The sequence below is a fragment of the Pristis pectinata genome, chromosome 6 (assembly GCF_009764475.1).
Source record: "Pristis pectinata isolate sPriPec2 chromosome 6, sPriPec2.1.pri, whole genome shotgun sequence".
Taxonomy (NCBI): domain Eukaryota; kingdom Metazoa; phylum Chordata; class Chondrichthyes; order Rhinopristiformes; family Pristidae; genus Pristis; species Pristis pectinata.
Genome location: NC_067410.1, coordinates 16,234,250 through 16,378,124, shown reverse-complemented (window position 1 = coordinate 16,378,124; position 143,875 = coordinate 16,234,250). Strand labels below are relative to the sequence as shown.

Sequence of the window (143,875 nt, the reverse complement as noted above, 5' to 3'; positions counted from 1 at the left end):
GCTGGCTGTCCCTAATCAGTCCATGTTTCTCCAAATGCTGATAGATCCTATCTCTTAGAATCCTTTCCAACAGCTTACCCACCACAGACATAAGGCTCACCGGTCTGTAATTCCCTGGACTATCCCTACTACCTTTTTTGAATAAGGGGACAACATTCACCACCCTCCAATCCTCCGGTACCATCCTCGTTGACAATGAGGACTCAAAGATACTAACCAATAGTTCAGCAATCTCCTCCCTCGCCTCACAAAGCAGCCTGGGGAATATTCCGTCAGGCCCTGGGGACTTATCTGTCCTAATATTTTCTAACAACTCCAATACATCCTCTCTCTTCATATCTACATACTCTGGAACATTACCCTCACCTACACTGTTCTCAGCATCATCAAGACCCCTCTCCTTGGTGAATACTGAAGAGAAGTATTCATTGAGAACCTCACCCACTTCCACAGCTGCCAGGCACATCCTCCCACCTTTGTCTTTAGTTGGACCTACCTTTACCCTAGCCATCCTTCTGCTCTTCCCGTACGAGAAAAAAGCCTTGGGATTCTCCTTAACCCTACTCGCCAAAGCCTTTTCATGTCCCCTTCTTGCTCTCCTCAGCCCTTTCTTAAGATCCTTCCTTGCTACTCTATATTCCTCACGAGCCCTATCTGATCCTTGCTGCTTACACCTTATGTATGCTGCCCTCTTCTTCCAAACTAGTTGTTCCACCTCTCTCGTCACCCACGGTTCCTTCACCCTACCATTCCTTCTCTGCCTCACCGGGACAAATTTATCCCTAACATCCTGCAAAAGATCCCTGAACGTCAACCACATCTCCATAGTACATTTCCCTTCAAAAATGTCACCCCAATTTACACTCCCAAGTTCTCGAGTTATAGCCTCATAATTTGCCTTCCCCCAATTAAATATCCTCCCGTCTTCTTTGCTCCTATCCCTGTCCATGACAATTCTAAAGGTTATGGAGCAATGGTCACTGTCCCCCAAATGCTCACCCACCAATAGATCGGTCACCTGACCCGGTTCATTTCCTAAAACTAGATCTAATATGGCATTCCCTCTAGTCAGCCTGTCAACATACTGTGTCAGGAATCCGTCCTGGACACACTTAACAAACTGCGCCCCGTCTAAACTTTTGGCACTAAGTAGGTGCCAATCAATATTTGGAAAGTTGAAGTCTCCCATTATAATAATCCTGTTATTTTCACATCTCTCCAAACACTGCCTCCCAATCTGCTCCTCAGTATCCCTACTGCTACCAGGGGGGCCTATGGAATACTCCCAGGAGGGTAACTGCCCCTTTCTTATTCCTAACTTCCACCCATACTAACTCTAGAGAGGATCCTTCTACATTATCTACCCTTTGTGCAGCTGTAACTGTGCCCCTGACCAGTATCGCCACCCCTCCTCCTCTTCTCCCCCCTCCCTATCCCTTTTAAAACACTGAAAACCAAGAATATTCAATATCCATTCCTGCCCCAATGTCAGCCATGTCTCTGTAATAGCCACAATATCATAGTCCCATGTACTTATCCAAGCTCTCAGTTCATCTCCCTTATTCCTGATGCTTCTCGCATTCAAGTAAATGCACTTTAGCCCATCCACCTTACTACTTTTGTAGCCTGTACTCTTCTTCTCCTTCCTCAAAGCCTCTCTACCTGTCAGATCTGACTTTTCCCCATCCCCTTCTTCCTCTGACCTACTCCTCCGGTTCCCTTCCCCCTCGCGATCTAGTTTAACCTATACCTATACCTATACCTAGATACCTATACACCAGGAAAAAGACCCTGACTCTCTACCCTATCTATGCCCCTTTCAATTTTATAGAAGTTTACAAGTTTACCCCTCAGCCTCCTACGCCCCAGTGAGAACAAATCCAACCCATCCAATCTCTCCTTGTAACTAAAGCCCTCCATTCCAGGCAACATCCTAGTAAATCTGTCCTGCACTATCTCTATTGTTACCACATCCTGTCTGAAGTGTGATGACCAGAACTGTACACAATACTCCAAGTGCAGCCTAACCAATATGTTATACAGCTGCAACATGAAACTCCAATTTTTGTGCTCAATGCCTTGTCTCAACAAGGCAGGCATAACAAATGCCTTCATCAATTCCTTATCCACCTGTGTTGCCATTTTCAGGGAACTTTGAACTTGCACCCCAAGGTCCCTCTGCACATCAACACTCTGAAGGTCCCTACCATTTACAGTTCATGTCCTTCCAGTATTTAACATCCCAAACTGCATTACCTCATGGTTGTCTGGATTGAATTCCATCCGTCCAACTTTCGGGCTGATTTATGTCCCTCTGTATCCTGAAATGGCCTTTATTACCTATGACTCCACTAGTTTTCATGTCCTCAGCAAACTTGATAATCAAACCACCTAAGTTCTCACCCAAGTCATGTATGACAAACAACATAGGTCCCAGCACTGATCCCTGCAGTACACCACTCTTCACAGACTTCAGTCAGAAAAACAACCCTCCTCTATTACTCTCTGCCTCTCATCACCATGCCAATTTTGGATCCAGTTTGACAACATATCTTGGATCCAATGTGCTTTAACCTTCTGGGCATATTGCTATATATTGTAGAAAATATTTTCATTTATGAAAAAAAATATGCTGTGTCATTCATCTCATTATTTGGACCTATTAATTATAGAAAATTATATTGACTATAAGAAGACAACGCTAAAAGATTGTTAAAAACAGTATTATCAGAGACAGCCAAACCTGCTGGCTTTCAGAGCCACATGCGGTATATTCAGAAGTTTGAGACCCATCATACATCCAACCTTTATACATGAATTTTTATTGCTAGCAATCCACTTTATAAAACAAAAACTACCATTTTTTTTGTCACATCATAGCTAATTACCACAAGAGCACTGAAGAACTTACTTGCAGTAAATCTCTGATGGCTGCACTTGATCTATTAGAGCCACACATGACTTGTGTTTTGGCCAGCTCAGCACTACGCAGGTGCAAGTTTTTGTAATCTCGTAGTGCAATCTAAATTGAGAACTTCAGATGTTATGAACGAACAAGAAAATAATAGTTCATACCTGTAGTTTGAACTGTGTGGTTAAATAGTCAGTTGTGGGGTGAGCTATTTAGCATGCATATGTGGGGGGAAGAGGGTGGGTGGATGTTTTACAAGTCGATGATTTTGTGATTATTGTAAGAAGCCTTTGATTGTGTTGGCTGAGATGTTCACAAGTCACTATATTTGTGACATTCCATGATGTTTCCTGGCGAAGGATTTCTGTTACTTTGGTAAATTGATTTACTATTGTCACATGTACTGAAGTTCAGTGAAAAACTTTGCTTTGCATGCCATCCATACAGATCACTTCATCACATGCATTGTTTGTCAGAAAGAGGTTCTCTAAAATTTGATTCAGTTGTAAATTGTAGTATTGCTTTCCTCTTAGTATTACAAAGTGATTTTTCCTTGCAGCACTACTCTGGAAGGTACCTTATCAAAGATAACCTTTCCGTGCTTACAGATGGCATACTTTCCCATAAAAGGTAACAACAACATGTACAAAAATAGCTGCAGTGACACGGTGCAGACTAAACAATGTAACCTAATTCAGACTGCATTGTCATCGTGGGGAAAGAGATTAAACACTGTTCTACAATAAAATGATCATTACTAGTGGTGTAACTTCAATATAAATTTGAACCTTTAATTGATCTGGATGCAATATCATTTTAATTGTGCTATATCATAATTCTAAAGGATGTATGGATCATTTACTATTGATAATTTTCATATTAAATCTATTTTTTCCCTTAGGGTATCATTGGGTGGCAAGCTTAGATTTTGACAAAACATATTATTTCCGTGTATACTTGAAGTTTGCAACCTGATAGGTTTCTTTGCGAAGCTGTGAATTGGATCTAACCTGAAGAATCCTGTAAAGTGTGAGGTGATGTATCTTGGGGGTTTAATAAGGGTGGGACATACACCATGAATAGTTGGGCCCAAAGGGACCTAAATGAATAAGTCCAAAGTCAGTTGAAGGTGGCAGCATTGATAGATAGGGTGGTGAAGAAGACATATGGGGTGCTTGCCTTCATCAGTCAGGGTGTAGAGAATAAGAGCAGGGAGGTCCTGGTACAACTTTATAAAATATTAGTTAGGCCACAGGTAGAATATTGTGTGCATTTCTGGTCAGAACACTATAGGAAGGGTGTGATTGCACTGTAGAGGGTATAGAGCAGATTCACTGGATGTTGCCTGGAATGAAATGTTTCAGTTATGAGGAGACACTTTAAAGGCTGGGTTGGTTTACCTTAGAGAGGAGGAGGCTGTGGGGAGACCTGACTGAGATATACAACCTTATGAGGGGCATAGGGTAGCCATTGAGAAACTTTTCCCAATAGCAGATGTGGTTAACATAAGAGGGTATACAGTATGTTTAAGGTAAGGAATAGGAGATCTAGAAGGGATTTGAGGGATTGTTTTTACTTAGAACATGGTTGGAATCTGGAACGCACAGCCTGAAGGGATGGTGGAGACAGAGACCCGGACAACATTTAAAAAGTATCTGGGCAAGCACTTGAATTGCCAAGGCTTAGAAAGCTAAAGACCAAATATTGGAAAATGGGTTTAGTATGGATGGGTATTCAATGGCTATTATGTACATAGTGGCCAAAAGAACTGTTTCTGTGCTGTATGACTGACTGAATGACACTAAACTGAGAGCTAGCTATCCAAACTATTTTACTATCCATGAAAATGAAAAAACTGCAGATGCTAAAAAAACTGAAATAAGAACAGAAAATGCTGGAAACACTTTGTAGGTCAGGCAGAGAAAGCATTGTAGTTGGAAAGAGAAGCAATCTTAATTTTGAAGATCCTTTGTAGAGCTTTGTGAGTCTTTGACCTGAGATGTTACTCTGTTTCTCTTTCCACAGATGTTGCTTGACACGCTGAGTGTTTCCAGCATTTTCTGTTTTAATTTATTATTTCCCCTATCCACTAATGTGCAATATTATACCAGATATTGTAGATCAGGGGTGTTCACTGGTTTAAATACAGTGTCCCTTAATCAGTGGTGCGGTTTGATCTTGGTCTTCTGGTTTTGGATCTAGCAGTGAAACAGGAGAAAGAAGAATAGCTCTACAAACATTCCAGACCAACCCCACAATAGCAGAAACTATAATTTACATACAAAAGAACAAATTGAACTTAGTTGCTTCAACCCTATGGTCTGGATTGGCATCAGGTCATACTTTAGACATTAATCTGCCACATATACTTGCACCCTAGGCTACTGTTTAGCATTAATAATGAAAAAGCCTGAGAATATATAATGCATCATAAATGTAAGATAGCCATCCATAAGTACAACAGTGATATAAGAAAGAAACTTTACTCAGAAAGTGAACGTGCTTCATCGGTCATCATAATTTATCAGGATTTGGGAAATTTCTGTATTTACCAGCTGTTCAATGTGCTATCCTTATTTAGTGCAGATAGGTCCAGTGAGCTTGAACCTGGACTAAAGCCAACTGAATCAACATAGTGGATTCAGTTACAGGATCACTCATTGTAATACAAATAGATAATTCTTGAAATACTCAGCAAGCTAGACAAGGTTGGTGGAGAGAGAAACAATTAACACTGTAGTTTGATGACCTTTCATTGCAAAATCTCCCAAATAAAACAATCATCCAGCTTCCAAACCTCAACAGTTAGCTAAATTTTTAGTCCTATGGTTGCTCAGATAATTTGTAACAATTTATAGTACTCACTCCCCTAGCTCTTCTACTGTCTTTCCTAAATTTGCTAATTCTTGCCACGAAATGTTATGGTACCTCATCCATGTGACCATCCTTGCAAAAGCATTAAACGACTTATTAATTCATTGATTTATCATATCTATCCCTACTCCCTCACGTTAGTTTTGGGTTTCTCACCTCAAGCTTCTGAATTTGATGCTCATGACCTTTCTCCTCCAATATCTCCATAATCTTTTGGGATACAGCCCAGAATTAGTTGCTGCTGTTGCTATGATGATACTGCTCTGTTCTTAATCTACCTTTGCCTTCTCTGCTTTTGTCAATTTTCATATCGCTTTTGAAGTCTGCCTCCTATTCCATGCATTTTTATACTTTGGAATAGTTTGTGACATGATTAAAAGCACTGATTTGACATTCTATGATACAGAGTTTTGGAGGCTGTTGCAATGTGTAGAAGTTGGAAAAGCTTTGACAATTCTGACATTTAGTTGGAGAAGGATGATGTACATTTTGACAAAACAATTTAAGGGTTCTGTCTACTGCTTGAGTTTTTATGTAGCTGCAAATCTTTGAAAGTCCAAAGGATACAATTAGGCCTAATTTGGGAATCTAAGATGTGCTCAGCGAGATTTCTTTCATCAGGCTTGCTTGTGCATCAAGATGTCTTTTATTAGTCACATGTACTTGAAACACACAGTGAAATGCATCTTTTGCGCCGATTGTTCTGGGGGCAGCCTGCAAGTGTCCACACAACTTGTGGGCGTTGTGTCCACACAACGCCCACAACTTCCTAACCCGTACGTCTTTGGAATGTGGGAGGAAACCGGAGCACCCGGAGGAAACACAACAGAGCTTTATAGGTTAGAAGTTGTGGTGATTATCATACCAGCAGCAACGTCGTCATCATCATCATCTCTGGCAGCCTCAGCACCCACAGGTCAGTGAGTGGAACATTGTACAAGTTTCTGCTCCCAATTGCTCTCCAGTGACTTCTTTGGAGATTGGTGAAATTGGGCTCCCTTATAATTGATTGAATCTTGGTATGGAGTTGAAAGACAACTTAGTTCAATATAGTTCAAACAATTATATTTCAGTAAAGTGAAAGAGGTGGGGAAAATTTGTTCAGATAACATTGTAAAATTTTATTCTCTAAATCAAAAGATTTTCTCAATAGTCCCACTACTCAGCCAAGCCTTGCAAGTCTGCTTTATCTGATGCAAACTCTTGATTTGTAGCATGTGATTAACATTGTGACAATGAACTTTTATTCAGATTATGCAATTTCTAAATCTGCTGTATTTTCTGAATTTGCTACCTTATTGTGGGATAGATATATTAAATATTTTTAAAAGTTACATGTGAGTGCTAAGTGAAGCCAATTACTTAAAAATAACATCTGATCTATTTGGGAATTTGGGGTTTCAGGATGACAAGTCTAATTGTCTTTGATCTGAAAATTGGCCAACCTAAGATTACTCAATTGTCCTTATTACTATTACTTTCTGCATTGAGATTTGAATAGACATCTTTGTGCTACAATGAATCTATTTTCCATGGTGCAATAAATAGTATGTACAATAACTTACAGTTTAATCTACATTATAGGTGATGAGATAACAAGACATTGTCCCATTAATCCATAAAATTTGAACAATGAGATCACTGACTCAACTCATCAGTGGTGTTTTTGAGAAACCAGTTCACTCTGTTCATTCTTCATATGTTATATTGCTGCAATTGTTGATAGAGAGCCTGCCAGGACTCAATGCTCAAGAGATTTAAGAGGGTAGAGTAAATTTATCCAAGCTTACACCACACCACAGTGATTACAAACTTAAATTACCTTTAACAACTGTCATAAGTTTCTTATTTTAAAAGGTTACATGAAGTATCCAAATACGTACAGTAATGAAAAAAGTTCTATAATTATTGGAATGACAGGGGAATTCTTGGGCTTGAGGATAGTTTCAATCAGTTGTTTCAAAGATCGTTTGGTTCTTCGTGCTTGTGGGCGGTGGAGGAAAAAAGGGTTCACAGCAAAGCATGTAACTGGATTCCTGTCATCAGTTTTATAAAATTTACTCAACACCTTTCATGAACTCCAAGAATTCTGCAAAAGAACAGAAAAAAACATACTAAGGGTCAAGTTTTCAATTTTTCTTCAATGATTTTGAAAAAGTGTAAGATAGAGTCATAGAGCATGGTAACAAGTTCTTCAGCCAAGCATCTACACTGACTGTCAAGCACCCTCTACACTAATCCCAGTTTTCCTCTCACATACCCCTCACATGCAACCCCCTTCTGTCACCCATGTAAACTAGGGGCAACTGTAAAGTAACCAATTAATCTACTGGCAACACACAAAAAATGCTGGAGGTCAGTCAGCATCTATGGAGGGAAATAAACAGTTGATGTTTCGGGTCGAGACCTTTCATCAGGACTGGAAAGGAAGAGGGCAGAAGCCAGAACAAAAGGGTGGGGGCGAAACACAAGCTGGTGGGTGATAGGTGAATCGAGGTCAGAGGGGGAAGACGGGTAAGTGGGGAGCAGGGGTGAGTGGGAATGATGTGACAAGCTGGGAGGTGACAGGTGGAAGAGGCAAAGGGCTGAAGAAGATGGAACCTGATAGGAGAGGACAGTGGACCACGGAACAAAGGGGAGGTGGGGAACCAGAGGGAAGAAGGTGTGGGTGGTGGGCAGGTGGTGAGGGTGAGGAAGAAGAAAGAGAAGAGGTAATGGGATCAGCGAAAACAAAGAGGGGATGGACAGAGGGGAGTGGTTACCAGCAGTTAGGGAAATCGATGTTGATGCCGTCAGGTTGGAGACTACCAAGATGGAATATGAGGTGTTGTTCCTCTAATCTGCATCTAGCCGCAACTTGGCATTAGAGGAGGCTGTGGACAGACATGTCTGTGGGAATGGGAAGTGGATTTAAAATGGCTGGCCACTGGGAAATCCTGGCTGTTATGGCGGATGGAGCGAAGGTGCTCGATGAAGTGATCCCCCAATCTTTGTCGGGTCTCACTGATGTAGAGGAGGCTGCACTGAATGCAGTAAATGATACCAGTGGATTCACATATAAAGGAAGGACTGTTTAGGGCCCTGAATGGTAGTGAGGGAGGAGGTGTAGGGGCAGGTGTAACATTTGGGATGATTGCAGGAATACGTGCCTGGAGGGGGATCGGTGGGGAGGGGCGTGCGGACAAGGGAGTCGAGGAGACAGCGATCCCTGCGGAAAGGGGAGAGGGGACGGGAAGATGTGCCTGGTGGTGGGATCCCATTGGGGAAGGCAGAAGTTGCAGAGAATGATATGTTGGATGTGGAGGCTCGTGGGTGGTAGATGAGGACAAGGGGAACCCTATCCCTGTTGTGTTGGGGCGGGTGGGTGGGAGGAAATGGGGTGAGGGCAGACATGCGGGAAATGGAGGAGATGCGAGTGAGATGCATTGATAGCAGTGGAGGGGAAACCCTATTGTCTACCAACCAGCACATCTTAGGCATGTGGAAGGAAACTGGAGGAAACCTATGCAGTCACAAGGAGAAGGTGCAAATCCCACTCAGATAGCACCCAAAGTCAGGACTGAACTTTGGTCACTGGAGTTGTGAGGCAGCCACTGTGCCACCCAGTGTAAGTTGCTAATGCTAACTGGTAGATTCAGTTACAAGAATATTTTAGAACACTAAGTACTTGCCCTGTTATTTTTTAACTCCTCATGTGATAAAGTCTAATGATTAAAAAAAGTAAATTCTTGGAAATATTTCTGAAATATAAATGCAAGTTGAGGATAAAGGACATGTCATTTCATAGGTGGCTCAACCCACCTCAATTCTGGAATTCTTTTCCATAAAGAGCACCATTGTTTTGTGTTTACGATCCCTGGTCCTGGATTGCTTCAGTTTTCACAATGAGCTTCTATACACTCAAGCTTAAATTTTATGGTCAGCAGCAAAGCAACAGCACTCTCTGCTGACCTCTAGGAACACTTCCAACAGAGATCTAGTGACCTTAGTTGCATGGATTTCCCCTTTCTCAAGGCCAGTTGCCATCAGGACCCAGCTTCAAGGCGATTCTGACTTTCAGGAACAATGTTGTCATCAACCTGGCTGAACAGCTAAATCACATTAAGAATTCTAACATACTGCAAACTAGGGAGTTAAATGTATAATTTTTAAATTAACATTTTAAATGATTTTGTGTTTTAAAAGTATGTGTTAATAAGTTCTGAATTAATAATTGCTTAGTTTTGGTTGAATATCAAACCCCTTTATAGGATGCCCCAAGATTCTGGGAAGGAAGACAAAGTGTTGTTTTTGCTATCAGTTCAAAAACTTAGGAATATTCAATAATAAAACAATAAATTCTTTGGAAATTAGTTTAGTGGATAAACAAATAAAAGGTTGCAGCCTGCAAAAAAATAATTGGTTATGTAACTTACCATCATAATCTATTCTTCCATCACTATTTTTGTCACCATCCCGCATTAGCTCCTCTATGTCATCTTCAGTGATGCATTCACCTGTTTCTTCCAGCATCATCTTTAATTCATCAATGTCAATGTAACCATCAGCATTTCTGTTAACATATTGGTGGGTATTATATTATTTACTATTTTATTACATGTTATTTCCCTTGTTAGTTGGTTGTTCTTTAGGTACTGCCACATATTTGAAAATGAACTTCAAACTCATTGCCTTTGATTAAGTTCCTGAGATAAGGATTGTTTACAAACTACTTTGAATCAATAATAGAAGTAAATGAGTAGAAATCAATGACAATATTCAAGTTTTATATTCCTTATCTCCGTTTAGGGGGGAAGGAATAGATGTTGTGGCTTAACATTGATTTTATTTTATACATACGTTTAATGAAATGTTGTTCAAAATCTTTATAAATTTTAACAGAGTAACTGAGGCAAAACTTTCTATTGGCAAAGGTCAACAGGCAAAGAGAACAATATTTTAAAATCCTTTTGTTGTAATTAAAATCAAAGGAAATGAGACTTCAGAGAAATTCATTTTCATTGCTAGAGGAGTAATTAGTGGGCTTTGAAATAATTAAAACTCACCACTCTGTTTAGAATTTACTTACACTGGAATCAACACAGTCTCATGCAGTGAAATTGCAATTGAAAAACATGAACTGTACATGTAAGAAAGGTTTGCAACTTCATATTATTTTATGCATTTGTATTTCATATTTCCTATTGAATATCATTCAAGCACACCTTTTTGAGGAATGGGGGAATTATGGTCCATAATTTCTGCTTGCATTTTAAATTTTGTCTATGGTTGGATGTTCGCTGACCTGCACATTAATAATGGCAACCACTGGTAGTTTTACCATTATTTATAAAATACATCTTAAGTACCCCTTTTCACTGAATCAGAGGCTCCTAAATTTTCATAACAATGAAAATCTACAGATTTCTTCCTGTTGATATATAACAATGTTGTGAAAAGTACTGCATTGCAAATTTAATAACTGCACAAAGGAGTGGGTATATAAATATCCAGGAAAACAAAAAGGGGTTTACATGTAAATTTAAAACTATGAATATTTACTTATCAAACATTCGAAACAGGTCTGCCAGTTCTTCTTCTGATTTTCCTTTACTATCATCTTTCATGCATCTCACCATCATGACCAAGAACTCATCAAAGTCAACAGTACCACTGCCTAAATGAAAACAAGAATTAGAAATATTTTCGATGATCGTGTTGAAGAAAGAACAAACTCACGTCATTACTGTTTACCTCATCACTAAAAAGTGGTCTACCCCTAAAAATGAATGGTATCAGTTTGCCTGTTTCCTCAATGGAGTACCACTTTGAATGATTTTCATCACATCTAATAATAGTTACTTCACCTCACAGTTACTTCAAGGTGGAATTGAGGGTAAAGCTGAATGGCAGATTACTTATGCTGAAAATATTACCTCACTCTTTTTTTTAAATAGGCCACACAACTCATCTGGGACAGAGATCCCATTCTTCACTGTCATTGAATAAAACCCACTGAAAATCAATTTCTGCACATCTTGGGTTGCAGTGGGTGGGAATGTGATTCTAAGGCATCAAGGTCAAAGAGATTATCAGAACTTTGGCTCATGCATAGAAAGTTGACTTGATCATAAGACTAAGTGGTTGCAGCTACCTGCAAGTCTTCGTGAGCTTGTATTTATTTTTGAAGGAGCAAGGTAAAGATGAAAAGAAGTTAGCATCCTAGTGACCGAGTTTCATGGTTAAGCATTTTAATATTTTAGCTTGAAAATGTTTATGCTAAAATGGAGTAACCTCAAAATAATGCATATGTCAGGGTACAACTTTAACACCCATATTATAGGTTAGTTGTATTATAAAACAAACTAACAGTAACACAATTTTTGTTTTGGGAACATGGTAATTCAGTCTATCTGAAACCACATTATATCAAGCTTTCACAGTATAAGAGAGATCATTAAACAACACAAAATGTTTTAAATCATATTTGATATTTCTGTTTTAAAATTAATAGACTAACGATAGTCTCCATAAAATCTGTACCATTGCTGTAGTCTAACATATAATAAAAAGAATTTGATTTATATGAAGCTGAAGTGTTTGCAACCATCTTCAGACCTCTTCCTGTGTTCCTTACCATAATAAAAGGCCACATGATATCATGAAAATAAATGAGCATATTAGAAATCGCAAAGTCCATGGGCCCTGATTAAAATCTCATGTATGTTGGTGTAGACAAATGCTCCAGAACTAGCATCCATTCCAAACAAGCTTTTTCTGTACTGCTACAATTGTGGCAGCCAATTCAGTTCAGCCAATTCCTATCCCATCAGTCTACTCTTAATGTTAAGCGGAGCAAGTTGTCAGACAAGCGCCATACACTTAACAGTAAACTGTTCAATGATGTTCAGCTTAGTTTTGCCAGGATCACTTGGGACCAAGCCTTCTTGCAGTATTAGTCCAAACTTGGACAGAAAGGCTGGATTTCAGAGTTGAGATAAGAGTGAATGCCCTTAACATCATTACAACATTTGACTGAATGTGGCATCAAGGAGCTCTAATGTTATTGAAGCCAATGAGAATCAGGGGAAACACCACTATTTCATCAACAGGCATTATAGAAGATGTAGTAGTTGATGGAGACCAATCATCTCAGCTCCAGCAATTGTTACAGGAGTTCCCCAGGGCTACATTATAGGTATTATCAGCATCTGCTTCATGAATGCACCTTCCTTAAAAATAAGGTCAAACGTTAGATTTTTCACTCATGAGTGACCAGTAATCAATTCCATTCACAAGGTCTGGACAATATCATGCCTAGGTTGTTGATAGGTTACAACCATACTACATGCAATAATGACCAGCTCCAGAAAGAGAGACTCCAATTATCTCACGGGCCTTGAAATTCAATGACATTACTATCCTTGAATCTACAGTTTCAATATCCTAAGGTCACCATTGATCAAAAACTTAACCGGACCAACCACACAGATACTGTGATTAAAAGAGCATATCAGATTCTGATCTTTGATTACCAGAAATCTTTTAAGTTACTTATAATGCACAAGTTAAGCATGTGATAGAGTATTGCCTGGATAAATATGGCTTCAACAATATTCGAGAAGCTTGGTACCATCCAGACTAAAGCCCATCCTCTATTGTATACATTCACTCACGCCACCAGGTATGCTGCATCTGTAGAGTTTATCATCTCCAAGATGTACTGATGAAAATCACCTAAAGGGACAAAGACTGCAGGGCCAGGGAAATATCACCAACTCAAAGTCATTCCTAACTGGGAAGTACATCAACCTGGGTTTTACACAGAAATGACATCATTTAGTTGCCCAAATGTGCGCTTCTTCAATTTACTCTAAACGACTTCAGGGTTTCCATACTCAGGACAAGATCCTTAAGTTATATAATCAGTACTTCCCCACTTGTTGAAGGTAAGTCACACAACAGCCGATGCCAGGTTGGACAAGTCTCAGGGTGCACTTTTAGCACCTGCTAAATGGAGAGCAACTGGTGGGGGACGAGTAAGAATTATATAATTTAATTTTTTAATATGTTTTAAATGTTTTAAAATATTTTTGTGTTTTGAACAGTTTAAACTATTTTTGGGTTTTTTTGTTGAAAAAAAATTTCAAAGGTTTTTAATAATCTTAATAGATTTTCAAGTGTTTCCTTGATTAGAAATATCAGCTTTGACAGTCATGAAGCTCAGGGGTTCAGCTGAACCAGATGTCAAAGTTAGGTTTAGCTTTTTTTGTGAGAAGAGCCAGTTCCCAGCTGCAATTTCCTACTTGGGAAACTGCAGCAGTAAGTTCACTTTGCTTGGTGGATGGCATCAGCTGACTATTTAGCTTCTGACCGCAAATCCTAGGCCATTGTCAGTCGTTTATCTTTAATGAGGCAAAATTCTGGAACTCCAGGAATACCTAGCACTGTTGGAACAACTTCACCTTAGATTGCAAAGGTTCAAAAAGGGCATGTAGCTTCATATTTTGTGGGCACTTAAGATAGGGGATAAAACTGACTTATCCAACAAAGTGAATAAGATGGTCAGGCTAACCCCCATATGGAAATATAACAACCCAGCTTTTGTGCAAAAGTGTCACCATACATGTACAAACCAGCTGATGTTCTCACAAGTAGCTTTGAGTAATTCTGCAGGAAATCATTGCAGTACATTCTGGATTTCTGTTTTAAGCTATGCAGACATAAACTTTGCAAGCTACTTTTACTTTCATGATTGTTGACAGTGAACACTGATTACTCTAACTACAAAATGAATAATTTCAAATGGTTCCTCAGTGATTTATGCCTTCCTCTGACACGGGTTTTCAATTTGTATGTGCATCTTGACACCTATCTTGCAGTTCAAAGTACTGGGGAAGATGTATGTTTTGGTGAAGATTTTTTGGTGGGATAGGAGCAACATAAGATCCATATTTTCACACTTTTTTCCTAATCTCCTAATGTTACATGCTAATATTTTGTAGTTTTTATTAAGAGCATTCAAAAACTGACTCTCCATTGCATTTTCTTCTCCATGAGGGTTCCCTGGACATTCTCATAGTGATGAAGTTGAGATGAGAAATGTATTATACTGAAACCAGAACTATGGGGGTTCAAAAGGCAATGTGCCCCATATTCTTGAGGACCACAGTCTAAATGGCTGCAGTTAAAAAAAAGAAAATAATGTTACATTATAATTCACAAAAAGGATGCAATTTAATCCTAAGTGCTTAAAGGGATGCAAATATGCTCCTCAAAACATATTAGGACACAGGGTCTTACGAAGTTTTAAATTTATATCATACACATTAAAATCTCATTATGTTTACAGTGATAATTTTAAGAGATACCATAGAACCATACAGTACAAGACAGGCCCTTCGGCCCACCATACGATAAAACATAATTCATAACTGTACCATCTTCATCCACTTCATCAATCATCTCCTGCAGTTCCTCTGGTGTTGGGTTCTGACCCAACATGCGCATTACTTTACCCAGCTCCTTGGTACTGATGCACCCATCTGCAGCATCCTGCACAAAGATATCAAAAGCTGCCTTGAATTCTGAAATAAAAAAAACAAGAAATAGCTTAGTACCATCAAATTTAACTATTACTTTGAAATGCTTTTAACTCTCTCTGTTTTCTGACTCCTTACCATTCTTCTGCTCCTCAGTCAGCTGCTCAACCTGTAGTGCAAAAACACAATGAGTTCCATAGACGCAACTTAATGTGAAAACTGAAAGTTAAATGTGTCAGTCCATCTGCTGCTCAAACTGTCATCTGTATCTTTGTCAAGTCCATATTCAACCCTGTTCATTCTCCTTCATCACACTGCCCAGAGATTTCAGCTCATCTAAAATTCAGCTGCACATAATACACTCTGCACCTATTCACCAGGCACCCTTGTCCTTGATAATTTATATTGAACTCCAATCTCACAATCTCAAATTTAAAATTCTTATCCTCATGTTTAAAGTCATTTAATGGCCTCCCTTTGTATGTAATCTGCTTCAGTTCTGCTGCCCTCTAGGAATGTTATGATCTTTCATCTTTGGATTATGTGTATCCCACCTACTGCACCACCACTAACAGCCAAACTTCCAGCTATCTGGACCTAGGATCTGGAACTCTATCTGCAAATGATCACTAAGAAATAGCATCTTAAGGGGAGCCTATCTGGAAGGGTAAGGATGCCTTTAGACTCTCTTCAACAGACCAGATAATATTAACCAGCCTTTAATTAACACTGAAAAAGCCTCAGTTCTCTTTCTTAAGCCTACTTTAGTGTGCAAGGCCAGTGCCATTCCCAGGTCTCATGAGAGCAAAGCAATTTTGTGCAAGTTATGTCAGAATGGCATGTGGAGAATTTGGAATAAATATCTAGATTTTACCTCTGGCAAACTAAGTACCTGTTCTCATTTGGCAATTAGGACTTTGATAAAATATTTTACACAAAAACATGTTACTACGCAGAGAACCAAAATTCATTTATTAGATGTTAGCTTTGAGTTTTTGCAAGTTAGCCTAAGAGATGTTCAAATGGTGGAGTAAATTTTTGACAAATGATGCTACAGTTAGTTGGAATTGTCAGCTCTCCCCATAAAATATCTCTTTGAAAAGCACACAACCAGACCAGAAAAAAATTTTCAAACAAAGATGTCAAGATTGTTAAAAACAACCACCATTAATCCATTTTACAAATGGTAAAAGGACAATACATTCAGTATATGTTTCTCTGTTTAATTTAGGCAACATCTGCAAATATTAGAGCGTATCAGAACAAACCATTAAAGAGCTGAGGCTGTACAATGTGGAAATTGTTTTTGTATAATTCCGTTGTAGATAATAAAAAATTGCAATAAAAGCACATCGCCATCTGGTGCATGTGCAAACAAAGGAAAACTGGAGCCTCGAATGAGTAGCATTTGAGAAATGTTTTTCAAGTTTAACATGCGTGAAGAAAAATAATGTTTAATACCTAGCAGTTAATGTGCATATATTTGAAAAAATTGACCATTAGCAATTTTTCCACTACAGTTACTTGTCTTATCTTCTGACTTCTTCAATTTGCTTTAGGTATTGCATTGTTTGATTTTTTTTTTACAGGACGAGAGAGCAAGTTGTCACTGAATGGTGAGGTTGGAAATAGCATTGAGAGGATGACAACAAAGTCTTGAGACAATACTGCCATAACTTCGCACAAGAAAACTGCTAACAATGTCAGGGAGGGAAAGAAGCACCTTGCAAAGATTGCAGTGTTTCTGGGCTTTGGGAAACAAGTTCAGAAATGAAAGAAAAAGATTTGCACATGCATTGCAACATTCAAGTCCTCAGGACATCCCAAAAGATGTTGAAGCCAATGAAGTACCTTTAAGGTGTGTGATTGTGCTGTAGGTGGGTTCAAGATTTGGCCTGACAGTGTGGTGTCAATTGTTTTTTCCATGACATCTTTGCCCTACAATGTGACCCTAAAGTTTGGCTGTTTGTAACGGCAAAGCTGGGATCTGATGTTTGCAACCATTCCTGCAAGGTAAAATCAATTAATGCTAAAAGTATGGAACACAACCCTTAAAATGTGGCCAAGTTCATTAAAGTGTTCCAAGTTCCTCGCCAGTTACATTGATACTGATTTGGAAATAGATTTCTTCTTTGTCACTGGGTCTAAATTTTGGAACTCCCAAACTCCCAAGTAGATTTTTATTTACCACCAGATCATCGGAATTGGATGGATCCCTACCAAACACACAAGGAGGAATAATTCACAGTTGATATGTGGATTGCTCCTCCACATCCCAATTAACGCAAGAGACACACCCACATCACACACGACCATACCTTCAGAGACTTTTCCCTTCATTTTTTTTTTCATTTCCCAGCCTCTCATGCACTGCACCAAAAACATTTGGAGCCACATTCTCTGTCCAGCACTTGAACATAATTAATAAGGATTTTCAGGTTTTATTTTGTTCTATTTTATTTGCTGCTGTGGGCCCAGTCACATATAATGCTCACTCACTCGCTCAAAAATTGCTTCCTTGGTAGGAAATTAACACCAATTTCATCCACTGGTAAACTTGCATGAAAGGAATGTGACATGTTCACTTAAATAAAAAAGCAAACCTGAAAGATTTATTAAAGCAACAATGAATTTACTTCATATCATGAGGTCAAGTGCATTCCCAGTAGTGATAGTAATGGGTATTGCAGTCAATAAGAAATTCAAAGATTCTGTAATGGAAAGCATCAACTGTGTTTTAAAACTCATTTATGTCTATCTCACATTCTCATTCATCTCCCTTCTCCATTCCACCTTCACAGCGCACACACAGTCCACATGGATATATTTTTAACTTTGTACTCTTGATGGGGAACCTCAGCTGTCAGCAATATGCTGCAAATATAAGCCATGTGCCACGGTTGATTTCCCAAACAATATTTAAGATAGTTAGGAGATCAAGTGCTTAAATTTCTGATATGGTCAACATAGTATTGACTGATGGAAAGATGAAGTTATAAAGTTACATGCTATACAGTATTTCGTATTTTCACTTTCTCTTTTTCATATCCACCTTTTCTATCATTCCAGTTCACTGACTGTCTTGTGTTTCTCTTAAGTCAAGTTGTGAACTGTCTCTGTTTCCTTTTATTCATTTATGAGATGTGGGCATCACTGACATATCATGAATTTATTGTCCATCCATAATTGAGAAGTTGCTATTGATCTAACTGCAGTTGATCTGATAGATGCTCCTGCAGTATAAGTAGTGGGAAATTGCAGGATTTACACCCATTAACATTGAAGGAATGGCAATATGTTTCCAACTCAATAATGTATAACTTTTGAGAAACTTAAAGCTGATAGTTTTGGATTGAGGAAGTGCTGTTAAAGAAGTTCTAACAAATTGCTGCAGGGTATTTTGTAGACTGTAAACACTGGAGCCTTGTTTTGTAAATGTGGATGCGGTGAATGCTTAAATTGGTGGATGAGGAGCCAATCAAATGGGCTGCCCTGTTCTGGATGATGCAGAGCATATTGATAGTTTTTGGAACTGCACTCATCCAGATGAAAGGAGAACATTCCATCACACTCCTGATTACAGGCGACCCCCATATTATGGCTGTTCGACTCTTGGAAATTCACCCTTACAGAGTTCACACATCACTATGCAAAAATTTGAGATATTGAATAACATTCACTCTCAAGGAATTTTTGTGAAAAAAAGTAAATAAACACAAAGTTTTTTTTTCCAAATAACGTTTCTTGACACAGATGATGCAGCTTCGGAATACAGAAAATCAAGATACGGTCTGTTTTCTAGCAACACAAGCCCCTCCCCCAATCGCAATGTGAAGGCCACTCATTGTCCTTGTGGATGTTGGAAATGTGTTGGGGAGTATGGAAGAGAGTCAACTGCCAGAGGATATCCTGCTTCTGATCTGCATTTGCCTCTGGTCCAGCTAGGTTTCTTTCCAGAGTGACCTCACCACCAGCCCCCCACCCAGGCTATTGATAGTGGGGGACTCAGCAATGATAATGCTGTTGAACACCAAGGGTATGTGGTTAGATTCTCTCTTATTAGAGATGATCCTTGTCTGGCATTTTGGTGGCTCAAGTGTTATTTGTCACATATCAGCCCATATCTGATTGTTGTAGGATCTTGTTCCATGCGGTACTAGGCTGCTTCATTATATGAAGGTGTTGTAGTTAGAATTAAGCATTTGGAAAATATCAGCAAACATTGCCACTCCAATATCTGACCTTTAAAGGAATGGAAACAGAAAACATGTGGGTCAAGAACATTTCTCCAATGATATCCTGCGCTGAAATAATTGGCCTCCTTCAACCAAAGCCTTTGTGCTAGGTATGATCCACTCATATAAAGTTATCCTCTATTGACATTAATTTTTACCAAGGCTACATGAAGCCAGATTTGGTCAAACGCTAGTTAACTAACAAGGGCATCCTTTGGCCCTGGAATTCAATTTGTTTGTTCATGTTTTGAACAAGGTTGAAACTGAGAGCTTCTGGTGAAACCCAAATGAATCATTAAGTGACTGGATCATTAGTGTTGAAATACCATCTGTTAGCTCTGTTGAATGACATCTTCCATTACTTTGCTAATGATTGACAGCTGACTGATGGGAAAGTAATTAGATGCATAGGACTTGTCTTGCTTTTTGTGGAGAGGACATATTTAGGCAATTTTCCACATTGTCAGCGTGCATGGCTAGAGGCAAAGCAGATTCATTAGCCCAAGTATTTAGCACTATCGCCAGGATGTTGACTGATCCCATAGCCTTTGCTGTGTCAGATCTCTCAACCATTTCCTGATATCTCATGCAGTGAAATGAATTGGCTGAAGACTACATTACTTTGAGTGGGATCTTGGGAGGACACATTTTTAAAAAAATCACTCGGTATTTCTGGTTGAACATGCTCGTAAAAACGTCATCCTTGAATTCAGCACTTATGTGCTGGCCTCCAGCATCATTATGGATGGGGATATTTTTGGAGTTTCCTCCATCTTTAACTGTTTAATGTCCTCCACTATTCACAGCTGAATGTGGCAGAACTGCGGAGCTTTAATCCAGTCTGTTATTCTAGGATCATTTAGCTCTCACAATTATTTCTAATTTCTCAGTTCTGACACCTGTTCCTTTTCCTGATGATTTTCTATATCTATCCGTGATGACTCTTGTCCGTATTCACAGCTCCTGTAGGTCATCTCAGGAACAAATGCACATTCTGGCTGCTGTTGTATGATCTTAACAGTTACACCGCTTCTGGATTATTTTATATGGGCAGAAACTTTAACCTTTGACTGTAGTAGAACTATCAAATAATCCAAGATATGTTTGGGCATTGCCTAGATCTGCATATTCATCCATGACTGTTTAATTCGTATGCTACTAACTGCAGAATATTTATTGTTAGATGGCACTCGTCACATATATCACAAGAAAAAAAAGTTACAGCACGTGGCAGTATACTGTTAGCAGGAAACAAAATACATGTTGCAAGATACAAGAATGTCAGCTCTCATTTTCACCTTCATTTAACCTTCAGTGAGTTTCTCAGTGTTCACTATCTTTTTTATATAATTGGAAATGGAAGTTAATGGTGATAGATGTTAGCTGATGGAAGTCCCCGTGATGAAACTAATGCGACCCTGAGCAATCTGCCTCAACTTTTCAAACGTTGGAAACAACTGTGATGCGATAAAAAGGGGGCAGCTGTTGTCTTTGTTAGGCATCGCATCTAAGTCAGGATGCTTTCGGCATGAATGGGTTCCCAACACACACAAAAAAAAGTTCCTTTAAAGTCCTGTTCGCATGTGGCCTTGGTAACACTACTCCTTGTTATTTTTAACAGTGTAAAAGACAAGACAACTGTTGAGGAGAACTAAGGCAAATACTACGGATAGTTTGCTTTTGTTCCAAGCTTTTGATTGACACGCACATATATCCTTGAAATCTTTATCTGAGCATTTGGGTCCCTTGTGGCTGTTGGGAAAGTTGTCGACAAGATAACCGCCTCCGTGAGACCCAAAATTAGCTTTAACCCAGAACAGCAACATCTCCTCGCATTCCTTCACTGTAAGGACTACAACCAAAGAGCTGCTAAAATTAATGAAGAATAAACTTCCCTGAATTAAACTGTAAAGGGTTTGGGCTTACATTCAGCAGTACTTAAACGCAACACAGTCTCCCAATTCCGACTAAGGTTTTTGAATGAACCCCTCTAAGCCTTTGTTACTTTTTTCCACTTCAGACTGTTTTATAAGTAAGCTTTAAACGCTTTTGCAACAAAGGTTAACAGGATATCAAAAATCGTTTGTTATCATTATTATAACGTGTGTGGAGCCACCTGCTGATTGTTTAATATTCCCAACTGCCGGTAAAATGGGACAAGGCAAAGTCAAGACTGGAAATCATTAAGAAACTTCACATCTCACGTTTGACCTTCAGGAATTTGTTTTGAAGGCACGCTGTAGCTGTGTGTAAATTACATTTCATCAGTCAATGAACCAGAATGTTATTCTTTCTCACGTGTACATTGGGCAACTTTTTAAAGTATGAAGTGCAGAGACCGGGATTGGATTGAAATTGATGAAGACTGGGTTGGTAAATTCTTGCCACTGATGATCCCTTGCAATGTGGGCAAGAGGGAGCAAGTACTGAGATTTTTTTTGCCAGATTTAAACTAACATTTTAACGTCAAATTTCATAGGAACAGGGGAAATGTTATTCTACTCAGAATGCTCCTAACAGTTCTTTTGAGTTAGCTAGGACAATTTAAAAATAATGTTCAAATTCATGTACATTTAAACTTTTGTTTATTGTGGTATTTTGATTAATAGAGTAATTTCTTATAAATCATTGTTTTTATCATATAGATGTGTTCACTGCGGCACATCTGATCCACAAATAAATCTAAATGGTCTAAAAATAGATTGGTCGTAAATCACATTTGTGTAGCTTTTCCCATAAGGTCTCTGCATCCAATGATTAGTGTTTCAGAACTTGAAACAATTGAAAACCTAGACGCAAATTAAAGAAACTGTGCACTCACCGCCGCTTTGTAAATATCTTCCATGGTCGAAGATGGATGCAGCGCTGTTGAGGGACAGAGAGACAATGGTCCCGCACCATCTTTTATAGGAGATCTGAGTTCCACGTTTACCACACGCCAAGCTTTCCATTCAAACCCAACAGCGCTAAATCACTGACGATATGTCAGATAAGAATTGAATGTCACAAGAGGCAGAGCAGCAATGCTACAGTCGGGACATAATTAAACTGGCATCTTGGCCTTTCACCTTCTCCTGCCTATGCATATGTCACTGGGACAATGCAAGGTGTCCCAGCCTTAAAAGTCCTGCTAAAATTTTACTGATGACTCAGTGCAAGAGACAGCCATTTTCTAAATATTCAGGATCATAGTGGGATTTATTTGAGCTGAAGTGAAGAGATTATTTTTCTCTTGTGCTGTCTTATTTGGAAAGTGATTAAAATAAGATAATGATCTGTCTTAAAATTCAAAGTATGGAGGTTTTGTTTTACAATACTAAACTAGAGTGTAAACAATATGGTCTGTTAATTACAAATACATAGTTTATTTTCTTTGGTTCTTTGTGTAAATGTGGCTATTACCATTGAAATAAGTGATTTTAGGTATTGGTTTTGGTTTATTATTGTCACTTGTACGGAGGTACAGTGAAAACCTTGTCTTGCATACCGATGGAACAGGTAAATTCATTACACAGTGCAGTTACATTGAGTTAGTACAGAGTCCTTTGATGTAGTACAGGTAAAAACAATAACAGTACAAAGTGTCACAGCTACAGAGAAAGTGCAGTGCAATAAGGTGCAAGGTCACAACAAGGTGGATTGAGAGGTCAGAGTCCATCTCATCGTATAAGGGAACCATTCAATAGTCTTATCACAGTGGGGTAGAAGCTGTCCTCAAGTCTGGTGGTATGTGCCCTTGGGCACCTGTATCTTCTACTTGATGGAAGAGGGTTTATGCCAGTTAAATATTTTTGCAACAGTTAAGTTTGGTTTGGACTCTGATGGGCCAGTTTTGCTGGATTGTGCTTTGTGTTATTGCAATATATTGCTGTACATTTTAGATGTGAAATCACCCCCATAAAATTTCAAGCTCAGGGCAGCACTTGGGTTCAAACTTGACCTTGGGTATTGTCTGTAGAGAGTTCATATGTTCTCCCTGTGACCACATGGATTTCTCCAGTGCTCTGGTTTCCTCACCCATTCCAAAGATGTGCTGGTTAATTGGCCACTGTAAATTGCCTCTGGTGGGCAAGGGGTGGGATCTTGGGGGGGGGGGGGGGAATTGATGAGAACATGGGATTAATATAGGATTAGTGCAAATGGTGGTTGATGGTTAGTGTGATTTGGTTGGCTGAACACTTCCAAACTACTTACAATTATGTTTTCCTGACTCCCCATCCCAGATGTGGGGGATTGATCTTCCTTGTGATGGCTGGTTTCCAGAGTTGTTGCTCCTGATGTCTTCAATGATCATTCTTAATACAAGTTCTTCCCATCTTCTAAAAGCTTCTTTGTTCTTCCCATCCAGTCCTGTTGCTGCATGTTCCTCCACATGTCCATTTATGGACTTGTTTCTCACTTCCTTCATACACTACCAGCCCACTGGTCAAACTCCTATGCAGCTACCGGACAAACAGCCATGATCTGTTTCCTTTACATAGCATCTGATCGATCAACCACCTATACAATCCTGATGGTTTGACAATTATATAGCCACTCCATTGTCCATGTCCTTGATCCTGAGCCAGAACCTCTATTCAGTCAACTGCTTGGTGGAAAGAGCTCTTTTAGCTGAGCCTAGTGGGATACCTGGCATCTCATCTCTGTCTATAAACCTTTTCTCATTAATATCTTGTCCAAAGACACACTAAACTCTCCAGCAAAAAGAACTAAGAAAACAACTAAGAGTAAACAACAGCAAAAAGAAAGTGAGCTTAATTCAAAAGTGAAAAGCAAATCAGAAGTGTAGTTTTGACACAAATTGGACTAAATTTTATTACATTTATGGAGAATAAATTGTAAAGCACGCAAAGCAATAAATTGGCAAGAAAGCGTCAAAGTATTTGCTAAAAAGTTTCATTCATTTGTGCAATTCTCAAGACATTTATAGAACAGTACAACACAATACAGGCCCTTCGGCCCACAATGTTGTGCCCACCTTTAAACCTTGCCTAAGACTATGTAACCCCTTCCTCCCACATATCCCTCCATTTTAAATTCCTCCATATGCTTATCTAGTGATCTCTTGAATTTGACCAATGTACCTGCCTCCACCACTGCCCCAGGCAGCGCATATGAAAAAAATCAAAGGATGTAAAATTCTGTACATGTGGTATTATGAAATCTTTGAAATTTTTTTGTGACTTGGGGATTATTTATTTCCTATCCCTAAGTGCCCTTGAAAGGCGGTGATGCGTCACCTTGAATTGCTCCAGTTCTTCAGGTGAAAGTGCTGTTGGGTTGAGAGTTCCAGGATTTAGACCTAGCAATGATGAAGGACCAGCAAAATACTTCCAAGTCAGGATGGTGTATGATGGAGGGACACCTGCAGGTGATGGTTTTCCTAATTGCCTGCTGTTGTTCTCCTTATTGGTGGTGTTGGATTTAGGAGAGGTGTTGAAGTAGGCTGATGAGTAACTACAGTGCATTTTGTAGATGGTACACACTGCAGCCACTGTGTGCCCACAGTGCAGGGAATGAATATTTAGAGCAGTTGATAGGGCCTTTTCTCTGGACGTTGTTGAACGTCTTGAGAATCTTTGGCACTGTACTCAACCAGGCAAGTGGAAGGTATTCCATCACACTCTTGATTTGTGTCTTGTAAATAGTGGATAGGACTTGGGGTGTCAGGAGGTGAGTAACTCACCACATATTTATGTCACTGGTCTAGTTGAATTTGGTCAAAGGTGATTCCCAGGATATTGACAGCGGGGACTTGGTGATAGTAATGTCATTTAATGTAAGGGTAGGTGGTTAGATTCTTTTTTTAGAATGGCCATTGACTGGCACTTGAAGTACCAATGTTGCCTGCCACAAATCAGCTCATACCTGAATATGTCTAGGTCTTGTGGTATGATTGCATGGGCTAATTCATTTACCAAGGAATTACAAATAGTATTGAATATTGTGCAGTTATCAGTGAACTTTCAGTCGACTGCTTGGTGGAAAGAGCTCTTATAGCTGAGCCTAGTGGGATACCTGGCAGAAGAAAGGTCATTGGTGAAGCAGCTGATGTTTGGGCCTGTGACACTGCCTTGAAGAACTCCTTCACTGATGTAGCAGGACTGGGATGGTTGACCTCCAACAACCACAACCATCTCTCATCATGTCTCAGCAAGTCTGAAATCGTTAAGGGTGCAATGCATAGATATACAAGGATATGAGTGTGGATTCACAGGATTTGTATTCATTGATAACCATATACTTTTATGTCCATTGCACATTGTGTCACTCTCTCAATATTGGTCCCTTCTTTCCTATAGTAGAAAGTGCTTCTGCAAACAGGTTCCATTCCAACTATACAAGAACATAAGAAATAGGAGCAGGAGTAGGCCATCTGGCCCATCAAGCCTGCTCCACTATTCAATAAGATCATGGCTGATCTGGCCATGGACTCAGATCCACTTTACCTGCCTTTTCCCCCAAAATCCTTAATTCCCCCACTATACAAAAATTTAACTGTCTTAAATATATTTATGAGGTAGCTTCTACCACTTCCCTGGGCAGAGAATTTCACAGATTCACAACTCTGGAAAAAACAGCTTCTCCTTATCTCCATCCTAAATCTACTCCCCTGAATCTTGAGGCTATGTCCCCTAGTTCTAGTCTCACCTACCAGTGGAAACAACCTTCCTGCCTCTATCTTATCTATCCCTTTCATAATTTTATGTTTCCACAAGATTCCCTCTCATTCTTCTGAATTCCAGTGAGTATAGTCCCAGACAACTCTCTCCTCATAGGTTAACTCCCTTCATCTCCGGAAGGAATCTGATGAACCTCCTCTGCACCACCTCCAAAGCCCATATATCTTTCCTCAAGTAAGGAGACCAGAACTGCATTCAGTATTCCAAGTGTGGCCTCACCAGTACCCTGTAAGTTGCAGCATAACCTCCCTCAAATTCAATCCCTCCAGCAATGAAGGCAACATTTCATTTGCCTTCTTGATAACCTGTTGCACCTGCAAACCAACCTTTTGCAATTCATGCACAAGCACTCCCAAGTCCGTCTGCACAACAGCGTGCTGCAATCTTTCACCATTTAAATAATAATCTGATCTTCTATTTTTCCTTCCAAAGTGGATGACCTCATATTTATCAACATTGTACTCCATCTGCCAGATGCTTTCCCACTCACTTAACCTTTCTTTATCTCTCTGCAGACTCTCTGCATCCTCTGCGCAATTTGTTTATCCATTCAATTAAGTGTCATCAGCAAACTTAAATACGCTACACTCAGTCCCCTCTTCCAAATTGTTAATGTATATCATGAACGGTTACAGGCCCAACACTGACCCGAGGCACCCTGCTCACCACTGATTGCCAACCAGAGAAACACCCATTTATCCCAACTCTGCCTTCTATTGGTTAACTAATCCTCTATCCACACTAATACATTACCCCCAACTCCATGTATCCTTACCTAATGGATGTCTTTTATGTGGCACCTTATTGAAAGCCTTCTGGAAATCCAAGTATACAACATCCACCTGTTCCCTTCTACCCACTGTGCTTACTATATTCTCCAAGAGCTCCAGTAAGTTTGTCAAACAGGACCTGCCCTTCCTGAATTCATGCTGTGTCTGCCTGATGGAACCACTTCTATCCAGATGTCTTGCTATTTCTTCCTTAATGACAGTTTCAAGCATTTTTCCGACTAGAAACGTTAAGCTAACTGGGCTATAGTTACCTGCCTTTTGCCAACATCCTTTTTTAAACAGTGGCATGATATTCGCTCTATTCCAATCTGCCAGGACCTGTCCAGAGTCTAGAGAATTTTGGTAAATTATCACAAACACCTGTCCTATAACTTCCACCATTTCTTTCAGTACCCTGGGATGCATCCCATCAGGACCAGGGGGACTTGTCTACCTTTAGGCCCACTAGTTTGCTCATCACTACCTCTTTAGTGATAGCAATGGTATTGAAGTCCTCACCTCCCATTACATCCATAACACCTCTTTGGCATTTTAGATGTGTCCTCTGCCCTGAAGACTGACACAAAATAGTCATTCAAGGCCTCAGCCATTTCCACATTACCAATAGTAACTCTCTTCTCTTTCTTTATTACTTGCTTAGTGGTTCTTTGTTACTTTTTAAAGTTTTCCCAATCTTCCAGCTTCCCACTACTCTTGACTTTGTATGCGTGAGCTTTTAGCTTGATGCCTTCTTTTATTTCCTTAATTATCCAAGGCTGGCTCTCCCAACCCTTACTGTCCTTCTTTAACTGGAATATACTTTTGTTGAGCACGGTGAAAAATCTCTTTGGAAGTCTTCCACTGTTCCTCAACTGTCCCATCATATAGCCTGCGTTTCCAGTCTACACTAGCCAGCTCCTCCCTCATCCTGTTGTAGTCTCCCTTGTTTAGGCATAATACACTGGTTTTAGATTGAACTATTTCACCTTCCACTTGTACGAGAAATTCAATCATACTATGATCACTCTTTCCAAGATGATCCCCAACTACAAGATCGTTAATTTTACCTGTCTCATTGCACAGGACCAGATCTAAGATAGCATTTTCCCTTGCAGGTTCACTAATATGCTGTTGAAGAAAGCTATCACAGATGCATTCTATGAAGTCCTCCTCAAGACTGCCTCGACCAACTTGATTTGCCCAATCTAATGTGCAAGTTAAATTTCCCCATTTCAACTGCTGTTCTGTTCTTACATGCAGTAAATAGTTCTTGGTTTATTGCCTGTGCTACTGTAATGTTATTGTTCAGTGGCCTATAGACAACTCCCACCAGTGACCTTTTCCTTTACTATTCCCAATCTCTACCCAGATGGACTCAACATTCTGACTCCTTAGATCTTATATTGTCTCTCACTATCGTCCTATCTCATTCTTAATGAAGAGCACTTCCCCACCTCCCTTACCTTCCTGTCTATCCTTCTGTATTACCTGATACCCTTGGATATTTAATTCCCAATCTCTACCTGCAAGCACATTTCTGTAATGGCCACTAAATCATACCACTTTGTACTGATTTGTGCCACAAGGTCACTGACATTGTTTCAAATACTACAGGCATTCAGATAAAGTGCCCTTACAGTCATTGTCCTTTTAGGATCTAGTAACCTTTGTCCTTTGCATTTGACTTTTCTGTGCTCCACTCTTACTTTTCTCTTTTCTAACTTTTGCCCTGGTCTCTGCTTTGCTTCCTTCTGTGTTTCTGCATGGATTCCCATCCCCCTGCCATATTAGTTTAAACCCTCCCCAACAGCACTAGCAAACAATCTCCCTAGGACATTGATCCCAGTCCTGCCCAGGTGTAGACCATCCAGTTTCTACTGGTCCCACTTCCCCCAGAACCATTTCCAATGCTCCAGGAACCAAAAACCCTCCCTCCTGCACCACTGCTCAAGCCACATATTCATCCTAACTATGCTGCTATTCCTCCTCTGACTATCACATGGCTCAGGTAGTAATCTTGAGATTATTACCTTTGAGGACCTTTTTAAATCTATCTCCTAGCTCCCCAAATTCAGCTTGTAGGACCTCATCCTACTTTTTCCTACATCATTGGTACCTACATGCACCACGACAACTGGCTGTTCACCCTCCCCTTCCAGAATGTCCTGCAGCCACTCTGGGACAAACACACCGACTGGGAGTCCCTTTTGCAGCCACAGAAGCTCCTGTCTATTCCTCTTAACATGGAATCCCCTAGCACTATAGCTCTACCACTTTTTTCCTGCCCTCCTGTGCTGCAGAGCCACTCACAGTGCCATGATCCTGGCTACTGCTGCCTTCCCCTAATGAGCCATCTCCCCAACAGTATCCAAAGCAGTATATCTGTTTTGGAGGGAGATGCCCACAGGGGACTCCTGCACTACCTTACTGCTACTGGTCTGCCTGTTGGTCACTCATTCCCTATCTTTCCCAAGGCCTTTAAACTGCAGTGTGACCATTTCACTAAATGGGCTATCCAGAACATTCTCACCATCACAGATGCTCTAAAGTGAATCCATGCAGAGCTCCAGTGCCATCATGCAGTCTGTCAGGAGCTGCAGCTAGACACTTCCTGCACATGTAGCCATCAGGGACACTGTCAGCCTCCCTGAGTTCCCACATAGTGCAAGAGGAGCATGACACAGGTCTGAGCTCACCTGCCATGACTAAAACACCAAGAGAAAATAAAGAGACAGAAAAAAATAAGAACCTACCCTCACCTTACCTTAGTGTTGCTCACCCTCCTCACTGAAGCCCAGTATTCACCACCAGTATAAGCCCACACTTAGATAACCAGCAGCTCTTTGACTAGACAGCAGCACCTCTCAGGATGGCTGGTCCAAAATGGCTGCTTTGCTTGACCCTAAGTTCTTTTTATTGGCTGCTGTTAACTAGCCAGTGAGCCAATCAACTATTAACAATTTGCAAATGTACCTCTTTTAGACTCCTGCAAGGTGAAAATCCCAAGCACAAGCACAGAGATTCATTTGTTTTCAAATCTCCCGCTCCAAATCTCACTCCAAGTCCTGACTCCTGCAAGGTGAAACTTCTGAATGAGAAAAGTATGCAATTATACAAAGAAATATAAAAGGACAGAATGTATGATCCTGGTTTGGGCCAGGAAGAGAGCAGAGAACAGGATTTTTGATGGGTAACCTGAAATGTTTTCTGCAAACTTTGTCAAATCTAATTGCAGGTAACCTCTCACATTTTTCATCAAAAGTTTCTAGTCCCAAAGGCAGTCAACTAACAGGTTGGAAGCCTTTTGGGTGTGAAAGCAGAAGTGGAAATCAGGTAAGTTTGATGTCATGGGGAAGTTGTGGATTGGGTAGTGTTGGACATTGTGGAGGATGAATTGGGTATTATGGGGTGGGGATGGTGAGTGACAGGAGGATCAGCTGATTCCAGGTGTCCAATCAAATGGAAATAAACTTATTAAGTCTTGTACATGCAGGCTTCAAGCAGTGCTTTACTTCCTAGATCCAGACCATCCTTTCTTCTTTTACCTGGGCTTTCATGCAATAAAGATGGGTATTCAATTAAATTGGTGGCTTGAGAGTTTTTAAGAAACGTTACAGTGGAATTCACCTCCTGAGCGCAGGTTAGTATATAAGATACTAACCTGCCCTCAGGCAGGTCAAATGTTCATTTGTGCATACACTGCCATCTGCTATGTCCTCACTCATTCACTAAATTTGTCTGTATCTCCCTGAAGTCATTATGCATCCTCTTCACATTGCGTGCTGGCACCCAGTTTGGTAACATCAGCAAACTTGGATATATTATACTTGGTTCTCTCATCCAAATCAATGATATAGATTGTGAATAGTTGGGGCTCCAGCACTGATCTCTGCAGCCTCTCAAACTGAAATTGACCTAATTATACCTACTCTGTTTTCTGTACATTAAATAATCTTCAAATCATGCCAGTGTGTTACACAAAATCCCGTGTACTCCAATTTTGTTTAATAACCTCTCTTGTGGCACCAAATTGAAGACCTTCTGGAACTCCAAGCACACCACATCAGTTGGTTTGATCTTATCTACTCTGCTGTTTAAGACATTAAAAAATTCTGATAGGTTTGTTTATTATGATTTCCCTTTCACAAGTCCATGTTGACACTGTCCAATCTTATTATTTTCTACGTGTCTTGTTAACACTTATGTAATACCAAATTCCAGCATTTTTCCCTGCTACTTATGTCAAGCTGATAGTCAGTTGCTGCCTGTTTTCCCTCTCCCTCTATTAAATTGTGAGGTCACATTTGTTACCTTGCAATTTGTGCAAACTGTTCTAGAATGTATGGAATTTTGGAAAATGACAACCAGTGCATCCACTATTTACATGTCTACTTCCTTTAAAATCTTAGGATACAAGTCATCTGGTCCTGAGGGTTTATTGCCATTCAGTCCTATTAACTTCTCAACTTTTTGTAATATAATACTGATTTCTCTGAGGTCCCCATTCATTCTCGATCAGTAGTTCTCCATTATTTCTGTAAGGTTTTCTGTGTCTTTTTGCATGAAGATAGATACAGAATATTTAATTTATTTCTCTTCTACTTCCTTATTTTCCTGTATGATTTCACCGATCTCCTATCACTGACTACCAAGTCACAAACCAGCCAACTTGCTTGTATTTGAAACTGATGCAGGCAGATTGGAAAATATCAAAATTTTTACCTCCTCTCCTGTTCTCATTGTACCCTTCATTGGGGCAAAAGATTAAAAGCTTATGGAAATATTGGGCAGGTAAAGAGCAACTCGTCCACCAAGACTGTCTATAGGATGATGGATGAACAATCATGGTAAATGGTCCTTCCTCTTCCCAACCCTTCAAGACGACCTTATAATATTCTGCAAGCAGCAAACAAAAACCAGAAAAACCTTGAGTCAATATGAAGAATAAAGTAAAATTCTGTATAATTCCACTCAGCCAATTGAGGTCTGGCCAAGAGATTAGCTGGACCGAATCTTAACTGGAAAGACATGTAGTTTCTGTATGGTGTGATTGCCACATCTCAAAGGAACCAATCTAGTTCTCTCTTGAAGGTGTGTGAAGAACCAATACTAGCTCCCCAGTCAGCAATGTTCCAGAAATTATTGGAATTTCAGTTCTCTGTATCCATTCTGTTCTTAGATATCTTTAACTCACATTCCTGGTCTCAGACATAAAATTATATTGAAGGGCACTGTCATCAAGCAGAGTTGGCTACTTATAGAAAACACTCATGCAATTTTGTAGTTGGTTTTTGCAAAAATCTGGAATTTGTGATCATTGTTTCTCCAATGCAGAGTTATTTGCACATTGCTACAACTCTATGCACTTATGTACTGTATTTATCACTAATCAAGTAATGTAATAATTTCAAAAATGATTCTTAACAGTAGCAGAGTATTTGGACTAGTTATGGATGAGGTTATGATGCATAGATCAGCGTTGTTGCAGCAAAGATGAACAATTAATGGACTGGCATTTACAATGATGGAAATAGTGCTGCTGACTGCAAAGCTATACTGGCAAGACAAACAGGTTCCACTTGTTAAATGTTTAATAAAACTGGCAATCAAAGGAGTAGCCAAAAAACTAGGGTAATAATTTAAAGGAAGTATACAAGTAAGTGAAGTGGGACCTATTTCTGAAGAAAAGGAAGCATTTTAGATTAGAGATATAAAAATTAATTATAGTAGCATCTTATACATCTCAGAATTATCACCTGTGTAAGCTGATGACTGTCACCTGCTTAATATTTGCTTTATTTGTTTAAGCATATATCATTTCAAAAGAAGCTTCAAAATATTTAAACTCTTACTTCCGCAGGAAACACAAGATATTTCCTGAACACATGTGACTGGTTATAAATAATTCAACCTTGTTTTGCTTGGCGTCCATTATGTATGACAAAAAAACAGAAGTAACAACTTATGAAAAATCTCCTGATGCAGCCAAGCATTGTCAAAGAGCAACAACTTGTACAGGTGCATTTGCAAAAAGGTTTTGATCCATGAGGGTGTTGTAAAAATATACCTTTAAAATATTCTACTGAGATTCACTGAAGGTTGACTCCTCATGCCCAGTGTGATAGCAAGATGTGCAGGCCAGATTCAATTCCTGTTTATTGCTGACTTAGTTGATCCCAGCCAGAAAGCATCTGGGTCAGGGTAAGATCATATCTTGTTTCAATTCCTGATGACTTCTGGCAAAAAGCATCTCTGTGAAAATCACCATTGTCAAAGAGCTTGCTGACACTTACCTCCATCACTTTTGCAGGCAGTGCATCCCAAATTCCACCAACACAATGCATAATAAAGTTTTTCCTTATGTCATTAATAATTTTCTTCTCCTTTATATTTCTGACCACTAGTTCTTGACCCTTCCACTAACAGAAACAGCCTCTCTGTCCAGACCCTCATAATTTTATATTCTTCCATCAGACCTTATCTCAGCCTTCTGTTACGGCCATTGTAGTCCATAAAACCAGGAACCATTCTCATAAACCTTTTCTGACCCTCCATGTAGTTAGGTGACCAGAAATGAACACAATATCCCAGGTGAGGCCAGATCATAAAGTTCAGCATGGCTAGTTTTGGATCGATTGATTTCTTGAACGACTGCATTCCTTCAGAGAACGGTACTCCAACAGTGCTAATGGGAAGAGAATTCCTGGATTTTGAAGCTGTAAAGGTGAAGGAATGGTGATGTTTTATGAAATCAGAATAACGTACGACATGGAGGGGAAATTGTGGGTGGTGGCCTTCCTATGTGCTTTCTCCGATGCACAGTGGCCACTGTGTGCCATTGGTGGAGGGAGTGAATACTGAAGGTTGTGGATTGAATGACAATGAATTAGCTGCTTTGGCCTGGATTGTGTCGGGCTTTTGAGTATTGTTGTAGCAGTACTCACCTAGCCAAGTGGAAAATATCCCATCGTATTCCTGACTTTTGCCTTGTGTGTCTGAAAATCTGGAGATGCTATTTGCAACACATTACCAGCTTTTAATGTAGCCTTGTATCTACTGAGTTAACGTTGCTGGCCCTATTAAGTTTCTGATCGATGATAGCACTCAAGATGTTGATGATAGCAGTCTGGCAGTTGAGTGTCAAGACAAGGTGTTGCAGTATCTTTGGGTGGATATGGTCAATGCCCAGCAATATATATCCCCATGGAAGCTGACAAACTCATACCTATCTATTGTCCAGGTCTTGCTTTATGTGGGTACATTCTGTGCCATTACATATGGAATTTGATTGGAATTGAACATTGTTAACACTGAACATCTATTATCTCTCCAGAGATAAGCAAATTACTGGAAGAGATTCACCAGGATGTTGCCTGGAATGAAGGGATGTAGTTATAAGGAGAGGTTGGATATGCTGGGCTTCTTCTCACTTGAATGTAGGAAGCTGAGAGATGACTTTATAGAGATTTATAAAGTTATGAGGGGCATACGTAGGAATAGGTAGTCAGAATCTTTTCCTCAGGGCAGGGGAGTCGAGAGCTAGAGGGCACAGGTTTGAGCCAAGAAGTGAGAAATTTAATGGAGGTCTGAGGGTTAAGTTTTATCTGGAATGAGCTGCCAGAGAAGGTGGTAATGGCAGAAAAATTACAATGTTTAAAAGGTATTTGGACAGATACTTGGATAGGACAGGCATAGAGGGTTATAGGTCTCGTGCAGGTAAATGTGATTAGAGTAGACAGGCATCTAGGTTGTCATGAATGAGGTGGACTGAAAGGGCCCATTTCAGTGTTCTACTCACATCAGATTATAAGGTGATACACAAAAAAAACTGCACACACAAATCATCGGGTTATTTGTGGAACAGGGTAGGTTCCTTTCTTCAAGGAAATGGCATGACCTAATAGAGGTCTTAAGGTTATGATAACAAAATCCTATGATAGGGTAGAAATAGAGGAACTGATAAATCAAATCAAGAATTCTAAAGAATCATAAGAATAAGGAACTACTGTCAAAGGGCAAATGACATTGGTGTGTATATTTTCCCATTTCCCTTAACAACTATTTCAAAATATTCATTGTACAACACTAGGTTGGCAATTCACTTTCCTAACTCTCAATCAGGATGACAGGACTTAATTCCCATGATCATAAATGTTTTTCTGTTTACCAAATTGTTAATCTGGAGTCCTGCATTTTGAATCACTGTTTAACATTTGGCCAGCATTCCTTACTAAGGAAACACAAATGTATTTCACAATCTAAAATAAAAAATTTTCAAAAACTGCTGATGCTGGAAATCTGAAATACAAACAGAAAATGCTGGAAGCAGTCAACAGGTCAAGCAGCATCAAGTGGATCTCTGTGGACCTTGGATCTCTTCCCACAGATGCTGTATGACCTGCTGAGTGTCTTTAGCATTCTCTTTATTTATTTCACAACTGCTCTTTGCCCCAAAGCACTTTATCAGTACTTCTGAGTGCAGTTACTGTTGTGATGTTGAAAATGCAACTGCAAATTTGCACTCGCCAAACAGCATTTTGATTTGAACACATGGGGACTCAGCATGTGAGTGCCAGAGATAAGGCTGAAGCATTCACGACCACATTCAGGAAGATGTGCTGAGCAGATGAACTCTCTTGACTTCGCCTAAGATTCTGCCATCATAGAATCATAGATGCCAGTGTTCAGCAAATTTGATTCCCTCCACATGATATAGGTTTGTGTATAGGAAGTTGTGTCTCACGAATTTAGTTGAGTTTTTTGAAGAGGTGGCCAGAAGTATTGATGAGGGCAGGGTGGCAAACGTTGTCTACATGGACTTCAGCAAGGCTTTTGACAAGGCCCTCCATGGTAGGCTGGTCCTGAAGGTGAGATCACATGGGATCCAAGCTGAGCTAGCCAGTTGGATACAAAATTGGCTTGCTGGAAGGGGTCAGAGGGTGGTAGTGGAGGGTAGTTTTTCAGATTGGAGGCCAGTGATCGGTGGTGTGCCACAGGGACTGGTGCTGGATCCCCTGCTGTTTGTCATATATATTAATGATTTGGATGACAATGTAGGTGGCTTGATTGGTAAGTTTGTGGATGACACCAAAGTTGATGTGATGGACAGTGAAGAAAGTTGTATCTAGATCAACTGAGAAAGTGGGCAAAGTAATGGCAGAAGGAATTTAATTCAGACAAATGCAAAGTGATGCATTTTGGGAAGTTAAACCATGGCAGGACTTGCACTGTCCCCTGAAAGTGGCACACAGGCAGACAAAGTGGTGAGGAAGGTGCAGGCATGCTTGCTTTCATCAGACGGGGCATTGATTACAAGAATTGGCACGTTGTGTTATAGCTGTACAAAATGTTGGTTAGACCACATTTGGAATATCGTGTGCAGTTCTGGTTGCCACACTATAGAATGGATGTCATTAAGCTGGAAAGGGTGCAGTAAAGATTCACAAGGATGTTGCTGGGACTGGCAGACTGGATAGACTGGGACTGCAAAGGAGATTGAGGGGTGACCTCACAAAATCATGAGGGGCATATATAAGGTGGATGATCACAGCCATTTTCCCAGGGTAGGGGAGTCTAAAACTGGAGGGCACAGGTTTAAAGTGAGAAGGGAGAGATTTAAAGGGGACGTGGAGCAGCTTTTTCACACAAATGACAGGTACGTGGAATGAGTTGCCTGAGGGAGTGGTACAGTTACAACATTTAAAAGATTTTTGGAAAGGTTTTGAGGGATATGGGCCAAATGGAGGCAAATGAGACTAGTTCAGGAAAGCATCTTGGATGGCATGGAGGAATTGGGCCGAAGGGCCTGTTTCCATGCTATATAACTCTATGACTCTATACTCTCAAGAAATGGCTGACTGCACTAGATACAGCAAAGGCAATAGGGCCAGATAACATTGCACCTGTGCTCAAGGACTAGATGTGCCTCTTACCAAGCTGTTCCAGTAAAGCTGCAATACTGGCATCTATCCAATACAGTGACACTCTGATAACCTGCTATCCAACTATTTGGAAATCCAGATGGTTCGGCATCTGGCTCACAGGTGATGATTCATGTACTTTCCTGAAACTAACTGGGGTCCCTGTTCCTAGATTTCAGAATCAGAATCAGGTTTATTATCACTGCCTTATATGAGGTGAAATTTGTTGTTTTGTGGCAGCAGTGCAAAGACATAAAATTACTATAAATTACAACATAAACAAATAGTTCAAAAAAAAGGAACAATGAGGTAGTGTTCATGGACTGTTCAGAAATCTGATGATGGAGGGGAAGGAGCTGCTTCCGAATCGTTGAGTGTGGGTCTTCAGGCTCCTGTACCTCCTCCTTGACGGCAGTAATGAGAAGAGGGCATGTCCTGGATGGTGAGGGTCCTTAATGATTGTTGTCACCTTTTTGAGGCACTGCCTCTTGAAAATATCCTCAGTGGTGGGGAGGGTTGTGCCTGTGATGGAGCTGGCTGAGTCTACAACCCTCTGCAGCCTCTTGCGATCCTGTGCATTGGAGTGTCCATACTAGGCTGTGATGCAACCAGTCAGAATGCTCTCCACCGTGCATCTATAGAAATTTGCAAGTCTTTGGTGACATACTAAATCTCCTCAAACTCCTAATGAGGTAGAGCCGCTGGCTTGCCTTCTTCGTGATTACATCAATGAGTTGGGCCCAGGACAGACCCTAGGAGATGTTGACACCCAGGAACTTGAAGCTGCTCTCCCTTTCCACCGCTGACCCCTCAATGAGGACTGGTACGTGTTCTCCAGGCTTCCCCTTTCCTGAAGTCCACAATCAATTCCTTGTTCTTGCTGATGTTGAGTGAGTGGTTGTTGTCGCGACACCATTCAATCAGCTGACCTATCGCACTCCTGTATGCCTCCCTGAAACTCACCAGGGCTCTGGTTCCTGTGCTTCCCTGAAAGTCTTTAGGGGGCTGTGTTCCAGCACTCCCTTTAAACTCAAGGGGCTCTGATTTCTGCATACACGTTAAATTTACTCAGATCACGGGAAATTTATTATAATACTGTATAACATCTATTGGTATTGGTAGTGAATTAAAAATGTGTTAGGATATTAATAAGATTAACATCCAATACTCCATAAAATCAGCCAGTCCAGCACCACCAAATTCCCAAATGTGTCCAAGTTTGTTCAAATATATCCTATCTACAAAATGCAGGATGTCCAATCTGGTTGAAATGCCATCCAGTCTACTCTCAATCTCCAGTCAAATGATGGAAGGTGACATTGACACTGCTCCAGCAGCATCTGCTCACAATAACTTGCTTGCCACTGCCCCTTTTGGGTTTCACCAGGACCCCTCAACTCCATCACAGTTTTATTTGGATCACAGCATGATTCCCTTGATGAGGTGAGAGTGACTACTCTTGATACCTGGACAGTATTCAACCTAGTATGACATCAAGGAGCTCTGGTAACACTGAAATCAATGGGCGTCAAGGAGAAAGCACGCTAAAGATTGGAATCATACTGTAACGAAGGAAGATGGTTGTTATTTAAGATCAATCACCCCAACCCCAGGACAACACTGGTTCCTCAGGGCAGTTTCCTAGGCCCAAACATCTTTAGCTGCTACTTCAATGACCTTCCTTCCATCATAAGTGGGGATGTTTACTGATAACTGCACAATGTTTGATTACACTTGGCACTCTACAGTAAATGAAGCAGTCCATATTTACATGCAACAAGATCAAGGCATGGATTTGCGGCACAGGAGCGCCAGGTAATGGCCATCTCCATCGAGAGAGAACCTGACCATCTCCCCTTGGCATGCAATGGCATTAACTCTGCCAACGTCGCCACCTTTCACCAGAAGCTCGACTGAACCAGCCACACGTGACCCGTGACGCGCTGAAGCCGGCACCGCATTGTGCGCCGCTGTCAATAAAGTTGTGTGTTGTTGTGGCCTTGCCTCGGTGGACGCGGAGACAAGATGGAGGCGGTTTGGTGCAGTGGCTGAGGAGTAGGCAGGGACCGCAGCGGGGTTTCCTTTATTTTTCCTTCTCCCGTCACCTCTTTTGATGCTGTCAGGAGAAGAATGGAGGCGGGACGGCTTGCGGAGGGGCTGTTGGAGGGTAAAGAGATCCGCATCATCGGGTCGGAGCTGGTGGAGAACTACACGGTGAGTGAGACCTCATCCTGGGGTCGGCGGGTCCGGGAGAGGCGCAGGATCGGGGTGAGGGAGAGAAAGTGACTGACAGACAGACAGACAGAGAGACCAACAGAGGTAGAGAGCGGCTGGGAAAGAGGAAATGAATATGTTCCAAGATTAGAGGCTGAGAGGCATCTTCTGCTCTGTCATTCTCTGCGTCCAACTGAAACGCCTTTCGTTAACGGGACTGGAAATCTGTCGCCCTTTTGGAGGAGGCGGTAACCCACGATTAATCAAAAAGGAGCAGAATTAAACAAAATGAATTCACAGCCCTGCCGTGAAGTGTGCTTAACGTTTACAACCACAGCTCATTTTCTGCACAACCGTATTAACGAAATTATAATGTTTCGTAAATTGACAAGGGCTGTTGGTAGTAACATTTTGTAATATTGACCCAATAGTGTTTCAGTTAATGTATTTTCCACTGTATTTCCTTGCATCTAGCATGTAGGTCAAAATGAAAAAAAAAATTAGTCCACTTTGAAGAATATCCTCATTAAATGAGGCAACATGCATCTTTCAAGGCTGTGTTCCTCTCCTTTTCATTTTCCAGGAATTAAATGCACACAGTGGAGTAGGATGGGATTTGGCCACATCTGTGTATTCCATTGAGTTACTTGGTTTCATTATTCATTGATAGGATTAAATTATTTGATTGACATCTTTGAATAGTTATTGGGTTAACATATAGTTAAGGTCTCTGGTTTGATTTATAGCCTCTTTGACCAACTCCATCACCCTAGATGAGATTGCTGCAATTAATAAAAGTATAGTAATATTTAGGGGGAATGATTGATGAAGAGTTTTTTGTTCTGGTACTAGCTGGTTTATTTTCTGTCCCCACAACTGTGAGAGTCTGAGTGCAGCAAAACTCTCGTAATCTAGCACCCTTGGGACCTTGGTGATGTCAGATTATTAGGTGTCACTATTATTACTACCCAAATACTTTTTTCCCACTTCGTGTTACTCAGTGGTATAAAATTTCCAATGAACTGAGTTCAGAGTGAGCAGGAAATGCAACCCAGTCAGTTTCAGCTTGTGTTTCTGTTTGTCAAAACAAGGTGAAACATAAAAGCAATCTGGACCCTGGCTTTGGCTCTATATTTGGCCTACAGCCTGGAACTCAGCCCTGGTTTCTCTGTTTCTGGATTTTGGACTTACTGGAAGTTGTCAGTTTTAAGTTTCAAGCAAAACTAATGTAGTCAACTAAAACTTTATCTTGGAAATCAACATCATTATATTGTGTGACATTTTAAGTTCGCAGATGCGCAAGGAAGCTCTGTAGAATGTTACTTAAGAACACTGAAAACCATAATTTCCTCCTCTAGAAATTGGCTTTGCTGATTCCTTCTTGTTTCTTGGTATCCTAATTGAGTTGTGCTCATATTTGTTTGCTGGATATGGGAGATGAAGAATGAAAATTCAAACTTAACGTTCTGTATCTAGTCCTATTAAAGGGAACTTTAGTCAGGCTAATTTTTGGATTTGAAGCAGTCCAGACTTTATGGAGTGAAATTGTTGTGAGGCAGACCATGCATATCATGAAACCAAACCTCTGGTAAAACAAGAACAAACAAAAAAAAATTGAAGCCAGAGTAGGCCATTTCGTGCCTCCTCCCCTGCTTTGCAGTTTCACTAAGATCATGGCTAATCTTTTGCTTCAAAGCCACCTTCTTGCACAAAAGTCACATTCCAGGATTCCCCTTATATCCAGAAAAGCTATAGGTCTTTGTCTTGAATATACTTGACCTCCACAGCAGCCTTTGGTGAAGAATTTCAAAGTTTCACTACACCTTTAGGTAAAGGAATTTCTTATTTTTGACTTGAATTACAGATACCTTATTTTTGGCACTACTCCTGGTTCTAGATAATAAAATCAGAAAAGGCTGTAAGTAGTAGATCAGGCCACATCTGTGGGAAGAGGAACAGTTAAAGTTTCAGAGCAAAGACCCTTTGTCAGAATTTCAATTCCTGAAACATTAACTCTGTTTCTCCTCCCACAGCCCTCAATGGTATCGAAGTTAAATTTGGAGATTAGAATATGAGGCGCATGAATATCTAGGAGCATTATGAGGTTGGGGGATATTAGAAGCGAGAAAGATGTGAAAACTGGCCTTGTTTTAAATTCGTGGCATTAGTTACCTGGGTGCCAGCATGATGGTGATGCTGTGTGAATGAGACTTGGTGTACATTAGGAAAGGGAAGAGAGTTTTGGATGATCTCACTTCAGCAATAGGAAGGAAGCCAGCAAGTTAATGCATTGGAATAATGTTCATTAGTAGCCATAACATAGTCAGGAATTTTAGCAGGCTAAGATGTGTTATTATCACATGTGAAAACAAATGGGGGGGGGGGGAAACGACAAGGTGCTGCAGGAACTCAGCAGGTCAGGCAACATCAGTGGAGAAAAGCAGACAGTCAACATTTTGGGTCAGGATCCTCCTTCAGGATGGAAGATAGGAAAAGGGGAAGCCCGATATATTAACAAATGACATGTGTTTGTATGTATTGTCAAGAGGAGGCATGTAGATGAGAAATTGGAGTGTGTAAGTTCTTAATGCTAATTTTTAAAAACAAAACTAACGAATGTTTCTGTCAAAATTCGAATCTTTAGTTGTTAAGAGTACCACTTAGTTGATGTCTAATCCTTGAGGAAATATGATCAGGGAGGTTGGATGCATGATTCTACTGTTGTCCTTTTTAAGATTTTTCTTGAGTTTCTTTTATTGTTTTAAGTTCCAGTTCACTATGACTGGAAAGTGACAAGATTAGGCTGGAAAGTAACAAACAGTGTCAAAACAGCATTTACTAGATGTTGATCAGCTGTGGAACCCCTCACCTGATTCCCATTATCTTGGGCATGGAGGCAATTTCAACCCAACCCATATCCCATAGTAGATTATCCCATAATCTACCATAGTAGATGAAATCTACTTTTGTCCTTAACAGTATGGAACAGCTGTTGACTTGGTCGCAGCAGACCTTTTAGAGTCAAGTATGAGGTGTTTGCAGTGTGGCAGTTTCTATATCATGATAGAGTGGACAGCTAGTGCCTCATCCCAGGGCATCAATGCTCAATACAAAAGGGCATGGCTTTAAAGTAATGGGTGGGAGGTTCAGGGGAGATATCAGAGGAAGGTTTTTTTTCCACTCAGAGTGGTTGGCGCATGGAATATGCTGCCTGGGGCGGTGGTGGAGGCAGGTACATTGGCCAAGTTCAAGAGATTGTTAGATAAGCATATGGAGGAATTTAAAATAGAGGGATATGTGGGAGGAAGGGGTTAGATAGTCTTAGGTGAGGTTTAAAGGTTGGCACAACATTGTGGGCTGAAGGGCCTGTATTGTGCTGTACTGTTCTGAGATCAATATTTGAAAGGCTACTCACTGACTGCTGCTTTTTGCACTCCGCTTTTCAAAGTTTGCGTGCATATTTCCAAACAGAAACCTGCTTTGTTTCCCTCTGGAGCAGAGTGTTTGAGTTGCTCAATTGTATTATCACCACTCTACCTGTTTGACACTGGTTCTTGATTAACCAGAAATTTATTCCAACTGAAAATTGGTGAAGATGGAAGCTATTTTCTTTGGTTCCTGACACAAACACCATTCACTGATTCACCCCTCTCCCTGCCAACTCTGAAGCTGAACCAAATGTAATATCATTATCTACCGTCTGGATTTGTGTTCCCACTGTTGCTAAGACAGCCCATCCCCAGCTTCATGACATTGCCTGACTCCAACCTACCTCAGCTCATGAGGTGAGACCCAGATGTTTGTTACTTCTAGATTTGACTCTGTTACTTAATTCCCACCGTCTCTTGTTCTATTATCTTTAAATTTGAGGTCTTTTAAAACTGACTACACCAAGTCCCTTTCACTCATCATCTCTATGCTTTTGCTACCATTTAGGAAATTGAGCATTGTCAACACTCTGATTTAAAAAAATAATTATTGATTAGATTGCTGTTCATGGTGGAAGTAGGCAGTGGGTTGATTATTTACTGTGCATTGTGGTTTATTCAGTGATGCATTTCATTGATTTTTTTTCTTTTGGGTAGGGTGCAAAGTTTCATTTTAAACCAAGATCTTGTCATTTCCCTCAATACAATGTCTCACATAAAGAGCATGTAAAGTCACCCTAATCGGAATCTTGCAATAGTAAGTCTATGCTGTATTGGTCACGTGCTTCCAAATGACTGAAATGTTGAATTGAGTTGTGCTCAGTGGGAGTGATTTTTAAAAAAAAAAATTCTCAGATTGATTTTGCATCTGCTGCATCAAGTAAAATATTGGGTAAAATTGAAGTTGGCCTAATTTTTGTTTAAATTGAATAATTTAATGTGATTGTCACTGGGAGGGCCAGGAATCCTTGCTGAATCTTAATTCACTTCTGAGAAAGTGGTATTGAGTCTGAACACCTGTGGAAGTACTGCAGTTCGTGTAGTGAAGGAACAGTCACATTGCTACTGGATAATGAGCTCCAGATTTTTGACCCATTGACTCTGAGGATTAGTGATTGTATTTCCAAGACTTTGAGGATAACTTAGACAAAGAGAAGGGAACACCACCATCTTCTTTTAAGCGGTAGAATCATGAATTTGGGATGGATTTTTGAAGAAGACTTGGTAAGTTACTGCAGCATGTTTTGGAGATGCTGTAACCTATTTCCACTTTGCACTAATGATGGAAAGGGTCTATATTTCATGTGATGGATTGACTAGAGTGTTATTTCTTGTACTTTTATCATGATTAATTTGTTCTAGGCTGAATCCTTTTTATGACTTTATTATTCAAGTACTGTGCTGCTTTTGCTAATGACTTTTTAAATGTTTACCCATCCTCCTGTTGAACTATTGAGAATAAATGAGATAAAAAGTAATAATATCTTGTGCTGTGGTTATCAATTACAAAGTTAAAACTTCTTAAAAACTTTAAACTTTGTTTATACGGCATTACAGGCCCCTTCCGACCCAACGAGCCCGCACCGCCCAATTATGCCCATGTTAACCTACTAACCCGTATGTCTTTGGGATATGGGAGAAAACCCACGCAGTCGCAGGCAGAACGTACAAACTCCTTTGAGACAGTGATGGGAATTGAGCACTGATTGCTGGCACTGTAATAGCGTTATGCTAACTGTTTCGCTAATGTGCCACCCTGTGTCAAGTTAATGACATTTTTGGTATTTGGCGATATGAAATGTGTACGGCTTCATTACTTAATTAAATTGCTGCCATAATTGGTAGCTCTCACTGATGAAAGTGTATGGATTTCTTAGGTATATATCATAGAAGTGAAAGTTGGGAATCACCAATGGACCCTTAAACACCGCTACAGTGACTTTCATGAACTGCATGAAAAGGCAAGTTTTTGTATATTGTGAAACACTTGCATTGTTTCTGTCGGATTCCTTCTAATTATTAAATGCATGGGATTTTCTGTAAAGCAAGTCATACTGTGAAATCCATCTTGTGTAGGGCAAATGGATGTGTTGCTAGTATACAGATCTTTGTCTATGCTCTGCTTGCTGCTCCATGGTTTAGGAATTCAGCTGAATCCCTTTTAATCACTTTCTAATAGTGATCTTCTTCACTGGCTTTCAAATCTTTGGGTGATCCACCAGTAAATATTAGCTTGCCAGAAGCAGTACCAATTGCCTAAAGGAAATTGTGTATATTTTTGCCTAGCGCATACTCTATAAATAATTATCTATAATGTTCTTGTAAGTCAGATGCACATCTAATGGTGTGAATTCCTTTTGGATTACATTTTGAAATTAATTCACACAGAATTTGGAGCTGTGGTTTTAATTTCTTTTAAACAATTTTTTTTGTCTTCCCTGTTCTGCCATGTATTTAACAATTTTTATAGATAATAGAATCATTCCTTCTCTCATTATTTTGTATTTCTGTTCTTTGCATGTCACTCCTATCATCATTGCTGGTATTCTGCTTCATTTTGGTAGACTGAGTGCTCATGCAGTGTAATTTAGGTAAGCCTAGAACATTCATCCCAAATGGTGTGTCTTGCTCATCTTCATTTGGGCAGCACCTTAATGCAGCTGTAGAGCTGCTGTCTCACTTCTCCAGCAAACTGGTTTCAACACTGACTTCTGGTGCTGTCTGTAATATTTATTGACCATCCTTAGTTATAGAATGTAGCAGTGGCCATTAGTGTCATATTTTAACAATTCAAAGACTGAGAGGCTATTTTGGAGAGAATCACAAGTTAGTGTATTATTGGAGGGAAGTTGCTTGTAGGCCAGAGTGTATACAGGTGGCACATTCCCTTCCTCTTAGAGTTTCACCGGTCACTTTCATACTGCATATCTGAATGACTTATGGCCATTTAGGAGTGGGATTGTTTGTTCATACTGGAAAAGGTGTGCCAGTGAAACTGTCTGTGTTTGCCCTTGTAAAAAAACTTTGTTTGTGTGAATCTTTTGACATTGATCACGTCCCAATTCTTGGCTTAATCATAGCTTTATCCTTGGTTGAGTGAAAGTAAATGGAAATACAGCAATGTATTTTCCAAGGGATAGTCAGTGATTGGAGGTTTTACCACAGGAATATCACTGTGCCTTTCCCCACCTCTTCATTTGCTCACCATCTCTTAATAGCGGAATCCAGGAAAGAGATTGAACAACTAGTTATCTACAAACGTTTGCTTGTTAGTCTTTTTTATATCCATCATTTTAATGCTGCTCTTTAACTGCAGTTAGAAAGAATTATAATTGATGTGCTTTTTCCTCTTCCTTTGCTCTCCGAATGCATCAAAATAACCATGTTAAATATTTATCAAGTCAGCGTTTCTCCCTTCTCTAGTAAACACTTTGCACCTTGGATCTGATGACTGCTTCTATTTAACTGTGGTTGTATGTTTTATGTGTTGTTGTGTACTGAAATATAGTGTTTTTTTGTTGGATTTTGTAAGTTCTTTAATAGCTTTCCTTTTTTTTTACATATAGCTGACTGCAGGAAAAAAGATAGATAAGAATCTGCTTCCACCAAAGAAGATCATTGGCAAAAATTCCAAAACATTTGTAGAAAAAAGGCAGAAAGAATTAGAAGTTTATTTGCAAACCCTTCTAACAAAGTTCCCTTTTGCTGCCCCAAAAGTGTTGTCACACTTTCTGCATTTCGATCTATATGTAAGTTTTCAAAATTATTTCACAGTAATATATATATTTAGTGCTCTTGTTTGTTTTCTAATGATATTAAATGTTCTGTGTATTTTTAGATACAGTAATGCATGTATTAAAAGCTAGCTTGACAGATAAGATTGTGTATACATTCCTTTCCCTCCTCCCTCAACATAAACTCCTTGTACAGTTTTCAGAAAAGTCATTGTTTATTACCAGTTGAAGGTAGCACAGGGTTTATGACACAAATGGTCAATTTAATCAGTAAACAGTTTATTTGCAAAGTGGAGGAAATCAATTATAGGACCTGCTTCCAGTAAAATCAGAACAATTTCTCCAGAAAAATGGAGTGAGTGAAAGATAACTTAAATTGTGTGAATAAAATCAATCTGCCACTTGCATCTGTTCAGTCACAAAGTTTGACACGGGAATTATCTGATAATCTTCACCCTAGCTAGCTAAAGTGTGTCAGTATGCGCAACCTTGAGATAACTTGATGAATGTTGGCATCAGTTGAAACAAGCCGACTTGCTCATTACAAGTAGGCGGTGATTGTTATTTCCGGATGGAGCAATTTGTTCCAACTGAATTGCTTGCTTGATCACATCAGAGGGTGGGTAAGTGCACCACAAATAAGGTTTGGCTGGGATCCTACATAGCCCAAATGGAGTGATTTATCGTAATTTCCTTCTCTAAAATGAGCTAGTTTGTGCTAATCTGGTTGCCTTATCTGCTTTAGAGCAACTGATTATTTTTAAGTATATTCCTTTTTTGTTTGAAAAGAACAATTTTTTTCAAATTATTGAGGTGTTTTGGTGACATTTTTTGTTTTCTGGATTACTAGTTTTTGCCCATCTACAAGGACCAAATTGTGTCAATTGTCCAAATTTACTTGCAAACAAAGTTATCACTTGTTATTCCTTTATACATAAACTGAAATTCTGCACTATTTGGAGTAGTAATAACTTAGTATGTTGCATGATTTTCCATTCACTTTTTTTTTGGAATAAAGCTCTTTGCCTTCTATTTTCCTCTATTTAAAATAAAAATACAATAAAAGTTTCCCAAGTGTCAGAAATCCCCTTGGCATTTGGACCACACTTTTTTTGTTTTCCCAAAAAGTGTATTTTTGCAAGACAGTCAAGGTGTTGAATATTTCATTAACTTTTACATCCTTGAATATTTCACCAACTTTTACATCCTTGGATATTACAGGCAATAGTGCTAAGTTTTCTAGGTTGAAAACAATACTTGGGGTATAGAAGTAAATGGGAATTTTACTAAAACACAAATCAATTGTACCTGTTCTATTACCATCCACTTGGGCGCAGGAAGTGGCCAGTCAGTTCACCTGCTTTTGCAGGTCTTCCCAGGTTATGACAGGGAACTGCTGAACTGCTTGTAACGCGAACAGCTCACAAGTCAGAGTGTGGCCGTGAACTGAATGTCCCACACAGCAGAAACTGCCTGCAGCCACAGGCAACTTCATCCTGCTGGTCTCCCAAACACTCATTTGTATGTATTGGCTGCGCATAAGTCAGACATTTGTAAGCTAGTGACCTTTACTACATTATGGTAATCTTAAATTGAAATGGCAAAGATGTAGCCACTCAATGGTTAAGGTTCAAACTACAAGGAGAAGCCAGGAATGCATTTGACCACAGTCGATTTTACTCAAATATCTACTTGAAGATTGCAGAAAAAGAATGAACCTTTCAAAACAAAATGTTTGTTTTATTGTATGATAGTTATCTACAGTCTTGTTGATCGAGTTTGCATTAATGCAAATAACTCTATTTTGATCTCACAAGAAATACTTTTTTTTAAAAGGAGGTAAATGGCATTACCGCTGCCCTTGCTGAGCAACTGTTTCACAAAGGTATGTTTACAATTCTTTTATTTTAAAAATTCCTGAAATTTGTCATGGCAGCCTTAAAATCATATGGTATACCCTAAGGTTGCAATAATCCACTTCACTAATAGTGAAAGAGCATGTTTGGACACTTTAAAGTATAGCTAAAATGAAAAGGTCTCTTGTAGCTGCACATGTAGCTTTGAGATTTTATGGAGTAACCTTTTATGTGATGCCCAAAATGTTGTTAAGGTTATTTGGGGGGGGGGAGGAACAACTGTCTGGAATTTGCATCTATTTGATGTAATTCCCAAATATTTTCTGTACTTGCAGCACATAAAGTATTGTGTCTAACCTTCAAGTCACTAGATTTCAGTTGCACTTGTAACAAAAGTGGTAAACATTTTCTTTTTAAAGAGGGAGATACCTACACATTCTGTAGATTTACTGAGGTAGAACTAGAAATTTAGAGGCAATTGCCATTTTCCTGTGGTTTTATCTGTTATCTTTGTGCATGGCTAAGAAAGAAAAGAGAGCAGGTAACTTTTTAATTGTCAAAGGTGAGTTTCTTTGGCACTTTCATTTGGGATTCGGTTGTGGAGAAGCATGGCTATGTGAAAAGGAGGGAGAGATGTTTTGAAGAATTAGCTTTCTTAGTTAGCCAGAGACGCAAAAGTTAATGTCTTGACCAAGCACATGTAATCTAGCTTGCATCTTGCAAAGTGTCGTTTATCTGCAAATGCCTTAAACCTTTTCAGACTTTTTTTTAATGTCCTTTACCTAAAAATAGGTGAGCAGTTGCTCTTGGCAGGTGAAGCATTCTGTCTGAGACCACTGCAATTGTATGCAATCACTCAACAACTAAGACTGGCCAGTCCCACCTGTGCCAGTGGCGATGCCAAGACTGATCTTGGACACGTCCTGGACTTTGCTTGTAGACTTAAATATTTGAAGGTAAAATTTCTTTTCCACTGAAAATGTATAAATAATGCATTTTGATCTATTACTTTATGGAACAATTGCAATATTAATTTGCTGGTTCTAAATATTGCTTTGGTGTAACCAGTGTATTAGATTTCATGATTTTTAAGAAATGGTAAACTTTCTGGAAAATGTTTATTTTTACTTCAAAATGATCTCTGTGGAATACTAGAATAGATATTTTAAAAATAAAATTATTTTTATCATATGCTTATCTTTTGATCAGGCAGTTTAAAGACAGTATTAGTCTATTTTGTACTTCCTCCTCCATTGTAGTTCTGTTATCTGGGTAAAGTGCTTTGATGATATTTAATGTCTCTTCCCAATTGCCTCTCAGCCTGAACTTGAAACCTAACTGTGGTTAAAGGGCCTGTTTTCTTGCACTTTCATATAGCATACAAATACAAACTAATATTCATTTCAGAAGAATATTAAATAGTCTTTGGTATTAAAATGTTGAAAACTATACATCAAAAAGTTCTTATTTTTAACAGATATCAGGCACTAGAGGATCTGTGGGTGACAGCAATATTCAGGAACATCTCCTTAAATTTGACTTGTCAATTTTCAAGTCTGTTCATCAGATTGAGGTTAGTAAGAATGTTGAGCTTCGATGTGCATGTTTTGATGCCAGAAATTTTTTCCAGTTTAGCAAAATAAAAGCAAATGTTAACTATTGCACCCTGACCAGCAAATTCTGGGGCAATGTGCATCATCAGTGTTGTATGATGAACCCTTGATTTTCCTGTTTGTGGAAATGGCCAGACTCCACTGTCTCATATTTAACAATGGAAATTGTTTCTAAATTCCCTTTCACAACCCTATTTCATTATAACTAACTGTGGTGATTTGGTAGTGGAACCAATTTAATTTGCATTCCTCCACTTATTGTATAACCACAATTTTAATTGTATTTCCAAGTAAAGTTACTGTCAAATTGATTCCTAGCTTAATATTGACTAAATATTATATTTGACATTTTTTGGCTATAAATCTTGCTTCACATTTCAGTTTATTTGAAAACTAGTTGTGGAATAAATAGTGTGTTTAATATTTGATGTAATTTTCATTGTGTTACTATAGAATTTGATACTTCGTGGTAAGTCTTGTTTGGTCTTGTAGATAAGTAATTGTGAAGCTCAACAAATTATTGGACTTCCTTCTCTGAAAAACTCATTGGCTACCATGACTGTATCTTTTTCGACTGCTTCAATGAAGGTAACATTTCAATACATTTGTCATGGTTCCATTTTAGTTTGAAAAGTATGTAGTTGTATTGAGATATAATCCATGACCATTGGTGGTTTTCTGGCACCTTGGGTTTAGTAGCAGGGTGGTATTGAAAAATGTGGGGTGTTACTTTGTTGAAAGGATGAAAATAAGTATCAATTAATACGGGGATGAAAAGTTGTACCCTGTTTGTTGTACTTTTGAGGGTAATTGATAGTCATGATTTCCAAACATGCTTTCAGATACCAGCGTGAACACCGGTATATTTAAGTCCAGCACTGGTTAGAAACAGTGTTTTTTGTGGAATGATGAATGTTGCATTGACATATACACACCATTGTCTCCCATGATGTGGCCCTAATGACACCTGATTACAAGCTCTTTTTGGAGGAGAAGGAAAAGGATGTTCTAAAAGCATCTTTGGAAGGAAAAAGTGTAATATCACCATCAATTTGTAGAAGTCCCTGACTCATGACCACTCAGAATGGAGGAGGGTGGTATTAAGAATAGTATATTGACAGCAGACAGCCCAACAATACACAAGAAGGAGAGCACCAGCTCTCAAACTACTCACCTACCTGCCTGTCAAACAACTTCCACCCCCACCTCTGGCAGACTCTGCAGGCCCAATATTAGCCTTGTTGGTTACCAAGGAACCCACAGAAGTAGAGTGGAAGCAATTCACCTTTGATCCTGAGACACTCCCTAAGAAGAAAAGTAGCATTTCACTTTTTCTAAGTAGTTTACAGGTGAATTAATGGGAGAAATTAGCAAATGATTTGCAGAATCTCCAGATGTTCCTCAAAAGGTGCAGCACAGTCTTTAGTGAAAACTGATTTATGCATTTCGGTAGAGCTTGAAATGCAGGAACAACTTATTCCGGTGTCAGAAGAGATGTTTAATTGGATTGCCAGTCACCCTCTCCTTTTATTGAAAATGGGAAACTTGGTGAACTCCCTAGTGATGTTCTGACCATGCTTTTCCTTTCTTAAGATCGTACCTGGAGCTAAGTCAATGTTATTTCTCAATACCCAGTCTTGCACAGTTCGGAGATTTTAGTAGCTAAAGGTTTGCTGGGGCAGAGGAAGGAGAGGAAAGTCATTCTTCCTGGAGTATCTCCAATGTCACACCATCTCATCCCACTTTTGGACAGCAGTTCTGATTGGACATTAAGCATGGGTTAAGTTGCAGTTTTGAAGTCGTGAAGAGCCCATTTATGAATCTGTGTTCACAACTTTCTTTTGCATGATGAACAAACCCATTTCTGTTTCTAATAAATTTATTTTGTATTGAGAATGCTTTATTGCTTGTGATGGTGCCAGCCTCCTGTTCAAAAGTTGCTTTGAGCTCTTTTTTTTAATCAGGATATTCTTGTGCCGGAAGCTTCTGAATTTGAACAGTGGGAAGTAGAGGGGATGGCATCTGAGCGTCCAGTTGCTGCTATTATCCCAAGATGGAATATGCTGACCACACTTGATATGAGTCATAACCAGATATCTAATATTGATGAATCTGTGGTAAGAAAATATTTTTCTCATTTATTTCATTTTGTCATTTTTCATTTAGTCCAAGAAAAGGTTATTGTGCTCATATTTCAGTTGCCCTTGCTTTTCTACTGACTGCATTTTGTGTGCTCCTCCACTCACTTTCGTCTTCTCTTTTGTCAAATCCCTCTTTCATATGTGGCACATTAATAAGCAAGCAGTATTGCTCTGCTGATGGGCTAGTCATGTCACTTTTAACCACACATTATTACAAACACTCAATTTGAAACATAGATTTATAAAAAAGTGTTAATGAAATAAAAACTACTTTTGGTGTAAGATACACTTCTGTCTGAGTTGGAACAGAGATTCACAGCGTTCTACGCCAGTTGGCACAGTGGTCGGAAATTGACATGGCTCTACCAGTTGTCTAGAGGAGAGCTGGTCACAAACTGCTTTAAGAACTGATGTACTTTACAGGTGAGATGTGAGAAATAAATAGTCTTAAATAACAATGACAAGTGTTGAATATTGGTGCAAAATTTATTATCTAGCTCGCAAAAATGTCAGATGAGCTAATTTCAAGGGTTTTATAATTAATACATTTCTTTTTAAGAGTGGAAATGTTCAAATGTGATAGGTGCGTAATGCATCTTCCTGCAGAGAAAGTCTGGAAGTTCTTGGGTTTACATGATACATGTGGTTGACAGAGTAGTGTTACATTTGACTAACCCTAATAACAAGACAATAGAGTGCCGTTTCCAAATTGTGATTGTCAACTATTTGTTGGATAGAAGTCCATTTAGACAAACAAAATACTTCCAGGACAGTGCCTATCTGCATTTCCTTTTGAAAGTCATGTCAGTAAATGTAAAAGGAAAATATAGATGCTGGAAATCTGAAATAAAAAACGAACTGTTAGAAATCTGAGTCAGGCAGCATCTGTGGAGCAAGAAACACAAATGAAAGGTCATCAGCCTGAAGTGCTGACTGTACAAATGTTGCCTGACATGCTGAGATTTCTAGTATTTCTGGCATTTCACCTATTTCAGTAAATATATTGCTCTTTTGAATGCATTGTCATTGGGTTTATTAAACCATTTAGCCATGAATATGGACCTCCTAAATCAAATTTACTGTATGTCATGTGTGTTGCTGCTATAAACATTGGCTTACCTGCTCCATCAGTATTAGAGGGAAGTCAATCTTTTGTTAGTATACACTGCCTAATTAATTCCTTTGGATAGTTGAACAGAACTGTCGTCTTCCTTAAGTAAATTTATCTACAATTAGAAAATGTGATTTTAATTACATCGGCACAACATTATGGGCTGAAGGGCCTGTCCTGTGCTGTACTGTTTTATGTTCTATTACTTTTATTAATTAAGACCACTTTATCATAGTTATGACACTCTGTCACAGGTTTGTCACTTCCTTCAGGGTGTGTGTTTCAGGAAGGCTAGTGGTATAGTTAAGGATGCCTGCCATCCTGGCTATTCCCTTTATCCCTTCCTAGGAGAAAATCCAGGAGCTTGAAAGCACGGATTTCCAGATTTAATAACAGCTTCTCCCCCACTGCTATCAGACTCCTAAACCAATCACTTCTTTCGCACCCACTTCCCAGTGGTGCTGCCCCATTCTTGTACTCTTAACTCTACCTCTCTTGGTTATTCTGCTATTGTCACATAAATATGTTTTTTGTTGCACTACCATTTTGCAGCATTCTGCTGTTCTTGCACTTGTCATATTTATTATTTCCATGTACACTGTTTGCTCTGGTTTCATGTGAACAAGGAGTTTCATTGCATTCTGGATATGACGCTAAACTAATCAAATTTAATTTGAAAAGACTAAATGTGGAATTGGCTGAATTCAGTAAATCAGGCTTTTCAGAAGGCTAACCTACCAAAATCAAACCCATATTCTTGTTTATAACATTGATACACTAGAATATTTGTAATGTTATAATTGGAAAGGCTTCCATGTTGGAAAGCTTACTGCTGTGATATGACATCTTAATTATTCCACTTGTTCAACAGATCCTACTGTAGATGAGGAGGAATTGGAGGTCAATTTCTAAGTCTTGCCGGTTGTATTAAGCGGTTGCTTTGGGCTGCTGTTGGATCCATCTGCATAATCACCCAGGATAGCCAACTAGGAGAAGCTGGCTTATCTGTCAATAACTGGCCAGAATGTACTAGTTTACATTTAGCAGTAGCAGATCAAGATAGGCTTGTCTTGATAAGGTAAACTAGGGTGGAGATAAACTGTAAGGAAAGTAACTCAAAATGCAAAATTATAAGATGCAAATGGCAATGTTTTAGACTTGCACAATAGAGCATAATAGGAGATAACAATTGCAGTTTCAAAATTTGGCATGATTGTATTTGGCCTTTTAAAGGACATTTAGAAGTTCACTACTTGTACTTTGTGCGAGGAAATGCAAATATAGTATATGAATGGAAGTTGAACTATGCCATTAAATAATTGTCATGTTGTATAATGGAAAGAGCATCTGTTAACTACACTTTATATTCATGTTATCGAACAGTAAGTAAATGGTAATATTTTTCTCTGTTCTATTCTTCACCCCACCTATCCTAACACTCCAAAGGAAATCAAGATTGCTAGTCCCTTTTATGTGTTGCCAAGAATAATTCTAATTGGTGATCAGTGTTTTGCATACATTGAATGAATAACGTTGGTGAAATATTTTTGTAATAAAGAACAGGACTTTCTGCCAGGCAGCTGTTGCCGTTCTAATATCAGGTTGGAAATACCCTGATATGTTAATTCTAACTTTTCCCAGTGAAAGCTGGCCGAAGGTTTGCATTTCCTCATCTTTTTGAAGCATTCCTGAGTGGTTATGCTGGAGTTCACATGCAACATAATATACAGTGTAGTGGCTGCTACCGCGATGCGAAAGTAAGACACTAGTCAATGAGTTGCAGAACAAAACTGATATATTTTCCCGCCTTGCGTGGGCCTATTAAGAGGAACAGTTCCCACCCACCGAAAACGGAAATGACGTATGCGCTACGTCATCAAACTTTCCCGTGCGCAGGTTCTCCCCGTCGCTCGGGGAAGACTAAGGCCCAGTGCCATCTTGGGCCTCGCCGCTCCAGCGACATGCGACCCGACCGCTGAGCCAGTTCGCTTGCTCGGACGGTGAGTTGCTACAACAGCTTGTTTCAGTTTGAAATTAATGGATTTTTTTTTAATTTGGTGTTGTATATTAGTTTGATTTCATACTTTTTTTTTTTACAGAGATTAATACCGAAAGTGGAATTTCTGGATCTAAGTTACAATGAAATAACAGTTGTGGAGAATTTGCAGGTAGAAAGACCACTGATGTGTTGGGAATAATGTAGGCCTTGTTTCTGTAAAATGCCAAAACTGTTGATTGCTACTTACATCTGACTAAAGTTAACCAACAGGGTTGCTGGTGAATTTATTAGAAGCAATCTTTTTGTTTAGTGAATAACTATGGGCAATGTGATTAACTTTATTTAACAAAAAAAAAACAGCATCTTGAATTTATTCAGCTTCTTTGGTTTTAAGGGGAAACTTACAGGAAGACGAAGGTGGAAAGGTACTCGATTTAGGAGGGCAATCCAGCATTTAACCTTAGAAAATTCACTGATGGAATACCCAGAAAATTGAGCTAATGCCATTTAAATGTCAAGAATAGGGTGTTTAGACTCTCTTGTTGGAATTTGTCATTCCCTGGCATTTCTGTGACATGAATGTTACTTGCCACTTATTAGCCTAGTCATGAATGTTGTCTCCATGTTGCTGCATTAGGCCTTGGGTTGCTGCATTTGCTGAGGAGTTGCACATTGAGAATTGTTGCATAATCAGGGAAAGTTTACATTATGATGGAAGGTTGAGGACAATCATGGAAGCAGCTGTAGGTGGTTGGGTCTAGGACACTGTCTTGACAGACTCCAGCAGTCTGGTGCTAAGATGGTTGACATCCAACTGCCACCATTATGGGTGCAAGGTATAGACCACAGAACTGTTTTCTCCCTGGTGCCCATTGATTTTAGTTTAACCAGGACTCCTTGATGTCACATTCCATTAAATGCTGCCTTGATGTTGAGGGTAATCACTCTCGCCCCACATCAGGAATTTGGCTGATGGGAATTTCAAGATTTCCAGTCTTGTTTTTATTAATAGTGTTAAATTTTGAGATTGCATGGGTTTCTAATTTGTTTACCTCCTCGGCTGCACAATGCCCTAGTTACATTGTTCACAATTTTGATACTGCTTTATTTTGATTGTAATTGGTCAAAAGCATTGAGTTTATTTTGCTGCTGCTGTTGGCACTCTGCCTCATGACTACCCAATTTTGAGCTATGAGATCTGTTATGAACCCATCCCATTTAGCACAACAGTTATATAACTGGTTTGCTGGGCTATTGCACAGGGCTGTAAGAGTCAAGTGCTCTTGGTGGATCTTGAGTTGTATATAAGTCAGACCAGGTAAAATGATGTGTGATGTGTGATTTGTGAGTCCACAAAGCAGTTTGGAACAGGAGCTATGATCTTGTGATAATGTGCTGAATGATGGGGGGGGGAAAAATCGATTCTGAGAATTCAGGATATTTGGACTATGGGTATGTGAACTAAGTTTATTTGACAGTTTAAATTACTTCATTATCACACTTCCTTTCTTTCCCTGTGATAATAGGGATGAGATATTTAGCAATAGCCTGGTCACTAGTTTTTCTTTTTACAAATGAGAACTACTTATACTTGTGACCATTTGAAGTGAAGCAGTGTCACTAAACTTGTGCTTTATTTATTTAATTTGGATTTCTGCTTAATCTCAATCTTAATGTTCTTCTGTGGTTTTCTTTCTTTTCAGCATCTTTATAATCTCATTCATTTGGATTTATCATTCAACAAGCTCACGTTATTGCAAGGTGTTCATACAAAACTTGGAAACATCAAAACTTTGAATTTGTCAGGAAATCAATTGGAAAGTCTGTCTGGTCTGAACAAACTTTATTCATTAGTTAACTTGGATCTTGGTGACAATAAAATATCACAGGTAATTTTGCACGTTTAGTATATTTGTGTGAAATATTAGAAACGCTCCCGACATTTTTGGACTAAGCTAGAATATTGTGTTCAAAATTGGACTCCATGGTTTATGAAGAATGTCAAGGCTTTGGAGAGGAGCAGAAGAAAAATTGTTAATAATGTTGAAGTGAGAAACCTAAATGATATTGAATGGCTAGAAAAGCTGGGATTCCTCTCCTTGAAGGAAAGTGGGTTACATGAAAGCTTGAGGAATTTTGATTTGCTTTCATGATTTGGAGTTGCTGCCACAGCCAGCATTTATTGCTTATCCCTATTTGTCCTTGAAGATGGTGGTGAGCTGCCACTATAAACAGCTACGCTTGCTCTAGTGAAGTTACTATTGGGATGGGAGTTCCAGATTTGGATCCAGTGACGACGAAGGACTGTCGATGTACATTTGCATCGTGATGGTGTGTGATTTGGAGGGGAACCTGCAGGTGGTGGTGTTCCCATGAACCTGTTACCCATGGGGGTGGTGGGGGGGGGAGTAGGGGTTTGGGAGGAGCTGTCAAAATAGCCTGGGTGGGTAACAGTGCATTTTGGTGGATGGTAAACACTGCAGTGACTGGGCGCTGGTGGTGGTGAGAATGAATGTTTTAGAGTGGTTGGTGGGGTGCCAGTCAAATAGGCTGTTTTGTCCTAGATAGTCTGGAGCTGCTTGAGAGTTGTTGCTGCTGCACTCATCCACACGGTGGAGACTATTCCATCATGCTCATGATTTGTGTGTCATAGCTAGCAGTGGTGGAGTGAGAGAGGTGCCAGGCCATGAAGTAACAGATTGTGGTGGTGTGCATTTCTGCTGCTGTTATACATTCACAGCATTTCATGCCCTGTTTTGAGCTGCTGCTTCGGAGTCTTTTTAGAATGATGGGAGTGCCACACACCCTGGATGGTGTGAAGGCAGGCCTTTGTTTCCACAAGGGCTGTGTTGTGGTTACTTCTACCAGTTGCTATCATGGACAGAGGGGTCTGCCACAAGAGAGGATTGGTGAGGATGAGGTCGAGTAGGTTTTATCCCTTCTGTTGGTTACTCAGTACTTGCCCCCAGTCCAATCTGGTCATTGTCCTTCAGTGCCAATACAGCCAAGCTACTCTTGATGATGGACTTTGATGTCTCCATCCAGAGTATGTTTTGTGCCCTTGATATTTTCAGGGATTTTTCCAAATGTTGTCCAACGATGAGAAGCCCTGATTCATGGGTGGTGATTAGGTGGAGTTATCTTGCCCATGTTTGACCCGATTCCATGAGATTTTATTGGGTCTGGAGTCAATGTTGAGAACTCTTTACATGGGCTCTCTAGCCATAATTTTTCCAGTTCCTGGATAATGAAGCTAATTTGATACTGGTTGCCTGAATTCTCCATGTGACTTGCCCACTGAAAAGCATCTTTTGTTGTCTTGCTACTCTGCCCATCTGTGCTCTATCCAGTAATCAGAGATACCTTTTTAAAATGTTGAGGTTGCTTTATTGTCCATAGTTAATTACATTTGTATGTATTTTCCCCTATATTTGCGATTTGGAGTTACTTTTAGGTCTTACAGTAAGAGTAACGCATTTCCTTACCCAAAGAATGTTAGTGAATTGGATAAATGTTTATGATCTGATTTGTTTCGTGATTACCAATGTTGAACCCATTGGAATCAGCAACTTTAAATTTCCCAACTACCAAGTTAACATTCAAACTTGTATTTCTGCAGAACTGTCTGCTGCTCCAGTAACTTACTTTACCAAGCTCCAGTAACTTTACAGTGTCCTGTTGAGGGAAAAACCTAACAACTTTGATTTCTACTTTGCTCTATTACTTTGATAACTGGTTAAGCCATGCCCTTGCATAAACAATTAAGTCACTTTAATCACCTAAACAGAAACTTTTTCTAATAAAAAAAACTATAAACTAAACATAATTTAAAAGATAACTTGGGTTTACTTTTAATGTGTTTTCTTGCAGCCAGTATTATCCATCCAGCTGGTTCACACACCAACACCAGATCTAACATGTGCAGTTTAATAGGCAGTTTCTTCAGCATTTTATATTACATCTATGTAAGATGCTTCTGTGAGCCCCACTGTGTGTATATACGTCAATCCCTTTTTTCACAGTTACTGTCCAGAGTAATATAAAGATGTTTTCTAGTGTTTAATGCAATATGTCTTGACACAAGCTAATTATTTTCAGATAGAAGAAATTAAAAACATTGGGAGCTTGCCATGCCTTGAGAAGGTCTTTCTAAATAACAACCCCTTGAGCATCATTCCTGATTACAGAACAAAGATTCTTGCACAATTTGGCGATCGTGCCTCAGAGGTAACATAGAAATAATAAAAGTTTAGTTGAAAGTCGAAATATGTAGCATTTGTTCTGTTCATTTAATGGGAATAGAGCTTTCTAACTTAAGTTTTTTTTTGATTATTTGAAACCTATAGTGGATTTGTATCTAAATAATTATTGGATAAAATGCATTTTAAGGCAAACTTTTCATTAAGTTTATCGAACTATTTTTACTGTGCACTTGGGAGATATTCTAGTTATTTGAATGTGGAGGAGTCCTTTCCTGCAAAGCTGGTCACCTTTTTTGAGAATTCTAATAGAACCATAGAACAATGCAGGCCCTTTGGCCTGCCATGTTGTGCTGACCTTCAAACCACACCTAAAACTATCTAACTCCTTCCTCCCACATATTCCTCTATATGCTTATCTAACAATCTCTTGAACTTGACCAATGTACCTGCCTTCACCACCACCCCAGGCAGTGCATTCGATGCACCAACCTCCCTCTGACATCCCCCTTGAACTTCCCACCCATTACTTTAAAGCCATGCCCTCTTGTATTGAGTATTGGTGCCCTGGAGAAGAGGTGCTGGCTGTCCACTCTATCTCTTCCTCTTAATATTTTATATACCTCTATTATGTCTCCCCTCATCCTCCTTCTCTCCAATGAGTAAAGCCCAAGCTCCTTTAGTCTCTCCTCATAATCCATACTCTCTAATCCAGGCAGCATCCTGGTAAATCTCCTCGGCACCCTCTCCAACGCCTCCACATCCTTCCTATAATGAGGTGACCAGAACTGGACGCAGTACTCTAAGTGTGGCCTAACCAGAGTTTTGTAAAGCTGCAACATTACTTCACGGCTCTTAAACTCGATCCCATGATTTATGAAAGCTAACATCCCATAAGCTTTCTTAATTACCCTATCATCCACCTGTGAGGCAACTTTCAGGGATCTGTGGATATGAACCCCCAGATCCCTCTGCTCCTCTACACTGCCCAGAATCCTGCCATTAACCTTGTACTCCACCTTGGAGTTTGTACCACCTCGCGCTTCACCAGATTTGAATTCCATCTGCCACTTGTCAGCCCAGCTCTGCATCCTATCAATGTCCCTCTAAACTTTGACAGCCCTCCACACTATTCACTGCACCACCTATCTGTGCCATCTGCAAACTTGCTAACCCACCCTTCCACCCCCTCATCTAAGTCATTAATAAATATCACAAAAAGTAGAGGTCCCAGAATTGATCCCTGTGGGACACCAGTAGTCACAGCCCTCCAATCTGAATGCACTCCATCCACCACTTTCTACAGGCAAGCCAATTCTGAATCAACACGGCCAAGCCTCCCTGGATCCCTTGGCCTCTGACCTTCTGAAGAAGCCTACCATGTGGAACCTTGTCAAATGCCTTACTAAAATCCATGTAGACCACATCTACTGCACTACCCTCATCAATCTTCCTAGTCACCTCCTCAAAGAACCCTATCAGGCTTGTGAGGCAAGATCTTCCCTTCACAAATCCATGCTGGCTGTCCCTAATCAGTCCATGATTCTCTAAATGCTCATAGATCCTATCTCTTAGAATCCTTTCTAACAGTTTACCCACCACAGACCAATGTAATTCCTTGGAGGGGACAACATTCACCACCCTCCAATCCTCCGGTACCATTCCCATGGCCAATGAGGACTCAAAGATCCTAGCCAACGGTTCAGCAATCTCCTCCCTCGCCTCACAAAGCAGCCTGGGGAATATTCTGTCAGGCCCCGGGGACTTATCTGTTCTGATATTTTCTAACAGCTCCAACACATCCTCTCTCTGGATATCTACATACTCTAGAACATTACCCTCACCAACACTGTCCTCAGCGTCATCAAGACCCCTCTCCTTGGTGAATGCTGAAGAGAAGTATTCATTGAGAACCTCTCCCACTTCCACAGCTTCCAGGCACATCTTGCCACCTTTGTCTTTAATCGGACCTACCTTTACTCTAGCCATCCTTCTGCTCTTCACGTACGAGAAAAAAGCCGTGGGATTCTCCTTAATCCTACTTGCTAAAGCCCTTTCATGCCCCCTTCTTGCTCTCCTCAGCCCCTTCTTAAGTTCCTTCCTTGCTACTCTATATTCCTCACGAGTCCTATCTGATCCTTGCTGCTTACACCGTATGTATGCTGCCGCCTTCTTCCTAACTAGTTGTTCCACCTCCCTTGTTGCCCATGGTTCCTTCACCCTGCCATTCCTTCTCTGCCTCACTGGGACAAATTTAATGGGGTGAGATAACTTGACTCTTTTTTATTACCTATAGACCCTGTTGGCATTTGTACTAACCCTCTCCAAGATTTTTTTTTAAAGTTGAGGACTTTCTTTTTGGTTTCATTATTACAATATCTACAATTGAATTGCTATTTTTAGTCCCTAAGCATTACTACAAAATCTGGTGGCCTGCATTTGAAGATCTAAAAACTCAGGCCGCAGTGATGGTGGATGTGTTTGTGATGAACTTTGAAAATTCCCTGTTCGTGAAATGCTGAAGAACGCAGCAGATTGGAAGTTAGCATACATTATATCCTATTTAAGGGAGAATTTTAAAGACCCAGACCAGTTAACCTGATATTTCATCAGCAAAATGCTGGAATCCATTATTAAGGACATGGTAAACGTGTACTTGGATTGTTAAATGATTGGCTTCGGTCAATATGATTTCACAAAGAGCAAACCTAATTTGATAGTAATAATGGCCTTTGAAGAATGAAACCCTTTGAATGCACTATATTGGGATTATAAAGGACATTTACCAAGGTATTGCACAAGGTTGCTACACAAAGATCATGGGTTGTGTTAACAGAAGGACAGGATTGGCTAAAGAATAGGAGTGATTAGTTTATTTTCATGTTGGTAAATCATTACTAGTGAAATAGCTCGAGTCTAAATTGGGCCCTCAGTTGCTCAAGTTATACGTTGACTTGGATGTTTGCAATAATATGAAGCCACATGGGATAGTGAGTTGAGGGGTGGATATCAGGAGTTTGCATAGCATGTGTAGATGACTTGAGTGAGAAAGAGGGGAGCAGATGGAGTATAATGTGGGAAAACAAATTTTATTCACTTCAGGAAGAAAAACAAAATCTTTATGTACATGTTGGTGTTCAGGGGGGATCTTGCAGGTGGAATGAGCAATTCGGCCTTATTGCAAAGGGATTAGAATACAAAAATTAGCTAGTCTTAATTTGGAGTACTGTGTATAGTTTTTGGTTTCCATGCCAAAAGTAAGTTTGGTTATCTTGGAATCAGCACAATATAAAGTCACAGAATTGCTTTTTGTAATAACGGGTTCCCCTTTGAAGTTGGCATTTGGAATATACATGATTCCATAGAACCATACAGCACAAAACAGGACCTTTGGCCCACCATGTTGTGCCGTCCATGAAACCACCCTCACATTGTCTAACCCTTTCCTCCCGCATATCCTTCTATCTCGCATTCCTCCATATACCTATCCAACAAACTCTTAAACCTGTCCAATGTATCTGCCTCCACCACCACCCCAGGCAGTGCATTCCATGCACCAACCACTCTCTGGGTGGAAAAACCTCCCCCTGACATCTCCTCTGAACCTCCCACCCATAACCTTAAAGCCATGCCCTCATATATTGAGCATTGGTGCCCTGGGAAGGAGGCACTGACTGTCTACTCTATCTATTCCTCTCAATATTTTATATACCTCTGTCATGTCTCCTCTCATCCTCCTCCTTTCCAGTGAATAAAGCCCTAGCACCTTAAGTCTCTCGTCATATTTCATACGCTCTAATCCAGGCAGCATCCTGGTAAATCTCCTCTGCACCCTCTCCAATGCCTCCACATCCTTCCTATAATGCGGCGACCAGAATTGAACACAGTACTCTAAGTGTGGTCTAACTAGAGTTTTGTAAAGCTGCATCATCACTTTGTGGCTCTTAAACTCAATCCTGCGACTTATGAAAGCTAACATCCCATAGGCCTTCTTAACTGCTCTATCCACCTGTGAGGCAACTTTCAGTGAACTGTGAATATGAACCCTCAGATCCCTCTGCTCGTCTACACTGCCAAGTACCTTGCCGTTTACCCTGTACTCTGCCCTGGAGTTTGTCCTTCCAAAGTGTACCACCTCGCGCTTCTCTGGATTGAACTCCATCTGCCACTTGTCAGCCCAGCTCTGCATCCTATCAATATCCCTCTGTAAGCTCCGACAGCCCTCCACACTATCCACAACACTGCTGATCTTAGTGTCGTCTGCAAACTTACTAACCCAGCCTTCCACCCCCTCATTTAAGTCATCTATAAATATCACAAAAAGTAGAGGTCCCAGAACCGATCCCTGTGGGACACCATTAGTCACTGCCCTCCAATCCGAGGGCACTCCCCCCACCACAACCCTCTACTTTCTACAGGCAAGCTAATTCCTAATCTACACAGCCAAGCCTCCCTGGATCCCTTGGCCTCTGACCTTCTGAAGAAGCCTACCATGAGGAACCTTATCAAACGCCTTGCTAAAATCCATATAGACCACATCTACCGCACTACCCTCATCAATCTTCCTCATCACCTCCTCAAAGAACTCTATCAGGCTTGTGAGGCAAGATCTTCCCTTCACAAAGCCATGCTGGTTGTCCCTAATCAGTCCATGATTCTCTAGGTGTTCATAGATCCTATCCCTTAGAATCCTTTCTAACAGCTTACCCACCACAGACGTGAGACTCACTGGTCTGTAATTCCTTGGACTATCCCTACTACCTTTTTTGAACAAAGGGACAACATTCGCCACCCTCCAATCCTCCGGCACCATCCCCGTGGACAACGAGGACTCAAAGATCCTTACCAGCGGTTCAACAATCTCCTCCCTTGCCTCTCAAAGCAGCTTGGGGAATATCCCGTCAGGCCCTGGAGATTTATCTGTCTTGATATTATTTAACAACTTCGACACATCCTCTCTCCTGATATATACAACCTCGAGAACATTACCCTTACCAGCACTCCCTTCCGTGTCATCAAGACCCCTCTCCTTGGTGAATACCGAAGAGAAGTATTCATTGAGAACTTCTCCCACTTCTGCTGCCTCCAGGCACATTCTCCCACCTTTGTCTTTAATCGGACCTACCTTTACCCTAGCCATCCTCCTACTCTTCATGTATGTGAAAAAGGCCTTGGGATTTTCCTTAACCCTACTAGCCAATGCCTTTTCATGTCCCCTTCCAGCTCTCCTCAGCCCATTCTTAAGTTCCTTCCTCGCTACTCTATATTCCTCATGGGCCCTGTCTGAACCTTGCTGCTTATACCTTATGTATGCTACCTTCTTCTCCCTAACTAGTTGTTCCACCTCTCTCGTCACCCACGGTTCCTTCACCCTGCCATTCCTTCTCTGCCTCACCGGGACATATTTATCCCTAACATCCTGCGTAAGATCCCTGAACATCGACCACATCTCCATGGTACATTTCCCTTCAAAAAGGCCATCCCAATTTACACTCCCAAGTTCTCTCCTTGTCGCCTCATAGTTCGCCCTTCCCCAATTAAATATCTTCTTGTCCTGTCTGCACCTGTCCCTGTCCATGACAATTTTAAAGGTTATGGAGCAATGGTCACTGTCCCCCAAATGCTCACCCACCAATAGATCCTTCACCTGTCCTGGTTCATTTCCTAAAACTAGATCTAGCATGGCATTCCCTCTAGTCGGCCTGTTGACATTACTGCGTCAGGAATCCCTCCTGGACACATTTAACAAATTCCGTCCCATCTAAACCTTTGGCACTAAGCAGGTTCCAGTCTATATTTGGGAAGTTGAAGTCTCCCATTATAACAACCCTGTTATTGTTGCTTCTTTCCAAACACTGCCTGCCAATCTGCTTCTCTATATCTCTACTGCTACTGGGGGGCTTATAGAATACTCCTAGTAGAGTAACTGCTCCTTTCTTGTTCCTTACTTCCACCCATATGGACTCTAGAGATGATCCTTCTACAACATCCATCCTTTCCACAGCCGTAACAGTGTCCCTGACCAGTATCGCCACCCCTCCTCCTCTTCTCCCCCCTTCCCTATCCCTCTTAAAACACTGAAACATTGAGACAAGAACCATTTATAGCACACGTTAGGCCTCAGCTTGAATAGTGCAAAAAGTTTTGGTCACCACTTTACAAGAAAGTTGTTATTGCTCTAGAGAATGCGGATGAGATTTGAGTATGCTGCTAGGACTGGAAGATCGCAGCAATGAAGAAACATTGATTAAACAAGGGTTGTTTTCTTTTGAATAGAGGAAGCTGGGGTGGGAGGGGTATGAAATTGAGGGGGCTATTAGAATAAATAGGAGCAATGTTCCCTTAATGGGTGTCAGAAACCAAGAGTCATAGATTTGAAGTAATTGGCTGAAGGATTAGAGGGAAGATGAGGATGAATGTTCCTCCTAGAGGATGGAAGGGATCTGGAACTGGTGGTCTGAAAGCATAGGTAGAAGTTTAAACCCTCATCAGATTTAATTCATACATAGATATGTACTTGAAGAAATGACTGCAGGGCTACAGGCCTAATGCTGGAAGGTGGGGTTATGTTGGGTGGCTCTTCTGTGACTGGAACAGATAATGGGCCAATTGGCTTCCTGTGTTGCATATTCTTTGAATGAGATGAGCCTTCCTTCAGGAATTGCCAAGATAGATTCCTAGAGGATGTTTCTTCTGAATTAAACAGTGTGGAACTTGCCAATGTAGTTTCCAGATAAAAGGCTAGCAATTTATAACTTGGATGAAGAGAAATATTATTGTACTGATATCTTTGAGAATCCTTGCCTCCAGTAAGAATATCATGGGATATGGGAATTAGGTGACACAGTGAATGAGGCACAATCACAATCTTGTCAAGGCCTACTCCTGATTTTACTTATTTTCCTCTTCTCTTGTAGGTCTGTCTGGATAATACTGTTACAACAGGAAAGGAACTTGATACAGTTGAGGTGCTGAAGGCAATTCAGAAAGCCAAAGAAGCAAAAGATCGAATGAATAGTACAGATAAAAAAGTAAGATTCCTGTTATAAAACTAATTTCTCAATTCTGTTTTGAATTATTGTGGTGGTTAGTGTTGAATAATGAATACATAGTTGTAAGCAATGGAGGGGGGTGGTTTGGGGGTGGAAATTAGGGCAAAAGTTAGAAGCAACCTGCACAGTATGTTGCTGGCTTTTCTTCCCTGATGGTCTTCATAAGCATGAGTAACCAACATTAAGAGTATTATTGAATGGATTTGATAACCTTTGCTTTGTAGTTGCTATGCTTGAAATCTAATGATTTTTGGTGTTTGTGTAGTATTTGACTGAAGTGCCCATAAACTGTAATGCTCTTTAAATAATAGAATTTATCTTGAAAAGTGCTTTTGATTAGGGTAAAATGTGTTTCAGGATCCTTCAATGCTTTCTGCCCTTTTTTCCTGCTTGCTTGCTGATGTAGTACTCCAACTCTGCTATATTAAACTTGGCAATGTGTGTTGTCTTAAATAAGTGCATTTTTTTGTTAGATCAGTGAGGAAACAAGACTTGCTGCTCAAGGGTCCAAACCCAGCTACTCTTCCTATGTTGCTTGTCCTCCTTCTCCTCTGCTACACCATGCTGCCAGCTCCAGCCAAGGTAATCATGTATGTATCGGGCTGCTGGTGTGGACCATTTTTTTTTGGCTCTAGTGCTTGCTTATCTGCATTGATGTGTGTGTGCGCATTAAGGGATTGACCACTACCATTTCTAACTTGTCCACAAAGTATTCAAGTTGCAGGTATTGTATCAATGCTTTTAGGTTGTTTTCAAAATCATGGGATTGGTGGATGCCTGAAAATTTCAATTTGGATCGTGGTAGTTGTCACTTTATCGAGATTTTCTAGAAATATTTTATGGGCCACCTTTCCGCTGCTTGCTCATTACTTCATTCAGAAGTTGAGTAAATGGACAGGCCAGTACCTTTTTCTTGCCTAAAATGGATGACATAACCAAACTCTTAAAAGCTGTGCATGTAACTTTTTAAAAATCTTGCATATTAAGTAGTTAAATAGCAACATAATGTTTGTGTGAAACAAGTATGCTTCTTTCCCACTTTCTGTCACCTTATGTCTTTTTTTTTAAAGAACCACTTTCAAATGTGCTTCCACCACCCATTCAGGCAGAGCACATCAGATCATAGTACTCCATAGTTCTACCAGCTCATCACTTGCTCCGTAATTCTCCTTTTCTGGTTTTCCTTAAATTCTTGGTGCTCTGGTTACTGTGAGTGGAATAATTTGTTTATCTACTTTTTAAAACTCTTCATGATTTAGAACCTCTCTTGCATCTCCTTGTTACTTTCTCTGCTGCAATGTTACTTTATCTTTATGTGGAGCCATCTGATACTGAAAGCCACTGTATTCAGTGTTCTGTTTCCCTCGCACAAGAAATATGAAGAAAAGTTTGGGGAGAATAAATTGACTTTGCTTGTTTGCTGCTAAAAATCGGTGATTCGAATTCCTCGGTTGAAGGAAGTAGTAGTGTTAATTTATAAGCTTAATTTCTTTTTTTTAAATTAAAAATCACCACTGCTTTTCACTACCATTTTTAAAATGTTTATTTTTTTGGTGAAACATTGGGTTCCACTGGTGCTACTTTAAGTTAAATTTTTTAAAAAAAACTGCAGATGCTGGAATCGGAACTAAAAACAGAAAATGCTAGAAACACTCAGCAGGTTGGGCAACATTTTTAAAAGTGAAACTGGGAAAAGTTTTAGGTCTGGAACTCACTTGCCTTTTGCATAGGCACTGATTCTGATTTTAGTTGATATCTATACGTGGATCTTGGCAGTACTGACCAAGATGGATGTTTTCAACTGCAGGGCATATGTAGCTGCAAAAGGCTGAATTCATTAGGTAAAGGCACAGCAATGTGTGCTAGTCAGAACAGAAATCTTTCTTTGGGTCCATTCTTCCCACCATGTATCCATTTCCACAGCACACTCTTTATTATATTTTCAATGACCTCTGCCTCCCCAAAATACCTACTTGCTCTCATTGGCTTTAGCTGCCCTACTGGCTGCTAGATAGACAATACCAGCCCTTAATCGGGGACATTTAACAGAATGCTCTGGTTAAGTTCTGTATGGCATTTTAAAATCTCCAGGATTCAGAAGTATTTATTCTTCTGGCCCTGTGTTTCCCAATCTCAGCAACAGCACACACCTACTCCAAAGCTATACGTGCAGAGCTTTCATCCAGGTTAAAATGTAAGTTACTGTGACCAGACTCGGTAATTGCATTTTCTGCACTATTTCAAAATGCAATGGTGCAGCCATGATATATTTGCCCGGTTTAAAAAAAAAACTATTTAATATATATGAACAATATATCAAAGTTATGGTTTCAGTTTTGTTCTTAATGAATAGAAATATGGAATATTCCTATTTGCAGAAATAAATACTAAATCAGCCCTAATCATCAATCTACATCAAAGTGAGAGTTTGACTCCTATGGCTTCTACAATTACCCCAGGAGCCTCTGACACAGCTAATCTGAATGGAAGCAAGAGCAAGGTAATTATATGCATTTCAAAATTAATTGTTAGCCAATAGAAATTGGAAAAACACAAGTTGCCTTGTAGCCTACACCTTTTATAGTATTATGTTGCATTGTGCATTGCGAATGTCAGTGATTTATGTCTTCCATCTGTTAATTTCTCATGAAATCCCCTAATCTCTGAGAACATGTTGGTCAGGACATGGATTTGCCAAAATGAAAAGAGCTGGTATTCCCTTAAGTGTATAAGGTTAAGGTTGATATAATTTAAATGTTTAAATTAGTTGGTATAATTTAAGTGTTTGAATTTGTGTAGGTAGATTGAAACAATTTCCTCTTCTGGGAGAGTGCAGAGAAACGGGATGTAACTTTACAGTTAGAGTTGGGAATGATGGCAAGAAGAATTTGTGCACGTGAGTTAGAGAAATGTGGACTGTGGCCGATTGGAAAATTTTCAAACTGAGTTTGATGGAAGGCTATTAGGGAATATAGAACGAGTAGGTAAACTGAACAAATTACAGCAAATCTGTAACTTGAATGGTGGAATATTATCAAGGGCTGAATAACCACTTTGCATTCCTGTGTATGAAGATAGTCCTGTTTGGTGACTATTTTTTTCCTCTATCTTTGAAATTGCCAGGTTTTGTTTAGCAGATTTTTGAAGGCCCATTAAGTCAGAGGAAACCCTGGCAGTGAGGTAGTTGGTTGGCTTAACAACTACTTGTACCACTGGGTTACACTTTTTATAGTTTAAATGATTATCGTAATTGGAGTGAACTTCTGAAACTGGCAGTGGAGGGCAATTTTGTTTGAGTTGCTTCAAGTCTCACCTGGTGATGTGCATGCAGCAAAACTTAACCAAAACCCATGTTCAAATGTTAGAACTTGTGTAAAATTTATTAGCAGATGTTTGCAACCTAAAATATAAGGCATGTTTCATCACAAGTAACATAGAGTTATGGAGAGGCAGTATTATATATTTAAGATTAGGCTTCGTTACAAAAGGACTTGTAACCAACCTAGGAATTGCAAAGATTTAAAATCAAAGCATTCTTTGCAATTCAAAAGAAGATATTAATTGATATGAGAGCCACCATAGACATGATGGGCTGATTGGACTACTAAAGTTGATATTAAGATTTGCTTGTGAACATTCTCTGGAAGATCTAATTAGTTCTAATTCCCTTCCCTTTTATTCCCATGTAGCCATGTACACATTTATCCTTGCCCCTTTTTAAAAGCTGTTCTACCGCTGTTTCTCATTTGGCATTCTGCATGGAATTTCCTTTGAGTTTTAGAGGCTCTTGTCCTTGATCTTTCATCTTTTCCTGCTCTCTATAGTTAAGAGTTAATAGTGGCTGTTCTTATTTTCATATTGCCTTGCAACGTAGATGTGCGCCAAATGGCGTCCTCCTATGCAGGCTGTAGTCTCAATCCCATTCATCTATTTATCTCCTTGTAATCTGTTTTATTTTGAATCAGTTCAGAATTGAACCCGGGTCACTGAAGCACTGAGGCAGCAGCACTGTATTGCACTACTGCGCTGCTTTCCTTTAACATTATCATCCTAAAACAACATTTAACACTTTTTCTCTCTCTCCTCCATAAATTTAAATGAAAACTAGCCCACATCTTGACATAATCAAAACCCCTCATTCCATGTTATCGCATTGACCTTTTTGTATACCTCTTCCGTGATCATTGCATCGCTCCTAAAGAAGTTTTGATATTGGATATAGAATTCCAGCAGGGCCTAATTGATTTGTATCTTGTCAGCACTTACTGTGGTACTTTAGTCCCCTGCCTCTGTTCCTACCTAATGTATAACACCAATTTTCTATTACAATTTCAATTTTTATTACTGTTTGCTTTCTATTAGTTAATTGCCTTTGCATCACCTAATCAAAATTGATGATAATACAGTTTTTAATTGTGTGAGTAAGATTGATTGGCTTGACTAGAACATTATTGCAGATTATCATTTGGAATATACATCTATTTTCTAGATTTTCCCCCTTTAGGAAAGAATCTGAAATTGATTAAAGAGTTTCAAGCACTTGGCTCGATTGAGGGTTTGGTTGAGAAAAGTGGTAAATGTAATTAGTTCTTCAAGGAAAAGTGTAATTTTAAAATCAGATTTGATATTTCAGCAGCTACAATTATATTTAAGGTCGCAAATGCAGAGCTAAAATCTATGAAGAATTCACTTGAAGATTCTGACTGTCTACAAACGAGGTATGACATTCTTGTAATTTTGCTGATGGACAGGAATGATTTTAGTTTATACATCTTAAAACTAATCATTTTGATTAAAAATTTTAACATTAAAATTCTTAAGTGCTTGATATCCTTTAGTTGAATTTTCTTTATTATCTGCTTCATTCTGCACTTCAACAGCAGAAGTGTTTTTCTAGTGTTTTGTGTCTGTACTTGGTGTATGATGAAAGTTAAGTTTAAACAAAGAATTAAGCTGCAAAGAGGAAGCTAATGCCAACTAATATATCAGTTGTACTGCTACATGGCTTGCATTTTTAGTTTGGTTAAATCTCGAGTTCTATTGCAAATGAGTTTCTTAAATATTGTTAGCTTGCCTTGGAATAATAGTTTGTTTTCTTTGGACTGCACACAATTTTGGTCCTCGGATTTCTTTTCCTAAAAAATAAAAAGGATATAGTAACATTGGAGGCAGTCCAAAGGAGATTTGCTATGCTAATTCCTGACTTGAGAGGGTTGCTGGACAGCTTGGGTCTGTATTATTTGGAGTTCAGAAGAATGAGGGGTGACTTTATTCAAACATGCAAGATCCCATTGGGGCTTGACAGTGTAGATGTTGGATGTTTTTACTATTGGAGAGTTTTGAAAAAAGGGAAGTAGTTACAAGATGAGGATCCAATCATTTAAAACTGAGATGCATAGAAATTTCTTCTCTGAGGATAGTATCTCTCTCGAATTCTCTGCACCAGAGGGTAGTGAAGGCTAGATCAATAGAAATACTTAAGGTGGAGATGCATAAATATTTGAAAGGTAGAGGAATTGATCACTGTGGAGAACTGGTACAGAAACAAAGGCCAGCGCAGATCAGCCATTATCATATTGAATTGTGGGGCAGGCTTGAGGGATCTGGTGGCCTTGCTTTTACTCCTATTTTCTTGTATTCTTGTGAATGGTTAACTTCTAACTGCAACACAAAGTTGGTGTTTCTTTCCCCCTCTAAACACAACTAAATCCAATATTCACAATAAGCTAACAGTCCAGTATTCAATTGAGTTTTTGGAGAACTATGGTCTGTCACAAGCTATCTAGATGGAATCCATCTTTGCAATTAATTATCAGAGAATAATTTTAAAAAAGAGGGTGGTTATATTGAGACTGAAATTGCTGGTTCGGCCACACTAGAATATTGTGTTTATTGTCAACACAATCTAGGAAAGATCTGAAGATCCTGGAGAGTGCAGAAAAGATTTGTTGGAATGGTTCAAAGGCCCATGAGAGAGAATTAAGTTGAGGGTAAAGAGGGGGAGCTGGGGCTGATCAGATTGCTCTACATAAAGCCAGTGCAAACTTGCAGTCTTAAGTGGCTGCTTCTTGTACTGTAATAGAAAATGTTGGAAATATTTGGCAGGTCAGGCAGCGCCCATGGAGAGAGAAACTGAATGTTTCAGGCCAATGACTTTTCATCAGGATTTTTTTCTTTTTAAAAAAAAACACTAATTGCTGAGAAGTTGGGGTGGGAGGCATGGTATAAAGGACAAAACCAATGTCTGTGAATGTGCAACCAAGATGCTGAATTATGCAAATAAGGTGCTGAAGGCTTGTTAATTAGCTGATATATCTAGAGAAAGTGTAAATAGAGGAAGATGGGTAGAAGATAAATGTGAGGCAAAAAGATGCTGGAACTGAGATGCAGAACACCACAGCTATTGGGATTCTGAAATGAGGGTGCTGGAAATAGTCTGTGAAAAGAGAAAACTAAGTTGACATTATTTGTTTAATTACTTCTGAAATTTTAAATCTATCTTATCTCCCTTTCCCCATCTCTTTTTAAAAAAAACAGGTTTGGATCGGCAGATGCATCGACTCAAGCTGATGTGTTGAAGTCACTACATGATCCTGAAGTGACTCTTGTGCTGCCTTTTTCATGTGTGTCATACAATACCACCAATCTTGACTTTGCTGCCCATTTATCTGGAATAATTAATCAAGCTCTATTGAAACTACATACCACTGAGACTTTATTTGACTGCCAAGGAAACCCTGTTAATTATCCTGAGGTCTTCAGTAATGAAGCTGGATATTTTGAAATGGGTCCAGATGAAGGTGATTGTATTTTGGGATGTAGTTCAAACATTGATCTTTCCAGTATTTCTGCAAATCTAGAAGCTGAGATATTGAAGGTACTATGGACTCTTTGTATACAGGTGAACAAGGGATTAAGATTGTTTGTATCTTGCATTGTACTGACTGACAGTGCTGTAGCTGTATTTCAGATTCCTCACTCTGAACTCCTGGGGAATATGCAAAATGTTATTTCTCAAATGCAGCTTGTTCTCTGTCTTCCTTATTCAGAAATTTTGGAAGTGTTCTTTGAAGTGCCAGAAATGTGCCTTTCAATGAAAATTAAAACACATGGTTGTTTCTTCTTTGTATCTGATTCTCAGAATCTTAAAGACTTCAATACCTGTTTAAAGGCTATATTGCATAAATGGTCTACTTCAAATTTGCCTATACTGGATTATGAAGAGACCCTAATGGAAGACTTCATTGTTCAGCTTTTACAGCATCAGCAGCTTGCACTACATGACACTGGCATTAATGGTTGTTTTGCAGCATATATTTTGATCAGTGATAACGTCAAACCATGGGATTGGTCAGAAGAGTTGAATCCTTCTATTTCACATGAAGTGGTCAGTGGTACAGAATTAAAGAACAAGAATACTCTGCATTCTGAAATTTGTTCAGTAGTTCTTCCAGGGAAAGAAGAGAATTCCAAACCTGTATGTGTACCTTGTCTTCTGGTTTTGACAGCCCAGCATCTTTATTTCGTAAGAATAGATTTCTACATAGCAGCAAAAAAGTGTCTTCATCCTGAAGAGATTGCAAAATGTCCATTTAAGTTGAACAGAATTTCATTAGCCACATTGCTTTTAAATCCAAAGCAAGGATCCCATACGGTTGAAACAGTGGCATTTTGGGATGGTCATATACTTGAATTCTTGATCGGATACCAACTTGCAACAGCAGTTTTTGTGCTTCCGCATGAGAAGTTCCACTTTCTACGAATGTTTACTCAACTGAGAGCAAGTTTTCAGGGTGTCAAATCAATTATAGTGCACAGAACTTGTCCAGATCACTGCTACTTGACGAAGCATTCCACAGATACAACTGATCACTCTCCAGAGCCTGAAAGGTAATAACAAAGCAATACATAGTTGGTCGTCTAATCCTAAGGTGTATTTCATTTCTCCCCAGCTCTTGCCTGCCAGTGTAATTGCATTTATTTGCAGATGCAAGGTCTTGACCCAAAACATCAACCAACTCTTTGCCTCTGCAGATGTTGCTTTGATCTGCTGAGTTCTTACAGCAGTTTGTTTTTTTTTACTCCAGATTCTAGCATCTGCAGTCTCTTGCCTCCATTGACATTTTGGATCTCTTGTTAGCTATATAATAATTCATTTTGATTGCTTGTAGATGGGATTATTGTATAATAGGAAGGGAATGCCTGACTTTTTGCCTAGTGCTCTGTCTTTCAGACTTGAGAGAAAAGGCACAGTAAATTTAACTTTGATACCAGTGTATAATGTGAACTCTCAAGGTTCCAATTGTATATCATTATTTGAAGTACAAAATGTATAAAGTTCAGTATGTTGTATTTAATAGATGACTTTATACTTGAATTCAACATTTACAAATGTATGTGACTTTGCTGGTCAGTGGGCCTTAACACCTAAAATCTGCATTTGGTGGTTAATGCAACAATTTGCATATTTAAAAAGTTTCTATGTGTGGTTGATGCCACAATTAAACCAAGTTTATGGCTATCATTGTTTCCTTTTTATTTGTGATGCAGAACACCTAGGTAATGATTTCTTGAGTGATATTACAACATGTAAATCAAGAGCAGAAATAGGTCCCTTGGCCACCAAGACTACTTTGCCATTTCATGAGATTGTGGCTAATGTGACTGCAATAACTACACATTTCTGTCTAGCAGCAGTAACCTTTCACCCCTTGCTGATCAGGAATCATTCTTATTCTGCCTTAAAATAAAATTTTCAGAGACTTTGCATTGACTGTCCTTGGAGGAAGTATTCCTAAGATTCATGGCCCTCCTGTGTGAAAATGTTGCAAATGAGTGACACCTTATTTTTAATCTGGCCCTTTGTTCTGGAATACTTCAATCCTCATGCTGCTGACTTCTTTTTAAAGCAGAAAGCCATGTTACTTATTTTTATATCTGTAATAGAATTTCACAAGTTTAAGATCTTAATTGGACCTTCCAAGATGATTGTGACAACCATCTGTTAAAGCAGTTGTATTATTATGGTAAAGTGCTTTTATGTGTAGCTCCTGGAAAAAAAGTTTCAAGAAAAATTGACTCTTTCTATCCACGAAACAATGATTTTAATTAAGTTAATAATTTTATTTAGAATCTCATTGCTACAGCATTGTAAGCCACCAAGTCTGATTTTCATCATTCCCATTCTCTAAGAAATGTTTGTTTCAACAACTGCTTGTGGCAAAATTTTTAATAATCTTCATGGTAAAGAGATTTTCCCCCTTTTTTCATTATTAACATTTATATTTGTGCTGCCCTGTTTCAATCTTGCTGGCCAGTAGAAACAATTGAGGCCACACATTCTTATCATAATTTCTTTTATGTTAACCCCTTACAGCTCTCATTAGAGTTAAGAAATCCAATTTGTGTGTCTGAATATGATATTGACTATTATTATGGTGGTCTCTTAAATAATCAAACAGCAAAATGCTTGTAGAATATAAAGGTATTTGGGGGAGAAAACAGTATTCCTTTGTACATGGATTGTAAAAGTGGCTTTTTGTTAACTTTCCCAATATTTTCATTTATTTAATTCCATTCTTGAGTGTAAATTTAAGTTTCTCTTTTTTTTATATCCATGTAGCAACCAGCCAAAATTCAAGTCGGACTTGAGCCTTTCTCTACAGTATCCTTCTGAGACATTGCTGCAAAAACTGACTGAAGAGAACCAGTGTCCCTTTCATCTTTCTGCCTCCCTATCTCTCCATTACCTGGCAGGTTTGAAAGGAAGAGCTATTGTGGAATGTTTTCACAATAGTATAGCTGAGGTAATACTTGTACGTGGTGGGTGTATGTTTGTGCTAACTCTTTTTATTACTCTCACCCAGTTGCGCATGGTGAGAAGCTTTTTCCCTCAGCAGAGGTGCCTGTGACAGGAGGGCATAGGTTTTGGGTGAGGGGTAGTAGATTTGGGGAATTAATATTTCTTTTACTTGGATGGTAGTTGAAATCAGGAACATGCTGCCTGAGAGGTGGTGGCAGGTTCTCACATAACATTTAAGTATTTAGATGAGCACTTGAAGTGCTATAGCATTGAAAATTACCAGCCCAGTGCTCAAATGGAATGATTACAGCAGGTAATTGATGGCAGTGTGGATACAGTGGGTTGAAGGGCCTGTTTCTGTGCTGTATGACTGACTAAAACTTGTTGGATTTTTTTTTATGTAGGCTTAGCAGGCTGAGCCAGCATATCATTACCCATCCCTAGTTGTCCATGAGAAGGTGGTGGTGAGCTGCCTTGAATCATTGCATTAAATGTATAATTTACAAAAGGTAAACTGGCGCATCTGTGGGACAGTTGAGATGATTGTTAGTTGTGCTAATCTGGATAGCCTGGAGGTTTCTTTATTGTTTGTTAGGGCAATGGCCACATGTAGGATTAATTCTATACATTAGAATTTCCATTTGTTCAATTGAAATGATTTTCTTGAATGAATGGATATGTTGAGAACTCTGGATGTGCCTAAATTCACATTTGATATACTTGTTTAACTCTGTTTTCTTTTCACTCTTGTGCTACTCCTGCTGGTGACTGAGTGACTTCCTATTATTGGATTCAGGTTAACCAAAAAATGTATAAGTATGTGTGGTGTTGAATGTTCTCTTGGACTATAATTGAGCATTCTTGTTTTTTGCTGGTGGTTGATTAGTATCCAAAGATCAATGTATTCATTATTTAATTCATCAAATAATATTGCTAGATATTCACTAACCTTTTTAGAAAAATGTTTTTAACATTTTTGAGCAGTTTAATATTTTTACCTTGTAGTTTGTATAATTATAACTTTAATTTTGAAATGTCAATCTATTACCCAAAATGGAAATTTGGTTAGATTATAACTCAAGAATTCTGCATTTTGGTCTAAAGCAAAGTTGAATCTGGAATACTTGTGTAATAGGAATGACTTTAAAATGTAATATACAGGAAGGCTGCTCTCAGTGGGTTAATTCAAAATTGAATTGTTGCTTGCTGACTGAAGCCTAATTGGCATGTACTTCCATTTTAAGTTCTCCCCATGTTGCTTAATTATTCTTGTGCCATTACAGGTTGAGAATGAAGAGCTAAGACATCTAATTTGGTCCTCAGTCATATTTTACAAAAGCTCAGAGCTTGAAGTTACTGCCTGCATTATGCTCTCTACCAAAGCACTGTACTTCGTGTTGGATGATGCCATCATTAAGCTTGCTGATCAAACTGGTATGGCTAGTTTGTTTTTTGGATTAAGTATTATTTCCTTGCGTGTTTTGCAAGTGCTAATTGTAGTATTCTGGAATGAGAAATATTGTAATGGGGATTAATTTAGTCAGAATTTTGGGTCAATGGCTTTTGGTTAATCTGGGAAGTTGATGGGTACATTTTGTGCTTTAATAATTGAAATGTTTGGAATATGAAAGGTGTGTATGAATTGTTATGCCACATGAAAAAATCATGGAAATTGAAGAACATGCTTAAGAAATTCCATTTGCATGGTGAGGTATTGAAGCAGGAAATGTTGAAAGGGCCAGTAACTGCTACAAATGACCAAACTGTGAAGATTAGTGTCTTAGTAAAACCGTTCGGTTTTATTTCTCGTGTCAATAAAAGGTCCTGGTACAGGAAATCTGCCGAGAGCCTAAGGGTTTTGGTAAACTATGGGAAAGTAGAAAACTTGGCAGTAGATAGAGGAAGCATTTAGTTGGGAGAAATGGGAAGTAGTATACTAGATGGGAGAGTGGTGTGGGAAAAATTATTTATAAAGGCAAGATTGGGAATGAGAGTTTTAGGGCTATAGATAAATATTTTCAAGGTTGTTTAACAGATTTTCTAAGTCTTACGGCACTAAATGTGACAGTGATTTTCGAATTTATACAAAATATGAGTATTGCATGACATTCTGGGTATGCTATAATGGGGGGGAAAAAAAAGACATGAAAAGGGTTCTGGAAAGATTGATTACAGAGCTTGTTTGTTCTGCAAAATTGGGGCATTTTCAATGGAAACCAGAAAATTGCAGTGTTTTTCAGGGCTTTTAATAATTATGAAGGATTGTGGATTGGCAATTAGAAACATTTAATTCTAGTGATAAGGAAACAGATTCGGCAGTTATTTATTGGAAGAATTGTTAGTTTTTTCCAATTTACTAGAATTTTGAGGCAAAGATTCTAAAGAAACATGGGAGTATATCCAAGTTTTTTTTTAATGGGAGGTCAAGATTCCCACAGGTTTTGGAGGCTAAAACTGTAATTTCTGGAGCTGGAACCTCCCAGTTGCTAGATTTTTAAACCTATTGTAGAACTTTAATTTACAGAAGCAAGATCACCTTTTAAACTGACTTAGTTGCATTAACTTGATTATTTTTCATCTATTGAATAAGAATTTTATTTAAAATTATCCCTATCTGTAATTGGAGATGAGTCTTCGGGATAGGAAAGGGACTTGGTAGTTAGAATGAGTTGGAGAGTGTAGAGGCAGAGAAGAAAGTAGATATTTCCCTTTCTCAACCTGTACTGCCAAGGCCTATTGGATTTAGCACTGATGTTAACTCGACATTGGCCAAGGATTGAAGCTTGGACATTCATATCTGATAAATACTATCCTACAGAATTGTGTATTTAACTTCAATATTAATTTTGTAATTTGGGGGTAACTCGGGAGATGTTTACTGATGAAAGTAATGTGAGGGATTAATGCCTCCTTAATGTTAAGGTGCCTCTGCTATAAATGATTTCACTTGTTCTTGTATTTTTGAACTATCAGCTAATGTCCAAGCATCATGTAATCACTCGTAGATAAGAGATAACAGATATATATCAATTTAACTTTGTTTTATGCATTCATTCTTTTAATGCATAGTATTTAGCCTTTAAAATAATCCTGGAAATGCAAGTGTTCTGCCAGCTGTCAATAACATTTGATGGGCTGTTTCATAAATTTTTATCAGGATATTGGAATGAAAACCCATCTTCAAATTCTGAGCAGAGAGGTCTGCTCCTGTCCTTCTGCTTTGTCCTAAAGTTAAATGATCTGCAGTCCATACACTTGGGCCTTTTTGATCAGTACTTCCGCATCACTGGTGAGTTGCCCCATCTAATTTTAGCAAGCTGCTGGCTTCTAGAAAATGCTTACTATCTATGTGGCTGTTTTAAGTATAGAATAATGGGAAACTTGAATTCTGAATTTCATGGTTTTTTTAGGCATAATTTGCCAAACAATAAATTGATGGATATTTTAGTATAAATTGTTCTAATTGATTTGTTGTGCTAAGAACTAGGTTTTTACAAGAGTCCACTCCTTTTGGATGGTAATAATAGTTGGATTCCTATATTACTAATTAATTTCAACTAGAGTTTGGCCTTTATGCCTGGGCCAGCTCTTTGAAAGCTGTCAAATCAGTCCCACACCCGTGCTTTTTCCTTACAAGTCCAATGCCCTTTGGAAAGTTATTGACGATACTCCCACAAATTTTTCAGATATTGCTTCCAACTAACCCTGTTCTGTTCATCCTTGTGGTTCTTTTATGAAGGAAATTCTTCACAATTTTGAACCAGTGTTAAATCTCCCTTTTTCCTTCTTTGCTCCAAGGAGATTAAATTGGTTTCTCAGTCACTTGTACTCTGTACTCACTATTAGGCTGATGGCATGTAATTTTGCAGCCTGTCTGGGAGCTGGTAAGAGCAATGGCATAAAAGCTGGCTGCCAGTAATATTTTTGCTTTATTTTTATTGTAGGGCAGAATGTCTGCTTAATTATGTAGTTGTTACCATCAAGTTCTTCAGTTGTTCTACAAAATGTCCTACTGGAAACTTAGTTCAGCACTAGTAAAGATTGTGAACTTTCAGAGATTTGATACTAAAGCAATGTGCGCATGCTGATCATTCATAGGGCAACACAGGACCTTCAACCCAATGAGTCCATGCCGACCATGGTGCCCACCCATCTTGTCCCAATTTCCTGTCTCTGGCCCATATCCCTCTAAGCCCTGCCTCTCCATGTACCTATCCAAGTGCTTCTTAAATGTTGCTATTGTACCTGCCTCAACCACTTCCTCTGGCAGCTTGTTCCATACGCTCACCACCCTCTGCATGAAAAAGTTGCCCCTCAAATACCTTTTTAAATCTCTTCCCTCTCACCCTAAATCTATGCACCCCCCTCCCCCCCCCTTAGTTTTGGACTCCCTTACCCTGAGGAAAAGACTGCTCCCATCCCCCTTATCTATACCCCTCATGATTTTATAAACCTCTAAAATGACCCCTCATTCTCCTACGCTCTAAAGAGTAAAGACCTAGCCTGGCCAACCCCTCTCTATAACTCAGGCCATCTAGTCTTTGCAACATCCTCAAATCTCTTCTGCACTCTTTCCCATTTACAGGGTGACCAAAACTGTACACAGTACTCCAAGTGCAGCCTCGCCAATGATTTGTACAACTGCAGCATAATATCCCATCTGCTATACTCGATGCACTGCCTGATGAAGGCCAGTGTGGTAAACTCCTTTTTCAATGAACTATGCACTTGTACTCCTAGGTCCCTCTGTTCCATTACACTCCCTAGTGCCCTACCATATAGTATAAGTGCTGTGCTGGTTTGACTTTCCAAAATGCATCACCCCACACTTGCCTGTATTGAAATTCATTTACCACTCCTTGGCCCACTTCCCTAACTGATCAAGATCCCTCTGTAATCTATGATAACCTTCACTATCAACAACACTTCCTTCTAATTTTGTGTCATCCACAAACTTACTGATCAAGCCTTATGCATTTGCATTGAAATTATTTGTATAAATAATTGATTCATCCATGTTCTTTTTGTTATCATAAGAATCCTATTTGGATTTGATGAATGTTGAGAATGTCAACCCAATAACTCACTATTTCACTCTTGGTAAAATTGTTTGCTAATATGAAGAAAAATTTCTATACCCTTGTTACATAATTTGGCAAATAATTTTCTCCTAGATTTTGCCCAGACATTCTAAATTTATTTTTAATTAGAAATGCCTCATTCTAATTTTGTTGTAGGTCCATCTGCTGAACACACAATTGCTTGCCTGACCAGGGACAGTTATACAACACATACATTTGTACAGCAGTTAATGGCTGTATTATCTTTGTTGGAACGAACACCTTCACCAGAGCCAGTAGAGCTGGACTTTTATACAGAATTTGGAAAGAAAAGCACAGGTAACAGTGCTATGACTTTTGGCTAGTTTACTTTTTGCAGTATTTCAATTTGAGGATCTATAGCATTGTCATACCTGAAATCTACAATTAGCCTTTTTAGTTAACCTCCTCAGTGGTTCTCTCAATTTATCTGGTTTTATTTCTAATGTGTCTTACTGCACTGTATTTGGAAAGAAATAAGTGCATGCAGAATTTATTGCCAGAAGCATCTGATCAAGTGATATCTTGCTCTATAATATTTAATAGCCAGTTTCTGATCATTACCAAAATAATAGCTTGCATCAAGAATGTCAAAACTCTGAATTAAATGTTTGTCTGCTAAAGGCTGTCTATTTCCATGCATTTCAATTGTGCTGATAAAGACTTGGCTAAATGGGATTTAATGCTGAAACCTGAAGATGTATAGATCAGTTTGTTTGCCATTATTAAAACACTATTGTAATTTTGTAAAGCTCTTGCTATATAATTTTAAATTCATGGACTGACCATATTCTCCTCATGTTTTGTGTATGGAAAGGACACTTTATGTAGATAATTGTTTTTAGGTTCACATCCTTTGATGTCTCCAAGGCAATAGATGCCATTTGTCCGGCTTGGTTCTGCCAAAGCTGCTCTTGAACCAACAGTGAGGAGCTGGGGAAGAATGCTTAATTAATGCAGCATTTTTCTTGACTATGGGGAAAATGTCCTGGCGTCTGTTTTTTGGGGACATCACTAATAAGCAATTATGTTCTTTTGTGTATTATGCTTCAACTTGCTAAGGCACATCTTTTCATAAATATTCCTCCTTAATGGCTACATCACTATTATTCATTGCTAATCTCTTCCTATCCTGAATTTACTGTAGCCACAATAAAAAGATTACTAAAAATGCTGTGTAGATAATAAGACACTACTTAATTCAAGTGTGTAGTGACCTTGTGAGCAGTCTGCTTTTCAACAAAATTTAAAATGGTCAGTTGGAGCCTATGATCAGATCAGGTCAGGTATGATTTAGTTGAATGGTGGAGCAGACTCCAAGGGGCTGCCTTTGGGCTACTTTACCTCTTTGGTTTTGTTTGCAAAATGTGAATATTCCAAGGAATGTTTTTAACATGCATGTATCTATTCTGAACAGGTCAAATGGAAAATTATGAAATTGTCCACTCCAGTCGAGTGAAATTCATTTATCCTAGTGAAGAGGAGGTTGGTGATCTGACATTTATGATAGCAGAAAATGTTCAAGAACTAAATCTCCAGACATCCAACATCCTCTTGTATGTTTTGGCATTTCAAGTCGAGTCTTTGGAGAATCCTTTACATTCCTGCAAATGTTCTTTGCAGCCTAAAACATTAATTTTGACAAGCTATGATATGCTTCTATTTGAAGAAGATTATGTTAGCTATCCATTACCAGAATTTGCAAAAGAACCACCACAGCGGGACAAATACCAATTAACTGATGCTAGGAGAATTCGTGATCTGGATAGAGTGCTCATGGGTTACCAGACCTATCCACAGGCCATCACTTTTGTGTTTGATGATGTACATAATCGGGATCTATTGAGTAATATGATGCTCGACCATTTTGAACATCCACTTAATGCCTGTTCTACAGATAGAAGAAATCACTGCAACACCAGCAATGAAGTTCAGTGGTGTCTCTTTGTAGCCAGTCCTGAAAGTCGTGAAAGGCTGATTGCATTGCTTGCTAGGCAGTGGGAGCTTCTTTGTGGTAGAGAACTACCAGTTGAACTTACAGGCTAAAATTGTTGCCAAGCATGGTCAACAAAATATAAAGTTATACTGATGGGGAATTTGTAAATACCATGGGAGTCAGACGTTGTTCCTTTGATGTCTAGGGCTTTTAAAGTTTATTTTTTACATAAATATGTACTTGTACTGATGCATTCTGCTATATTGTGCAATGTAAACTGTAGATAAAAGGTCACTATTGCATGTTACACTTGAATGTTTTGAAATATCAAATAATGTTTGTATCTAATGAACAGCTTTCTCTAGTATGCTGCTATAATTTGAAATAAAGTTGTTGGTCTTGGGTACTTTTTAAAAACAGTAACTTTACTGAAGCTTACTGTATTTGAATATTGTTACATAATATTGCAGAATAGAGAAGATGCTGTTTGGCTTCATCTGTTCCACTCAGTATTCAGTCTGAGATGGTAAGTTGAATCAATGCCAGTCAGGTTGCTTTTGTCTGCAATGAACTATAGTGCTGTTGAGACCTAGAAGGGGACTGCGGACTTGTCTGTGGCAATGGACATGGAACCTACTTTGCAATGATTGTTTTAGCAAACCAATGCATTGCTTTGTATGTAAGTATCCTGCAGATGCACTGCTATGTTTTGTAAATTTTGAGGGGCTTAACTCAGTGCATTGCAGCTGTGACTTGATTTATAAAGCTACGAGTAGTTTCTGGTAGTAATTTGCCACACAAGGTGCTGAAATGTAGTTGGATGGCATCCTAAAGGGGATGATTCCAAGTCATGCCTGAATCTCCTGTCATGTAGATTATTCCAGAATGGCATTTTTCAGGCCAGAGACATGTACTTTCCTCTTTATCTCCCTTCCCTCCCACCCTTCTCCAATGCTTCTCTTTTCCCCAACCCCCTCCCCCATGACCTTCACTGCAACAGCATGTGAAGATTAGCCCAATAAAGCTGTTTCAAAAGGCTAGTTTCAAATATTGGAAACTTTAAGTTGAGTGTGCTTTATTGTGGTTGCTGAGTAATGTAAATGGATGAGATTTGTCTATGATTTAGATTCCTCAACTGACTATTTTAAAGCAATCTGTTTCAAAGATTAAAATTCTTACTAGCAATGTTTCCAGAAGTTGATTTAAGCCAGACATGACTGATTTTACAACAGTGCTGGAAATATTCAGCAGGTTAGGCAGAGAAACTGTTTTCAGATGAATGATCTTCTATCAGAACCAACTCAGCAAGAACTTGTCTGATTTGCAGCTGGTTAGCTTGCTTTCTAAAGGAAGAAGGTTTGCTTTCTACCAATATCATGTTGATAACCTTCCTGTTGGGTATTTTGTATTCTCCTAGGTAAATTCACCTGCACTGGCTATGTTGTCTAGCTGATTTCTTTCTTTTGATCTTATGAACTAGAGTTATTCATGTTAAATCTATCTACCTTAGATTGGTATGGCTGTGTAATTTTAATCACGTTAAAGAATAAGGACATTTGTAGAGAAACAGTTTCATTCTGATTTTTTTCCCTCTATCTGCTTTTGGAGCAGATTTTAAGGTTTTTTATTTCCTACTTGCTGCAAAATTATTCACAAGAACAAAAATGTTGCTTTTTGGAAACATCTATACACATGGAGCCAATTTCCTCATGCACAAAGATAACTCTGCCTGTATAGTCTCTTGTCAAATGTCCAGTTTTGGGTCACACTATTTTGCCAGGTAGTCATCTGCAGTTCTGCATCTGCAATAAACTTTTCTACCATTTTTTTCCATTTTCCTGCCTAAACTGAGAGAACATTGACTTAGCTAAGACATTTAGTGGGGATCTGAGGAATGTTTTTTTAACCTAGAGGTTGGTTGGAATCTGGAACACACTGAGTAGGTGATGGACTTGGGTACACTCACAACATATAAGTATCCATTTGAACATTTGAATTGCCATTTGCATAGTAGGCTATAGACCAAGTGTGAGGAAATGGGTTAGGTGTAGATAGTTAATTGGTCAGTGTGGACATGATGGGCTGTAAGGCCTATTTCTGTGCTCTGATTCTATGCCTGACCCCTATCTGAAGCTGAACCAAGTGGTTTGTATACTTGATATCTTGTCCTCTTAAAGGTGTCTCTTTCCACCACAGTCACCTGTCTTACTTGGTAACTGATTTTTGTCTTGCTTCTGTTTAATGAGGTTTCATCCACTCCAGAAACTTGAGCACTATAATCTAGGCTACTGCACTGGCCTTGAAGTTTATGCTGCATTGTTATGAAACTTTGGCTTTTGAACAAGATGTTGGTGCTTTTTTGTTTGGTCCCTCTTCACCCCAAATCCCACATTCAATATTAATGGAACTTTTGCAATGAATAGGCTGCCACCTTTTACATTGACACCTGTGACATCCAGTGCCTTTGTTACCTCCAATCATTGCTCTTCTAACCAGTTTTTGATCCTCTGCTGTCCAGCAACATCAAGCAGGTTTTTGGCAAAAAACTGCTCATTAATCTTGTATGTGTTGACGTAGTGGGTCTTGGTCCTGTAGTGATTCAATGTTTAAAATTCATGTTACTTAAATCCCTTTATACTTGCACTAATTTCAGTCCAAGCACTTTCTCCATTCCCAATTCTGATTCTTTGTTCTGTAACTCAATGACTCCACATTCACCCTTTCATTTTTGGTTATTCTCCATACTCTGGCATGAGTTACTGTCTCTCACCTTGAGACTGTCCTACCTAGCTAACACCTCTTGAAGTTACCCTTCCAATAGCAGTATCATTGAATGAAAGTAGGATGGCTCAGCCAATGGCCCTTGGACCACTTTTCACTTTAATATTACACTAAATGCAAATTATTGGATTGTAGGACAAAGATAATTAATTGATTATCTGATCTAATTTGGATCTTAAATCTGGCACTTGAACATGAATGTATAGTACATTCTTGACTAGCTTTCTGTTCTTATAACAGACTATCCCAGAATTAGATGTTGCTACTCGAGCAGCTGAACCCCTTTTCACAACCTCCCCACCACTTCTCCCTGTGTATATTACCAGGAGAGTTTTCATAAATTGCTCATAATCCATCTACCTATTACTTCCTTTCCTCACCCCACTCTGCTTGTCCTTTTCATTGCCACCATCCAGCAACATTTTAGGTGCAGTTGTCATGTATTTAAATGAAAATAACATGTAAGGCTTGTTAAAAATCACTCTAGATGTTTATTGTATAATCAAGGTATATGGCAGATGTCTGTCTTCATATGTTACTGATTTATCTCAGCTAGCATTTGGCTCTCTACTGTGCACAACACAGGGAAGTTTAAGAGAAATAACTGATAAGAGCCATGCTCATTAATCAGTGTTAAAATAAGTTGAATTAAGAGCTGTTCAAATATTCATAAATTAGTTGGCATGCCAATATACACTTGATTAAAATTTAAAAATTACTGCCCATTGAGTTTATTGGTTTATTTATATTATAAAATTTGACCTGGATACAATTTTAAGGGCTATGCAATGTAGGAATCATTCTAGTGCTTTAGATTTTGCAGGGGAAAGAGGTTTTGATACAGTAAAGTCTTCTAACGCACAGTGGATGAATTAGGCAAGTTGGAAGGCAGTAGCTAGTGCCAAATGATGTGTACAATATTTAGATTATTTAGCTGAATTCTGTTAGTACAAAGTATGGCTCAAGTATTGAAACTTGCTCTACAAATCTATTGGGGGGGAAATGTATATTTGAAAATTGAAAAGCAAAAAGCTGCAATTGTGGGAAATCCAAAGTAACAAAAAAAAAACTGCTGGAAGAGTCAGCAAGTTGTGCATTATTTGTGGAGAGAATAAACAAAATTAACAATTCACATTGAACTCATCCAGAGCAGTCATTGGCCTGAAACACCACTGGTGAAAGGTTGTTCTGATGTAAATGTGTTTGTCTTTAAATACTTAAGGATTGGGACAAAGTTATTTACATGGCATTTCATTCTGTACTAAAAATGTTGTTTTACCATTTGTAAATATTTCAAATCAAATGGATACCCATTTTGTTGTATTTAAGTGGTAATGTGAAATAGTAGCAGCTACCAAGTTTTTTTTGGATGGTTCATATTTGAAATCTCCAGTGCCATCTCAGAACATTTGACCTTGTGTTATAAATAGGGAGACAAAATACAGTACTTTAAATGTAGTGGGATTCAATATGACTACTATGGCTCATGACTACTAGTTCAGTATTTCAGCCACTGCAGTATCATCCATGTTGCTTTAGATTGCTTGACAGATGGGTAGCCCCACTCAACACAACCTCCTATCTTTTAGAACAGAACAGTACAGGGACAGGCCCTTTAGCCCACAATGTAGTGCTGAACCAATTACATTAATAAAATATCCAACTAATCCCTTCTGCCTACAATTATCCTACCATTTCCCTCATCCATGTGCCTATCTAAGAGCTGCTTGAATGCCCCTATTGTATTTGCCTTTACCACCACTCTTTCTAAAAAAAAACTTGACCTGCACATCTCCTTTGAACTTACCCCTATCACCTTAAATGCATGCCCTCTGGTATTAGACATTTCAACCCTGGGGAAAAGATTCTGTCTATCTATGCCCCTCAATCTTATAAACCTCTGTCAGATTTCCCCTCAGCCTCTGCTGCTCCAGAGAGAATAACCCAAGTTTGTCCTGTCATCATAGCATACGCCTTCTAATCCAGGCAGCATCTTGGTCAACTTCTTCTGTACCCTTGCCAAAGCCTCGACATCCTATAATGGGGTGACCAGAACTGAATGCAATACTCCAGATGCAGCCTAACTAAAGTTTTATAAAGCCGCAGCATAATTTCCTGACTCTTGAATTCAATGCCTTGACTAATGAAGGCGAGCATGCCAGATGATGTCTTTACTGCCCTACCAACCTGTGTAGCCACTTTCAGGGAGCTATGAACTTGGACCCCAAGATCGCTCTGCTCATCAACACTTACGGGTCTTGCCATTAACAATGTACTGTCTCTTTACATTTGATCTCCCAAGGTGCAACACATTTGGCCGGGTTGAACTCTATCTGCCATTTCTCTGCTCGTATCTGCAACTGATCTATATCCTGCTGTATCCTTTGCCAGTCTTCTACACTATCCACAACACCACCAATCTTTGTATCATCTGCAAACTTATTAACCCACCCATGTACACTTTCATCTGGGTCACTTATATACACCAAACAGCAGGGGTCCCAGTATGGATCCCTGAGGAACACCACTAGTCACAGACCTCCAGCTAGAATAAGTCCCATTGACCATTATCCTCTCTTCTACGGGCAAGCCAGTTCTGAATCCAAATGGCTAATTCACCATGCATCCTAATCTTCTGGGTGAGCCTCCCATGAGGGATCTTGTCAAACAACTTACTAAAATCCATGAGGACAACATCCACAGCTCTACCTTCATTAATCACCCTCATCTAAAAAAAACAAGTTCGTGAGGTATGAATTGCACTGCACAAAGTCATGCTGACTGTCCCTAATTAGGCTGTGCTTTTCCAAATGCTCAAATCCTATCCCTAGGAATCCTCTCCAGTAACTTCCCCACCACTGATGTGAGACTCACTGGGCTATAGTTACCAGGATTATCCCAGTTTCCCTTCTTGAATAATGGAACAACATTAGCTACTCACCAGTCCTCCAGGACCTCACCTGTGGCTAGAGGACACGAAAATATTGGTCAAGGCCCCAGTAATCTGATCTCTTGCCTCTCTTAATAACCTGGGATATATTCCATCAGGCCCTGGGAACTTAATCACCTTAATGCTATTGAGAGACCCGACACCACCACCACCTCTATCTTGAAATGCCCCAGCATATTAGCATGTTCCACACCAATCTCCCTATCCTCCATGTCCTTGGTGAATACTGATGCAAAGTACTCATTAAGGACCTCAGCCACATCCTCTGCTTCCAAGCACATGTTCCCTCCTTCATCCTTGAATGGTCCTACCCTCTCCCTAGTTATGCTTTGCATCCTCTACTTTTAAATCAGCTGTGTATTTTCTGTATTGATCTGCAGCAATTATGGCCTTTCAAATTTAGTGACAGTGACTGATGCCAAATTTATGGCTGCCTCTAAGCAAGTGCTTTTTAATTCTTTATGAATCTAAACTATTTAAATATGCATAATCATGCTGCTATACAATTAGTATAAGGTAAAGGGACCAATTGTAAAACCACTGTATAAAATGTTTTCTTGATACAGTATCTACTATTGTTTCCTCATTTTTACCACTTAACTTGGCTTTCAGCCATCTTTTTTGTTTCTTAATGCTGTTTAACTGAGTTGGACTTCCAGTGTTGAGGATCTCTTCCTGCCTTTTGACGTTTGGCAAGACCAACTGTTGCGTAAAGTCACCTTGTTTATATCCTGGTACGCCAATCACTCCAGTTTCTGCATCCCAAACAAAACCAGTCACTCGGATCAGGTACTTATAGCTGGTGTATGACCATCCTGGGCAATGAATGTCAGGTCTATTTGTTCTTACTATTGTGTAGTTACAGTCAACACGGACCCTTTCACATCCAATTGGCCAGGCAGAAGGTCTCATTGGTCTGTAGGAAACAATTGATCAAGTTTACAAAAAAAAGGATTTGTAAGTAACACATTTAATCCTCAGATGGACTGCAGTTTTGAATTATCTCCCTGGAACATAGGCGATTGAGGGGTGACCTGATAGGTGTAAGATCATGAGGGGCATAGATAGTAATGAAAGTACATAGTCTTCTTCCCAGGGAGGGGGGTGCTGAAAGCAAGAGGGCATAGGTTTAAGATAAGAGATGAGAGATTTTAAAATGGACAGCTGCTTCACGCAGAGGGTGGTGTGTATTTGGAATGAGCTGCTAGAAATAGTGGTTGAGGCAGTGTCACGAACCAGCAACAAAAGAAACACACTGAGCATGATTCAGTGTTAAAAACTATTTTATTAATCACTACTTATGATAATACGTAAAATAAAAGTAAAAAAAAATGTTAGTATGTTAGAATTCAAGAATGTTAAACCTCGAACGTTAACCCCAAAACTAAACTCGTCGTGTGTGTGTGTGTGACAAAGTCCAAAACTCCCAGTTCCTGAATGGTTCTTAAAGTTCAGTTCCGCAAGCCATAAGGTGAAACATGAGCAAGGGCTTCTTCAACAACCACCGTTGTCTGAAGATGAGATGTAGAAAAACATAGAGAGAGTACATACGAAATCCAAATGTTCCACGATGGAACCCAAACGACACTTCCTCACCCCGAAAAGCATCCGAACCGTGGTCGTCCACATACAAATACCTGTTTCCTTCTACAGGTCAGCAACAAAGTGAACTCCACCGGATTACTTCCAACTTCCATACATGGATTTCAGTGGCAAACACAGTTATTGTTTCTCATCCATCGATAGAGAAAACAAGCAGGCTGGTGTCTCTCTCCCTTCTCTCTCTCTCTTCTTCTTCTGACCTCTTCAACAACGTCATTACGTCCTTTATCTTCTATTGACGTAAGCACGCCCCACACATACATACACACACACTCTCTATCTTAAAGGGACTTTCACTGAGTCCGTAACACCTCCCACCTAAAAAAAAATTTTCCCAAGAAAATTTTAACCGCGCATACAGTTAGTAATGTTAATAATTATCATGCTACACAACTACAGACTATCAGATTAGTACAGATACATGTTTCCCATTTAACATCGGGAAAGACAATCAGCAATCACATTATCTTTGCCTTTAATGTGAGTTATCATGAGATCAAACTCTTGCAAAATTAAACTCCAGTTTAACAGCCTTCTGTTCTTGTTTTTGACTCGGCTCAGAAACACCAATGGGTTATGATCTGTATACACAGTCAATGGTTTCTGAGCGGTGCAAACATATACACTGAAATGTTGCAAGGCTAAAACAAGCGACAGTAATTCTTTCTCTATGGTGGAATAATTCTTTTGATGCTCATTAAATTTCTTTGAAAAGTAAGCTACAGGATGGTCAATATCATCAAGGTCACCCTTCTGCAACAACACAGCTCCTGCAGCTTCATCACTGGCATCTACTGCTAATGAAAATGGCTTTTCAAAGTCAGGTGTTCTGAGCACAGGATGGTAGCATAAAATGGCTTTCAGCTTCTTAAATGCTTCTTGACAAGAATCTGTCCAAACAAACTTTACTCCCTTCTTCTGAAGATTAGTTAGGGGAAGAGCAATATCAGCAAAATTTTTACAAAATTTTCGATAATATCCAACCATTCCCAAAAATCTTCTAACAGTCCTCGTACCTGTGGGAATAGGGAACTCAGATATTGCTTGAACTTTTGCCTGAACAGGAGCTTGCTTGCCTTGACCTACAACATAACCAAGATACGTCACAGTGGCATGGCCAAATTCACTTTTAGCCAAGTTAACTGTAAGGTTAGCCTTGGAAAGTCTTTCAAACAACCTTTCTAACGCAGAGATGTGATCTTCCCAAGTATCATTTCCAGTCACTAAGTCGTCAATGTAGGCATCTGTATGTTTTAACCCATGAATCACTGAATTAATCATTCTTTGAAATGTTGCTGGAGCATTTTTCATTCCAAATGGCAAAACATTGTATTCATACAATCCAGAAGGGGTTACAAAGGCTGAAATCTCCCTTCCTCTATCTGTTAATGGAACACACCAGTACCCTTTTAATAGGTCAATCTTTGTAAGAAATTTTGCCTTTCCCACTCTGTCTATGCAATCATCCACCCTAGGAATAGGGTAAGCATCTGACTTTGTTACAGCATTCACTTTCCTGTAATCTGTGCAAAATCTAACAGTTCCATCAGGTTTAGGTACAATAACACAGGGCGAACTCCAATTTGAAGTAGAATGTCTAATAATATCATTTTCCAACATGTATTTTATTTCCTGATCAACAAGTTTACTTTTTTCCACATTCATTCGATATGGGTGTTGTTTGATTGGTTTTGCATCCCCAACATCAACATCATGGGTAATTATCGATGTTCTGTTTGGAACATCTGGGAACAGATTTTTAAATTTTAAAATTAATTCTCTCATCTGTTGTTTTTGTGAAACTTGTAAATGGTCCAACTTCGTTTCAAGGTTCTCCATGATATTTTGGTTTTTTAGTTTCGATGGAACAATATTTGGTCTAAATTGGCCTTCCTCAACATCAACATCAGGCATTCTAGAAACAACCTTTTCACCATCCACCAAGGCCACAACTGAATCCTTCTCATAATAAGGTTTTAGCATGTTTACATGACAGAGTTGTGTTTTCTTGCGTCTATCTGGTGTTTTGATTATATATGTTAGATCAGTCACTTGAGATTCAATAACATAGGGTCCAGAAAAGCGAGCTTGCAAGGGATTATTTTGGCTAGGGAAAAATACCAACACCTTTTGCCCCACTGCGAATGTCCTAGGCCGAGCACGTCTATCAAAATATGTCTTCATTCTTATCTGGCTTGTTTTCAGATTCTCTCTCGCTAGCTGGCAGACTCTCTCCAACCGAGTTTTAAATTTTTGGACATAGTCCAACAGACTCAAGTGAACTTCCTCATTAACCCATTGCTCTCTTAACAACTCCAAAGGTCCTCTCACCCTATGTCCAAACACAAGCTCAAACGGACTAAATCCTATTGACTCCTGGATCGATTCTCTAACGGCAAACAAAAGTAAATGGATACCTTCGTCCCAATCCTTGGTGTTTTCAAAGCAATAAGTCTTCAGCATATTTTTGAGAGTAGAATGAAATCTCTCCAGAGCTCCTTGAGATTCTGGGTGATATGCAGATGATACAATCTGCTTTGCTCCCAGCTCATAGACTATTTGTTGAAAAATTTTTGACATAAAATTACTACCTTGATCAGATTGGATTTCTTTTGGCAAACCAAACAAGGTAAAAAATTTTACAAGAGCCTTTGACACCGTCTTGGCCTTAATATTTCTAAGGGGTATTGCCTCTGGAAATCTAGAAGTGGCACACATGATGGTTAACAAATACTGATTTCCAGTCTTAGACTTTGGTAATGGACCAACACAGTCCACAATCACCTTCGAAAAGGGTTCACCAAAAGCAGGAATTGGTTTCAAAGGAGCCACAGGGGGTTTTTGATTTGGTTTACCTACCATCTGACATGTGTGGCAGGTTCGACAAAACATCACCACATCTTTTCTCAAACCAGGCCAATAGAATTGTTTCAAGATCTTCCCTACAGTTTTATTCACACCAAAATGACCACCCAAAGGCATACTATGGGCCAGGTTTAAAATCTCATCCCTATAAACTTTTGGAACAACAACCTGATGAATAACTTCCCATTCCTCATTAACAGGGACATGAGGAGGTCTCCATTTCCTCATTAACACTCCATTTTTGACATAGTATCCAGTTGGCACCTTTTCAATCTCCTCACATGAGAGTGCTTTTTCTTTCAATTCTGTCAACTCAGGGTCCTTTGTCTGTTCCACCATAAAATCCTTCCTCGACAAAGACAAATCTTTAAATTCAGGCTCACTGTAAGGATGTTGATCCTCCAGTGAAGACAGAAAAGTCTCAGATAAGGCATCAAAATTTTCTTCCTGTTTAGGACTGTCACAAGGAACTACATCAGACTGCACCGGACTGTCTGTCTTGGCTAATTCTTTAGCTCTAGCTCGAGTCACCGCACATGATGGGTAAACATCTGAATCATCCTCAGACTCATCAATCCTTGGTTTGGTTGTTAACCGTACCACAGGATCACTTTCTCCATTTGCAAGGTCATTTCCCAATAACAAAGAAACTCCTTCCACTGGCAAACTAGGTCTTATCCCTATCTCGACTGGTCCTTCTACGAACTTTGACTTTAAAATCACCCTGTGAAAAGGGACAGACATGGTCTCACCTGTAACGCCTCGTATTAGATTTACCTCACCAGTGTCACTTTCTTCACCAAAATTTAAAACACTGTCCAGCAAGAGAGATTGACTAGCCCCAGTATCTCTAAGAATTTTCACTGGCACCTGGGGTGACTCATCATTCAGTGAAACAAAACCCTCTGATACATACGAACGGAATTCTTTTCTCACCTTCTCCAACTTTTCCGCTTTTCCCTCTTGCAAGGACTGATCTTTAACAGCATCTCCTGAACCTTTTTGATTTTTAATTGCCTGAAAACAAGCATTGGGCCCAGCTTCCTTCTTTTTCTTCAAAAGGGCACAATTAGATATCACGTGGCCAGGTTTCCTACAGTAATAACAAGTACGCTCAACAGATTTCTCCAGCCCTGGCTTTTTTTCATCTTTTCCTTTTTGATTACCTCCCAATTTAATCTCTGGTTTACCTGGATTGTCTTTGTAACTCTTTTGAAAGGTTTTAGGTTGTCCCCATTTGGATTTATGGGTTAAAGCATAATCATCTGCCAACCTAGCAGTTTCTTGTAAAGTTTCCACTGCCTTTTCATTTAAATATGTTGTTAATTCAGCTGGAACACATCTTTTAAAGTCTTCCACCAGTATCAATTCTGTCAATTTATCGTAATCCCCATCTACATTTTTAGCCAGGCACCATCGTTCAAAACATATTCTCTTTCCATTGGCAAATTCCATATAAGTCTGATCTGCAGATTTCCTCAAGTCTCTGAATTTTTGTCTATAAGCCTCAGGGACCAATTCATAGGCCTTCAATATAGCTTGTTTTACCTTGGTATAATCAGCTGCATCCTCAACAGACAAAGCAGAATAAGCTTTTTGAGCTTTACCTTTAATCACACTCTGTACCATAAGAGCCCATCCTTTCCTTGGCCAGTTTGAACTCACAGCAACCTTTTCAAAATGTTGGAAATACTGATCAACCTGATCTTCTTCAAACGGAGGGACTAATCGAACCTCCCTGCTGGCTGAAAAACCATCATCAGAATCAGATTCCGAACTCCTACGCTTCATTTGTAACTCATGCTGCCTCTTTTTCTCCTCGTTATCCAGCTCCATCTGCTTCATTGCTAGATCAGCCTCTATCTTCATCTGAGTTAGCTTTTGTTCGGCCTCTATCTTTAACTGGGTTTGCTCTCGTTCAGCCTCTAATCTCTTTTGTTCGGCATCTAATTTCTTTTGTTCTCGTTCAGCCTCTAATCTCTTTTGTTCGGCATCTAATTTCTTTTGTTCTCGTTCAGCCTCTAATCTCTTTTGTTCGGCATCTAATTTCTTTTGTTCTCGTTCAGCTTCTATCTTTGCCAGCTGCGCCTGTGCCTCAGAAATTGCTATTTCACTGCCAGGAAACTGTTTTAACACTTCCTTCTCAAACACCTTCTTTTCCACATAATGGCCAGCTATCAATCTCTGAATATCTGCCTTTCTCATAGACTGCTTTACTTCTGTAAGGTTTAGCCTTGTAGCAATCTTTATCAAATCATCCTTTTTCGCCACCTCCAATCCCTTTTGGGTTGGTGACTCCAAAAATGCCTTAATATCCATTGCTGCTGGTTTCCACACACACAAGCCAATTAAAAAGAATTTATCAGACCTCCCTCAAAAATCTTTGGATTGAATCTCGAACAAATCTCGTCAATCTGGGGTACAATCCCAGACGACACTCGTTAACCTTGGGAACTATCCCGGACGAATCTCCAATTTTGTCACAAACCAGCAACAAAAGAAACACACTGAGCATGATTCAGTGTTAAAAACTATTTTATTAATCACTACTTATGATAATACGTAAAATAAAAGTAAAAAAAAATGTTAGTATGTTAGAATTCAAGAATGTTAAACCTCGAACGTTAACCCCAAAACTAAACTCGTCGTGTGTGTGTGTGTGACAAAGTCCAAAACTCCCAGTTCCTGAATGGTTCTTAAAGTTCAGTTCCGCAAGCCATAAGGTGAAACATGAGCAAGGGCTTCTTCAACAACCACCGTTGTCTGAAGATGAGATGTAGATGTAGAAAAACATAGAGAGAGTACATACGAAATCCAAATGTTCCACGATGGAACCCAAACGACACTTCCTCACCCCGAAAAGCATCCGAACCGTGGTCGTCCACATACAAATACCTGTTTCCTTCTACAGGTCAGCAACAAAGTGAACTCCACCGGATTACTTCCAACTTCCATACATGGATTTCAGTGGCAAACACAGTTATTGTTTCTCATCCATCGATAGAGAAAACAAGCAGGCTGGTGTCTCTCTCCCTTCTCTCTCTCTCTTTCTTCTTCTTCTAACTTCTTCAACAACGTCATTACGTCCTTTATCTTCTATTGACGTAAGCACGCCCCACACACACATACACACACACTCTCTATCTTAAAGGGACTTTCACTGAGTCCGTAACAGCAGGCACATTAGCAATATTTAAAAGCCATCCAGACAAGTACATGGATAGGAGGGGTTTAGAGGGCTATGAGCCAAATGCAGGCAGATGGGATGAGCTCGCTGGGCAACAGTCAGCATAGACAAGTTAGGCCGAAGGGCCTGTTTCCATGCTGTATGACTGATTTAAACCTTGGACATATGCAGGCAAAAGGGATTAGGTGTCATTAGCTTAATTAGTTTGGTACAACATTGTAGGCCAAAAGGCCTATTCCTGTGCTGTACTGTTCTCCAAACCTCATCTTTAAAAAAAAAATCAAAGGACTGCCTTTAATCAATACATTGTTGTACTTCTCAATTTAAACAACATTTGTAAAATGTTGATTGTGGTGTATATTTTGCAGCTCAGTTGAGCTTGGAACCTTTATTGATAGAATTTGTGTGGCTGGAGCACAGCAATGAATGAAGGAAATTAAATTCTAAAACTCCATTCTATTCTGTGAGCAGATTCCAAAATCTGAATGCAAGAGCAAATAGGCATGCTGGTAATGAATGCATAAGTTGGAGTTAAATGTCGATAGTTAAGGCAATTATAGCACAGGAGGACAATGTTCAAACCTACCTTAGATGAAGCAGCACACAATACTGATGGTCTCTCAATCCTCCTAACTACATAAGACATAGGAGCAGAATTAGGCGAGTCAGCCCAAGGAGTCTGCTCCACTATTTGGTCATGGCCGATTTATTCTTCCCCCTCAACCCCTCCTCCTGCCTTCTACCTGTAACCTTTTGACACCCTTACTAGTCACACCTGTCAACCCCCACTTTAAATAAACCCAATGACTTGGCCTCCACAGCCATCTGTAGCAATGAATTCCACAGATTCACCACCCTCTGGCTTAAGAAATCCCTGCTCATCTGTTCTAAAGGGACATCCTCCTATTCCGAGGCTGTGCCCTCTGGTCCTGGACTCTCCTGCTACTGGAAACATCCTCTCCACGTCCACTCCATTCAGGCCTTTCAATATTTGGTAGGTTAAAATGAGATTCCTTCTTCCACCCCACCCACCCATCCTTCTAAACTCCAGGGAGTACAGGCCCAGAGCCATCAAATGCTCCTCATATGTAACCCTTTCATTCCTGGGATCATTCTTGTAAATCTCCTCTGGACCCTCTCCAATGCCAGCATATCCTTCCTTAGATATGGAGTCCAAAACTGCTCTTAATACTCCAAATGTGGTCTTATAAAGCCTCAGCATTACATCCTTGCTTTTATATTCTTTGAAAGGACTAGAATGCTAACATTACATTTGCCTTCCTTACTACCAACTCAACCTGCAAGTTAATCTTTAGGGAATCTTGCACTAGGACTCCCAAATCCTTTTGCACCTTTGAGTTCTGAATTCACTCCCCCATTTAGAAAATAGCCTATGCCTTTATTCCTTCTACTAAAGTGCATGACCATGTCCTTCCCTATGCTATATTCCATCTGCCACTTCTTTGCCCATTCTCCCAACCTGACCAAGTCCTTCTGCAGAATCCCTGCTTCCTCAACACTACCTGCCCCTCCACCTATCTTTGTATCATCCGCAAACTTGGCCATAAAGGGCAGGCACAGTGGTGTAGCAGTTAGTGTAATGCTTTACAGCACCAGGCCGCTGTCTGCAAGGAGTTTGTACATTCTCCCAGTGTCTGTGTAGGTTTCCTCCGGGTGATCTAGTTTCCTCCCACATTCCAAAGACGTACAGGTTAGGAAGTTGCGGGCATGCAATGTTGGCGCCAGAAGTGTGACGACACTTGTGGGCTGCCCCCAGAACACTACGCAAAAGATTATTTCACTGTGTGTTTCGATGTACATGTGACTAAAAGATATCTTAAAGCCATCAATTCCATCATCCAGATCATTACCATATAACGTGAGAAGTACCAGACCCAAGACTGACCCCTGCGGAACACCACTAGTCACCGGCAGCCAACCAGAAAAGTCCCCCTTTATTCCCACTCTTTTCCTTCTGCCAGTCAGCCAATCCATGCTAGTACATTTCCTGTAGTACTATGGGCTCCTATCTTGTTTAGCAGCCTCTTGTGCAGTACCTTGTCAAAGGCCTTCTGAAAATCTAAGTAAACAACATCCACTGACTGTCTATCCTGCCTGTTACTTCCTCAAAGAATTCCCCTTAAGGAAACCATGCTGACTTTGGCCTATTTTATCACGTGCTTCCAAGTACCCCGAAACCTCATCCTTAATAATGGACTCTTAACATCTTACCAACCACTGAAGTCAGGCTAACTGGCCTTTAAGGAGGGAGGAAAAAGACAGGAAATTAAAGAGCAGAGTGACATTTGTGATTTTCCAGTCCTCATCAAGAGGTCTTGACAAGATTGATGTGGAGAGGATGTTTTCCCTTGCAGGAGACTCTAGAAATGGGTTACAATTTAAAAGTTACAGGTTGCCTATTTAAGCAAAAAGATTTCACCTAATTTGCTTCAAGGATCATGAGCCTTTGGGACTTTATTTCTCAATGGTCACGTCAGACCCTTGGACTGATTTGTTGAATTTGCCCTACTTCTCCACCCAGCCCCCCACACTACCCTATGAGGATCATGATCTGTTTCATTTGTGCATTATATAAAACTGCAAATTATGAAATGGTAGGTGCATTTGCAAAAGGCAATTTTTGCATTTAAAAGAAATCTGATTAGTTGGATTTTGCATTTCAATGTGGGTTAAACCTGGTTAGCAAAAAAAAAACTTATTACTTACGTCTCACATTCTTGGAAGAGATCTTTGCCCAACTGCAAGCAGCGGCAAATTTTACAACCCAGTGATGGTGGCTCCTGCCACCGATTCCCCACCAGACTTGGTGTACAGCGGGCTGAAGAGAACACAGGATTCCATTAAAATAATTCAAAATCCTACCAAAAACAACACTGTATTAACATGGAATTTTGCTTTGGAATAACATTTAAGAATCATTCTATAATAGGGTTCCGTTTACGTCCAACTTGGACAGTGCAATATACAGGAATCTGACTGGGTTTTAAGGTTTTGTTACAACAAGATGCTATCCTACACAATTATGGTACCAGGTTTACATTAAAGATTACATCACTAAATGATGTAATGATGTAAATCACTACATCACCTAGGATCTGTATTCTACACAACATTAACATTTTAGTGCAAGTAATATATTAAATAGTGTCAAATAATATTCTCCATTTCTGTGACTGAGCCTTTGTTGAATTCTCTGCAGCAGTTAATCACATCATTTTGCAACATCTTTACACAGCTTAGGCAGACTGTCTGCACTTAGTTCCTCATTTACTGATCTGATCAGATCACAGCCTGGGCATCACGTTGCAATGGTTTCTCTTCTGAATTTGAATTATAACTCATTAATCTCTCACGAATCTCTCACCTTTTCTGATCTTTACGCTTACCCATGGTAACATAATCAAAAAGGTCAGCTCTGAATAGAAAATATAGAGTCAAGACAATACAGAAAGCAGTGATGAACCAGGACTGAAAAACAACCCTGGCATTTAAAGCATACTAGTCCAAGTTCCAGCTATATCCCAAATTATTTTTTGTGCCTAAATTATATGGTGTTATTGAGCCAAATTTGTGATTAATAAAGAGCAGTAGATACTTTAATTTTCTTTATTTTGTTTTCAGTATTTAATTTTATGTAGAAAAAACTTGATAAAAAATAAATTTAAAAATGAAAGCATGTAAATGAATGGTATAGGACTCAACCTGCAATCATTACTGGTTTCCATTTTTCCTGGCTTTTTTCCCTTAAAAATAACATTTACTTCTTGCTAAACACTTTGGGTTTTGGAGCCTTTTTCTTCAGACGCACTTTCATTTCTAGGCTCAGGAAAATCTTTGGTGAATGTGCTCTCTTTAGGCCCAGGAATCAGCTAACTTCTGACTCAGTGGATGAGGACAGGAGAAAAGTCATTTCCACTCATTTAGCGGCACTGGTCTCCCAAATATTTTTTTGATTTTTTTTCTCTGCTCCTACCCTTCTTGTGGGAATTGGTTTACTGGTATTTTTGCAACAGCATGTTCAAGGATAAACAGTTTTGATTTATCTAGTTTTCCCACAATATAAACTACTCATTTAGTACCTCACCTGTGCCCACAGCCTCCACGAGTAGATTTCTTTTTTTAGTATCTGATTGGCTCTTTTGTGACTCTACTTGTTCACAGATGTAAAACAATTTTTTGAGTCTCTTTAGTGTTTGTTGCTGTTCTTTTTCCATGCTCCCTTAGATCCAATTTTTATTTCCTCTCTAAATGTTCTATAATTAGCTTGGTTTTCTCATGTTAACTACCTACCTATGGTTTTTCTTTGCTTTATTTTACTCAATCATTTTGATCATCAAGAGAGTTGTGGCTTTAATTTACCTAATATGCCATTCTCCATCATAAATGTCCCTTTGTGATAGCATCCCTACCTATATTTCCAGCCTCCTCCATTGCTAAACCCTCCATTCTCCCTTCTTCAGTTTCAAGTTACTTTTCCTTCCCACTGAGAGTGATATTTTTGCCTTTCAGCTGAATGGGCTTTCCAACTGTGAAATTCATTCCGTGAATCCCATTGCTTTGCCTTCAAGCCACCTTGGACCAAACTTTTGCCCTTTTTCCCCCATCTTTTCCTCTTGCAAGAGGAAAAAGCTACTGAGCCAAACTTCAAAGTTTCTAAGAACTTTCAAAGTTAATGCTTCCAAAAATATGGAAGGTGTAATACAGCTAATATTACAAGTGAATGCAGCTTGAACTAAAGAAACACACACTTAAATAAGTTTAAATTCTTGGTGTTTTCTTTCTCTTGTAAACTTTGAATAGGTTCTGGGAAGCCAATATCTAAAGTTAAGAGAAAATACTTTTAAATAGCTGGGAGCTTGCTTCATATTGCCAGTTTCTCAGCTAGTTAAAGTCTAAATGTGTTGTGATTAACTTTTAATCTGGTGGATCGTCATTGCATTTTTGGAATAGAGTAATGAATTCCTGTAATTGCTAATAGCTATACATGACCAAAGCACCAATTGTGGTAGGTGCCTCCCACAATGAGCCAATTCCCACCTTTTATTTCTCATCCTCCCCCTTCAAATTGGTGTTTTCATTATAAACAATTCTTTATGAACACCTTTTGGATTACATCCTAGAAAATGAAGAGCTCCCATCTCCTAACATTACTCTACAGTGACAATATGTATAGGACCACACCATAATGTGGTTTCTCCTTCCAACATTGAACAAGGCAATCCAGCTATCTAGCCAGATCTCCTATCTAGCTAGAACTGTAGAACTTCCTCTTTATCTTTTACTTGTGAATAGTAAAATTGTTACCACAAGGTACAATAGGAAGTTTAGCTAAATAAATTAGGGGTTAATGAATTATGTAGCTAATATGTAAACCATATACATATTCCTCTTAACAAGGATGAAGATCTTTGGTTTTGTAATTGCCCAAGGAAATGTAGCAGAACTGAAACCAGGTTTGTTGAAGAGGCTTTTTCTGTGCAATAATCAGTTGCCTGATTTTTCAAAATATTGTGAGAAAAGACAAGCCAAACTAAACCTTTATGGTCATGGTGGTGAGAAGGGGTATGGACAATTGTTCATGAGATCAGAAGTCTGTGGGAAGAAAGGGGCAGGAATGAATGTGAATGACCTATACGAGTGAGATAACCACCATGATCCGGGTGAAGGAAAATGGTCACTGCAGTCTTCAGTGGCTATGGTATTTTTGGCCACCAGAGCCCAATACCATATATGGACATGGGTTGCGTGGCCTTGTGTTCAAAGGTCAGGAAGGAAGCTGAGGGGTGACCTGATAGAGGTATCTAAAATTCTAAGAGTCACAGATGGGGTAGATTGAATCTTTTACCCATGGTAGGAGTATCAAAAACAAGAAGGCATAGGTTTAAGTTGAGAGGAAGGAGTTTTAAAGAGGATTTGAGGGGTAAGACTTTTTTGAAAATCTGTGCTAATTATACAGTGGCTGATCTGCGATCACCAGTGCTTTAGTCCAATATCATACATTGACAGACCAATAATCACCAGTACTATATCCCAATGCTGTATGTCAATTGACCTGTGATCACCAGAATCAAATTTATCACCGACTTAAATGACGTGAAATTTGTTGTTTTGCAGCAGCAGTACAGTGCAAGACATGAAGTTACTATAAGTTACAAAAATAAATCATGCAAAAGAAAACAATAACTAGGTTCATGGACCTTTCAGAAATCTGATGGCGGAGGGGAAGAAGCTGTTCCTGAATCGTTGAGTTTGGGTCTTTTTCATAGAACAGTACAGCACAATACAGGCCCTTCAGCCCACAATGTTGTGCCAGCCTTTAAACCTCACCTAATACTATCTAACCCCTTCCTCCCACATATCCCTCTATTTTAAATTCCTCCATATGCTTATTTAGTAATTTCTTGAATTTGACCAATGTACCCGCCTCCACCACCACCCCAGGCAGTGCATTCCATGCCCCAACCACTCTCTGGGTAAAAAACCTTCCTCTGATATCTCCCTTGAATTTCCTACCCATTACTTTAAAGCTATGCCCTCTTGTATTGAGCATTGGTGCCCTGGGAAAGAGGCACTGGCAGTCCACTCTATCTATTCCTCTTAATATTTTGTACACCTCTCATCCTCCTTCTCTCCAAAGAGTAAAGCCCTAGCTCCCTTAGTCCCTCCTCATAATGCATACCCTCCAAATCAGGCAGCATCCTGGTAAATCTCCTCTGCACCCTTTCCGACACTTCCACATCCTTTCTATAATGAGGTGACCAGAACTGGACACAGTACTGGAAGTGTGGTCGAACCAGAGTTTTACAGAGCTGCATCATTACCTTGCAGCTCTTAAACTTGATCCCTCGACTTATGAAAGCTAACACCCCATAAGCTTTCTTAACTACCTTATTCACCTGTTAGGCAACTTTCAGGGATCTGTGGAATATGGACCCCCAGATCCCTCTGCTCCTCCACACTGCCCAGAATCTTGCCATTAACCTTGTACTCCGCCTTGGAGTTTGTCCTTCCAAAGTGTACCACCTCACACTTCTCCAGATTGAACGCCATCTGCCACTTCTCAGCCCAGCTCTGCATCCTATCAATATCCCTCTGCAATCTTCAACAATCCTCAACACTATCCACACCACCACCAACTTTTGTGTCGTCTGCAAACTTGCCAACCCACCCTTCTACCCCCTCATCCAAGTTATTAATAAAAATCACGAAAAGCAGGCTTCAGGCTTCTGTACCTCCTCCCCAATGATAGTAAGAAGAGTACACAAGTAGTGTAACTCAATGTTATACAGGGACAGACCAGTGGTCACCAGTGCTATATCCATTAACAATTGATCCCAACAGTTGTACAGTAACTGATCACCAATACTGTTCCCCATATTATACAGCGACTGACCTATGACAAGCAATGATGTAACACCTGCACCTGAAGCTGCGCGGGAACTAGTCTGACTAAACCCGTGGAGCACCTGTTCCAATGAAAATTTAGAGCATTTTCAGTCTGAAAGATCAGGCAACAAGGTTGTTCTATACACAGGATGGTTAAAAAAAATCCAGAGGATTGAAATTAAAAAATACAGGGTCACAGAGCAGAAATATAAACAAATCAACAGCAAGATTAAAAGCTACCTCAAATTGTTGCAGTCAGTATTTGTTCCAAAGCAAATGATCCAGATACTGAGGAGACAAATGATTACAGCTGGATGCCAAAATGATGCTCGACGAGCGGACTATGATAGGCCCATCTCAAATGTGAGTACACCCTGAGAACTGCGAATCCCGTTGTAGTAATTTATTAACTACAGGTGGCACCAGTCTTAATCAATCGCCACTGCATCAGGCAGCACTGACATTCTTCTACTGAATAGGAAAATTGCTAAAACTACCCTACTTTTCACCCCTACCCCTCTGGAAGTAGGTTTTCCGAAACGAACCACTGTAGCCCCAATACCGAGGGCTGTCCCAGAGAACAGGAAAGGGGTTTCAGGCGTTCTGCCGTTGTGATTCAGCGAAGGTTCGCCCTTCGTTGTACTTGAAAACTTTGAGCTCCCGCATTTAGCCATTCAACCCACCTTTTCATGAACATGCCGCACCCGGAGTGTTAAAACTGATGCTAAACTTTCCCAGACTCACTTAAATCTGCCCCCAGCAGCAACAGCCCCTGCGCGGTTGGTATCAGCACGCAGAGCGTCAGATAAATGACCATCCGGATACCGGTCATCGTGAGGTTAAACTGCACAACGCTTCTCTCTCTCTTCGGGGAGAAGCGAGAGGCGCGGGAGCTCTGCTGCAAAGAGATTGATTCTGTCCGCTTAACGCAAACAGCTTTTAAACACTTTCACCACACTCTCAGGTTGGGGCGGTTACATCATTGGAATGTGTGATAAAACGAAACAGGAAACTGTAGGTGAGCTGACATGTTCAAAGGGCTGAATTTTAAAAAAAGTACAATTTTATATAAGACACTAAAGTGACCAAACCATGGATTTTTTTGCTGTTAAATATTTATATTCCCTGACTAAACTGTGGCAGTGCATTCACTGTTAAGATGATTCATCAGTCTCTTCTAGGGTTTGTACCGTTATCCAATCGAGGCGGAATGCTATGATCCCGTGCCACTGGTCACCTGAGTACAAACAGTGGGAGGGTTGATATTTGCAGCTAAGGGCAGACTAGAAGGTCTAGACTGGAGCTTACTAGGTAAAAGAGGTCTTTTGAAGATGATCGAGCTGTTGTGTATCCAAAATACTGTTGGTGTTTTACAGTGATTCCTGCATAGCATAAGATTTGTGTGCAAGAGACTTCATTTCTACCCCTTTATACTTTGCAACAGGTTGTCCCCAATGAAGTACGTCCACGACAATATTAGGAAACCTGCAAACTTAGTAACAGGTTGTTTCCAAGCAATATTACATGATTGAGCAGTCAATACCAGAGTAAAGTGGCCAACTATAGCAGAGTACTGCAAATGGTTAAATGGTTGGCAATGGAGAGTTCATCAACCTAAAGCACTGTCACTGGGATACTTCTCAAGTGGCTCCAGGTAACCTGGTGAGCAAAGGAATCCACTAGAAGTTTATGCTGGTCTGGGACGCTGAGAGTGAGATTTTCCCATCTCAAAGGTTAGTTGTTTGTTCTGGAGAATATCAAGTTCAATAGTGGACCTTGATGTGCATCAAATATTTGGCTGATCACAAAAACAATATCAAGGATAAAATTGGGCAAAATTTACAAGAAACATGCCATTCTGTTAAACACTGGCTCCCTCCTATTTTATTTCATCATTCTTAAGTTTTAAACAAGTTTTCTTGCTACTTTCATTGTTGTGGTGTTGTTAGACTCCTGTATTTTGTTTCTTCAGCTTCCTAAACTGCCCTAATGTTTTTCATTCCATTTACCTACTAAACCTAAGCCATGCTTCATTACCAGTTGAAGATCCAGAAAGGAAGTAATCGGTTTCCATCTTGCTTCTGCACACTGCAGCTCTATGAAATCCTTTTCTCACCTGACCCTGATACTTGGAGGACTCTCACTGTAAACCATGAGAAAGTTCAATGTGGAAGGTTGAAAATGAATAATACCTCAGATGCTAGAATTCTGAAATAAAAACAGAAAATGCTGGGAAATATTCAGCAGCCCAGATAGCATCGGTGAAAAGGAAAACAAAGTTAACGTTTCAGGTCAAGGATCTTCATCAGAACTGGCGAAAAAGAGTAAACGAGATAATGTTAAGTTGCAGAAGGAGTGGGGAAGGGATGTATTGGTCAAAGGAAATATCTCACAGGTTGTCGTGGTGAGAAGGGGGAGCCTCAGAGACAGAGAGGAACAGCTTAGAGCAAAGAATTGAGATCAAAAGAGAAGCAGAGAGACAAGTATACAAAGACACTGTTGAAACTAAAATTAAAAGTGCCACTGGAGACCAACTATTTTTCATAAAATAAAATTGTAATTGCATTCAGGGAATTCTTTAAATATATTTTGCAAGTCTGATTTTTTCAAATAAAAATAATGTAGGCTTCAAGCAGAACACAATAAACTTTAGAAACGTGCTGTGAAGTTCAATTACAAGCATTCAGGAGCTTATTTTGGTTCATTGGAAAGGGCACACCCATCTGCATAGGACAAGACAGCAATGATCAAAGCTATCCGTTTAATGGAAAAATGCATCAAAATAAATCTTTAGGACAACTGATAATAGGTAGAGACTATAGTTGTGTAACTGATCAATGATTGAGATTGTAATTCAATAATTTAATACATTGGAGAATTACATCATTATTAAGAAGAAGAATCCATATAAACAAATGTACAAAGACAACATTTGTTATAAACGTAGGCTTTGGTAACATGAATGGGTTTGCTGTCAAACAGTTGTTGCAACTTACTTGTTACAGATTCCAGCTTTGTAAAATGTTGCTTATTTATTGTAAAGTTCTGATAGACTCTATAGGTCAATGGATGTAATTTTTTAAATGATTATCATTGTACATTTAAAAAACCAGTGTTTGTGTGATTATAAAATGCACAGGAAAAGTTATGTACCTTGTTAATTTGTTTGTATTGATCAAAGTCCTACTTTGTGATGTGAATTCAGGAACACCACAAAGTACCATGTGCCATTTTTCTAAGATTACATAGAAAATGTCAAGACTTGAAAGGAAACACAACAAATTCTGTTTCAGTTGTAAAGTTACACCAACTGATCTAATATTGCCATTAGCCTTCTACATGATGTACTGAATATTTCTATACAGAAAATATCCAAAAATCATTTCACAATATTATGAATAACATGTTTTCTCTCTATTAGTCTAAAACCATGATCTGAGAACAGTTTCTTTTATTTTTCAGATGTAATAGGCATCAAGTTATTCTGGATGATTTCTTAAATATGTGATCAGGAAGTAAGGTTGGTAATCTATCATGACATGTTATTGTTTGCAAATAAGTGAGGATGCTCTCCAGAGTAGAGGTTCCCTAGAGATGCATTTGGCTGGGGTCTGAAATGGCTATGGACAAGTTGGATGGGAGTTGGGTTTTAATTTTGTAACAGAGCTGCCCACTATTTTACAATATGGAAGATATGACTGGCATCTAAATACGGTGTAGTTTTCATTTTTTAAAATCAAAGTGTATCTTCAAATAATGTGTGATTACTATGTGGAGAAGCTTGTGTGTAAAATTCACCCTGGTGGATATGCAACAATTTTCCAAATAAGAATTCCCTTTCTACTTTCTCTAAAAATCACATAAAGCAGTAAACAACTACCAGTTTCTTTACAGTTTCATAACAAATTTAAATATAGGATTGGCAACAATTTTAGTCTGGAAAGTAACTGAACAAATAACACAATAAATCACACAACACCATCCCAACTTTACAGTACCTGCTGTTTAAATCTTTCATCACGTTTAAAATGAAATTTTACAGTTGCATACCTGATAGAAGTAACAGTGTTATTAACATATGCACATGTTTTTAATCAAAGCAAGAATGCAAAGCTGATTTTACTGTTTTCCCCCGAGCAATAGCAAGAGTAAGTAAATTGAGTTTTAGTGTGATAGTTGCCCTTCCATGAATCAAGGTGTAATCCATCTATTATAGGTTGGTGTCTGTCCTTTAATTGAATTTCTCCTTCAACAAATTTCTAAGGCAGGGTGTGTGTATCCTTATTGTCACCCAGTTGTGGTTGTTTTCAAATGTCAAAAGTATCCAAAAGTGTGTTGGAACTCTGCTACTGATTGGACAATAGAAAATTTTAAAACTGAGGCTGACCGGGGTTTGTTTAATGGCATTAAGTGTTATGAAGTCAATTGCAGGTAAGCAGAGTTGATCAGCTGTTGAATGGCAAAGCAGATTTAAGAAGTCCTGTTACTACATTCATGTAATCCATTGGAACTTTTTATAGGAGCAGAGGGTGGACAATTATCAACAAACCATAAATAAACATGCTAATTTTCAAAGAGAGTTGTTAATATGCAACAAGGCAATGTTAGGGGACACGTGTAGTGTCGAAAGCTGTTAAAATTGGGTGATGGGCTAACACACAAAGCTGGTAATCCAAAGGTTCTGAGTTTGAATCCAACCATGGTAATTAAGAATTTGTCAGCAAATAAATGACCATAAAAGCTACTAGATTATCATTAAAAATCCAGCCAGGTCTCAAATCACCTAAAGGGAAGTGATAGACTTCATTTTCACACTATGTGGTTTTCTTGCATGGCTTTGGTGTGACTAGGGATGGGCAGTGAATAGGATCTTGTGATGCCTCCCCACTTCCAAGTAAACACCAAGTATGTATCATCTACCAGCTTCAACTGTACTGAATGTGTCAAAGGTAACTTCATACAACAAGTAGAGGATTTCATTCAATGCTATTGTTCAGGCAAATATAATATTGCCAAAATTGGTTTGATATCCTACAAGACTAGGACAATAGAACAATGTACTCTGCAGGGTGGGCAGCATTTTATGTTACCTCTATTTCTCTTGCCACCGAGTTGCCTGACCCTCTGAGTATTTACAGCATTTTCTTTATTTTTTTAGATTCCCAGCATCTGCTGTATTAACCTTTTGGATTATAGATTCAAAAGATAGGTGGATTATAGAGAGTACTCTTTGACTTGGATGCCAATAAACTCGTACATAAACAAAGAAGTCAATAAACAAATAACTTATTTTTTAAATATGCAAATAATCAGATTGAAGGTGATGATAAAGTGGTTCAACTTGTATTTATTGTTAATGGAGTAACTGTATGCCAATTTTAAGTAAAATGACAGTTACCTGCATAACCTCAGTTACAGGATATTAAAAGAAGTCTTAATCTGGAAAGCAATTTGAGGCTTTTTTTAAAGTTATATTGTTTTTTTTTATTCTTAAACTTTGAGGATTTAATATATGATATCAGTCTTAAGTTCAGACACACGGCTAAACATTCTTTTGTATTAAAGTAGGGCACATATGGAGACCCCACTGTGCATGATTGTTCTTGGAACTCCTCCCTCCCTCCCCCTCTCCCTCTCCCCCACTCTCCCTCCTCCCCCCCTCCCTCCCCACCCTCCCATCCTCTCCCCTCCCCTCTCTCCCCCTTCATCACAGCAATATAACAATTTTCTGGAAATCCAAGGAATTAGACACTTCAGAAAAGCCATGTGATATTTAGCTTATGGGTTGCTGATCACAAGGCTGAGCCTGTCTCGAGTTGTATGGTGGGGAAACCTTAAAAATATCCATGGCATCATGGGAAGGAAGATTGGTACAAGGGATTAGGTAAACTGGATCTCCTGTAGAATCCATGCATTGAATGGTTCATTGACGGACTAAGTACGCACAGACGTACTATTTTAAACAGAATCACAGAAAGCACAGTACAGAAAGAGGCCATTCAGCCCATTGAGTCTGTGCCAGCAATGTACAAGAGTAATTTAACGGATCCCATTCCAATGCTGTCCATTGCCCTGTAATATTTTTCTTTCAACTGCTTATCCAGTTCCATTTTCAACAGCACCATAGAATCTGTCTCTATTAACCCCTGCTACTGCATTTCAAATCCTAGCTGCTCACGGCATTAAAAAAGTTTGTGTGTTTGTGTGTGTGGAGTACAATTTCTTTCAAATAACTAGTTCAAGATGCCATGAAATTTAAAATGGTAAAAGTTAATATTTATTTTTAAAGTTGTTTATGATACTTCAGCCTTGTCTCATTTCTCAAACTACATTGCTTTATCTGTAATTTAAAAAAATTAGTTTTAAAGTTAGAGTTTTTACAATCTGTCAGAATTCTTCAATCTATGTGGTTGCCCCCGTATCCCTCCCACTGCTTGATGTAACAGTTTCTGAACACCATAGACCTCCTACATAAGGTGCCTAATTGCAGATTGAATAAAATTGGGAGATACATGCCATGGAGTTATTTTTGGAAAGGATTCTTCATGATTAGCAACAAATAGAACACGATAGCACAGTACAGACCCTTCAGCCCACAGTGTTTTGCCGACATTTTATCCTGCTCTAAGATCTATTTAACCCTTCCCTCCCACATAGCCCCCTATTTTTCTATCATTCATGTGTCTATCTAAGAGTCTCTTAAATGTCCCTAATGTATCTGCCCCCACAACCTCTGCCGGCAGTGTGTTCCACGCACCCACCACTCTCTGTATAATAATAAAAAACTTACCCCTAACATCCCCTTTATACCTTCCTCCAATCACCTTAAAATTATGTCCCCTTGTGTTAGCCATTGTCGCCCTGTGGAAAAGTCTCTGACTGTCCACTCGATCTATGCCTCTTATCATCTTGTACACCTCTATCAAGTCACCTCTCATCCTCCTTCTCTCCAAAGCTCGCTCAACCTATCCTCATAAGACATGCTCTCCAATCCACGCAAGATCCTGGTAAATCTTCTCTGCACCCTCTCTAAAGCTTCCACATCCTTTCTATAATGAGGCGACCAGAACTGAACACAATACTCCAACTGTGGGCTGACCAGAGTTATATAGAGCTGCAACATCACCTCGCAGCTCTTGAGCTCAATACCCCGACTAATGAAGGCCAACACTGCATACGCCTCCTTAACAACCCTATTGACCTGTGCGGCAACCTTGAGGAATCTATGGACGTGGACCCCAAGATCCCTCTGTTCCTCTACACTGCTAAGAGTCCTGCTATTAACCTTGTATTCTGCCTTCAAAGTCAATCTTCCAAAATGTATCACTTCACACTTTTCCGGGTTGAACTTCATCTGCCACTTCTCAGCCCAGGTCTGCATCCTGTCAATGTCCTGTTATAACCTACAGCAACCTTCTACACTATCCACAACACCACCAACCTTTGTATCAACTGCAAACTTACTAACCCACCCTTTCACATCCTCATCCAAGTCATTTATAGAAATCACAAAGAGCAGGGGTCCCAGAACAGATCCCTGCAGAACACCACTGGTCACCGACCTCCAGGCAGAATATGCTCCATCTACCACCATCCTCTGTCTTCTATGGGCGAGCCAATTCTGAATCCTCACAGGCAGGTTCCCTGGATCCCATGCCTCCTGACTTTCTGAATAAGCCTTCCATAAGGAACCTTATCAAACACCTTACTAAAATCCATGTACACCACATCCACTGCTCGACCTTCATCAATGTGCTTTGTCACATCCTCAAAGAATTCAATCAGGCTCGTGAGGCACAACCTGCCCCTCACAAAGCCATGCTGACTGTCCCTAATCAGCCTATGCTTCTCTAAATGCCCATAAATCCTGTTTCTAAGAATCTTCTCCAGTAATTTGCCCACCACTGAAGTAAGACTCACTGGTCTGTAATTCCCAGGGTTATCCCTGCTCCTTTCTTAAACAAAGGAACAACATTTGTCACCCTCCAATCATCTGGCACTACTCTTGTGGTCAGTGAGGAAGCAAAGATCGTCGCCAAAGGCGCAGCAATCTCTTCCCTGGCTTCCCATAGTAACCTTGGATATATCCCGTCTGGCCCCAGTGACTTATGTATCCTAATATTTTTCAATAGTTAGAGTACATCCTCTTTCCTCGCATCGACATGCCCTAGCATATCAGCCTGTCATACGCCATCCTCACAAATGTCAAGCTCTCTCTCTCTGGTGAATACTGAAGCAAAGTATTCATTAAGTACCTCCCCTACCTCTTCTGACTCCAGGCACATGTTTCCTCTTTTATCGCTGATCGGTCCTACCCTCACTCTATTCATTCTCTTATTCTTCACATAAGTGTAGAACACCTTGGGGTTTTCCTTGATCCTACTCACCAAGGACCTCTCATGCCCCCTTCTAGCTCTCCTAAGTCCATCCTTAAGCTCCCTCCTGGCTGCCTTGTAACTCTTCAGAGCCCTGTCTGATCCATGCTTTCTAAACCTCAGGTAAGCTTCTTTCTTCCTTTTGATAAGATATTCTGTGTCTCTTGTCAACCACGGTTCCTTCACTCTATCATCCTTACCTTGCCTCAGTGGGACAAACCTATCCAAAGTCCCATGCAAGTATTCCTTAAACAATCTCCGGATTTCTGCTGTGCACTTCCCCAAGAACATCTGTTCCCAATTTATGCTCCCAAATTCCTGCCTAATAGCATCATAATTCCCCCTCCCCCAGTTAAATACTTTCCCATATTGTCTGCTCCTATCCCTCTCCAAGGCTATGGTAAAGGTCAAGGAGTTTTGGTCACTATCTGCAAAATACTCTCCCACTGAGAGATCTGAAACCTGATCAGGCTCAATGCCTAGTACCAGGTCCAGTATGGCGTCTCCTCTAGTTGGCATGTCCACATACTGTGTCAGGAATCCTTCTTGTAGACACCGAACGTACTCTGTCCCATCTATCCCCTTTACACTAACGAGGTGCCAATCAATATTTGGGAAGTTGAAATCACCCATGACAACAACCCTGTTATTTTTGCACCTCTCCAAAATCTGCCTCCCGATCTGCTCCTCAGCATCTCTGCTGCTACTTGGGGGTGGGGAGGGGGGCGGTGTGGATCTGTAGAATGCTCCCAATAGAGTGATCACTCCCTTCCTGACGCTTCACCACTGACTAGCAAGTCTCCCACAGAGGCCTCGATTTTGCAGGTATAGTGAAAGCAAGACTATCAATGTTTTCCATTACTACAACCTGATACTGACAGCTATTTTGGGATTTCAGCTGACCATGAAAATCCCAGAGTAGCTGTCAGTGCTTGTGCAGTGCTCTACAGGTTTTGCCCCTTTGCAGCCTTGTCCCCCATAAACAAGGGGAAATCAATGAACCAGTGACAATTTCAGGTGTTTAAACATTAGTTGTTGAGAAAATATCTAAAAAAAGTTGTAATTAATTTCATGAGGTCCATGCAACTAATATAGTTTCTGCTTAAGTAACTCTCTAACCCTGAAAAGTTTCTTCATCTATGTGATTTGCAATTGCTTCAAATAAATATCTCAACATATAATGGACTTAAAAGTTTATTCTTTGACGAGTAATGGTATTAGGCAGTAGCTGAAATAATGTGTACATGTTTCAGTCTTTATTTTGTGTCCTCTAACTTATTGAAAATATTAGCTTAAAAATTGTGCAGCTTCTTTCATTTGTTGCCTATGAGAACTCTTGAATGTCATTGGCTGCTCAGCCAGCCTAATCCCTTTAAACTGTTGCTTGCTGCCAACTGTCATAGGGAAAAGAGAATTTCATGCCATAGAGATTGCCAGGTCTCAGAGAAGGCTATTCACAGCCAAGTATACAAAATGTTTCAATACCAAATATCTCTAGATTGCAAGATCCAAGCTTAATAGCTTTCCTGTGGTGCAGAGTGCAGAACTGAAAGCCTGCTGTAGATGCAACTGACCAAGGCAATCTACAACTCAGTGATGTTAATTTACTGAACTGGCAATGCAGGCAACTGCATGAGTTCACAACGAGTAAGATGTTAGCTTCATTATCTGTAACTTGTGCAAGTGAAAGCCTCTTTACTGTTATGTTCGGAGGACTTGAGCAAGAGGTCACACAAACGTTTCCAAAGAGGAGGTTTATGGCTTCAGTAATTAGAAGTTGGATTTGCAACTTTAACTGCTAATTGTTTCCAGCCTTGTGTACATCTGGTGTTGAACATGTTGAAATGTTTTTCTGTGGGAATGAGTGACATGTTTTTTTTTCTCTCTGGTTTATATGATCTTTCTCAAAATATTAGATGGAAATCAACTTCACACGCACATTTACTAACATATACCCTAAGGTAAAAGAGATTTGAGGTAGCACTGGCACGAATTGTTACATATGGTGAAAGTATGATTGTGATATGTTTTGTATTGAAACATTTTGCATACTTGGCTGTAAAAGATCACCAGCCTTATCATTAAGCCCCATTATATGAGTAATTACTATGTATACAACTAGATAATGACGTGGTCAAGTCCAGTTTCTCTTGCAGTCTGTTCTGATAATATCACAAGTTAAACACATCGTTATAGAAAATAGTTGCAAGGAAGCTAAGACGTTTTGAATCTGCCTGAAACCTTATTCCAGTAACTTTTGAAATCTTGTTTATTGAAAGTAGAATAATTCTTGTGTGGATCCGTTACTGTCTGCTCTGGATCAGATGCTTGGCCAAGGATGCCTCGTAAGTTTTGAAACAGAGTCAGGATGATTTATAATGGTATGAGGCAAGAGTTGGCTAGGATAGATTGAGGAACTTTGCTTATGAGACTGATGGTCAATTGGCAAAGACAAAGACCTAGGGAAGACGTGAATGACACTGCAACAATTGTTCCTTCCTGCCTGGCTCAGAAAGAAAACAGAAAGGGTGGCTCAACTGTAGCTAACAGGGAAATCTGGGCCATATTAGATCCAAGGAGGAGCCATATAAATAGGCTCAAAAAAGCAGCAACCCTGAAACTGGGATCAGTTTAGAATTGAGCAGAAGGAAACCAAAGGATTAACTAAAAGGGGGGGAGAAGTGGGAGCGTGTAGGGAAGATAAAACAAAACTATCCATAATAGCTTCTAAAGATATGTGAAGAGAAAAATATAGAAACAAGACAATAGGAACCCATGGGAACAGCCAAGATAGCAGGCCATAGCCTGCTCCATCATGCAGTATGATCATGGATGATCATCTGAATTCAGTACCCTTTTGCAGCTTTCTCCCTATATCCCCTGATCACTCTAGCCCTAAGAACAATACCAACTCCTTGACTATAGTTATTGATTTGGCTTCAACCACTTTCTGTGGTAGAGATTTCCACAGGTTTACCACTCTCTAGGGAATGAAATTTCTCCCCACCTTAGTCCTAAATGGCTTTCTCTTATCCTTGGATTGTGAAGATTACTGAAGACAAATGTAAACCCTTTATTGTCAGTATTGGAGAAGTTATAATGGAAAACAAAGAAATAGCAGACCAATTGAACAAATGCATTAGGTCTGACTTCTCAAAGGAGGCCCCAAATAACCTCTCAGAAATGTTAGTGAACCTAGATCTAGTGAGAGAGGGGAACTATTAGTAGGGACATTGATGGGATTGAGGTTCCCAAGTCCCAACAGGCTGCATCTTAGAGTACTTAACTTTAACCTTAGAAATAGCAGATGCATTGGTGATAATTTTCCAACATCCTTTGGGCTCTCCAGTCAGTTCCCACAGATTGGAGAGTAAACAATGAAACCCTGCCATTTAAACAAGGAGGGAAGACAGAAAACAAGGGATTAAAGACTGGCTGGCCTGGCATTCGCAGGGAAATGCTAGAATCCATTATTAAATATGTAATAGCAGAGCATCTGGGAAATAATGACAGTATCAGTTAAAGTCAGCTGGGATTTATGAAATGGAAGTCATGCTTGACAAATTTACTGGAATTTTTTGAGGAGTGAACAGTAGAGTAGATGTGGGAGAACCCTTGGATGTCATGTATTTGGACTTTAAGAAGGTTTTCAACATAATTCCACGTAAGAGATTAGTGTTCAAAATTACCACACCCTGGATTGGGAGTATAATAATGACAAAATTGGATGGCAGACAAGAAACAAAGAATAGGAATAAACAGCTCCTTTGCTCCTTTTCCAATTGGCAGGCAGTGTTACGGACTCAGTGAAAGTCCCTTTAAGATAGAGTGTGTGTGTGTATGTGTGTGTGGGGCGTGCTTACGTCAATAGAAGATAAAGGACGTAATGACGTTGTTGAAGAAGTTAGAAGAAGAAGAAAGAGAGAGAGAGAAGGGAGAGAGACACCAGCCTGCTTGTTTTCTCTATCGATGGATGAGAAACAATAACTGTGTTTGCCACTGAAATCCATGTATGGAAGTTGGAAGTAATCCGGTGGAGTTCACTTTGTTGCTGACCTGTAGAAGGAAACAGGTATTTGTGTGTGGACGACCACGGTTCGGATGCTTTTCGGGGTGAGGAAGTCACTACCGAGTAAACACTGAAGTGTCGTTTGGGTTCCATCGTGGAACATTTGGATTTCGTATGTACTCTCTCTATGTTTTTCTACATCTACATCTTATCTTCAGACAACGGTGGTTGTTGAAGAAGCCCTTGCTCATGTTTCACCTTATGGCTTGCGGAACTGAACTTTAAGAACCATTCAGGAACTGGGAGTTTTGGACTTTGTCACACACACACACGAAGAGTTTAGTTTTGGGGTTAACGTTCGAGGTTTAACATTCTTGAATTCTAACATACTAACATTTTTACTTTTATTTTACGTATTATCAATAGTAGTGATTAATAAAATAGTTTTTAACACTGAATCATGCTCAGTGTGTTTCTTTTGTTGCTGGTTTGTGACAAAATTGGAGATTCGTCCGGGATAGTTCCCAAGGTTAACGAGTGTCGTCTGGGATTGTACCCCAGATTGACGAGATTTGTTCGGGATTCAATCCAAAGATTGGTGAGGGAGGTCTGATAAATTCTTTTTAATTGGCTTGTGTGTGTGGAAACCAGCAGCAATGGATATTAAGGCATTTTTGGAGTCACCAACCCAAAAAGGATTGGAGGTGGCGAAAAAGGATGATTTGATAAAGATTGCTACAAGGCTAAACCTTACAGAAGTAAAGCAGTCTATGAGAAAGGCAGATATTCAGAGACTGATAGCTGGCCATTATGTGGAAAAGAAGGTGTTTGAAAAGGGAGTGTTAAAACAGTTTCCTGGCAGTGAAATAGCAATTTCTGAGGCACAGGTGCAGCTGGCAAAGATAGAGGCTGAACGAGAGCAAAATAAATTAGAAGCTGAACGAGAGCAAAAGAAATTAGAGGCCGAACAAAAGAGATTAGAGGCTGAACGAGAACAGACCCAGTTAAAGATAGAGGCCGAACAAAAGCTAACTCAGATGAAGATAGAGGCTGATCTAGCAATGAAGAGGATGGAGCTGGATAACGAGGAGAAAAAGAGGCAGCATGAGTTACAAATGATGCGTAGGAGTTCGGAATCTGATTCTGATGATGGTTTTTCAGCCAGCAGGGAGGTTCGATTAGTCCCTCCGTTTGAAGAAGATCAGGTTGATCAGTATTTCCAACATTTTGAAAAGGTTGCTGTGAGTTCAAACTGGCCAAGGAAAGGATGGGCTCTTATGGTACAGAGTGTGATTAAAGGTAAAGCTCAAAAAGCTTATTCTGCTTTGTCTGTTGAGGATGCAGCTGATTATACCAAGGTAAAACAAGCTATATTGAAGGCCTATGAATTGGTCCCTGAGGCTTATAGACAAAAATTCAGAGACTTGAGGAAATCTGCAGATCAGACTTATATGGAATTTGCCAATGGAAAGAGAATATGTTTTGAACGATGGTGCCTGGCTAAAAATGTAGATGGGGATTATGATAAATTGACAGAATTGATACTGGTGGAAGAGTTTAAAAGATGTGTTCCAGCTGAATTAACAACATATTTAAATGAAAAGGCAGTGGAAACTTTACAAGAAACTGCTAGGTTGGCAGATGATTATGCTTTAACCCATAAATCCAAATGGGGACAACCTAAAACCTTTCAAAAGAGTTACAAAGACAATCCAGGTAAACCAGAGATTAAATTGGGAGGTAATCAAAAAGGAAAAGATGAAAAGAAGCCAGGGCTGGAGAAACCTGTTGAGCGTACTTGTTATTACTGTAGGAAACCTGGCCACGTGATATCTAATTGTGCCCTTTTGAAGAAAAAGAAGGAAGCTGAGCCCAATGCTTGCTTTCAGGCAATTAAAAATCAAAAAGGTTCAGGAGATGCTGTTAAAGATCAGTCCTTGCAAGAGGGAAAAGCGGAAAAGTTGGAGGAGGTGAGAAAAGAATTCCGTTCGTATGTATCAGAGGGTTTTGTTTCACTGAATGATGAGTCACCCCAGGTGCCAGTGAAAATTCTTAGAGATACTGGGGCTAGTCAATCTCTCTTGCTGGACAGTGTTTTAAATTTTGGTGAAGAAAGTGACACTGGTGAAGTAAATCTAGTACGAGGCGTTACAGGTGAGACCATGTCTGTCCCTTTTCACAGGGTGATTTTAAAGTCAAAGTTCGTAGAAGGACCAGTCGAGATAGGGATAAGACCTAGTTTGCCAGTGGAAGGAGTTTCTTTGTTATTGGGAAATGACCTTGCAGATGGAGAAAGTGATCCTGTGGTACGGTTAACAACCAAACCAAGGATTGATGAGTCTGAGGATGATTCAGATGTTTACCCATCATGTGCGGTGACTCGAGCTAGAGCTAAAGAATTAGCCAAGACAGACAGTCCGGTGCAGTCTGATGTAGTTCCTTGTGACAGTCCTAAACAGGAAGAAAATTTTGATGCCTTATCTGAGACTTTTCTGTCTTCACTGGAGGATCAACATCCTTATAGTGAGCCTGAATTTAAAGATTTGTCTTTGTCGAGGAAGGATTTCATGGTGGAACAGACAAAGGACCCTGAGTTGACAGAATTGAAAGAAAAAGCTCTCTCATGTGAGGAGATTGAAAAAGTGCCAATTGGATACTATGTCAAAAATGGAGTGTTAATGAGGAAATGGAGACCTCCCCATGTCCAAAAATTTAAAACTCGGTTGGAGAGAGTCTGCCAGCTAGCGAGAGAGAATCTGAAAACAAGCCAGATAAGAATGAAGACATATTTTGATAGACGTGCTCGGCCTAGGACATTCGCAGTGGGGCAAAAGGTGTTGGTATTTTTCCCTAGCCAAAATAATCCCTTGCAAGCTCGTTTTTCTGGACCCTATGTTATTGAATCTCGAGTGACTGATCTAACATATATAATCAAAACACCAGATAGACGCAAGAAAACACAACTCTGTCATGTAAACATGCTAAAACCTTATTATGAGAGGGATTCAGTGGTGGCCTTGGTGGATGATGTAAAGGTTGTTTCTAGAATGCCTGATGTTGATGTTGAGGAAGGCCAATTTAGACCAAATATTGTTCCATCGAAACTAAAAAACCAAAATATCCTGGAGAACCTTGAAACGAAGTTGGACCATTTACAAGTTTCACAAAAACAACAGATGAGAGAATTAATTTTAAAATTTAAAAATCTGTTCCCAGATGTTCCAAATAGAACATCGATAATTACCCATGTTGTTGATGTTGGGGATGCAAAACCAATCAAACAACACCCATATCGAATGAATGTGGAAAAAAGTAAACTTGTTGATCAGGAAATAAAGTACATGTTGGAAAATGATATTATTAGACATTCTACTTCAAATTGGAGTTCGCCCTGTGTTATTGTACCTAAACCTGATGGAACTGTTAGATTTTGCACAGATTACAGGAAAGTGAATGCTGTAACAAAGTCAGATGCTTACCCTATTCCTAGGGTGGATGATTGCATAGACAGAGTGGGAAAGGCAAAATTTCTTACAAAGATTGACCTATTAAAAGGGTACTGGTGTGTTCCATTAACAGATAGAGGAAGGGAGATTTCAGCCTTTGTAACCCCTTCTGGATTGTATGAATACAATGTTTTGCCATTTGGAATGAAAAATGCTCCGGCAACATTTCAAAGAATGATTAATTCAGTGATTCATGGGTTAAAACATACAGATGCCTACATTGACGACTTAGTGACTGGGAATGATACTTGGGAAGATCACATCTCTGCGTTAGAAAGGTTGTTTGAAAGACTTTCCAAGACTAACCTTACAGTTAACTTGGCTAAAAGTGAATTTGGCCATGCCACTGTGACGTATCTTGGTTATGTTGTAGGTCAAGGCAAGCAAGCTCCTGTTCAGGCAAAAGTTCAAGCAATATCTGAGTTCCCTATTCCCACAGGTACGAGGACTGTTAGAAGATTTTTGGGAATGGTTGGATATTATCGAAAATTTTGTAAAAATTTTGCTGATATTGCTCTTCCCCTAACTAATCTTCAGAAGAAGGGAGTAAAGTTTGTTTGGACAGATTCTTGTCAAGAAGTATTTGAGAAGCTGAAAGCCATTTTATGCTACCATCCTGTGCTCAGAACACCTGACTTTGAAAAGCCATTTTCATTAGCAGTAGATGCCAGTGATGAAGCTGCAGGAGCAGTGTTGTTGCAGAAGGGTGACCTTGATGATATTGACCATCCTGTAGCTTACTTTTCAAAGAAATTTAATGAGCATCAAAAGAATTATTCCACCATAGAGAAAGAATTACTGTCGCTTGTTTTAGCCTTGCAACATTTCAGTGTATATGTTTGCACCGCTCAGAAACCATTGACTGTGTATACAGATCATAACCCATTGGTGTTTCTGAGCCGAGTCAAAAACAAGAACAGAAGGCTGTTAAACTGGAGTTTAATTTTGCAAGAGTTTGATCTCATGATAACTCACATTAAAGGCAAAGATAATGTGATTGCTGATTGTCTTTCTCGATGTTAAATGGGAAACATGTATCTGTACTAATCTGATAGTCTGTAGTTGTGTAGCATGATAATTATTAACATTACTAACTGTATGCGCGGTTAAAATTTTCTTGGGAAAAATTTTTTTTTTAGGTGGGAGGTGTTACGGACTCAGTGAAAGTCCCTTTAAGATAGAGTGTGTGTGTGTATGTGTGTGTGGGGCGTGCTTACGTCAATAGAAGATAAAGGACGTAATGACGTTGTTGAAGAAGTTAGAAGAAGAAGAAAGAGAGAGAGAGAAGGGAGAGAGACACCAGCCTGCTTGTTTTCTCTATCGATGGATGAGAAACAATAACTGTGTTTGCCACTGAAATCCATGTATGGAAGTTGGAAGTAATCCGGTGGAGTTCACTTTGTTGCTGACCTGTAGAAGGAAACAGGTATTTGTGTGTGGACGACCACGGTTCGGATGCTTTTCGGGGTGAGGAAGTCACTACCGAGTAAACACTGAAGTGTCGTTTGGGTTCCATCGTGGAACATTTGGATTTCGTATGTACTCTCTCTATGTTTTTCTACATCTACATCTTATCTTCAGACAACGGTGGTTGTTGAAGAAGCCCTTGCTCATGTTTCACCTTATGGCTTGCGGAACTGAACTTTAAGAACCATTCAGGAACTGGGAGTTTTGGACTTTGTCACACACACACACGAAGAGTTTAGTTTTGGGGTTAACGTTCGAGGTTTAACATTCTTGAATTCTAACATACTAACATTTTTACTTTTATTTTACGTATTATCAATAGTAGTGATTAATAAAATAGTTTTTAACACTGAATCATGCTCAGTGTGTTTCTTTTGTTGCTGGTTTGTGACAGCAGCGATTATTGGAGTACGGTATTCAGTGCTTGGACCCCAGCTATTCACAATATATATTAATGAGGGAATTAAATATAATATGTCCAAATTTGCAGATGGATGGGAGTGTAAGCTGTGAGGTCGATGCAGAGAGACTCCAGGTTAAATGCATGGCAGATGCAGTGTAATGTGGATATATGTGAGGTTATTCACTTTGGTGGCAAAATCAGGAAAGCAGATTATTATCTAAATGGAAATAGATGAGGAAGGAGGGTGGTGCATCGAGACCTGGATGTTCTTGTACACCAGCTGAAAGTAAGCATGCGGCTGGCAGAGGATCATTGACCTTCTTTGTGAGAGCATTTAGTATAGGAGAAGGGATGTCTCACTGGATGCCTTGGTGAAGCAACAACTTGAGTATTGTGTATAATTTTCGTCTCCTTTTCTGAGGAAGAATGTTCTTGCTTTGGAGAGAGTGTGGTGAATCTTTGCCAGAGTGATTCCTGGGATGGCGACTCCAACGTATGAACAGAGATTTTGATGATTCCACTTATATTTGCTTTAAAGTTTAGAAGAATGAGAGAGAGGACCTAATTGAAACTTATAAGATCCTGGTGGAACTAGACAGATCAGATGCAGGAAGTATGTTCCTCATGGTGGGAAGTTCAGAAGCAGCGTTGCAGCCTAAGGATATGGGGTGAGGACAGAGGCGAGGAGAAATTACTTCACCCAAAGAGCAGTGAACCCATGGCATTCTCTACCACAGAAGGCAGTTGAGGCCAAATTATTAAATATATTCAAGAAGGAATTAGATAAAGTCATAAAGAATAAAGAGAGCAAGGGATATGGGAAGGAAGCAGGAGCAGGGTACTGAATTTGGATGATCACCCTTATTGAATGGCGGAGCTTACTCAAAGGGCCAAATTGCCTACTCCTATTTATTCTTCTATGTATTTGTATTCCATGACAGAGTTTCAGTTTATTGCACTGGGGTAGGAAACTCAGTCTGTAGAGAATCAAAGTAGTGATGAAGCCCCAGGAAGAATGGGCTTGGAGCATGGGGCAGGCAATTATTGGCTTCCCTCAAGGTGACAGCATACCCACTATCTTTTGTCCCCCTGATAGCCCCCACCATCTAATCTGCCACTGTCCTTGTTAGTGCGGTATAGCCAGTTGGCCACTGCTTTCTACAGCTGATCCCCCGAGGCTAAGAGTTGCTAGAGGGTAATCACCAAGGCCATGTGTCCTCAATAGGTCAGCACCCTTCCACCTTCAAGCTGTAGGTTGCAGTGAAGAGAATAGTGATGTGGACTGAGGGACTGATGGTGTATTGGAAAGGTTAATGGGGAAGGATCTTCAATGAGCCATTGGCAGCTGGTGCCACTGCGGATTGCTGGTTCATCTGCTACTCCTGCTGCAGCTGGTGCAGCCAAGCTCATGATAAAGCTAGTCCTTTTGGTAGAAAGATCATAGAGCGTGCAGCAGGCAAGCACAAATCTGCAGCTATTCAAGGGCTGTAGTGCAATACTCCTCCAAGTTGGCCTACACAGTGCAAGTGTTACACAGGCAGCTGCCGAACCAATGTTCTTGGTGGCAGCATGGATTTCATTGTGAACCTGAACGACAACTATGAACCAGGTTCCTGAGTCAAGAACTCAGTCTGAATGGTTAGCCTTTGTTCCAGTGGTCTGCTTAAACTGAAAACTCACTTATAGAGTAACACAGCATGGAAACAGGTCCTTCAGCCCAACTAGTACATGCCAACCAAGATGCCCATCCAAGCTAGTCCCATTTATGCGTGTTTGGCCCACATCCCCCTAAACCTTCCCTATCCATGTATCTGTCCAAGTGCCTCTTAAATGTTATTAATGTATTTGCCTCAACCACTTCTTCTCGCAGCTCATTCCATATATGGACCACCCTGTGGGTGAAAAAATTGCTTCTTGGGTTCCTATTAAATCTCTCTCCTCTCACCTTTGTTGCAACATTGGAATATTGGAATCATTGAAGGTTGAATGAATCGTGGCTACTTCAAGGATATCAGGCATGGGGCTGCATGATTCACTGCCTGGGGACATGAGTCAACTGGACACTGGGAGCTAAATCCCTTGGGATGAGATGCCAGGCTACTCTTGGGAGCATGCAGAACAATATAATACACCTTGGACATCGAGATTCCCCGCATTGCATGGATGGATATGAATTGTCATGTTCTGGTCTATTGATCCTGAGACATGAGTTTGAATTCCAGCACAACAGCTGGGGAACAATAAAAATCAATTACCTAATTCAATAAAAAGTCCCTGAGTAATGGTGATCATGTAGTTACTAGATTGTTATAATAACCCATTTGTCTCATTGAACGTGGCAGGGCAGGTCGCTACTCCCCGACCCTGACGTCAGCTTCACCACTGCTGCAAATTTGTTTAGAGAACCATCAAAAGTTGTGCAGCACCAGCCGGTCCTTCTCACGGTCAGATGTGAATTAAATTTGCATGGACAGAAAATATATCCAAAGGTTAACCAAATGGTAAACCAGCAACTGACTGGTACATACTGGATGAACCCCTTTGTAAAGCATTGTGGAGTGATTCTTCCTGCCTGTTAGCGCCATCGTTTGGTTGTGTTTAACACATCAAAGTCCACTGCTGGAGTAAGAAAGAAAGACTTGTTATTTTATAGTGGCACTCATAGCCTTCAGTTGCCTCTTGGCATGTACAGCTACAGAAGTACTTGTTGACGTGCACTGCTTTTGTGACCAGAAGATACAGCTGGCTATCTGTGCACAGCAGGCACCCAGAAAGTGTGACACTGATAAGGTGTTGAATTGTTCTAGATCCAACCTGCCACGTGCATTTGACAATATCTCCCCCCCCCCCCACCCTATTACTTTGAAGCAAGCAACAAGTAACATCTGGGCCTCTAATCGACACATCCTGAGGCCAATTCCACAGCTTTGTCCTGACAGTCTTTGACAGCTCATGCTATCAAAAGCCTGTTTGCCTGTTTTTAAATGTCTCTTATAATCAGAAACTTATAAAACAGTTGAAATTTATGTTAATAATTAAAAACAAAATAATGAGAAAATGCTTTTGAAAATACTTTGCAGTTAATTAGCTTACAGTATAAATAAACTGAGAAATAAAGAAAAATGAACAAAAAAACTTAGTTTGACTTATCTTTTCATGAAGGTTGGCAACTCTTCTGAATGAAGGGGCCATTGCTAGATATTGCAGCCACAGCTGGGGTAAACCTGAGGGATCTGATATGAAGTGAATCCAGTCCCTCATCTCGGCAATTTATGGAACACTCCTGGCTGAAGGGGTGAGTCCAGGGACAGAATGAGATGTCAGATACACTGACATATGGAGACACAAAAGACTGCAGGTGCTGGAATCTGGAGCAACAAACGATCTACAGGAGAAACTGATGCAGGACTTTGACCCAAAAAGTCGACAGTTCCTTGCCCCCCTATAGATGCTGCTCGACCCACAGATTGCTTGTCGCACTGACATTTGACCTCCAGCGAGTTCTGTGATCCTGCACTGCCGAGAAGGTTCTAATGAGGGTGCTGCAGCTAGCCAGTGGGTCTCTATGGAATTTCTGACTTGCCATCAGCACAATTTAGGTGTTACTGGGGTAAATGCCTGGAAAGGGTGCAGATGCTGTAAGGCAACTATTGTTTTGGTCATTCTCCCACCTGATCAAACTCAGTTATTCTGTCTGCTGTCCAGACCTCCTCTCCTGAGCATGGGTTCACAAGGTTAGCCACAGGTCTGGTTGGGGGTGCCTTGGATCAAGACTTACTGGCCCTCTTGTGACAACACTGTAGCTCACTTCCAGTTTTCTTGTTTGGAGGCAGTGAGATTTGTAGGAATTGGGTCAGGATAAGTGGGGAATAAGGGAGAGTGATTTGCTGCCAGGAAATTGGCTATGAGGGAAACATCGTGATGGGGATGTTGAGGATGTAAATATATTGGAAGTAGTTCAAAGGTTCACTAGAGTGATACCTGGAATGGGCATGTTGTCTTATGAAGATAGGTTGGATAGGCAAAGGGCTTGTATCTGCTGGAGTTCAGAAGAGTAAGAGCAATTGAAACATCTGGAGAGGTTTTGACAAGATCACTATGGAGATGGATAAATAGGAATGTGGTATTGAGGTTACATTCAGATCAACTGTGATCTTAATAAAGGGCAGAGAACACTCAGGAGGACAAAGAGTCTACTCCTGCTCCTAATAAAATGTTTGTGTGCAGAAATGAAGATTAGGAAGTGGGGGTTGCTGGAGAGCCTGCTGGAGATTGGGAGAGGGCCCTAGGATTTGGTTAGTACCTACAGGTCTCCTGGGTCAGTCCCACTGTTTCCCAGGAATGCACAAAGATTGGTGTTCCCAGGACAATGTGGTCCACATTCCCTCGCATTGCTCCAAAAGGAAGGTTACATGGGGAATGGCATCACCACATGGAAATTTGGTCAGGATCACAAGGGTGACTCCCAACAGGATGAGCCCTGTTATGGCATTCTGATTGACACAAAGCAAGTTGGACATGCTTCACCTGGAAAATGATGTAATGCTAAAGAAAGCATCTTTATGCAATTGCATCTTTCAGCAAAATACTGGGTAGGACAAATGGGATAATCCAAAGCCTGTGCCTGAAAAATCGGCATGGCCCCAATGAATTTCTAACTCCATATTACAGGCTGCCTGCTTGTCCTGTGTTTCAATGACTAAGGCTGTATTAGTACTGCAAATTCAGGAGCATTAATTAGGAGCTCCAAGGTTAAATGCCAGACTTGACTCCAAACAACAGTAACCTTGATAAGCGTTCCTCTCTCTACTCTTTGAGGTCACAGGAAGGATCATTTGAACAATAACGGCAACTTGCACTTTTATGGCACCTTTCAATGCAGTGAAGCAATTCAGGGCCCTCTAGAGGAAGATACTTGAACAGAAAATCAAACCAAAGGAAACATTAAGACACGGGAACACTAATTTGACCAGCAGTAAGTTTTAAAGAGCATTTTAAAAAGAGGAAAGGTTGGGAGATAATTTTAAAATATTTAAAGCTGTAAAGTACAAATGCGAAGAGTTGATGCCACGAGTTTTGTTATATGAAGTAGTTTATAAAGACAGAACATGTTGGAACAGGCAGCATCTGTGGAGAGAAAAGATGGAGTAATTTTACATGAGTTTTGATGAAAGGCCATCAACCTGTAATATTAATTCTCTTTCTCCACTGATGCTGCCTGACCTGTTGAGTATGTTCAACATTTTCTGTTTTAACTCTGCATTTCCAGCATCTATAGATTCTATTTTGCTTTCCATTTTACTTAAGGACTGTATAGTTGTCTGTAGAAAAGGGCCAGATGAGCTAACTGAGGAAGAAAGAATGTTGAAGAAGGAAGATGATGATAACAAGAGGGAGGGTCAAGATGTCCCAGAGGTAACACTAGGGTGTCCCCTGAGGTAATCAGCACTAGCTGATGCCACAGCTGGTCTGCTGTTCAAACTTGCCACCTTAACAAGGAACCTACAAATATTACACTAGATAAAGAGCCTAATATCAATTAAACCAGGTTGTAATCTTGGGCATTAAATGCAATTATATTATAATGTAATTAATAGAGTAACACTTCACACTAAGATATTGTAAAATCACAATTAATTTCTGGGTAGGCTGATGACTCTTTAGATTCTGTTGATGAGGATGATGTTATTTTTACTGCAGTCATATGGAATCTTAGGGTGGCATTGATAATGTGTAGAATTTAGTCCATAAAATAAATTGGGGTGGATCATCCTGGATCCAGCCTGTTGCCTGAACTGCCTGCAGTGGGTGGGTAGTAGACAAGGAAATCTCCATGAATATATTTCACCAGAATCAACAATGATTTCTTTATTTTCAGCACATCTGGCTGCTGAATAAATGGCCTTAACTGTATCTTCACAAGAACAAGCCTTATCACACCATTGTCACCTCCCACAGTGGTCTTTAATAACTATAGACAAGAAAGATAAATCAATCCGTCTAAACTTGTCCAGCGTTTCTTGCTCTGTTTCTCCCTAATGTTGACGGAAAGAAATATATCATTGTGCACAGTTGCATGGCTTTGTCTTAGTTGGCATCTAACATGTGGGATATAGATATTTGGATCCTGTTCCACACATAAGGATGTCATCATATTCAATTGCATAATCACACCTCTTAGAGCCAGGAGTCTGGAATAACTAAAAAATTTCCAGTGCTGAGTATTGATGGAATTCTCGCAGTAAAATATTTGAATTCTTTCATAAAAATTCAATTCTTGCAGTAAAATATTAATTGAACCCCTGTGGTAAAATATGATTGAATATTTTGCAATAAAGTATGACTGAATTTGTGTAAATCTGGTTGAATTTTTATCAGAAAATCACTAAGTATGGTAAAACTGAACTTAACATACTTTCTGAGAGGGACAAAGTTTTTTTTGGAAAGTAAGACATTCTTTTAAATAGGCATATACACAGAATCTGCAGAACTTCACAAATTTAAGTTTATATGCAGTAGCATCACAGACTGGAGATGCTAACGTTGTTCAGATGTTCATGTTCCTTGCACCGTATAGTCCTTTACGTTGCCTTATAGCTGAACTCTTAATATAAGCTTGATGGGAGCCACAGCTGAGTTAGGATTTGAGCTGGCAAGTTAGTCAATTCAGAGTTTTGCAGACGGCGTCTGTCAGTCTCCATGCTCTGTGGTTAGGATGCTGGAAAATTAATCAATGGTGCTCCCTCCAAGCAATTTGTCCAACTTAATTCTGAGTTATGGGGTCGTACAGCATAGAAATGAGCCCTTTGGCCCACCATGTCCATGCTGCCTGTTGTACCTTTCTATGGTAATCCTGTTTACCTGCATTAAGTCCACAGCCTTCTTTGCCGCCTTTGTTTTGGTTGCATGCTACAATCATAAGCCCTTTGATCAGCTCTTATCTTGGTCTTGGGTCCACTCATGGTACTGGAAGCAATTGATCCAGTTCCTACTTGGGATGAGGTCCCTCTGATGAGGCACGTCACAACCTTTATAAGTGCTCAACATTGAATTTAACAATTCTAGATAGCAGCCTCACCGGTCTGGGTTGGAACTGGCCAGTTCTGATAAAAAGTCATCAACTTCTAACTCAGGCAACTTAACTCCATGTTCTTCCTTTCCTTTGAAATGTCTCTTCTGCTCCCTTAGCTTTACCTTCAGTTTGTAGAAAACATTGGACAAGAAATTGGACTCAGTCAGCCTGGTTGGGTGCCATGGATGGGGACCAAAATGAGCCCCTGGTCTGTGTGCATGTGCTTCTGCCAAGAATCACATAGTACACCATAATGGTAGAGGTGTTAGCTGTGCACTGCCAAACTCTGCTGGAGTATAGAGAAGAGGGAGGTGGTAAGGTCATTCAGAGTGCAGCGGTGTTTTGATGTCTGTGATAGGATTTTGGAGCTCCTTGTCTATCTCGCTGTTTATGGCAGGAAACAACTCTTTGCTGCTTGGATCCAGTGTCAAAGTTTGGGGCGGTGTGCTGCAAGCTTCTCAATTTTGCCACAATGAAGTGAGAGTCCTGGCTACAATCAGCAAATGAGCTGCTAAGGATCAGGACCATCAGATGGAGGGGGATGGGGGAGGGTGGGAAGAATCCAAAGCATGGAGGTGATCTGGACAGTCTGTGTCTGCCAAATGTTCATTCATCAACACTCACACAACTTATCTTCCCTTGGTGATTGGCCATCTTGTCACGATGCAAAAAAGACATCACAAAATAAACCATGTGGAAGAAGTTATGTCATATTCTTTGCAAATTAATCACCCTTGTCCATGTTTTTGTGCCTGCTTTCTATGTGTGCCTTTGCCATTCTCTTGCTCCTGCACAGTGCAATCCCAGTGACTGTAACATGGCTGATAGATGGCAGCTGATGCAGTGGAAGAGACTGCAGATGGCTGTTGGTGGTAGCGTAACGCTTTACAGCGCCAGTGACCCGGGTTCAATTCCAGCCACTGTCTGTAAGGAGTTTGTGTGTTCTCCCCGTGTCTGTGTGGGTTTCCTCCGGGTGCTCTGGTTTCCTCCCACATTCCAAAAGATGTACAGGTTAGGAAGTTGTATGCATGCTATGTTGGCGTCAGAAACGTGGTGACACTTGCAGGCTGTCCCCAGAACACTACGCAAAAGATGCATTTCACTATGTGTTTTGATGTACATGTGACTAATAAAGATACCTTCAAAATTAATCCTTAATATCCACTTTAGGAGCCTGCCTATGGACTACAGTATCTTGGCATGTGGAGCAGTTTGGGCTTGCCAGCTGACAGGTAACAATGAGGGGATTAGCAGTGGGCCAGTAGTAAAATTATGATATCTGTCACCCTGAGAGGGGCAGCAAAATTATTCTCCATAGAGGTGCTGCAGTCCTCCAGGACTCCAGCTTAGTGGTCCTATTAATCAGCTGGAGGATGTGGACAAACACACAAACATATGGATTAGGAATGGGAATCCTGCGCCTTGAGCCTGCTCTGAGTTTTAATAAGATCGTGGCTGAATGTAACCTCGACTCTGCATTTCTGTTTACCCCAGATAAACTTTCACTCACAGTATTTGAGAGGATGATGATGATGAGAGTCTTTGATATTTTTGATGCAGAGGTAGTTAGATTTTTGATCAGTTAGGAGGGTAAAGGTTACCAGGGTTCAATGGTAATGCAGTGTTGAGGTTACAACAGATCTGCCATGATCTTATTAAATGGTGGAGCAGGCTCGATGGTCTATATAGCCTACTCCAGCTCCTAATTAATACATAGATTCATACATGTGTACAGGGCACAAATCAGAGTATGAAAGAATAGTCTCCACTTGCCTTGATAAGTGCAGCTTTAACAGCACCCAAGAATCTCTACAATAGGACAAACAACCTGTTTGAATGGTACCCCAGCTAACACCCTAAATATTCATTCCTCCAGCATTGGTGCACAGTGACTGCAATGTGAATAATCTACAAAATGCAGCACAGTTACCTGTGTTATTATGTAGTTCTAATAAAGAACTACAGTTCCCAGTAGGCAATGCAAGGGGTCACATGGCAGGAACAGAAAGTGGCTGTATAAAGAGAAGGAGAGCAAGCCAGTCTGTGTTGGTTAATAAAATATCCAGATGTTATACCCACGCGAAGTTTGTCTCTCGATGAGGAACAAACATAACATTACCTGCCCAGGTATTCTGACAGCACCTCCCCAACCTGCGCCTTCTGCCGTCAAGAATGACAAGGGCAGAAGCTGAATGTGAACACCACCTCATGCATGTCCTCCTTTGAGTGCACGCCATCCTGGCTCGGAAATATATTACTGTTTCTTCATCATCACTGGGTCTAAATCCTGGAACTCCCTACCCAACTGCACTGTGGGATTAGCTTCACCTGTGACTCAAGAAGGGAGCTCACTACCAACTCCTCAAAGGCAATTAGGAACGGGAAATCAATACCAATGTCCAGATCCTGAAAATTCCTTGGCACCAAGCATTGAATCATCTGTGATAGAACTTTAGTGAAATCTTCCCCTCCAGTGGTCTGATACCTACCCCACCCTTGCCTCCTGCCCTGTTGCAAGGCAACTCAGAACTTTCAGTTCCTCTCTATATACTGTCCGTTAAGCTGCACTGTTTGCTACAAATGTACTTGCAATGGGTAGTACAGATCTGCATCTGCTTTCATTTTGACATGGCTGCTTTCTAAGAGCATTGCCAAGTTATCTGTGCCAGTGTTTTGTGGCTCTGCTTAGTATCATGCCAGATACAGGCCATCGTTGGTCAGTCAGACTGGGTGAGGTTATGGTTCCTGTTCTGACTGATTTTAACCTGAAATTGGATTCAGGTCCTACATATGGTGTCATAATTTGATTTGCCTTTTAAAAGAGGCCTATGTCTCGAAGCAGGCTGGCTTTTCCATTGCCTGTTGATAGACCCTTCTAAAACCAGAAATAGGCTGATCAGCAATGCTAACTGACTCAGTTTTAAGGTTGATTTTGGCAAGTTAGACTTCCTTGGCTCTCTCAGACTTGCCTGTTGCCTTGCCTTGCCTTGGTAGAGTTCCTTTATCATAGGCCATCCTTTTCTACAGCATTTGCTGTTCATCTAGAGTCCTGTAAATGCTTCAGTTAGAGACAAGTTTTTGGCCATTAGATAACCTATTTGTGCTTCTATACAAATTGAAGAAAACCCAGATCAAAATCTTCTAAAAATTTGGAAAAAAAAGCCTTACTAACAACATGAAAAATACTGATAGTCTGGAACAAATGGAAGCTAAAATGTTTTTGGGCCTCGAGTTTTGCTGATGTCAGTAGACCCTTTCCAGATTTTTGAAGGGACATCTATTTCCATCCATTCTAAACAGATGAAACGCCACATCGGCTTTGTTTCAATGCAACGTTTCATATAACTGAAGAGTTGGCCTAAGTTCAGCCAAATAACTTTAAGTCTTGTCAAAAAATGTCCTGTTGCAAAATTGCCCTGTTGTGAAGTGACACAGATCAAGCAATATGGATCCAAGCCAGACCCTCTGCTCTCTGGGGGCTGTGCTACATCTGCAACACCAGTCTCGGGAACCAGAATGCTTACCCACAAGATGAGTTAAATGGGAGGCATGGTGCTGCCCATTAAGGACTACAGCTGTTTTGTAAGGAACAATGTCGGTAGTTTTAAAAGCAGCCAAACTTCTCAGGGGAGAAAAGTGTCGGAATTATAACAAATTCCTTTTAGTTTGTTATTGCAAAAAAACATCTGATCTTCCCTGCCAACTTAAAAATTCCTTTTGCAACAGAAAAACAGGAAGAGAGTTTCCTCCCCCTTCCTCCGCTTTGCCTTTAAGGACAATCTTACTGTTCATTTTCTTTGGCTCTCACCACACTTCCTGTCAAGCAGTGCAGTCTACAATCTGACATATGTGTGTGGTGTTCTGTGTGCTCTCTGTGTATTAACCCTATCAGCTGTGCCTCATCAGGGTGCCTATTGAGAATTCCACACTCTAACCAGCTTTACTGCCATTCTTTTCCGTCTCTTGGTGATGTAGAAATCTAATGAAGTTCTTAGAAATGCTGCAACCACAAAGATAGAAACTATTTGCCTTAAAGTCAATTAGTGAATTTCTAGGCTGGTGCTTTCCGATGGTTCTTTCCCTAGTCCGACTGTTTGGAGGCGCAGCCTTGCAGCTGAACTTCTGCTATTTACATGGGCATACTGGAATTCCAACCTGCAGCCAACATGAGGGTAGGACAAAGCGATGGTTCTCAGTGTGATACCAATTTCAGATTTCAATATTTAATTTACACAGTTGCAGGAAACCCAAGCCTGGAAACTTGTGTTGGGTGTAGGGGCTACCCTGGACTTGCTGGAGTTCCAGACCTCAACCACCCACCCTCTTCCCAGAGCGAGGACATAAAGCAAAGGAAAGTCAACTCAGTTGTGCTGTCGGGGCTAAAAGTGCATACTCATTGAAAGCCTTAATAGCAAAACATTTCACATCGTGAGTCAGTGAAGCAGTCGGAAAAACAATTTTTATTTCAACATTAAACCTTTTTGGTGTGAGTAAATTCTCAGAGTTTCTGAACACCACAATCATAAATGCAATTTTACCATATAAAATTTGACTAAAATATATAAAAGACAGAGTGTTTTTTGAGATCTTCTCTTGATGACTAATTACACTGAGCAGTTTCAGGATTAACATTGTTGGGTGACTTTGTCTTTGCTCATGATTTTCCTACAATTTATCTCGGGGCTGGTCTGTAATTTCTGTAAGGTGATGGAATTTATACCGAATCAAAATGGCTTTGTGTCCAATTGTTGTCAAGCTTTATTTCAATGCTGACTTGCTATGCCATTTCATCTATCAGTAAAAGATATTGCACATTCTGTCATTACATTCCCCACAGTGTATATTTAACATAAGATTATTTCCAACTCATCATGGCAAGCTTCCACACACAGTAATGACCAGATAACCTTTGTTAATGTTGTTTACTGGGGAATAAGTATTGGTTCAGAAGAACTTGCCTACTGTTCTGTAAATAGTGCCATGAAATCTTTTATAATGACATAGGGTGGCCTGGGTTTAACAGTTCACCTTAAAGGAACCCCATTTAATCCCTTATAACTCGTTCAATGTCTTTCTTGTTGAGATGCGAGAAATGATTGCCATGCAACGACACGTGTGCTTTTTACCTCTCCCTGCAACAGTACTGACTCGCTCTACCTCAAAGCTACCCTACTCCATAGTTCCATTTCATCCTTCACTGCGTTCAGTATTTCAAACCTTCCATCACTGTCACTGGTGAAAATGATTACTGAGATTAAGCACAGATGGGTGGAAGAAAAAATCTTCTTGGCTCCTGATAATCAAAGCAATCTTCAAATAAGTAACTGTTGGGTGTGCTTTGTTTTGTTTTATCCAGCCATCTCATTAAAGAGGGCATTAGGCATCAACATTTATTGTGGATTAGAGTTACATGCAGCATAATTAGATGGAGAATTCACTTTCACTTTTCCTGGAGGTCTCCAATCAACTGGTTGGGTTTCCACCAAGACTCAGTGAATTTCATGGTGATTTTATTCTGGTCGAGCTCATCATTTCAATTTCAGCACCTGTCATGGGACTAAGACTAAAAATATACTGAAGTCCTGGGCCATAACTACCAACATAATCAAACCAGCACAGCCTGCATCAGGTGGACAATACCATCCCACAACAACTTCAGCCATTAAGTCATAAATAAAAAGTTAGAAGTGAAAATGAATGCAACTACATGGACACTAAATCCTCTTGGAAGGAGATTGGAATACAACAGCCAGTCAACGTTCAACTCACAGTTATGGCTGGTACAACAGTGTATCAAAAGTACACAGTTCTCAAAGGTTTCACTCAAATTCATTTATACTGGAGCACCATCCAATCCCTAGCTCACAACTTTGCTCAATCCTCCTGACTTGCAAGCTACTGACCTCCCATCCACCTTGACTGTTGACCTACTAGCCTGGTCTCCTATTGATCCGACAACTTGATCTCCATACTCTCTACCCTGGCTAAAAATCTATCTGTCCCATAACTCAACTATTGATCTGCTGGCCCTCCCCACAACTACCCATTTACCAGTACCAGAGGGGTGGGAATTCACAATCCCCACCCCTCCTTATCAGTCACTTATTTTGTTTCCCATCCATCAGGTTCCTTCACTAATTTCAGATCTTGGATGAGTAGATCTCCACAGTGGATCAATTTCCTGGTTTCTTTGTCATTTCATCTGACTCCATGAACTTGTGGAAAATCAAATGAACAACCATTTGATGTCCTGCGGTGTTTCCTTCATTCAAACAGTGAAAACACTTATAATATCCCTCATTGATTGGAAAGGGCTTTGGGATCTTCTGAAATTATGAAAGGTACAAAATAAATGTAAATCTTCCTTGGGTTTCACTCTCTAGGTCACACTGAAACACAATGCTGTATTTACAAGATTTTTCCCCCATTGTTAAATATTTGTCATTATGGCTATGCAGAGTCATTTACAATTATTCACAACTGTCTTCTTGGAAGAGAATATTAGTTAGTCGCTCAAAAATGAGGTGGTGATCAGTTAAATTTTTTGAGGATTTTGAAGTGCTTTGTAGCAGACGGTCTAGCTTTTGTTGTCAGAGAGGATTACATTTCTTCTGCTTTGCATACCAGACAAAATGTTGCTCTCAAAAGTCTTCCTGTGATCTGATTTTAACAAAGCATTTTACTGCAATGTTGAGTTAATTCACTAATTTTTGTTTCCTGGTCATAAAGCAATCCAGCTGTTGGGAAGAGCAAAACTTAGCCACACTTAATTAAGTGCATCAATCCTTTGTTGGTTCTGTACCACGTCTACGTTCTGTGCTCTGAATAATTGCTAGTGAAATTCTTGTACGCAGTGCAACACCACCACCTGCTGGAGACCCACACGGATCTCCATTGTGAGCTTCAGCTTTTGTATTCCATCCATTTAGAGTGGTGTAGTTGGGAAGATTTAGACTAGAGAGAGGATCAAATATTTAATGAGCAGACAACTGACTGAGAGCGGACAACATCATGGAAACCAGCCTCCCCTCCATGGATTCTGTCTATACCTCTCGCTGCCTTGGTGAAGCAGCCAGCATAATCAAAGACCCCACCTACCCGGGTCATTCTCTCTTCTCCCTTCTCCCATCGGGCAGAAGATACAGGAGCCTGAGGGCACATACCACCAGAATCAAGGACAGCTTCTATCCCACTGTGATAAGACTTATTGAACAGTTCCCTTATACAATGAGATGGACTCTTGACCTCACAATCTACTTTGTTATGACCTTGCACCTTATTGTCTACCTGCACTGCACTTTTTCTGTGGCTGTGAAACTTTACTCTGTATTCTGTTATTGTTTGTACCCTGTACTACCTCAATGCACTGTGTAATGAAATGATCTGTATGAACGGTTTGCAAGACAAGTTCTTCACTGTACCTCAGTACAAGTGACAATAATAAACCAATACCAATACCAGTTCTGTGCTTCTATTTACAGTCAAGGTTGGATCAATGCAGAGTGTGTGAATGACCTCTTTCCTCCTCCTTGAATCTTGGAAGGAAATTGTTGCTGAATTAAGACCAGGGGGCTAGAAGTTCTTGAGTACCTCAAAAGCTTTGTTAATCTGACTGCACAAAAATTCAGTGTCAATATGCCATTGTGCACACGGTTTTGTGAAAATAGACCGGTTATGGATCGGTGGCGGAAGTTGGGGGCTTTTGGGATCATTTAAAATAGGCCCAGCGTGATTGGTTGGGGTATTGATTATCAGGCTGTGACTTCAGGGATTTGAGTCAGGGATGTGATTGGATAGGATTTGGTGATGTATGTAAAAGGGTATATTGATTAAGTGATTTGCTGGGAGTGGGAGTTGATATGAAGGTTTGGAGGAATCCTTGGGCTGGAGGCTTGGGATCTGGCTGGATGGGCTTGGAAACATGATCAGAGGACCCAATCTACATCAGCAGTGAGGGTGGGAATGCCATGGTCTGTGGGGTGGGAGCTAACAGTAGGAAAAATTCTTACAGCTCGGTAGACTAGTCAATAAAGTAAAGCCCCATGAGATCCAAGGGAAAATCACAAACTGGATCCAAGATTGGCTCAGTGGCAGGAAGTAAAGTGTAATGGTTGATGTATGTTTTTATGACTGAAGGACTCTTACCACTTGAGTTGCACAAGGCTCAGTACTTGGCTGCTTGCTTTTTATAATGGATAGTAATGATTCAGACTTAACTGTAATGGGCACAATAACAAGGTTTGCAGCTGAAACAAAAATCAGCCATGTGGTTAACCGCAAGGAGGAAAAATCATCAGACTATAGGAAAATATAGATGATTTGGGCAGTTGGGTAGAAAAGTGGCAAGTGGAATTTAATCTGGAAAAGTGTGAGGTAATGAACTTGGAGAGGTGCAACAAGGAAAGGGAATACTCAGTAAATGGAAGGATATTAGGCAGCGTGGAGTAACAGAGGGACCTTGGAGCTTATGTTCACCTGTTGTTAAATGTAGCAGGTTAGGTAACCAAAGTAGTTAAAAAGGCATAGGTGATGTTTTCCTACATTAGTTGAGGTATGTGCTGCCTGGGGTGGTGGTGGAGGCTGATACATTGGTCAAGTTCAAGAGCTTGTTAGATAAGCATATGGAGGAATTTAAAATAGTGGGATATGTGGGAGGAAGGGGTTTGATAGTCTTAGGCTTGGTTTAAAGGTCAGCACAACATGGTGGGCCGAAGGGCCTGTATTGTGCTATATTGTTCTATGGTCCTATGGTATAGACGATAAGGGATGGAGGTTGTATACAACATTAGTTAGAATATAGTCGTAGTCAAAGTCAAAGTTGAGTTTATTGTCATATGCACAAGTACATGTGTGCACAGGTGCCATGAAAAACTTATTTGCAGCAGCATCACAGGCACATAGCATCATATAAGCAGCATTCACAAGAAAAACATAAACATAAATAAAACACAATTTTTACAGGAAGGAACACAATTAGAGCAAAAAAGTCTATTTTAGTTCAAAGTGGTCATAATGTAGCTTGAGTACTTGACACAGTTCTGGTCACCGCATTACAGGAAAGATGTGATTACACAGGAGAGGCTGTAGAGGAGATATACTAGGATGTTACCAGAATGGGAAGATGAGGAAAGACTGCATGGGCCGGGGTTGTTTTTTTGGAACAGAGGTAGCCGAGTGAGACTTAACTGAAATTACAAGGAGCCCAGAATGAAATGTACAAGAAGAACTTATATCCCTTAGCAGAAGGGTCAAAAGTCAAGGGCCATGAAGTATTTGGTATGATGAGGAGAAATGTTTTCAACCAGAGCATGGTAGGGATCTGGAATCACTGCCAAAAATGGTTGGTCGAGACAGAAATGCTCATCACATTTATAACATGTCTTGATGTGCATTTGATCTGCAGAGCTTTGGACTTTCTGCTGGAAGGTGCAAAGAAGTAGAGTTGCTCTTTCCTGATCGGTACAGATATGATGGGCTGAATGGTCACTTTCTGTATTGTAAATTTTCTCTAATTCTATGAATTGTAAGGAATTTTGCAAACTGCATGGCTCATGTGCAAAGATCCTGATCACATTTAGCATTCAGGATTTAGATTAAATTCCTTTGCATTATGGACTAAAACATTGAGCTCTGCAAAGGAATTTCTGGGCCATGGTATTTTTTGTAGTTAGTAAAGTCGTGTCGATTTCAATAATCATCATATTGAAAGTGCATTTGAAAGTGAAAAATAATAAGAAGAGACAGTTTACAATAAAATCTTTCATAGTCCGTGACTAATTAATGTCTGGTACTGTTTGCTCAGCAAACGTCAGCAAAAATGCTTCATCCTATCTCTAAAATTTAACTTAATCACGTTTCATAATAACTTCCTGTCATTATACAAATCTGTTTGGAATGAACAATAACATTGGAATTTTTGCAACAAACCAAATTATTCTTCCTTTTTGATTTTTTTTCTCCCTCCCCCAACTCCAAGTTGAAATTATTTTCCAAACAGCTTTATGATTTAGTGCAAGAGCAACTCCAGAGGTGTTTGCATCCCACTCCCATAAATCCTACCCAGGTCCTACCACCCCACCCCACCACCAACCTTAATGACAAGTGTCAGTAAAGTTCCCCTAAGAATAGTTTATTCAATCCTGGTCTTTTGACAAGGACAAATTACCTTTGCTGTTTTCAATTGTGTTTAATTCCCTATTGACACCTGTTTAATAGGAATGATAATTATCCACTGCTGTTAGTTCAAAAAGGACATATTTTGGCCAGGATTATGTGGTTGTAATGATCACAGCTCGTTATCATTACACCATGAAAATGACGTAAACTTATGGAGTATGCATGTGCAGTTAAACACAGAAGTTTGGAAGTGGCTGTCAGTGGTTCCTAGCTGTTCCACAGAGTGCACAATCTGATTAGTGGAAATCAGTGAACTTTTGGTACTTGCAAATTATTCTTGCTGCAAAAAAGTATGTAAATGTTCGTTTCAGGTGTAAGTGATTTTGTGGTGCATGTCAAGATATAATCATTGCCCAGCAATCTCTTTGACCCTCAAAAACTAACTATGAGGCCTTTATATATTTCTTTTGGCAGATGACATTATCAAGCTCTAGAAAGTCTAGGTGGTGGATTGGACAGTATAAAATGGAGGTGAGGACACCCATTTCAAGACCTCTGTCTGAGTCGAGGAATTTTTTTAAGTGCTTCTTGCAGTGAGTTCTGACTGCCTCACTATCTTGATAAGCTCTCCACCATTCATGACTCTTGGCAGGCTGGGGCCCTTGGGTGTTTAGGCTGCAGATGACAAGGTAATTTTCCAGAAGGAGTTAGCTTTGCCTACTCCTTCCTTGTCAAACTCACCTTTCTGAAGGTTTATGTCCCTTCTGAACGATTCATTGAAGTCACCCAGAAAGATCAGTTTATCTCGTTCTCAAAACGGCACAGAGATTCAAAAGGTTGCAGTAGAATTCTTCCTTAGTCTCACTTCTAATTTTCAAAGTTGGACCATGCATGCAAATGATCAGAGTGTGCAGTGTGTTGGTGATGAGGCATTCACTTATTCCATTGGGTGAGTTGCTGAAACTATTGTGAAACCCACCCCATGAAGATAACATTTCTCTTCCAGCTTGTCCTTCCAAAAGATCAGATGTTATCTCTTCCAATGGTCTAAAGCATTTTGGTGATAGACATCTGACACAAGTCATAACCTCTTCTCCCATAAGGAAAGAGGAGGACAAACTCGAACCTTGGAGATGCAAGAAAGGAGACAAATCTGATTGCAGTGACTACAGCATGGTCTCCTTGCTGCCTACTAAAGAGTATGTCACCCACAAGAGTCTTTCTCATCCACCTGTTAGTAGAAGCTGAAGAGCTGCTCCCTTAATTGCAGTGTTATCCCATCCATCAAAAGGTATGGACAATGGAATCCTTCTCAAACTTGGCTCTCAGAAACTCATCTCCATTCCATGTCAGTTATGTGATGAGGTGCGTGACCTGATTCAACCAACAGATCCACCACAGACAGTGTAAGCTGTGGTCAAGCACGACTGTGTCATTGCTCCAACCCTCTTCTCAATCTTTCTTCCTGCAATATTGCGCCTCACCTTCAAGAAAGGTTCTGCTGGAGTGGAGCTAATTGTCAGAATGAAAGGGAAACTGTTTAATTTCTGTTGCTTCTATTTCATTACCAAGGTTATTCCAACCTCAGTCATTGAGCTGCAGTATATAGATGATGCTTGTGTCTATATACCCTTTTAGTTTTGGCTCCAAGCCATCACTGATTCATTCACTAGCATGCAAAAAAAAGAGATTTACATAAAATATTCACAAAACAATGGTCCCCTTTCAACCTGTCTCCACTACACAACACCATCCCTTAACAGTAAAGTTGCACAATAAAATCCTGGAAAATGTGAACCGTTTTCTATATCTCAGAAGTCATGTACCAGTGATGGTAAAATTCACTGCAGTCTCCAGTGTACCAGCACAGTCTTTGGCTATTTGAGGAAAAATGTGTTCCAAAATCAACCCCCCCCCCATTAAGTTTATGATCTTCCATGCAGAGTGATCCCAGTTCTCCCATGTGTAATGGAGATATGGATCATATACATCAGGCAGCTCAGAGCACTGAAGAGTCGCCATCAATGCCATACTTATAAAATTCTGCAAATCCATTGGCAGTCTTGTAAACAAATGTCAGTGTCCTCTCTCAGGTCAACATCCCTAACACTGAGGCACAGTGTGATATAAAGTTTGAATATTGTTGGATTAGATCTATGAAAACAGCTCAAAATGCCCTTAATGCTTTTATGGACTGAGCAAAGTTTATAAAGTTCTTCTGGCTCTTTCAGAACATTTCACAGTAACTGAAATGCACATTTATGAACGTAAATGAACATAAAAACAAGGAATAGTTCACGGCCTCTGTTCCAGTTCCCTCCCTGTTCCTTTTAAGCTTTGATTCCCCTTTAGACAAAAAGACTGTGTATCTTAATCTTGAATGTATTCAATGATTAAACCTCCTATTGAATATTTTCCATTTATCTCTTAAAGTCCAGAAGGCAAAGCAATGTACAAAATTGCCCTGGGTAGATTAAGGCCATTTATTATTCCTATCCCTACATTGATAAATTAAATTTCTGTTTACAATGTGAAAAGCAGGCAGCACACTTCCATTTATTTTGACAAACTTAATCATTTATTAATGCACTGGGAACTGGAATGAATTTGGTCAGTATGTTAATTACCTCCACACATAAAACTGTGCTGACAATTAGGTACAAAGGATGTATCATAAACCTCTAACAGCGAGGAAAAATTAATCTTTACTTTCAATTGACATCTTACATTTTTTTTGTTTTCTGGTTAAGCTTAATGGAAAGTTCCAAATAAATGAAAAACTGTATGTGTTGAAGGAGGTTGCTCTATCACACCTAAAAACAATGGTTTTCAAAAGAGAAACTTCCATGAAGAGAGCCTGACCAGAGCCCCCTGATGATCTCAGTCAGTGGGAGCTGAGCTTGTGAACACCAGTTGGCTGTTTCATCACATGACCTTCAACCTCCAAACTGCCCTGTTTCATGCTTCTGCCTTTGATCACCTGACATATCCAGCATGTTCTGCCTTCTCATGCCAATCAAAAAGTAAACGGACTCTTTGCTCCCCAACTGGATCTTCTTCGAGAGCCAATTCAGCAGCTGCTTTTCCTAGTTTAAGTGTTATTAATAACTAATATACAAAAGTATTCAAAAACGGTATTCTTATATGGCTACATTCCTATGGTTTGAATGTGGAGTTGCTTTGTTATTCATTTTAGAAAAATCTTTATTTCCCAAAAACTACAGGACAGTCCTGGAGTGTTGATTCCTCTAGTGGTGGCAATCTTGTTCTGAGACAGAAGGTTCAAGTTCCCCAAGAGAATGCAACAATCCAGGATGATACTCTGGTGCTTTGTTGAGGGAGTGCAGTCTTTCAAATGTTAGACTAGATAAAAGATCCCATCTCACTATTTGAAGAACAGTATTCAGTTTGCAGGGGTGACTCTGAGCTTCCGGTTGCCCATCAATTAAATTCTTCATCTTACTTCCACTCTGACTTGTCTGTGGCTTCCTGGATTGTTCCAGTGCGATCTAGCACAAGCCTGAGAAAAAGCACCTCAATTTCCATCTGATACATTGCAATCTTCAGGACTTATTGTTACATTAAACAATTACAACATTTTTTCTCTATCAGACACTGGCCAATTCTGTTGCGAGGTTATACATTTATAATATTAAGTTTTTCTCTCTCTACAGATACTGCCTAGTCTGCTGGACATTTTCAACATTCTCCTTTTGGTTTCAGTTTTCTGCAACAGCTCTCATGTGAATTTCGCAACTTGAACATATCCCTGCATTTGTTCTCTTTCTCTCTCTAACTTCAATTCGTAACCGGAGTACGACTGTGTCAATCTTGGCCTCACCCAATCAGAGATATTCCCTTTGTTTTATCCATTCCTCCTCACCCTTTTCACAACTTAAACCTCTTCTCTCACTTTCCTGTTTTGATGAAGAGTCTTTGACCTGAAATATCGACTCTTTTCTCTTTCCACAGACACAGTCTTATCTGCTGAAGGTTCCAGCATTTTCTGTTTTTATTTCAGACTTCAACCATCTGGAGTTTTTTGATTTGCAAGAGATTTTGCCCTGGTTTTGTGGCCAGATCCTTCCCCTCAACCTTCAACTACAATCATGTGATTTTGCTATATGCAAATTAACTTCCATATTTCTTATAAGGCTATAAAGCATTGAAATATCCCAAGGTTTTGAAAAGCTCTGTATAAATGTATATTCACTCTGTCCTTTGAAATTGTGTTTGCCCCTCATTATTATGCATAAAAGTATTTCCTTATTTAAGAGCTTAATCATTATCACCGTTCTATTTAAATCCAAGCAAGCACAATTGTTTATTGTTACTTTCATTCTGTTATTTGCTGGCAATGAACTTCAACAAAAAAATCAAAGTTCCATTTCACACCAAATAATTGGACTGCAGATTTGGAACCAAATGGTATTCAGTTATTTGATGTGCCGCATACTGCTACATGAAGTCTATCCTGATGATGCGGTAATCTTGTGTCATGATGGTTTAGAAGTCAGAAGCCGCCAATATTCATGACATTCCAAGACTACCATTTCCAACTCTGTGGCAGTGATTGATTCCATCCCTTCCTTAGCCCACCTGTTGCTGAAAACTCATTTATGCCTTTGTAATCTCAGCATTTGACTATTCCAAAGCACCCTTGGTCAGGATCCATGGTTTTACTCTCCATATGCTTGAGGTTAGTCAAAGTCCCAGGTTAACTTGTATCAGGTCCTGTTCCTCCATCACCCTATGGTCTTGGTGCCCTTCTTGGACTCCCAGTTAAGCAGAATCTCAATTTTAAATTCTCAGTTTTTTATTCAAATCCAGACATAATCCTATTTCTCTTTATTTGTATAAACTCCTCTAATCCCCATCACTTCAATATGGATTCATCATTTCACCATCAGTGATCCAGTACACTAGAATCCTCTTAAACTTATCTGAATTTGTTTCCCTGTCTAAGGCATATTTTAAGAAGTAGTTTACAAGCTCTTTGATCATCTGTCCTAAATTTATTGAGTGATTTCTTCAGTT

At 39.8% G+C, this 143,875-nt stretch overlaps 2 protein-coding genes across 6 annotated transcripts; one reads left to right on the top strand and one right to left on the bottom strand.

Annotated features, from left to right (window-relative positions):
• Nucleotides 1-7,842: 7,842 nt before the first annotated feature.
• Nucleotides 7,843-22,386, bottom strand: LOC127571560 (troponin C, slow skeletal and cardiac muscles). The gene is made up of 6 exons (XM_052018047.1): nt 22,363-22,386; nt 15,445-15,475; nt 15,205-15,351; nt 11,327-11,441; nt 10,201-10,337; nt 7,843-7,874 (listed from the first exon to the last, which is right to left on the bottom strand). Exons 1-6 carry the CDS (start codon nt 22,384-22,386, stop codon nt 7,843-7,845), a joined length of 486 nt encoding a protein of 161 aa, XP_051874007.1.
• Nucleotides 22,387-38,873: 16,487 nt separating this feature from the next.
• On the top strand, nt 38,874-85,554 carry nisch (nischarin). 5 transcript variants are annotated; one of them, XM_052017491.1, is made up of 21 exons: nt 38,877-39,128; nt 44,434-44,517; nt 46,123-46,305; nt 48,127-48,175; nt 48,939-49,102; nt 49,624-49,719; nt 50,252-50,347; nt 51,724-51,876; nt 55,111-55,179; nt 56,714-56,899; nt 59,109-59,237; nt 66,127-66,240; nt 66,735-66,843; nt 68,640-68,761; nt 70,915-70,979; nt 72,799-74,151; nt 75,884-76,067; nt 77,347-77,497; nt 79,221-79,352; nt 81,301-81,462; nt 82,580-85,554. In XM_052017491.1, the coding sequence occupies exons 1-21, from the start codon at nt 39,045-39,047 to the stop codon at nt 83,206-83,208; spliced, it is 4,314 nt and encodes a 1,437-aa protein (XP_051873451.1). In that variant the 5' UTR covers nt 38,877-39,044; the 3' UTR covers nt 83,209-85,554. The 5 variants fall into 5 exon arrangements, with proteins under 5 accessions (XP_051873454.1, XP_051873455.1, XP_051873456.1 ...); XM_052017492.1 differs by lacking the exon at nt 44,434-44,517 and having other exon boundaries at nt 38,876-39,128; XM_052017494.1 differs by lacking the exons at nt 75,884-76,067; nt 77,347-77,497; nt 79,221-79,352; nt 81,301-81,462; nt 82,580-85,554 and having other exon boundaries at nt 38,874-39,128; nt 70,895-70,979; nt 72,799-72,948.
• The last annotated feature ends 58,321 nt before the right edge of the window (nt 85,555-143,875 follow it).

What these genes read in the sequence shown, in the direction of transcription:
- LOC127571560 (XM_052018047.1), bottom strand. Translation starts at nt 22,386, where the DNA reads ATGGAAGATATTTACAAAGCGGCG. An exon ending in AAGATATTTACAAAGCGGCG is followed by an intron (nt 15,476 to 22,362) that starts GTGAGTGCACAG and finishes TTTGCACTACAG; the next exon opens with GTTGAGCAGCTGACTGAGGA. An exon ending in TGGAAGAATAGATTATGATG is followed by an intron (nt 7,875 to 10,200) that starts GTAAGTTACATA and finishes GTTCTTTTGCAG; the next exon opens with AATTCTTGGAGTTCATGAAA.
- nisch (XM_052017491.1), top strand. Translation starts at nt 39,045, where the DNA reads ATGGAGGCGGGACGGCTTGCGGAGGGGCTGTTGGAGGGTAAAGAGATC. An exon ending in TTCATGAACTGCATGAAAAG is followed by an intron (nt 44,518 to 46,122) that starts GCAAGTTTTTGT and finishes TTTTACATATAG; the next exon opens with CTGACTGCAGGAAAAAAGAT. An exon ending in TGAATAGTACAGATAAAAAA is followed by an intron (nt 66,241 to 66,734) that starts GTAAGATTCCTG and finishes TTTTTTTGTTAG; the next exon opens with ATCAGTGAGGAAACAAGACT.